Source organism: Ranitomeya imitator, chromosome 6 (assembly GCF_032444005.1).
Source record: "Ranitomeya imitator isolate aRanImi1 chromosome 6, aRanImi1.pri, whole genome shotgun sequence".
In the NCBI taxonomy this organism is placed as follows: domain Eukaryota; kingdom Metazoa; phylum Chordata; class Amphibia; order Anura; family Dendrobatidae; genus Ranitomeya; species Ranitomeya imitator.
In genome coordinates this window covers 76,684,275-76,828,453 of record NC_091287.1, presented here as the reverse complement: position 1 = coordinate 76,828,453, position 144,179 = coordinate 76,684,275, and the positions used below count along the sequence as shown (strand labels likewise).

Here is a 144,179-nt window from a genome sequence, read left to right as displayed (position 1 = left end):
CACAATCTGCATTAAAAATAAAAATTAGATATGTTGCAATTTTCACTTTGGCCACTGGGGCATATTTAGATTCTAGCTTCCTCTTGTTTCAGGAAACAATACGTGTACATTGCCACAATGAACAAACTCTGAACAGACTCTGATCATATCTATTGTGGTGAAACATCTAATGAGCATGTGTGAAGGGAAGAGGAGCAGGGTCAGGTGTGACATTGTCTGTTATGAGATGTGGGTCCTGTGTTATCAGTTGTGTATAGAGGTGTGACCTGTCATTGTAATCCTGCCTCTGCTGATAAGAATGCTGCTGATAACGCTTCCTGAAAGGACAGGAAACAGGTGAAAACTGCAAGATTATAATTTATTTTTCTTTTAATAAAGATCATGATATATATCTATATAAAAAAAGCAAATTTAAAAAAATACATGCAAAATAAATATCTGATTTAAATAATAGGTCATTTTCAGATGATGGCTTTGATTTAATGATTGTTCTATACAAATGGGGAGTAAACGGGCCATTAAATGACACCTTCTATATAGAAGCCATTACCGCTGTGGGTTGGTAGTCAAAAATAGGAGTCACAGATGCAAACTGAAATTTTGAAGCACAAATTTGTCACCTATTCACATATATTAAAATATAAACTGAGATTTTATGATAGGAACGACTGAGAATAAAGAAAGCATATCCCTAAACCCTTCACAGGGCATTACTTGGACATTTCGCACTATGCTGCACATACTGTAACCGAAATTCATGACTAATATAGGTAAAGTTTCACCCCAGGACGCAGCACAGTCTCCCTGATGAACGGTGCCATCACAATGTAGTGTATCTTCTCTATTGGCAGGTTCGAAGAGTGCCGGGATCAAGTGGTCGTCTTCATAAAACCGAAGACGGAGGATGGGAGTGGAGTGATGATGAGCTGGACGAGGAAAGCGAGGAGGGCAAAGCAGCTGTGTTACAACTTAGAGTAAGCAGGCAAATTGTTGTGCAAAATCTTTATTGCTCCTGCCATTTATAAAAATGAATTTGACTTACTGATGAACGTCTGGTCCACTAGGGGGCGCACACTGCCTACAGTTATCCCTTGTACAGTACTAAATGATGCAATCATGTCTATAGCTCCCCCTTGTGGTGGCTGCAGGCTGGCCGACTATTATTATTTTTATTTATCTCTTATTTGAACATACAGTCTATTAATTTGCTGAGTTTTTAATGTTATACGTAAGAACAATATAGTGTTTAACTACGGATATTCCGTATTTTTCGGACTACAAGACGCACTTTTTCCCCCCCAAAAAAAGGGGGGAAGATGGGGGGTGCGTCTAATAGTCGCAATGCAGGCTTACCGTGGCGGCAGAGGTGCGGTGGCAGAGGTGCGGCAGCAGAGGAGGCGCAGTAAGCGGGGTCCCTTTCTCCGGTGAGGTGATGCAGCAGCCCGGTATGCAGCAGAGCTAGGTGAATCCTGTTGTTATCGGTGGTGGCGGCCATTTTCCTGAAGCCGCGCGTGCTTCATCTGCACACGCGCGGCCTCAGGAAGATGGCCGCGCCCACCGATAATAACAGGATTCACCCGGCTCTGCTGCATACCGGGCTGCTGCATCACCATACCGGGGAAAGGGACCCCGCTTACTGCGCCTCCTCTGCCGCTGCACCTCTGCCACCGCACCTCTGCCGCCACGGTAAGCCTGCATTGCCTGCACGGTAAGCCTAGGACCCCTCTCACGCCATACCTCTCACTGCACCTCCTGATCCCAGCACCTCCTGATCCCAGCACCTTCTCATCCCAGCACCTCCTCATCCCAGCATCACCCCACCTCTGCCGACACCTTGCCTCCTGTGACCCTGCTCTGCCACCGCCAGCCCTCAGGTAAGATACTGTAAATTCGGACAATAAGACGGACCCCCATCTTATAAAAAATCTTTTTTTCTGCAATTTTCACCCCAAATTTGGGGTGTGTCTTATGGTCCGGTGCGTCTTATAGTCCGAAAAATACGGTACTGTGTTAACTTTAAAACATATTTTTCAACTTGGCAAGTTATCGATGTAAGGGCAGCATATTACAGCTAAAATCATGTTTCAATTTGTAGACACACAGGGAGTGGATCTTAATCAGGGAGAAGGGGAAATGACAATAATATGTATCCTAATGGGCCCTACCAGGTCACTATCTTGTGTCCTCCCTGGCAGTGGAGATTGGCACCCTAAGTTTCCACGGTATGTCCCTCCGACTCATTGGCGACTCTCTGATGTTCCTAATAAATTCCTACCAAGGAAAAAATATCCTGATACTCCCCGAAACCCGTGAAGTTTAAGAGAGTAATAATGAGCAGGTGAATAACCAACAATGTATATGTAGCTGGAAGGAGCTGAAAACAGAGTCAGTGATCCCATTCCTGATAAGAATAATCTATATGTAGGAGGAACAGGCAGGAATATCCTATGCACATGTATTAATAAAATAAGAATATCAAAAGTGTATTTTATGTAGGTGAATGATCAACAATAGCTACATATCAGAAATCACCATAAATAATGTAGGTAAACGGTGCAGTAATCATGTGCTCATCTGGTTGTCCTACTGGGGTTCGTCAGCTCAATGGCAGGGATTCCCACTGTCAAGCCTTAAGCCTTAATCGGGCACCATCCATAAGATACAGTGCGCCCCCAAAAGAAGCCAAGGACGAAACGCGCGTCGGGGTGACAGGGGAGCACGGAATCACCCGATATCATCAGATTTACTGCCTTAATAAATCCACGTGTTCACAGCTGCGAGGTAATATACGCTCTAGGATCTGTGCCTGCTTATGAGTATGATTTACGATGTATGCCCGGTCAGGGCACTGCTGAATGATTAATTCCTATCTCATGTGCTTGGCAGATCAGGTAGTAGTTGAGTGGCTCATAGCATTTGCTAACCCTAATAAGCATCAGATTCTCCTCTTCTGCTGTGTATGTCGATTAACATGTTTTGAAGTGCCAATTAGTATTCTGGGACATTCGGTTGAATAACCATCCATAATATAGTAGCATCACAAACTATTACCCAACGTGTTTCCCCTCCTAGAAAATTTCTAGGGTTTCATCAGTTGACCCGACCTCATTCTGATGTGGCCTTCTGATCCCCTAGGAGTTTTCTAGGGGGAAAACGCATTGGGTATTAGTTTGGGATGGTGTTACATGGGTCACAGGAGGCAAAGTCTGGCCGCGGCAGCAGCAGTGAGGCGATGCTGCTGGTCCCGTGCTGGAATAAGGGTCCCAACGGTGCGGAGATCTCGACTCCCAATATCTCAATCTGCACATGTGCCGCCTCCGCGGCCATTTACCCGTAGCCCACCGCAGGGAAATCACTGGGAAGGGTACTCCACTCTCCACCGACATTTTATGAAAGCCCAGGGCCCGCAGCTTCGCACCATTGCCGACCTCCTGAGGCAGCGACCCTTTCTCCAGTGTGACCCTGCTCTACCGCTGACCCTCCTCTCTCCTCCCGCTACTGTAAAAGCGAGCTATAAGTCGCACCACCATTTTATTTAAAACATTTTTTCCCTATTTTCCTCCTTTTATAGTCCACAAAATACAGTAATTTATATAACTGGTGCAGAAATGGTGCAGTGTCAAAAACTCACCAAAGTTCATGGGAACATAGCCAAAATGTCTAGCTTTATATGTAGCTCTCCCTCCCCTGCTCCTCTGTATGGACACTCGGGCAGGAGACACCTATTTTCAGTTATTGTGGGGGTCTCAGCACCTATCACATAGTTTAAAAAAAATATCAACATGCAGATACATGTATTTTCAGCTCTTCTTGAGATATAAACACTTATCTTTTGTTTACAGTTCATTGCCTAGGAGACCGACCACCGCTACTGTTTAGCTTGCAAACACTGCGCTGAAGCTGGCCGTGAATAGGAGGTTAACGACACACTGCAGTGATCATGGACAGTTTCCAAGTGGTGCTTACAAGCTCAATAGAAAATGAGTTTGTAAGCACTGCACACGTACTGCTGACTAGCTGTGGTGGTGGTCGGACTCCATGGCAACTCAAAACAATCAAAAGAAAAGTCTTATATCTCAAGAATCACTTGGAATTTTAACAGGCAGTAAATTGCAAACGTGCTTGTACTATCGAGCCCTTTCCGACAGTACCCAGTGATGGAGATGGGATTAACCCCTTCAGTACCAAGGCTGTGAATTATTGCGGCTCCCCACTCTAACCATGTTCTGTCTTTTTTTTTTTCCCCAGTCTCCACGTGTGAAAGATTCTTTACCAAACTCTGAGGTGAGAACTTGTCACTTCTGTACAGAAAACATTGATTTGCATTGAACACTTCATCTCTGACCCGAGTCTCTAATAAAGTCCGATCCGGAGTAATATGATACGCCAGCAGTGGCACAATTCCCAGTTCACTATTTTGCATGTGAAATTTTAGCTTGAAATTTGCATTACTAGAGCTCCATTGTGGATCCGATAATAATTCTAACAGTACAGCGCCGCAGACTATGTTAGTGCTATAGAAATATCATGTGATAAATGGATGATAAGGAAAATAACAATCCCTGGTCTGTGCTAGATATTTCCTGCAACAGAGCCAAGCGCCACCTTTCTCCAGACCCCAGCGCAGCCTACAGCCAATCTACCTCAGTCGTCCAGCCAAGCTGCACCTTCACAAGTGTCTGTTCCTGTCCCATCATCTGGACAGGTGAGTCCTCCAAGGAAGCGTCCACACGGGATAGAAAGGCTGAGGAGGTTCTTTGCAGATTGGCGCACAGAAAATCTGCACCAGGTTACGGTGACGGCCATGTGAGATGTGATCAGATCTCCCCCACGGGCTGCAGACATTTTCTTTGGGTTCTGCTTAACCCCTTTACCTCCCAAGTTTTCGCCTTCATAACCAGGCCAAACGTTGCATTTCTGACCAGTGTCCGAACACTGACTCTGACTCTGGTCACTGAAACACTTCAACATATCCCAGTAATTCTGACATTGTTTTTTGTGAAGACCAATGTGAGGAGAACCAAACATTTGGTCAAAAATGGAATTGGGACAATGGAATTGAGGCTAAAATACCTTTATTAGTGAGGGGTAAAGGACGTAGCACAACATGGAGAAGAGATGCCCACACAGGTAAATAGGATTAATTACACATAATAGAAATGTATATTAAAAGACGAAACACTAGGTAAAAAATAGAAGGTCAAAATATAAATATAGCAGCATGAAAATCAGAATAATAAGCAATCAAGAAAAAGGTGGCTTATACTACCAGTGTAGCAACAAAATGACAACACAGTATTAATAAATCAATAAAATAGTCATGTAAATGTATAAAAAGTGATTGTAGCCAGGACTGTGGAGTCAGAGCCCATTTTGTCGGAGTCCGTGTCATGAAAATTGAGGAGTCGGAGGTTTGTCTTACCAACTCCACAGCCCTCATTGTAGCTAGGCAATATAAGGGTGCGCTAAGGATGGTAGAGGAAGCACTACAAACTAGTGAACTGTCGCTGTATAATTAGTGTAGCAAATAAAGGAAAAAAAATGTGTCCGGAAGCAGTAGATGCCAGCTCTGCAAGAGAAATGATGAGACTACAAATGCATCGAATGGGGGAGGTGAAAACAAGCAAGAGGTGCAAAACGCTGCGGTGTGCAGTTTACCCAAAAAGGGATGGGAAATAAAGAGTTACCAAGTGTTTCTTGGTCCAGGCTAATGAATTGATTTTATAAAAAATGTCTGTAGCTCAAAACCTCGGGGGAAAGAAAACGCCTGAATGAGATTTTAGATTTGTCATTTATTTTGCTGCATTTTTTTTCCAACTGCTTCATGTGAACAAGACCGAACTATTAAGATCCTGGTGCAGATTTTCTCAACCTATTTAATTCATTTTGAGGAGTGAATTATTTTGTAGGTTTGCAGCAACATTTGCTTGTTATACAGGCAGATTTTGCTGGTAAATCGCTGTGTGTGATCGCGGCCTTACCTGTCTGCCCTAAATACCTACATTTCAGTGTCCATAACCTAAATGTATATGTGTGTGACGTGCAGAGACTATGTAACCTGTCTTTACAGGCCGCTCCTGCAGCTCCTGTGCCTCCAACACCGGAAGAAGTGAAACCTGTTATCAGTTTAGTATTACGATTAAGGTAGCTAACTTTGGTGTTATTGGTACCGTGATTGTCGCACCCATCACCTGTCCTTAGATTTGTGTAGTGCAGTGGTTCCAGCGACCTTGTGTTCAGCATTTTGCTGCAGTCTTGTATATTTGGGGGCTGCAGCCTCGTCCTCTTCAGTTACACCAGTGACACCTGCAGGACGTGCCGCTTCTTATAAACTGAGCCCGTGATAGGGAGACGGAGGCTTTATTCTATACATCATACATCCTCATTCTCTTCTATATATTTACAATATTTTTAGATTTATTGAACACTTTGGATAGGAATATATTTCATTTTTAAGCAAAACTTCATGTCACAAGTTTGCATGATGTGATGCTGTATTATCTCTGAGCCAGGGCTGCGGTCAACTAGCCAATGCATCTAGAAATGTGCTGCTAATGTCTAACTTTCACATTTTTATTCTTTTTTTTTTATTTTCAATTTTTTTTTATATACATTTTATGTGTGGAAGTTCCTTTTTGATATTTTGCTTTGTAAATGAATACTGCCCTGCTCATTGAAGAGACAGAGGCAGCACTATCTGTGCCTACATCACTCGAGAGATGGAGAGGTGGCACTATCTGTGCTTGCATCACCTGAGAGATGGAGAGGTGGCACTATCTGTGTCTACATCACTTGAGAGACAAAGAGGCAGTACTAACTGTGCCTATATCACTCGAGAGAATAAGAGGCAGCACTATCTGTGCCTGCATCACCCGAGAGATGGAGAGGTAGCACTATCTGTGACTACAACACTCACAGGAACATTGTATTCTTATAATTTACAGAGAGAATAAGTGACAATTCATCTTCTTTTTATTTACTTCTTTTTTTTTCCCCCCCAGAAACACAAAGAAAGAACTTAATGATATCCGGTTTGAGTTTACTCCTGGAAGAGGTTAGTTTATTTTTTTATTTATTTTTTTATACAGTGACGTGATAATAAGTGAACGGGAATCATCTATTAGGCCGGGTTCACACTGCGTTAGCAGCAGCCCGTTCAGCACATACAGTGGGACAAAAAAGTATTTAGTCAGTCAGCAATAGTGCAAGTTCCACCACTTAAAAAGATGAGAGGCGTCTGTAATTTACATCATAGGTAGACCTCAACTATGGGAGACAAACTGAGAAAAAAAAATCCAGAAAATCACATTGTCTGTTTTTTTAACAATTTATTTGCATATTATGGTGGAAAATAAGTATTAGGTCAGAAACAAAATTTCATCTCAATACTTTGTAATATATCCTTTGTTGGCAATGACAGAGATCAAATGTTTTCTGTAAGTCTTCACAAGGTTGCCACACACTGTTGTTGGTATGTTGGCCCATTCCTCCATGCAGATCTCCTCTAGAGCAGTGATGTTTTTGGCTTTTCGCTTTGCAACACGGATTTTCAACTCCCTCCAAAGGTTTTCTATAGGGTTGAGATCTGGAGACTGGCTAGGCCACTCCAGGACCTTGAAATGCTTCTTACGAAGCCACTCCTTCGTTGCCCTGGCAGTGTGCTTTGGATCATTGTCATGTTGAAAGACCCAGCCACGTTTCATCTTCAATGCCCTTGCTGATGGAAGGAGGTTTGCACTCAAAATCTCACGATACATGGCCCCATTCATTCTTTCATGTAACCGGATCAGTCGTCCTGGCCCCTTTGCAGAGAAACAGCCCCAAAGCATGATGTTTCCACCACCATGCTTTACAGTAGGTATGGTGTTTGATGGATGCAACTCAGTATTCTTTTTCCTCCAAACACGACAAGTTGTGTTTCTACCAAACAGTTCCAGTATGGTTTCATCAGACCATAGGACATTCTCCCAAATCTCCTCTGGATCATCCAAATGCTCTCTAGCAAACTTCAGACGGGCCCGGACATGTACTGGCTTAAGCAGTGGGACACATCTGGCACTGCAGGATCTCAGTCCATGGTGGCGTAGTGTGTTACTTATGGTAGGCCTTGTTACATTGGTCCCAGCTCTCTGCAGTTCATTCACTAGGTCCCCCCACGTGGTTCTGGGATTTTTGCTCACCGTTCTTGTGATCATTCTGACCCCACGGGGTGGGATTTTGCGTGGAGCCCCAGATCGAGGGAGATTATCAGTGGTCTTGTATGTCTTCCATTTTCTAATTATTGCTCCCACTGTTGATTTCTTCACTCCAAGCTGGTTGGCTATTGCAGATTCAGTCTTCCCAGCCTGGTGCAGGGCTACAATTTTGTTTCTGGTGTCCTTTGACAGCTCTTTGGTCTTCACCATAGTGGAGTTTGGAGTCAGACTGTTTGAGGGTGTGCACAGGTGTCTTTTTATACTGATAACAAGTATAAACAGGTGCCATTACTACAGGTAATGAGTGGAGGAAAGAGGAGACCCTTAAAGAAGAAGTTACAGGTCTGTGAGAGCCAGAAATCTTGATTGTTTGTTTCTGAACAAATACTTATTTTCCACCATAATATGCAAATAAAATGTTAAAAAAACAGACAATGTGATTTTCTGGATTTTTTTTTTTCTCAGTTTGTCTCCCATAGTTGAGGTCTACCTATGATGTAAATTACAGACGCCTCTCATCTTTTTAAGTGGTGGAACTTGCACTATTGCTGACTGAGTAAATACTTTTTTGCCCCACTGTACGGTAACGGACTGCTGTTAATGCAAGTGCCGACGTTCCATCGCGCTAGCAGTGACGGACCTGGAAACGCTGCAGCTCGGGTCCGTTACTCAATGACGGCATATCGCTAGAGCACGCCCATTGTGGGCGTGCGCTAGCGATGCGTCCGACATTGCATTCAATGGTGGCGTTAACGGACTACGTTACACCGCGTTATGCTGCGGTGTAACGTAGTCGGTTTAACGGAGTCACTGAACGAAGTGTGAACCCGGCTTTATAGAGAGTAGTAATTATTATTTCCTAAAGTGTGAAGGTTTGAAAAAGGTTCACACTTTTGGACCGAAACATTGCCATATGGGCTAATAAATAGCACTTAGATTTGGATATCTTTATATGGTGTGATGCTTCAATTATTTGGACTAATAATATATAATATTATTTTTATTAGAAATCTACAGATATTGCAAAAATGTAAGTTTTTATCAGTACCACACCCCCTTTTTCTAGTTTAAAGATAAAGAATTAAAATATATATAAATATATATTTGGTATTGCCACATTGATGAAAGTCTTGATTCATCTAAATATTAAATCAATCACCATATACAGTAAACAACGTACAGAGGAAAAAAAAATGGTGTCTTTCAGTCAGCATGGAAAAGCTAGAGGGTCAATTTTCAATTAGCCCACATGACTGTGTGAAAAAGAGCATGATAGAGAGGCAGAGTCTTTCAGAAGCAAAAATAGTCAGGTGTTCCCTATTCTGTAAAAAAATGCATCAAACATTTGTGGAATAATTTCAGAAAAATTTTCAGCAAACCGTGAAAGAAACGCAAACCTTTTTTCTCCATTGCCACATTGGGGGACACAGGACCGTGGGTGTTTGCTGCTGCCACTAGGAGGCTGACACTAAGTAAATACAAAAAGGGTTAGCTCCTCCTCTGCAGTATACACCGCCCACTGGCTCCGGATAATACCAGTTCTTGCTTAGTGTCCATAGGAGGCACACTGCATCTGTTATTTTCCAGATGTTCTTATTTTTATTTTCAACTTAGCGTAAGAAGATGAAGGGGGCGACAGACCCTTTTAAGGGGGCCGATCTCCCCCGAAACATCAACAGGCGAGCACGGCGAGTTTACTCCCTGTACCCTCTCCTGCGACGTGGGATGTTCGGCCGAGAACTAGCCCTGTGAAATCCTAGGGGAGCGAACCCTTAGGATACACAGAGGCACTTTCCATGGGTACAGTCCGGCCGCCCTCCCTCTGCACCACCACTGAAGAACAGCGGTGCTGCAAGGAGCTTCCCAGTCCCTCTCCACCCCCTCATCAAGAGGGCGGCAAATCGAGGTTGACTGCCTGAAGAGGACCATAAGAGGTGAGTCTGGCAGGGGTGAGGGAGGGGGGGCTCCCGAGCGCACCGCGGGCTCGGCCGCATTTTGCGGCCGGGCACCGCTAATTTAGTCCCTAGCTTCGGCCTCAGCTAGGCCGCGTTCCGCCCACAGCGCGCATCACGCGCGAGGGCCCGCCCACCGGTTCAGTGCTTCTTGCACACTGCGAGAAGCGCCCCTCAAACTCTTGGCAGCAATCTTTGATGCGAGGAAACCTTCTGGACGCCGGCTGCACGTTCTCGGTCACAGCGCTGCGACAGGACACAGGACCTGGGTAGGTGCGCTGCATGCTGGCACAGGCCCTCATACTCCTGCACACAGTGGTCCGCCTTCTAGCTGCACAGGTGCCCCACAGCCCTGCATGGAGGTTAACTGACAACATACAGTGTTCTTCACTTCTTGCACCTCCTGTCAGGCTGCGCTACCAAGCGGGCATACTGCTCTGCTCTGTAATGCTTGTGACCCTAAATGCGCTCTGGAGCACCCTGCTGCAAACAAGCCTGAGTGGCCTTGTCACTTTCGCAATCTATGGCTTCTTTGACTAAAGCTATTTAGTCCCTCCAGGATCCAACCAGGAGCAGGTCCACTAATCCACCTATTCAGGAAGCTCCCCCTACGGCTGCGGAATCTTCAGCCTGCAGGAGCCGCTCTCACTCTAAGCACAAGCGACCATCTAGGAAGCGCCTCCGTAGCTCGTCCCCCAGGCCCTCTGGTGCCTTGGCGTCTGTTAGCTCCGCTTCCCGCTCTCACTCCCCAGGCACCTCTTCTGACCAGGACTCTGAACCTGAGTCGGATGGGCCTCTTGATCTGGAGTCGCCAGGTTATCAGAGCACTATAGATAGTCTCATTGAGGCCGTCAACCAGTCCCTTCAGGTTGATGAGGAACCGGCGACCTCCAGTATGGATAATTTGGTGTCTTTCAAAAGGACCAAACGTACTCACAGGGTGTTTGCCAATCACCCGCAGTTCCAGGACATAGTCCAGCGACATAGGGAGCGTTCATACAAACACTTTCAGGGCCAGAGATCTCTGGAGTCCAAATATCCTTTTTTTCCTGATCTCGGCAAACAATGGACAGAATCCCCTCCTGTGGATCCTCCTGTCTCACGTTTGTCCTCTAAAACTATCCTATCCTTGCCGGACGGATCTTCTATCAAAGATCCCACAGACCGCCTAGTTGAGAGTCTCGCCCGTTCAGCTTTTGAGGCTTCAGGCTCGGCACTCTTTCCCTTCTTCGCTGCTACCTTGGTAGCCAAAGCCGTGACTTGTTGGGCAGACTCTCTGCATAAGGCCTTACAGAACAGTGACCTTCCTTCTGACATAGCGGAGCTAGCAAATCAAATTTCCTTGGCTGGCGATTACTTAGTAAACGCTTTCCTGGACACGGCGAACTGCTCTGCACTTACGGCTTCAAACGCTGTAACGATTAGAAGAGCGCTATGCCTGAGGAACTGACGAGCGGACTCCGTATCTAAGAAGTCCCTCACGTCTCTGCCATATCTCAGTGGCCGTCTATTTGGTGAAAAGCTGGACAAACTGATTTCAGACGGTACGGGAGGAAAAAGTACTTCCCTTCCCCAGCAGAGATTCAGGCAACCGTCCTGATGACAGCCGCAGGCTCGTTTTCGGCCCTTTCGTGGAACTTACGCATGGCATTCCTCAACCAGTTCCCATGGTTCGGGCCACCGCGCCGGCAGAGACAAAAGCCCTCAGGCTTCATACAGGCCCAACCATTCCTGGAGGGGCTGCTCCACACAGTCTAGGTCCAGGGGATCCAGACCCCAACCATCTTCTTCTAAATGACTCACAATCTCATCCAGACGACACCAGCAAAGTAGGCGGACGCCTTCTCTTGTTTCGTCATGCCTAGCTCGCAGTCGTTCACGACGAGTGGGTCAGGGATCTGGTGTCCTCCCGGTTACAAAATTGATTTTTCCCTTTCCCCTCCAACCCGGTATTTCGCTTCCCGCCCTCCCGAAGCGGCCATCCAGTCGCTCCGACAAGAGGGAGTGATTGTCCCTGTCCCAGATGACGAAAGGTTCTGCGGTTTTTATTCAATCTGTTTATGGTCCCCAAAAGGGATGGAACAGTAAGGCCCATCCTGGACCTAAAGCTCTTGAAAAGATTTGTCAAAGTCCGTCATTTCAGGATGGAATCTCTCCGTTCCGTCACTGCCTCGATGGAACACGGCGAATTCTTAGCATCCATCGACATCCGGGATGCGTTCCTCCACATCCCAATCTTACCACCTCATCAAAGGTTTCTTCGCTTCGCCGTCGGACAGGAACATTTTCAGTTCACGGCCTTGCCTTTCGACCTCGCCACCGCCCCCAGAGTTTTCACAAAGGTCATGGCGGCTGTCATGGCCATTCTGCATTCTCGGGGTCTAGTCGTGCTTCCCTTCCTAGACAACTTACTGGTCAAAGGCCCATCTTTCCGAGCCTGCGAGGAGTGCGTACGCATTTCCTTGAATACTCTTTCTCGGCTGGGCTGGTTGATCAATTTAAAAACGTAATCTCTTGTTCCAGCTCAACGGATCTCCTTCCTGGGCATGACCCTAGACACCTAGGCTATAGGCTGGACCACGGTGAGTCATTGGACGTGGTATATCTCGATTTTTCCAAAGCGTTTGATACCGTGCCGCACAAGAGGTTGGTACACAAAATGAGAATGCTTGGTCTGGGGGAAAATGTGTGTAAATGGGTTAGTAACTGGCTTAGTGATAGAAAGCAGAGGGTGGTTATAAATGGTATAGTCTCTAACTGGGTCGCTGTGACCAGTGGGGTACCGCAGGGGTCAGTATTGGGACCTGTTCTCTTCAACATATTCATTAATGATCTGGTAGAAGGTTTACACAGTAAAATATCGATATTTGCAGATGATACAAAACTATGTAAAGCAGTTAATACAAGAGAAGATAGTATTCTGCTACAGATGGATCTGGATAAGTTGGAAACTTGGGCTGAAAGGTGGCAGATGAGGTTTAACAATGATAAATGTAAGGTTATACACATGGGAAGAAGGAATCAATATCACCATTACACACTGAATGGGAAACCACTGGGTAAATCTGACAGGGAGAAGGACTTGGGGATCCTAGTTAATGATAAACTTACCTGGAGCAGCCAGTGCCAGGCAGCAGCTGCCAAGGCAAACAGGATCATGGGGTGCATTAAAAGAGGTCTGGATACACATGATGAGAGCATTATACTGCCTCTGTACAAATCACTAGTTAGACCGCACATGGAGTACTGTGTCCAGTTTTGGGCACCGGTGCTCAGGAAGGATATAATGGAACTAGAGAGAGTACAAAGGAGGGCAACAAAATTAATAAAGGGGATGGGAGAACTACAATACCCAGATAGATTAGCGAAATTAGGATTATTTAGTCTAGAAAAAAGACGACTGAGGGGCGATCTAATAACCATGTATAAGTATATAAGGGGACAATACAAATATCTCGCTGAGGATCTGTTTATACCAAGGAAGGTGACGGGCACAAGGGGGCATTCTTTGCGTCTGGAGGAGAGAAGGTTTTTCCACCAACATAGAAGAGGATTCTTTACTGTTAGGGCAGTGAGAATCTGGAATTGCTTGCCTGAGGAGGTGGTGATGGCGAACTCAGTCGAGGGGTTCAAGAGAGGCCTGGATGTCTTCCTGGAGCAGAACAATATTGTATCATACAATTATTAGGTTCTGTAGAAGGACGTAGATCTGGGGATTTATTATGATGGAATATAGGCTGAACTGGATGGACAAATGTCTTTTTTCGGCCTTACTAACTATGTTACTTACTAACTATGTTACCTCCCTAGGGTTGGTGCTTCTTCCTCGGGACAAGGTCCTGGTTCTTCAACAGGGGGTCTGGAAGCTTCTTCAGCTGTCCCCCTGTTCCATCCGTTTCGGCATGAGGATTCTCGGGAAGATGGTGGCCGCAATGGAGGCAATTCCAATTGCGCAACTACACCTCCGTCCCCTCCAGCACGCTCTGCTGGACGCATGCGACGGGAGTCCGTTTTCCCTCGACCGACTGTGTCCTCTCTCTCCTCGGGTCAAGCAGACGCTCCAATGGTGGATGCTCCGATCCTCTCTTCTCCAAGGGAGGTCCTTCCTCCCAGTCCATTGGCTGGTAGTCACTACCGACGCCAGTCTCCTAGGCTGGAGAGCGGTCTTTCGCCATCACACTGCGCAGGGAACCTGGACTCCTCACGAGTCTCGTCTTCCAATCAATATCCTGGAGATACGTGCGATTCGGCTGTCCCTAAAGCGGTTCCACCATCTCCTAACAGGCCGCCCCATCCATATCCAGTTAGACAATACCACAGCTGTGGCTTATATAAATCATCAGGGGGGCACCCGCAGTGGAGCTGCAATACGCGAAGTAGAGTGGAGAATTGGGCAGCGGATTTCCTCAGCTGACAAGGCCTTGCCTCTGGAGAGTGGTCTCTCCATCAGCACATATTCCAACAAATCTGCCTTCGTTTGGGTACTCCGGATGTAGACTTGATGGCTTCCTGGTTCAATGCCAAGGTACCTCAGTTTGTGGTTTGGTCCCAGGATCCCAGAGCAATCGGGGCCGACGCGCTAGTCCTTCCTTGGAGTCAGTTTCGCCTCCCTTACCTGTTTCCCCCCTGCCCCTGCTTCCCACAGTCATCAGAGCAGAGGGTGTCCCAGTAATTCTCATCTCCCCAGATTGGCCTCGCCAGGTGTGGTATGCAGAGCTGGTCCAGCTCATCGCAGACGTTCCTTGGCGCCTACCAGATCGTCCATATCTACTTTCTCAGGGCCCGATCTACCACCAGAACTCAGGGGCCCTGTGTTTGAAGGCATGGCCGTTGAATCCTGGGTTCTGACTCAAGCAGGTTTTTCCCGTGAGGTAGTTTCCACCTTGATCAATGCCCAAAAGCCGGTGTCATCGCGCATCTACCATCGGACCTGGAGGATCTTCTTTGATTGGTGCAGAAGCAGAGGTCGCCCTCTGATGTTTTTCAACATCCCTACCATCCTGGATTTCCTCCAATCCGGTCTGGACTTGGGGCTTTCGCCGAGTTCCCTTAAAGGACAGGTCTCGGCCTTGTCAGTCCTTTTTCAACGAAGAATTGCCTCCAAACCTCAGGTCAGAACGTTCTTTCAGGGAGTCTCTCACCTTGTGCCTCCCTACAGACCGCCTCTAGAGGCTTGGGACCTTAATCTGGTCCTAGGTGTCCTGCAGGAATCTCTCTTTGAGCCATTGCAGGACATCTCTCTATCTCTTCTTTCATGGAAGGTGACCTTTCTCGTCGCTATTACCTCGATCAGACGAGTCTCGGAGTTGGTTGCCCTTTCCTGTTGGATGCCGTTCCTTATGTTCCACCGGGACAAGGTTGTCCTCAGACCGTCCCCTACTTTCCTCCCGAAGGTGGTGTTTTCCTTCCACCTCAATGAGGATATTGTACTTCCGTCTCTTTGCCCTACTCGAACTCACCGCGTGGAGAAGGCTCTTCACTCCTTGGATCTTGTTAGAGCTCTCAAAAAATACGTGTCCAGGACGGCATCTTTTCGACAGACGGATGCTCTGTTCGTTCTCTCGGCGGGACACCGGAAGGGACTGGCCGCTTCTAAGTCGACAATCGCCAGATGGATTCGGTTGACTATTCAAGAGGCTTACTGCGTCAGAGGCAAGCCTATCCCTGCGGGCCTTAGGGCACACTCCACTTGGTTGGTGGGTGCTTCCTTGGCCATTCGGAATCAAGCGTCTGCAGAGCAGGTTTGCAAAGCTGCGACCTGGTCTAGCCTGCACACCTTTTCAAAGCATTACAATGACCATACTTTGGCATCTTCAGATGCAAGCCTGGGTAGGCGTATTCTGCAGGCAGCGGTAGCGCACCTGTAGACAGCAGGTGCCATAAGTTTACACTGTTGGGTTATTTCCCACCCGGGGACTGCTTTTGGACGTCCCACGGTCTTGTGTCCCCCAATGTGGCGATGGAGAAATAGGGATTTTTGTGTACTCGCCGTAAAATCCTTTTCTCCGAGCCACTCATTGGGGGACACTGCACCCACCCTTGTTTTGGCTTCTTGCCTATGATAAGTGTTTTAGTCTGACATGTTGTTCCTACAGTTAAATCTTGTCAATCTCCTACTCATTGGCTACGAACTGGTATTATCCGGAGCCAGTGGGCGGTGTATACTGCAGAGGAGGAGCTAACCCTTTTTGTATTTACTTAGTGTCAGCCTCCTAGTGGCAGCAGCATACATCCACGTTCCTGTGTCCCCCAATGAGTGGCTCGGAGAAAAGGATTTTACGGTGAGTACACAAAAATTCCTATTTTATACGAAGTTCTGAATTCTTTTTAGCCTTTCAAAAGTAAATAATAAAAAAAAATTTACAAGTTAGTTATCACCTTTAATTGTTCTGATGTCGCTAATCCTGTTGCAAGGTAAGTTTTACCCCACATTCAATACTGTAAAAGCAAAACGATCCCAAAAATGGCAGAGCTGCTGGGTTTCTTTTTCACCATTTCACCACACTTGTAATTTTTTTTTCTATTTCCATTGTTTTTGTACAATGAATGGTGTCAAAACTACAAATCGTCCTTCCAGAAAACAAGCCCTTATATGGAAAATTGAAAAAAAAAAGTTATAACTCTTGGAAGAAGTGAAGGAAAATTGAAAGTGCAATAAATGAAAAATTGTCCGTTAATGACCCGAACTGACAGCAAAATCATTTGTGTCATTTCAAGTCATAAAATATCTGGTGGGTCCAAGGCTGGTCACATATTAACAAGTGCACGAATGTGAAACTGTCCTTTTGGTGGAATCTTAGGGAATTTTAAATGTCTTCAAATATTATTCTGTCTTGTTGTTTGTTTTTTTTCTAGCATTTAAAGAAAATAATTAAACCCTAAATTTGTTTAGTCCCTAAAATAAGTTTCAAATAAGAAATAAGTAGAGTTAGTGTTAATCCATTCATGGGACACTGTCCATAAGCCAAGTCGGAAATCTGTGAACAGACTCTTACATGACAGCATCTACGGCTCTTCTTTTGATTAGTCGGCCTAGGGCAACATCTCAACGATGTTGTGCCAGACTTGTCAATCAAAAGAAGACTCGCGTATCTCGGGCGGTAAAGGCAGTTCTCATGACTTTCATCCAGTGGCCATAGATTACTGACATGACTGATGGACCATTTCTAGAAATAAATAACACGCAATGGATCTTTTAAAGTTTTTTTTTTTCCCACTATATTTTATAAGGGCTCCAATGTCTTTCCTCAGCTACCACCATTCATTTCTTTTATGTTATTGTTTCCCTCCATATTTGGAGTGATTATATTTTTCATATGGTGGAAATATTTGTTGAGGATGTTGACACAGAGGAGTTTTGGGTCTGAAGTTCCCTCAGATTCCGAAGGACAATTATCAGATCATTCAAGAGCAAGTCCTGCTAATTCCTATAAATCAGTGAGGGAAAAGTCTGAAGGAGGATGCCATCTTCTGGTGCACGATTTGTCATTGTATCATTCTAGGATGATGTTCTGGACTTTAATGACAACAACTTTGTTTTCCAGATACGGCCGATGGTGTTTCCCAAGAGCTCGTCTCCGCTGGCCTTGTAGATGGAAGAGACTTAGTAATAGGTAATTCTTATTGAAAATGTTCATTGATGCCAGAAAAGATGTAAACTTGATTAATCCATAAATCTGTTTAATTCTCAGTTATAATTTTTTTTCTTATATATTTTATTATTGAAATTTGTTAATACACTCAATTCTCTTTTTAATCATATATTTATGTGCTAATTTTTAATTTTTAGGGTTTAGCAAAAAGGTTGTCAGGATCCTGGTCTGGCGTCCATGTCTGTACTCTGCGACACCGGGACCGGTGCTGTGCGAGCTTCCTCTGCCGGCATCCTGGGTGTTTCTCGTGATTGCTAGGCATATTTCATAACACGTGGGCCATCTAACGTACAAGTGGCCTCCAGGATGCTGGCATCTGGTCTTCTGAATCTTTTTGTGTAGCTGTACTTTTTGTTTATGTCAGTGAAAAGTAAGGCGGCATTAATGATGTTTTACTCATGGTATCACATCACTCATAGAAGCGGTGCAAAGAACATAACCAGAATTGGATAAATAAACAGCGGCTCCTGTGCATGTCCAAAACAGAGCGGAAGACGCATGTCTAGGCTGGTTTATTTCTAATGTAATTGAACCCTTCTCTGTTTTTAGTTGCAGCTAATTTACAGAAGATTGTGGAGGAGCCACAGCCCAACAAATCAGTCACCTTCAAGCTGGTACGTGCTTGTAGAACGTAAAGGAATAGTTGTCCTGTAGAGATGTCTCATTTTACTTTCATAGCTTTATATGGGAGAGGTTTTTTCTGCAATGCAAACTTTCCCTTATCTCTAAATGGGGTATTAGAAATGTTCTTGTATGTCAGATAACCATGGACACAGAATGTATCTGTCACTTTTGGGAGATAAAATTGTCACTAAGACTACATGGAGCAGGGCATTGTGTATGTGGTAACATTGCTGAGTGTAAATGTATGTATATGTGTAAATTCATATGTACAAGTGAAAAAATATATATATTCTCTCTCTCTTTGGAAAATGTGTAAGTTATGGAAATCTCAGGATGAATAGAAATGTTACTGATATGCAAATGATGAAGCATTGAAAGCAACATTTTTTTTAAATGTCTCAATTTATTTAATATCAAATATGAACGCCGCTCACAGAAATCCCCGCATTTTACAGCCTTGGCTGATATTAATGGTTGTCTGAGGAATTTTCTGTCACGCTAGATGCGCTCGGGCAAATCATCAAGATCCACTGCTGGCAGCTCCCTATAAAATTGCCGCGAAATGACATCTCGAATATGCTCGATGGGGGACAAGTCTGTAGACTCTGCAGGCCATGGTAACACATTTAGGTCACGCAGGCTTCTCACAGTACCACGAGCAACATACAGCTTGGCGTTTTCATTGTAAAGAATGGCTCCTGAGACACTTTCATGTTCCCTCATGAAGGCCTCTTCATGACGCTGCTCACGTGGTCTGCAGACCAATTTCTGGCTATCATTGCATCCAAGAAAAAGAGCCTTACTGAAAAGGATAGACCTCCATTCCAGTCTCCATTGTCATCTTTCTCTGTGCCTGTGAGCCTTTGAGATGGTAGTGTGAGTTCAGTGGACACCTGTACCTTCATGTCTGCATTGTAGTCCAATTGTCATGCAAAAGCCTTCTGATTGTAAACACTGGCTCCTCAAGTTTGGCATGTGATGACTGATTTCACTTGTACAGAAGGTATCACTGTGCGCTATTCTTCCAATCTGATGAGACCCTGTGGGCAACGTCATGAAGAGGTCTTGATGAGAGACTGTCACACCAGTTCTACTCTCAGAATTGTTTTGTGGGTGGCATCATATGTGGTATCCAATCCTTCTAGTCTTCATTCCAGGCACACTAACAGCTCGGTGTTACATTGATTTTGTCGTAAATCTAGTGCTACAGCCATTGTTCCAACACCAGGCTGAATGTTGCTAGTGCTTCTACTCATTGATAGCAGCTAATACTCACTAATACACACCTCACCACCTGCACGCTTGACCCGCTCCCATCTCACCTCATCCCTAACCTTGCCACGGTCTTCATCCCAACCCTAACACACCTCTTCAACCTCTCACTCACAACAGGTGTCTTCCCCTCAGCCTTCAAACATGCTAAGATCACACCCATCCTCAAAAAGCCCTCCCTCGACCCATCCTCTGTGTCTAGTTAACGCCCAGCATCTCTTCTCCCTTATGCCTCAAAATTACTGGAACAACACGGCCATCTTGAACTGTCCTTTCACCTCTCCTCCTGCTCCTTCTTTGACCGGTTACAATCTGGCTACCGACCCCATCACTCAACTGAAACTGCCCTAACTGAAGTCACCAATGACCTTCTAACTGCCAAGAGCAAGCGACACTACTCTGTCCTTCTCCTGGACCTGTCTTCTGCCTTTGAGACTGTGGACCACTCCCTTCTGCTACAGATCCTCTCATCTCTTGGCATCACAGACTTGGCCCTATCCTGGATCTCGTCATATCTGACAGACCGAACATTCAGTGTCTCCCTTCCCCACACCACCTCCTCACTTTGCCCCTTGTCCGTCGGTGTTCCTCAAGGCTCTGTTCTAGGACCCCTACTCTTCTCCATCTACACCTTCGGCCTGGGACAGCTCATAGAATCCCACGGTATGCAGTACCATCTTTATGCTGATGACACGCCGATCTGCCTATCTGGACCTGACCTCACCTCCTTACTTAACAAAATCCCACACTGTCTGTCTGCTATATCGGCCTTCTTTTCTGCTCGCTTTCTAAAACTGAATATGGACAAAACAGAATTCATCATCTTTCCCCCACTTACTCTACCCCTCCACCAGACCTATCCTTCAATATCAATGGCTGCTCACTTTCCCCAGTCCCACGCGCCCGGTGCCTCAGGGTGATCCTCGACTCTGCCCTCTCTTTCAAGCCACATGTCCAAGCCCTTGCCTCCTCCTGCCGTCTCAAACTCAAAAATATTTCCTGGATCCACTCATTCCTTGACCGCGACACCACAAAAACACTAGTGCCCTTATCATCTTCCGCCTTGACTACTGCAACCTCCTACTCTGTGGCATCACCTCTAGCACTCTGGCACCACTCCAATCCATCCTACACTCTGCTGCCCGACTAATCTACCTGTCTCCCCGTGATTCCCCAGCTTCTCCCCTATGCCAAGCCCTTCACTGGCTTCCTATCGCCCAGAGACACCAGTTCAAAACCCTTACAATGACATACAAAGCCATCCACAACCTGTCTCCTCCATACATGTGTGACATGGTCTCCCGGTACTTCACGCAACCTCCGATCCTCTCAAGATCTCCTTCTCTACTCCCCTCTCATCTCTTCTTCTCACAATTGCATCCAAGACTTTTCCCGTGCTTCCCCCATACTCTGGAACTCTCTACCCCAACACATCAGACTCTCACCTACCATTAAAACCTTCAAAAAGAACCTGAAGACTTACCTCTTTTGACAAGCCTACAGCCTGCAGTGATCCTCAACCTACTTGAACTCCCACACAACCAGCTCTACCCTCTCCTAGTGTATCCTCACCCATCCCCTGCAGAATGTGAGCCCTCGTGGGCAAGATCCTCCCTCGTTATGTACCTGTGTGCCTTGTTTTTTGTTTAATGTATTTGTCTATATATTCCCCCTTTTTCACTTGTAAAGCACCATGGAATAAATGGCGCTATAATAATAATAATGATAATACTCGATGCTGAATAAATTGAGATGTTCATTAACATGTCTATCCATCCCTAATTCCAAAACTTTTCCTTTTTGATCGCCTTTCTATCACAGGTACATAACCTACGATAAAAAAGGTGTGCTTAACCAGGATATTGGCAGGGTCCATCTCTCAGACCCCAGCAATGGTTATAATAGATGAATGTGGATCAAATCCGCGCTGTGATACTTGGCGTGGTTTTTAAGCTAAGATCTTATATTCAGGTCAAATCGCCTAACCTGGGTAATATTCTTATATCTTTCTTTATAGGCCTCTGGGGTGGATCATACTGACATTCCAGATGATGGGAAGCTCGTAGGATTTGCACAGCTCAGTATTAGCTAAGCTGCCATTTTCGGAACTGCTTCTTAATGAAACCTTCATCGTCATCATCTTTCTAATGCTTTTCTTGGCCTACAGAACCACTACTGCCAAAGAATCAAACTCTGGCTTAATTTGGAGTTGTAACAACGTGTATTACTTTTACTCTTGTCTAACAAATGTCTCTAAACTTAGTGTAATGATGCACACTGAAGTCAGAGCTTTGTAACCGACAGCGAACAAAAGTGTTTCTGCACATCATTAATCTGGTTTTCTTTTTATCTTCATGTGAAAAGTGCTAGCTGCCTTCTGTAGTGCCGATGGGTCCACCAGCCAAATCCGGTGGTTGTCCCTTTGTCGCTCTAGAGGACCAACTCGCACCTCTCATACCTGTTTGTTACTGTTGCCTTATTTGAGGATACTACTGAGTATGGAACTATGGGTTTCTACCACTCTCACACACTCAAGGCAAAGAGAACTTAATTTTGGGATCTGATTTTTATTGGCTTTAATTTAAAGTGAACAGAAAAGAGTCTAAATAAAAACATAATTAATTTGATTGTGTTCAATTGTCTGATTTTTTCTTTCCATTACTGATATTAAACACTTGTTGAGTTGTTCATCAGCAAAGTCAATAGGGGAATTGGGAGATTAGTACAGTTTACAGAAACCACGATGCTAATTGCAGCTGATTATGTTCAAAGTCGTTGTCCGGGGCTTACATATCAATGACTTAAAGTTTGGAGACCTTTGCCGTAACTGTATTGGAAAACATTATTGATCTGAACTGCATTGTTACCTAGGAAATATGTGGATCAAGAGGTCCGAGAGATCCAGTGTCCAGTAAGGATCGAGAGGTCAGAGCGATCTGGTGTCCAGTAAATGAATTACTAACATAATTAAGCCAATGCGGAAAGAGAAATACAACGAAAACTAATCCTCCCATTACTTCTAATGCAGAGTGTAGTGTATTCCTATTATATAAACTTGCCTAGGTGGATCATTTCAATAATAAGTCTGAAACTGGTTTTCTTGGATTTTTTTTAACTACGTAATAAACGCCATGTTTTATTGTATTTTAATACAAACTTATTCCAAAACCCAAACCATTATAGCATTTCTTTTAAATGACCATTCTCATTCCTTGGTTGCTTAGTTGGGGAACACAAGAACCATGGGTTAGATGCGGACACTAAGAATACATCTTAATTAAGAAAAGAAAAACCTTCGCATTGGGTTACTACAAGCAGCAGCTGTAGTTACCTGAGGGATTGATATTCTTTCTTCTGCAATACTGGTATTGGTTTTCCCACCCCAGGAACAGCTTTAGGAAATCCCATGGCTCCCGTGTCCCCTCATTGAAATGACTGAGAAATTAATATTTTTGGTACTCAACATAAAATCTTTCTCATAGCCTTCATTGGGAGACACCGCTCCCTTCTTTGTTTTGGGGGGAAGTCTTACTTTCGTTCCTCCTTCTGCACTTACTGAACAGCTGGGTGTCTGCGGCCCAGGTGCAGCTTGCTGGGGAGGCGTCAGCTATTTTTCTAAGATGTACTGTTAATGTCAATGCTTCTTGCCCAGGGGCGGTGCATTTCTGATGATTGACAGTGCGGACTAGCAGCATGGCTGCATTGCTGGTGCCAAACTGTGTGCTTTCCAATGCTGCAAGTAAAGGAAGCTTTGCCTTTGCTGCATTGGAGGAGTAGTGGGCGACTGAAGCTATAGTCAGATCCAGTGATCCTTCTAGTTTCATAGCAATGTTTGCAAGCTCTATATCAAAGAGCTTGCGAGCGCTGTGCACTTTGTCTAGGAAACTAGCCATCTCTGATAGACTGCAGTGGTGGCCATGATGCTTGCAGTAATCAAATTTTACAAAAATTATTATTATTATTATTATTATTTATTGTTATAGCGCCATTTATTCCATGGCGCTTTACATGTGAGGAGGGGTATACATAATAAAAACAAGTACAATAATCTTAAACAATACAAGTCATAACTGGTACAGGAGGAATGAGGTTCAAATGGCTTCAAACACTCTGTGAATATGCAAAGTATAGTGAAATTGTGTCAATTAGAAATAAAAAAAAAATCATACAATTCCTCCTCACTTTTTCCATCTAAAGATAAAGAAATAAGCTAAAAATAAGCTTGTTTGCTATGGCCAAGTCTGTACAAGATCGAACCAAGGAAATAAAAAGAAAATATGTAACCCATAAAGTTAACGCCCCAAAGAAAATCTACTATATAATTGTCTAAGGGGTACTTCCGTCTGTCCTTCTTTCTTTCTGTAACGGTTATTCGTTCGCTGATTGGTCTCGGCAGCTGCCTGTCATGGCTGCCACGACCAATCAGCGACGAGCACAGTCCAGAAGAAAATATCCGCTCCTTACTCCCCGCACTCACTGCCTGGCGCCCGCATACACCCCTCCAGTCTGCCCTCACGCAGGGTTAATGGCAGCGGTAACGGACCGCGTTATGCTGTGGTGTAATGCAGTCCGTTACCGCTGCTACTAACCCTGTGTGACAAAGTTTTTTACTATTGACGCAGCCTATGCAGCGCCAATAGTAAAAACATCGAATGTTAAAAATAATTTAAAAAATAAAAAATGATTATATACTCACCTACGCCGCCTTTCCCGCTCTTCGCGATGCTACCGGCACGTTCCGGTGGCACGGATGGTCTGGCAGAAGGACCTGCCATGACGTCACGGTCATGTGACCGCGACGTCATCACAAGGCCTGCGCGGAAAGGACCTGCCATGACGTCACGGTCATGTGACCGCGACGTCATGACAGGTCCTGCACGACAAGGACCTGCCGGGACGTCACGGTCATGTGACCGCGACACGGTGACGTGACCGCGACGTCAGCACACCATGGGACCGGAAGATGCTGCCTGCACCCCACACAGGTGACAGTGCTACAACGCGCCTGCGGAAGGTGAGTATATGTTTATTTTTTTAACCTGTGTCATACGTGGCTGGGCAATATACTACATGGGCTGTGCAATATGCTACGTGGCTCTGTGCTGTATACTACGTCACTGGGCAATATACTACGTCACTGGGCAATATACTATGTGGCTTTGCTGTATACTATGTCACTGGGCAATATACAATGTAACTGGGCAATATACTACACGGCTGGACAATATACTACGTGGCTGGGCAATATACTACGTGGCTGGGCAATATACTACGTGGACATACATATTCTAGAATACCCGATGCGTTAGAATCGGGCAACCATCTAGTAATATATAAAAATTCAAGAATTACTATTTCTTTCTCACTTCATTGGGGGACACAGATAATCATTGGGTGTATGATGCTGTCGCTAGGAGGCTGACATTATGCAAATAAGGAAAAAAATAACTCCTCCCCGGCAGTATACACCCTCCAGCAGGCACAAGTCAACCCAGCTTTTACTTAGTGTCTGTAGGAGGCGGACCTAGATCTAACCACAAGATCCGCTTTATTTTCTTTACAGGGTTTTTGTGAATTTATTAATCATTTTCCCTTTCTTTTTCAGAATTATCTCTTCGGGTAACAGGATGCAGATTGTCACCCTGTTTTTCCCACATTTAAGCGACCAATAGAGCAGTGTGGTACTTCCCGCATCGCCCACTCTCGGACCCGCTGGCAGGACTTCGTCCCGTCACCCTTATTGGTGTTTTAGGGTGACTTCTTGGTGGCCAGTCCTCGCCATCTCCCCTCCTCACCATTCTCCTCGGAGAGGGCTGAGAAGAAGATGGTGGTCACCTGTGGTGACCTCCCCCCTTCTCGTAAGGGGTTGACGCCGTCTTCTGCACTGTCCAGAGACGGTGCGGGAAGGAGGATTTTATTCAGTCGCCATGACAGCACAACGAGAGAGGGGATCCGCCCTTCAGGGACAGGAAACCTACAGACATAAAAAGGGCGGTACCTCTCTCCCACGTCAGTTTGGTTTCCTGTCCCTGACAGCGGAACCTCTTTCAGACAGGCCCTGAGAAGAGGGTCGAAGTTAAGAAGACTCCCCACTCCTGGCGGCCCGGTACAGGTAGCGGGGGTCCCCTACCTCGGCCCGTCCAGGAGGCAGGAAGCACCACACGGCAGGGGCACTGCGCGGTGTAGGTGGCAGCAGGAGGAAGCAGCCTCTGACATAGGCTAGCTTCTCGGGCGTCCGCAGCGCAGAGGTACCTAGAGGTGCTTGGCTACTTGGGGTCCCGGGAGTCACGCTGTTCCGGGCAGGGACGCGGCATTGGTCCGGAGGGGGTCTGCTGGCGTCCTGGTCCGCGTGTCGGCTTGGCGCCGCTGCCGCGTCCTGAAGGGGGCGTGTCCGGATGACGCGGCGAGCGGCGCGGCCGGATGACGCGGCTGGGCATGCGCAGTAGCGTCATCTCCGGCTAATGGCGGCGCCCAGCTGCGGGAGCGGTCGGGGCTTCGGGGAGGGGTAGCGCAGCGCAGCGGCGGACGATTAATGACCACCTGGGATTCCCTGCTGGCCCCCATCTGGGGGCGGTACCTTGGGGGTATTTAAGGCGGCAAGCTGGGATGATCAGAGTTCCTCACCCATTCCATATTGGAGTCGCCAGAAGGAACTATCAGCCAGCCGCAGCAGCAGGAGCCGCAGCAGCAGTCAGATAAGCCTCGTAGAAGCTCCCAGCGTCGGTCTAGTGGCAGTAGCCGCGCTGGTGGAGCTAAGGAGGCACGGATCTCTATACCAAAGTCCTCAGGCCGTAAGGATTTGCCGGCTACGAAGGACCCCCCATCTACGGTACCACTCATTACTGGACGGGGTAAGTGAGCTTCGTGAAAGTCCACTTAGTGATGATTGTGTTCCCCTTGTCTTTTTTCCTCTATCAGGGGAGGAAAAGTTTGTCCAAAGCCAAACATAGGCAGTGTGCCGAATGTGCAGAGCCGCTTCCAGATGGGCATTTGAGAAAGTTATGTAAAATATGTATTCAACGTTTACTGGAGGAGGAGGCGCCTGATCTAACCTCTACAATAAGAGAGATGGTGAGACAGGAAATTAAAGGTGCCGAGAGATCCAAGTCTCGGGGAGCAGAAGCTAAAAGATCATCCCCTTTATCTGAGGTAGATTCAGACTCGGGTGAGCTAAGCTCAGGGTCTCTTCCGTCTACTTCCTCCTCTGAGGATCAGGAGTCTACTCGAGCCTGTTTGTCCCTAGATAGGGTTAACCATCTGGTCAAAGCAGTTAACGGCACAATGGGGATAGAAGATACCCAGTCGGAATGTTCCATTCAGGATGTTATGTTCAGGGGTATTGAGCGAAAATCCCGAAGAGCCTTTCCAGTGATTGATAAAATCAAATCGTTAATCTCAAAAGAATGGAAGAAACCAGAAAGGAAGGGGTCGCTTCCGCCAGCCTTTAAAAGACGGTATCCCTTTGAGGAAGCGGCTTCGTCCTCATGGGATAAAGTCCCGAAACTGGATGCAGCAGTCGCTAAGGCATGCAAAAATACGTCTCTCCCCTTCGACGACTTGGGGAATTTGAAAGACCCGTTAGATAGGAAAGCCGACATCTTCCTTAAAGGAGCTTGGGAGACTTCAGCGGGATCCTTGAGGCCAGCTATAGCAGCCACTTGTACCGCTCGATCCTTGATGGTATGGTTGGGTCACCTAGAAGATCAGCTCAGAGATAAAGTCCCTAGGTCGGAAATATTGTCCTCCATGCCCATAATCCAGGATGTCGCAGCCTTCCTTTCAGATGCTTCAGCAGATTCGGTCAGGTTGGCCGCCAGGTCCTCGGCATTATCCAATGCAGCCAGGAGAGCGCTATGGATAAAATGCTGGCCAGGGGACTTACAAGCTAGAACAAAATTATGTAGCATTCCTTGTGAAGGAGCTCACTTGTTCGGACCAGTACTAGACGAGCTATTGGAAAAAGCAGGGGATAATAAAAAACGCTTTCCCTTCCTAGGAAGACCCTTCTACAGACGGGACTATAATAGAGGATGGTCCAACCGCAGAAGACCATATAGAGACTCCAACAGAGAATCTACTAGATATGACAACAGCAGAAGGAGGGGTAGAGGATTTATGTTTAATCCTTCACGAGAGGTTAAGAAACCACAATGACTAGCGGACCAGGTGGGGGGTAGGCTTTCGGCCTTCTACCCAGCCTGGGTACGGATTACAAACAATCCATGGATTTTAGGCATTGTGGAGAAAGGCCTAACCTTAGACTTCCACCATACTCCTCGGGACAAATTTATGTTAACACCTGTTCGTTCCTCCTCTACAGAGCAGTTGGCGCTGGAGTCTGAGGTCCGGGAGCTCCAACAGAAGAATGTTCTAGTCAAAGTCCCTGCAGGCGAGGAAGGTAGGGGGTTTTATTCCCCTCTGTTCCTGGTCAAAAAACCTGATGGTTCATATCGCACCATTATTAATTTAAAAGGCCTGAATAATTTTCTGTTGATACCCTCCTTCAAAATGGAGTCGGTCAAGACAGCAATAAAATTACTCTTTCACCACTGTTTTATGGTTGTCTTAGATCTCAAAGACGCCTATTACCATGTACCAATTCATATTGATCATCAGAGATTTCTTAGGGTGGCGGTTTCCCTATCTGGCACAGTAGAACACTTTCAATATCAGGCACTTCCGTTCGGAGTCGCAGTTGCACCCAGGGTGTTCACAAAAATCATGGTGGAGGTTATGGCGCACTTGCATGAACAGGATATATTAATAGTCCCTTACCTGGATGATTTGCTAATTGTGGGTCATTCTGAGTCGCATTGCACAGACCAACTACAGAAAGTCATGGATGCGTTACACAAATTGGGCTGGATGGTCAATATAAAAAAATCACGCCTTCAGCCCCTAAAAGTACAAGAATTCCTAGGATATGTTATTGACTCTAGTCAGCAGGAATGTCGCCTGCCGGACACAAAAGTTGCTAAGATTAAGCAGTTGGTCACCAGGGCAATAAATAATCCCTTAGTATCAGTCAGAAGTGCGATGTCAATCTTGGGTTCTCTTACGTCCTGCATCCCGGCAGTTCTCTGGGCACAGTTCCACACGAGGGCTTTACAGTGGGACGTGTTACACAATTCCCGTCGTCTAAAAGCTCACCTCGACAGTAAATTCACACTTTCTGCGGAGACTGTACATTCGTTTGGTTGGTGGACTCACACTTCGAATCTACACAGGGGGGTCCCTTGGATAAATCACATATCTAGGGTGTTGACTACGGACGCTAGCCCCAAAGGGTGGGGGGCTCACTTAGGGGAGGATTGGGTTCAGGGACTATGGTCTCAGTCTGAACAGGACTCTTCCTCCAACTTGAAAGAACTGTTGGCAGTAAAACATGTCTTAAATAGATTCCTTGTACCCCTACAGGGTCGACACGTCAGGCTTTTGTCAGACAATCGGGTAACTGTGGCCTACATTAATCGTCAAGGTGGCACGCGATCCAGTACATTGATGGAGGTCGCAAATCATATCTTTCAGGTGGCCGAAGTACATCTTCTCTCCCTGACGGCGCTTCATATAAAAGGAAGTATCAACACCAAAGCCGACTATCTAAGCCGCAACATGCTCAGACAGGGGGAGTGGTCGTTAAATCCAGCCATTTTCAGTCAGATCATTCAGTTATGGGGTTGTCCGGAGATAGACCTTTTTGCCAACAGAGAGAACAAAAAATTACACCAATTCTGCTCCCTAAATCCAAAAGACAACCCATACGCTGTGGACGCTCTGCTGATATCTTGGCACTTCAGGCTCGCGTATGCTTTTCCCCCTCTAAATCTGATTCCCCTAGTCCTGAGGAAGATTCGGGAGGACAAGGCCCGGGTAATCTTGATAGCGCCATTTTGGCCCAAGAGGGCTTGGTTTCCTTGGCTGAGGAAGATGTCGGTCTGCCAACCATGGATTCTTCCAGAGCTACCAGATCTGCTCTCCCAGGGACCAATCCTCCATCCTCAAGTAGCCAACTTACACCTAGCAGCATGGAACTTGAGAGGTCCTTACTGAGGGGGAAAGGGTTCTCTCAGAATCTGGTAAATACTCTCCTTAAAAGAAGGAAACCCTCTACAACGGGCATTTATGTCAGGGTATGGAGAAAATTTTTATCATTTTCAGGGGCTCAAATTGACCAAGAACCATGTATTAACCAGATTCTTGAATTTTTACAAAAAGGCCTGGAAATGGGCTTGGCCACAAGTACTCTTAGAGTTCAGGTGTCAGCGCTGGGAGCGTTATATAATCTTAATTTAGCCAGTAATCACTGGATTTCTAGATTCTTTAAAGCAGTCACCAGGTCTAGACCAATTATTAAACAAAGGATAGTCCCATGGGACCTAAATTTAGTACTCTCAGCCCTAACGCTAGCCCCATTCGAGCCCATTGATACTGTTCCTGTGAAAATCCTGTCAATCAAAACAGCCCTGTTAGTTGCTCTTACATCTGCTAGAAGGGTTAGTGATCTGCAGGCACTCTCCAGACATCCCCCATACATGCAGGTTAGGGAGGATAGGGTCATATTGAAACCCGATCCCCTATATCTGCCTAAAGTTGCGTCTAAATTTCACAGGGTTCAGGAGGTAGTCCTACCCTCCTTTTGCTCCAACCCTACTAACGATAAAGAACGTAAATTCCATTGCTTAGATGTGAGGAGATGCCTCCTTAGATATATTGCAGTTTCAGATTCCTGGAAAATAGATAACTCTTTATTTGTAGCCTATCAAGGGGTAAGGAAGGGTCTTAGAGTATCTAAAAACACTCTAGCCAGATGGATTAGGGAGGCGATCTCTCTCGCTTATACCGCAGGTGGCAACGAAGTTCCAGATGGTATAAAGGCACACTCCACGCGGGCCATGGCATCTTCCTGGGCGGAGAGGTCAGAAGTGTCAATCGAAGACATATGTAAGGCGGCCACATGGTCTTCCCCTTCTACCTTTCTTAGACATTACAGATTAGATCTGGGTAGTTCCTCAGACCTTACGTTTGGGAGAAGAGTGCTAGAAGCTATTATCCCCCCCTAAATCTTTCGTCTCTGAAAGTCTCTCGTTGTGCTGTCATGGCGACTGAATAAATACGTACGCTACTCACCTGGTAGCAGTGTTTTTTCAGGAGCCATGACAGCACCCTTAGATTCCCTACCCTATATTTTTGGATGTTTCAACACCCTGTTGGTTTTTGCGTTATATTCCATGTTCACTGGCATAATAAAATGTGTTTATATACATGCTGCATCTGTGTTACTAACCAAGGTGGTCCTCTCATGCTCTGGAAACAACTGACGTGGGAGAGAGGTACCTCCCTTTTTATGTCTGTAGGTTTCCTGTCCCTGAAGGGCGGATCCCCTCTCTCGTTGTGCTGTCATGGCTCCTGAAAAAACACTGCTACCAGGTGAGTAGCGTACGTATTTCTCTTCCAGGACCCTCTCTACCTCCCGAGGGCTCCTGACGTGATCCTCAACTATGAAGAGGGACGGATCTTCAAGCAGGTACAGACCCCCATCCACGGTGCCCGCCCGCTGCACTCGCTGCTGCAGCATTCACCTACTGCAGCCTTAGGACATTTCGCGGCCATTTATTCAAATCTCGTGTCTTTTTTGCCTTCGCTGCGCGCGATTCACTGCCTCTTCTCCTCGGCAGAGTGTTTTCCGGCAGGCCACGCCCCTTGCTGGCTTAACCAGACTCTGGCTCTTCACAGCACTGGACACGCCTCCTCCTGGTCCCAGCGCTGGTATTGGACACTTGGGCAGGACACGCCCCCTCAGGCGCTTCAGCCTATCAGGTCGTCGGTTTCGCTTTGCGGCCGGCCATGCCCCCTTTTCTGCGCGCGCCAATTACAGGAAGCCCGCAGCTATCGCTTTAGGACAGCTTCCCTCACCGTTCATGTCGCGTGGCCACGAGGTCTTCTTCCAGGCAGGGGACACAGCTTTCTGTGCTGCCGGCCATCGCTCGGTGTCTGGTAACATAGTAACATAGTTATTAAGGTTGAAGGAAGACTTTAAGTCCATCTAGTTCAACCCATAGCCTAACCTAACATGCCCTAACATGTTGATCCAGAGGAAGGCAAAAAACTTTGGGGAAAAAAATTCCTTCCCGACTCCACATACGGCAGTCAGACTAGTTCCCTGGATCAACACCCTATCAAGGAATCTAGTATATATACCCTGTAACATTATACTTTTCAAGAATGGTATCCAATCCCCTCTTAAATTTAAGTAATGAATCACTCATTACAACATCATACGGCAGAGAGTTCCATAGTCTCACTGCTCTTTCAGTAAAGAACCCGCGTCTGTTATTATGCTTAAACCTTCTTTCCTCCAGACGCAGAGGATGCCCCCTTGTCCCTGTCATAGGTCTATGATTAAAAAGATTAACAGAAAGGTCTTTGTACTGTCCCCTCTTATATTTATACATTAAAATAAGATCACCCCTTATTCTTCGTTTTTCCAAACGAAATAGCCCCAAGTGTAATAACCTATCTTGGTATTGCAGACCCTCCAGTCCTCTAATAACCTTGGTCGCTCTTCTCTGCACCCGCTCTAGTTCAGCTATGTCTTTCTTATACACCGGAGACCAGAACTGTGCACAGTATTCTAAGTGGGGTCGAACTGTGGTAGGCTCTGCACTCCTCCTCCCCTGGCCTGTACTTCTCCCCTTAGCAGTATCGCCTTCTTGGCATCCTGCTACAGGTGTCACTCAGTCTCTACATATGCCCAACCCCGCAGGGCCCCCGGATATATCCCTGCGGTGACTCACTACGTTTGTGCCCGCTGTAAGAGAAAGTGGGCTTCAGGCCAGCCGTCTCCTTTCTGTCAGTCCTTCAGTCCTTCCACCCTTCCACCATGTCTGTCCCTCAGGAAGTCCCTAATACTTGGGATGAGTGCACTCCCCCTCCCCCAGAGTGGGCTGTTGCCATGTCTCAGTCAGTCTCTGACCTGACCAAAGTGTCTCAGTGCCTGGTACAGGTCCCAGAATGCATTCCGCTTCTATCTGCTGCCACCAGTGCTATGAACGCCTCACATGGCGACTCGCTCGCACCTGACAATGACTCTCACAGGGACAGACTTGAGAAAAGATCCAGGAAGAGGACTCTGTCTAGCTCCTCATCCAGTTCACCGGATCCCACTGCGTCATCCAGAATACCCCGCTCTACCCGTTCCACCTCCTCAGAGGCGGACGTCGGGTCGAATGTAGCTTCTCAGTCGGAGTCTGACTCGGATGCAGATCAGACCTCTGGGACGCAGGAAATGGTAGATAGCCTTATTTCGGCTATTATTCAAACCCTTGAACTTAAGGAGAAAGATGCAACTTCTCAGGACGACTCCATTTCATTTAAACTGGTGAAATGTCCCTCTAGAGTTTTTCCCAATCACAAAGAGTTTGAGAGCACTACCTCTAGACACTGGGAACATCCTGGAAAACGTTTTCCTGGAAGAAAACGTCTGGATATCTTATACCCTTTTGATTCAGACCTTCGCAGGGGCATTGTAGCTTCGGCTCCTTCTGAGGAGCTAGCGGATTTAGCGGACCAGATTGCCCAGGCAGGGAAAATACCTCTTAAATGCCTCCCGGGATGCGGCTGCTTTCTCCGCATGGGCAAATAGCAACATCATTGCCATTCGCCGAGTCCTTTGGCTGAAAGCGTGGAACGCAGACCCCCGCTTCTAAAAAAAAATCCCTCACTGGTCTGACTTTCCAGGGCTCCAGGCTCTTTGGCACAAAGCTGGACCAGATTATCTCGGACGCCACTGGTGGTAAGAGCACTTCTCTACCTCAATCTAAACCTAGGCGCCCCTTCAATAGAATGGGACCCCAATCCTTTTGCCCTTTCGGTCCTTCACCTTCTCAGGTGGTTCCTCTCAACAGGACCGTTCTTCCGCCCAAGGGGAATTAAGGAAACCTTCATTCGGGCCTACCCCTCGCTGGAGGGCTAAGAGCTGCTCCTCTAAACCTTCCGGATCTCACAGCCACAGATTGCCTTCAAAATGACGGGTCACCCCCACCTGGAAATCTTTCCAGGGTGGGAGGCAGGCTTCTTCTGTTCACGGAGGCTGGGTTATCGGTGGTCGACGATGCCTGGGTCAGGGAGATTGTTACATCGGGCTACAAAATAGAATTTTCTTCGCCCCCAGGAAGACGTTTCTTCCTCTGTTGTCCACTTAAGCAGCCCTCCCATGCCCCAGGGCTTCTCCAGGCCGTCGCTTTCCTCCTCGCCCCAGGGGTAATTGTCCCAGTTCCTTACCGTGAGCGGGTTTCGGGCTTTTACTCAAATCTGTTCGTAGTTCCGAAAAAAAAGATGGCTCTCTTCGCCTGATTTTTGGATCTCACTGCGCTCGGTGATCACCTCCATGGAACCGGGAGAATATCTGTGCTCTGTGGACATTCAGGATGCGTGCCTTCGCATTCCTGTTTGCGTACAGCATCAGAGGTTTCTTAGTTTTGCGATCCAGAAGCAACATTACCAGTTCGCAGCTCTCCTGTTCGGCCTAGCGTCCGCTCCCAGGGTCTTCACAAAGGTAATGGCAGCGGTCATGGCCATCCTTCGATCAAAGGGGATCCTCATAATCCCCTATCTCGACCTCCTGCTCAAGGGTCCGTCTCGCCGGGATTGCAGCCAGAGTCTCCAGATCACTCTGGACACGCTAGTCCGTCTCTGTTAGATAATCAACAAAGAGAAGTCCACCTAAATTCCGACCCAACGTCTCGAATTCCTGGGCATGGAATTCGACACCATTCAAGCCTAGGTCTTCCTCCCAAGGGAGAAGTTCCTTTCTCTTTGGCAGGGCATCAAAGCCCTAAAGCGCCCTGCCCCTCTGCCTCTACGGCTCGGTATGAAAGCACTAGGGAAAATGGTCGCTTCCATGGAAGCAGTACCTTATGCTCAGTTCCACTCTCGCCCTCTCCAGCTGGCCCTCCTGTCTGCCTGGGACAGGAGCCTACTTTCCCTAGATCGCCCAGTTCGCCTACCTCTCAATGTGAGACTGTCTCTCACTTGGTGGACGCTATCCACCTCCATTCTGCGTGGGAGGTCATTTCTCCCCCTCAGCTGGCAGGTCATCACCACCGACTCCAGTCTTCAGGGGTGGGGTGCAGTCTTTCTCCATCTCACAGCGCACGGCCGCTGGAATGTTCAAGAGACCCTTCTCCCGATCAATCTTTTGGAGATCAGGGCAATCTTCTTGGCCCTCCTCCGCTGGCAGTCCCTCCTCATGGGAAAACCAGTCCGCATTCAGTCGGACAACGCCATGGCCGTGGCTTACATAAACCACCAGGGAGGGACTCGCAGCAAGCAGGTCAGGAGGGAGGTGGCAAAGATCCTACGGTGGGCAGAGAACCATGTTCCCTCCATATCAGCCATCTACATTTCAGGAGTGGACAATTGGGAAGCCGATTTTCTCAGCTGTCAGGGGCTCATGTCTGGCAAGTGGGCTCTTCACCCCGCCTCCTACAACAAAATTTGTCAGAGGTGAGGCGTTCCGGATGTCGATCTCATGGCTTCCCGAACAAACCACAAGTTTGGTTCCCCACGTACTGGTTACCCAGTACGTATCCAGGTCTTGAGACCCGATGGCCGTCGGCTGCGACACCCTTGTGATCTCATGGGCCCGTTTCCAGATGCCTTATCTGTTTCCGCGTCTTCTGTTGATTCCAGGGGTCGTAAAAAAAGTAAAGGCAAAGGGGGGGTTCCCGTTCTCTTAGTAGCTCCAGATTGGCCCCTGGAGGGCCTGGCCTGCAAAGCTAGTGAACATGCTATCGGACATCCCCTGGAGGCTCCCAGACCATCCGTATCTTCTATTTTAAGGGCCCCTCTTCCACCCGAATTATCGGTCTCTGAATTTAATGGTATGGCCGTTGAAGCCGCAGTCTTAAAGGACGCAGGTTTTTCCCACAGCGTCATACAGACCATGATAAAAGCTAGGAAACCGGCATCTTCACGTATCTACCATAGATGTTGGAAGGCCTTTTTCCCATGGTGCTATGACGACAGTTTGTTCCCTATGGTCTTTTCCCGTCATTCAGTCCTCGGTTTCCTTCAAATGGGTCTCGATTCGGGCCTTTCTCTGAGTAATCTAAAGGGTCAAGTTTCCGCTCTGTCCATCCTCTTCCAGAGAGACCTGGCTTCCCTTCCCCAGGTAAAGACCTTCCTTCAGGGTGTTGCTCACATAGCGCCTCCTTACCATCCTCCGGTTGAGCCATGGGATCTCAAACTTTGTCCTCGGCGCCCTAAAGCGCGCGCCTTTTGAACCAATTCAGGACACTTCCTTTTCCCTTCTTTCGTGGAAAGTGGCTTTCCTGGTCTCCATCACCTCGATTAGGAGAGTCTCCGAGATGGCAGTATTGTCCTGCCGTTCTCCCTTCCTGATTCTACACCAGGATAAAGTGGTCCTTCGGCCCGTTCCTTCCTTTCTACCAAAAGTAGTTTCGGCTTTTCACATCAACGAGGACATCGTCCTTCCTTCCTTGTGCCCTTCCCCTGTTCATCCCTTGGAGAAATCTCTACACAAACTGGATTTGGTCAGGGCTATTCGAGTCTATCATTCCCGAATTGCTTCTTTTTGCCAGTCCGATCCTCTGTTTGTCGTGTCTGAAGGTCGTCGGAAGGGGCTCCCCGCCTCTAAATCCACAATTGCTTGTTGTATTCGTTCGGCGGTTCTGGAGGCATACCGTGTCCAAAACAAACAGCCTTCTCCAGGGGTGAGGGCTCACTCTAACTGGGCTGTGGGAGTTTCCTGGGCCGTTCGTCACCAAGCTTCGGCTTCGCAGGCTTGCAAGGCCGCAACCTGGTTGTCCGTTCACACTTTTATAAGGTTTTACAAGGTGCATACTTAGACTTCTGCAGATGCAGGCCTGGGTAGGAAGATACTGCAGACGGCGGTTTCCCACCGGCCGACCTAAGTTTCCTCTGAATATTTTCCCCACCCGTGGGACTGCTTTTGGATGTCCCATGGTTACCTGTGTCCCCCAATGAAACGAGAAAGAGAGAGGGATTTTTGGTTCTTACCGTAAAATCTCTTTCATGGAGCCTTCACTGGGGGACACAGCACCCTCCCTTTATGTTGTACCGTTTTGGCCAATGTGCCGTTGTTGTGGGTTGGTACAGAGGTTGAGTTTTTTACTTGCTCCTACTACTGCTTTAGCACCAACTGAGTTGACTTGTGCCTGTTGGAGGGTGTATACTGCCAGGGAGGAGCTAATTTTTCCTTATTTGCATAATGTCAGCCTCCTAGCGACAGCAGCATACACCCCATGGTTACCTGTGTCCCCCAATGAAGGCTCCAAGAAAGATTTTACGGTAAGAACCAAAAATCCCTCTTTTTCACTCAGCACATTGCAAAAAAATACAAAGACAATACAAACTGATCAAATTGTATTCACTCTGAAATGATGCAAATAGAAATTACAGCACAGCACGTAATACAGGCCAATGAATAAAAAATAATAAGTTACGGGTCTTCAAATATGGTAGCAAAAAAGATTTTTTTTATTTTGCGAAGTTCAAAATGTTTTAAGACTTAATATAAAAAAATGATAATGCAAGGCAAACAGGATAGCTGCCAAGGCAAACAGGATCATGGGGTGCATTAAAAGAGGTCTGGATACACATGATGAGAGTATTATACTGCCTCTGTACAAATCCCTAGTTAGACCGCACATGGAGTACTGTGTCCAGTTTTGGGCACCGGTGCTCAGGAAGGATATAATGGAACTAGAGAGAGTACAAAGGAGGGCAACAAAATTAATAAAGGGGATGGGAGAACTACAATACCCAGATAGATTAGCGAAATTAGGATTATTTAGTCTAGAAAAAAGACGACTGAGGGGCGATCTAATAACCATGTATAAGTATATAAGGGGACAATACAAATATCTCGCTGAGGATCTGTTTATACCAAGGAAGGTGACGGGCACAAGGGGGCATTCTTTGCGTCTGGAGGAGAGAAGGTTTTTCCACCAACATAGAAGAGGATTCTTTACTGTTAGGGCAGTGAGAATCTGGAATTGCTTGCCTGAGGAGGTGGTGATGGCGAACTCAGTCGAGGGGTTCAAGAGAGGCCTGGATGTCTTCCTAGAGCAGAACAATATTGTATCATACAATTAGGTTCTGTAGAAGGACGTAGACCTGGGGATTTATTATGATGGAATATAGGCTGAACTGGATGGACAAATGTCTTTTTTCGGCCTTACTAACTATGTTATTAAGCTTGGTATCTCCATAATTGTACTGATCTGGAAGGTCATGTCATTTTTACTGCACAATGAGCGCCGTGGAAACCTAAAACATATTGGTAGAATTGCATTGGTAGAACTTGGATATTTCTTCCCTGTTTTTCAGTACATGGCAAAATGATTAGTATAATTCCAAATCCCCCTATATCCCGCCCCTAAAAAAAAAAAAAACCCTCACTGATATGTTCATAGAAACATTTCTAAAAGCAAGTTAATGGTTCTTGGAGGAAAAGGACAATAAATGAAAGCGTAAAAATTGTTTTAAAACTGTTCCAGATGAAGTTGATGCTAATGTAAATAATCACAAATACGCAGGGTCTCGCCCGTGGTCAGATGCTGTTTAACACTGACTAATAATACACAAGTCCTCTCAGTATCTCCAAGCAAAGTTTTCCTACGGTAAATTAAAGTATTGTATAGAAGTGAACCCATGTGAGACTTTGGCTTTTTTGAGGTTTCACATTAACAAGGATTATACATTAATTTCTTCCTGTGTGCCCTACAGCCTTGCACACAACCCAGAATCAGATGACAATGACTGACTTTGGGGAAATCCTAAAAAATGTTGGGGAATTTGGTCGCTTTCAGAAACTTTTTGTCTTCATATTGTGTTTCCTTCATTTTTTCAATGCTTTCCACATGTTTGGACAATTGTTTATGGCAATCTCTGTACCTCACCGCTGCAACACCAGCTGGATCCTGGAGAACAGCCCCAATATCACCGAGGAGGACCAGCTGAATTTAACCATCCCACGTAATGAACACGGAAGCTATGAGCAATGTGTCATGTACACTCCTGTGGATTGGGATCTGGAATCTATCCAGAGATATGGACTAAACGACTCTGAGGACTGCCGGAATGGATGGGTGTACGACACGTCACAGCAAAAGTCAACACTGGTCACAGAGGTCTGTACACATTTTATCATCACCTGCAAACCCTTATCAGAAAATTCTACTCATTTGTTTACCCGATGATATCGGCAGTACAGACATCCTCACACCAGTCATTCATTGCCGTAATAATACCTAATTCGGAAGCATTAATACATAACAGATTTTGATCCTAAGGTTTTTAAATTCCAATTCTTTCTAAACTTGACACCACTTATTTCCACGTTAATTTTATCTATGTAAAATCTGACTATTATTGCAAATGTGTCATAGATAGACCCGGTCCTGTGGTTACATAAGTGACCTTTGTACAGCAGGATTATTATTATAGCACCATTTATTCCATGGCGCTTTACATGTGAGGAGGGGTATACATAATAAAAACAATTGCAATCTTAAACAATACAAGTCACAACTGGTACAGAAGGAGAGAGGACCCTGCCCGCGAGGGCTCACAATCACCACCCCTTACCTGAGAGAGTCCCCGACTCCTGGTTTGATTAGCTGGCCTGGCGTAATGTCATTGTTATGGCTAATCAAGAGAAGAGTCGTGGATGATGGCAGGTAGGAGGTGGTTCAAAGGGCTTTGGTCTGATGACCACCGATAGACCCTGGACTGTTTCCTGAAAATCAATTTGCACCATCTCTTAATATCTACTATTAATATACCTGCAGGCAATGACCACTTTAGTGTGGTGACATATACACATCTTGTGATAAGGTATTGTACAATTGCGTTTCTTATTCTCCTTCCACTTATTTTGGTCTGTATCAAGTCAGGAGGAAATGTAAGGAAGGACACCTGTATAAGTGCTGATAAATATGGATATAATATTACTCATCCTATATTTTACATAGAAGAGCAAAACTCATTGTCATTGTGTGTATATGTGTATATATGTGCTGTGTAAAAGTTTTAGGTGTGGTAAGAAGTGCTAATAGTTTATTTTTATCAATTAGCAAGGTGCACAGTGAATGAATGAAAGAAAAATTTAAATGAAATCAATATTTGGTGTGACCACGCTTTACCTTCAAAACAGCATCAGTTTTTCTAGGTACTTGCACACAGTGTTTGAAGGAACTTAGCAGGGAGGTTGTTCCAAACATCTCTGAGATCTAACCACAGATCTTCTGTGCCTGTAGACCTGTGCAAACCCTTCTGTCTATATGTGATTTCACACAGAATTGGTGATGAGATCCGGGCTCCATGGGGCCATATCATCACTTGCAGAACTCCTTGTTATTCTTTACTCTAAAGATCTTAATGCCATTGGCTGTATGTTTGGGGTCATTGTCCAACCGAAGAGTCATTTTGGAGCCAATTAGATGCCTCCATTAAGTATCTACCTGTATTTCTCAGCATTGAGAACACCATTAACTTTGACTAAATCCCCAACTATATTTGCTAAAATGCAGCCCCAGACTGGCAGGGACCCTCCAATATGCTTTACTGCTGCCTGCAGACCATCATTATTATACTGATCTCCATCTTTTGTGCAAACAATCTGTCTTCTGTTACAGCCAAATATTTCACATTTTTACTCGGTCCGGAGCACACATTGTCATTTTTGTGCACTCCGTTTCTGATGTTTTCTTGCATAGTTGACTTGCTTGGTGTTGTTGTCTGGTCAAAGATATGGTTAAGGTACCGTCACACTCAGCGACGCTGCAGTGATATAGACAACGAGCCAACCTAAACTAGATCGCTGGAGCGTCGCTGTTTAGGTCGCTGTAGAGACGTCAAACACAGCAACTCCAGAACGATGCAGGAGCGATCCAGTGACGTAACGGCGACTCACTTATCGTTCTCGCTGGTTGTTAGCTCCATGTCAAACAGCCGGAGTGCACCGATCCGACACACATCTAGGGGCCCTATGCTCGTTGCTGGCTTTTGATGTCAAACATGACAATACACGCCGACCTGGCGGCGAAATAAAGTTCTGGACTTCTAGCTCTGACCAGCGATGTCACAGCGGGATCCTGATCGCTGCTGCGTGTCAAACACAATGAGATCGCTATCCAGGACTCTGCAACGTCACGGATCGCTGTCGTTCTCTTTGCAAAGTTGCTGAGTGTGACGGTACCTTAAGACTACTATTCAACCATGAAGAACACTTCAGGCCAAACGTTTCCAAACATTAGATTTGTGTGATTGGGTCCCACTAGTTACTGCCATTTCTCGGCTTAGGACACTGCTGGGCATCTTCCGATATTGAAGGGAAGTAAGCATGATGCGTCTTTCATCTGCTTCACTACGTTTCCTTGGCCGACCCCTACGGTTATCAATTCTTGCCATTTTTTGATATTGTCAATGCTGAGAAACTAATGCCAACACTTCTAAATCATGCAACAACATCAGGGTAAAATATGTTGTGGGTTTTTGCATCCGTTGTGTAAATTCATTTTAACTGCAGGCTATTGGTAAGCGATAATATTTATCAGGCCAGTAATTCAGAATATTGCCCAGTGGCAATGTGAGCACTATGGTGCTATGAATCAGTACAATTCTAGTATCTATGAAGAGTTTGTATTTTATTGTTATTATATGACCTTTTTTCACATGATTTCAAAAATTAAATTGTTTTAACATACTACCATAATTAAAAGTTCAGCTTTAGCTATCTGATAGAGGCTGTTTCTTTAGTCAGGCTTCAGATTTCTCTTTTGTTCATATACTTTGCATTTTGTTAATTGGAAAAAAAACAAACCTAAAGCTCTTTATTTTTAATAATTCCTACTTAGTAGGTTAATACTTTTGCATCTTATATACACACATGCAACACTTTTGTTTTTGCTCCCTTTTTTCATGAGCTGATCTGAAATATCTGAGACGTTTTCTTTGTGCTCAAAAGGCCTTTTTCCCCTCAAATATTGTTCACAAATTTGCCTAAATTTGTTAGTGAGGTCTTCTCCTTTACTGATATATTCATCCATTTCACGTGTGGCATATCCAAATGCTGATTAGCCATCATGATTATTGCATCGGTGGGCCACGCTAAAATGTGCAGTTTTATCACACATCACAATAATACTAAAGAAATGGACATGGGTGGTGATGAGAGAATAATGACCTTGAAGGGTTATTTCCAACATTAAGATATATCGCCTATCCAAAGAATGGGTGATGACCTTCTGATCGATGTTGGGCCCCAGATGGGAGCCCCACCGATCCCAAGACCAGCGCTCTGAAATGCTCAATCAGAATAGTGGTGGCATCCTTTATAGGGCAAAGAAAGCCAGACCACCACTCCATTCTGATAGGGCTTTTCAAATCCCCTTTATTAGAATCTTTGGGAGTCTCAGTAGTTAGACCCCCACCAATCAGAAAGTCTAACTGGCTATGATAAATCCAGAAGCTAATTCAAGCCCATTGCAATACATCACATGTTTCAATTAATCTCATTTAACTGAAAACGGCAAACGTTGCAAAAAATTTTTGTGCTAATCTGCATGCGCAAAAAATTTGCAACTTTTCAAAGTTTGATAAATTAAACCCTATGCCTTTTGTTTCTGTTTTTTTTTTTTTACACTGAAGAGGTGAGTTTGGTTACAAGCCCCCAAAAAAACAACTCCTGGAAGGTCGCACATTTTTATTCAAGTTTATCACTAAGCAACAGATTAGAGATATGGATGCAAAACCGATACAAATGGGAAGTCTTGCAATGTGCATCCGTGTCGCCCGAATCTCAATATATAATAAATCGGATAAGGATGAGACCTGCTCCGAGTCTCACCGATATCACTCTTGGATCTGTGATTTTAGCAGAAGTGGCAATACATCCATTGTTGAATTTGAAGAAACCAATTGTTATATTAATGCTATTGAGCTTTTTATATTGTTACTGTTGTGCGAAGAGCAGAAAGTTTGTAGATTTTTGCCCACACAGCGGAAGTGAAATACACATTGCACATGATCTACCACATTACTGTACACTGTATTATGGATACTAAATATAATTAAGCTATTTTTTTTTTTGTAATTCAGTTCAATCTGGTGTGTCACAGAAAAGAAGAGGCCGACATATCCCAGGCCATTTACATGGCGGGACTCCTTATTGGAGCTATTATTTTTGGCCCCTTAGGAGACCGGTAAGTAATTATCAGCATCAATGTAGGAGTGTAAGGCCATACCCAGCTCTTCTATATACAGTATGAACCCACATGCAGCCCCTGTATGCAGTATTTGATACCTACATACATTATAAGTCTATAGACAGCCCTTCTATATACATAATGAGCCCCACACACAGCACCCCTATATAGAGTATGAGCCCTATATGCAGGATGAATTCTCGCATAGCCCCATACATACAGTGTGAGGTCTCAAATAGCTCCCTGTATACAGTATGAGCCCCCACATAGCCTCTCTATATGCAGGATAACACTCACACTCTATGTAGGACACCGGAGAGCGCTGAGGTAGGTGAGTATATTAGTACACTCACACTCTATGTAGGACACCAGAGAGCGCGGAGGTAGGTGAGTATATTAGTACACTCACACTCTATGTAGGACACCGGAGAGCGCGGAGGTAGGTGAGTATATTAGTACACTCACACTCTATGTAGGACACCGGAGAGCGCGGAGATAGGTGAGTATATTAGTACACTCACACTCTATGTTGGACAGCGGAGAGCGCGGAGGTAGGTGAGTATATTAGTACACTCACACTCTATGTAGGACACCGGAGAGCGCGGAGATAGGTGAGTATATTAGTACACTCACTCTATGTAGGACACCGGAGAGCGCGGAGATAGGTGAGTATATTAGTACACTCACACTCTATGTTGGACAGCGGAGAGCGTGGAGGTAGGTGAGTATATTAGTACACTCACACTCTATGTAGGACACCGGAGAGCGCAGAGGTAGGTGAGTATATTAGTACACTCACTCTATGTAGGACAGCGGAGAGCGCGGAGGTAGGTGAGTATATTAGTACACTCACACTCTATGTAGGAGAGCGCGGAGGTAGGTGAGTATATTAGTACACTCACACTCTATGTTGGACAGCGGAGAGCGCGGAGGTAGGTGAGTATATTAGTACACTCACACTCTATGTAGGACACCGGAGAGCGCGGAGATAGGTGAGTATATTAGCACACTCACTCTATGTAGGACAGCGGAGAGCGCGGAGGTAGGTGAGTATATTAGTACACTCACACTCTATGTAGGACACCGGAGAGCGCGGAGATAGGTGAGTATATTAGTACACTCACACTCTATGTTGGACAGCGGAGAGCGTGGAGGTAGGTGAGTATATTAGTACACTCACACTCTATGTAGGACACCGGAGAGCGCAGAGGTAGGTGAGTATATTAGTACACTCACTCTATGTAGGACAGCGGAGAGCGCGGAGGTAGGTGAGTATATTAGTACACTCACACTCTATGTAGGACAGCGGAGAGCGTGGAGGTAGGTGAGTATATTAGTACACTCACACTCTATGTAGGACACCGGAGAGCGCAGAGGTAGGTGAGTATATTAGTACACTCACACTCTATGTAGGACAGCGGAGAGCGCGGAGGTAGGTGAGTATATTAGTACACTCACACTCTATGTAGGACAGCGGAGAGAGCGGAGGTAGGTGAGTATATTAGTACACTCACACTCTATGTAGGACAGCGGAGAGAGCGGAGGTAGGTGAGTATATTAGTACACTCACACTCTATGTAGGACAGTGGAGAGAGCGGAGGTAGGTGAGTATATTATTACACTCACACTCTATGTAGGACAGTGGAGAGAGCGGAGGTAGGTGAGTATATTAGTACACTCACACTCTATGTAGGACACTGGAGAGCGCGGAGGTAGGTGAGTATATTAGTACACTCACACTCTATGTTGGACAGCGGAGAGCGCGGAGGTAGGTGAGTATATTAGTACACTCACACTCTATGTAGGACACCGGAGAGCGCAGAGGTAGGTGAGTATATTAGTACACTCACTCTATGTAGGACAGCGGAGAGCGCGGAGGTAGGTGAGTATATTAGTACACTCACACTCTATGTAGGACACCGGAGAGCGCAGAGGTAGGTGAGTATATTAGTACACTCACACTCTATGTAGGACACCGGAGAGCGCAGAGGTAGGTGAGTATATTAGTACACTCACTCTATGTAGGACAGCGGAGAGCGCGGAGGTAGGTGAGTATATTAGTACACTCACACTCTATGTAGGACACCGGAGAGCGCAGAGGTAGGTGAGTATATTAGTACACTCACACTCTATGTAGGACACCGGAGAGCGCAGAGGTAGGTGAGTATATTAGTACACTCACACTCTATGTAGGACAGCGGAGAGCGCGGAGGTAGGTGAGTATATTAGTACACTCACACTCTATGTAGGACACCGGAGAGCGCAGAGGTAGGTGAGTATATTAGTACACTCACACTCTATGTAGGACAGTGGAGAGCGTGGAGGTAGGTGAGTATATTAGTACACTCACACTCTATGTAGGACAGTGGAGAGAGCGGAGGTAGGTGAGTATATTAGTACACTCACACTCTATGTAGGACACCGGAGAGCACAGAGGTAGGTGAGTATATTATTACACTCACACTCTATGTAGGACAGTGGAGAGAGCGGAGGTAGGTGAGTATATTAGTACACTCACACTCTATGTAGGACACTGGAGAGCGCGGAGGTAGGTGAGTATATTAGTACACTCACACTATGTAGGACAGCGGAGAGAGCGGAGGTAGGTGAGTATATTAGTACACTCACACGCTATTACATGCACAGACATTTAATCAATAAAAAAAGTTAGTGGGAGGGCTTCTCTAACTTCACGGACAGATTTTTGACAAAATATAATACTAACCACTTTGTATATGAGTAAAGAGGTACAATTAAAATGTTATTGCTGTGTTTTAAAGGATTGGAAGGCGTCCTGTTATATTAATTTCAATGTTACTGATGTTTTCGTTCGGCATGGGAGCTGCATTTGTTACGGACTTCTACGTCTATACAGCGCTGAGATGTGTTGTGGGAATCGCCATGTCAGGAGTCCTGATTAATAATCTTGTATTAGGTACTTTACACTTTCTTCAGATATTGAATGTTATCTAGTGATGATGAGCGAACGTGCTTGGGTAAGGTGTTATCCGAGCATGCGTGGGTGCTAAGTGTCTTCGGCATGCTCGAAAAATATGTTTGAGTCCCCGTGGCTGCATCTCTCGCGGCTGTTCGACAGCCGCAACACATATAGGGATTTCCTGTTTGTTAGACAATCCCTGCATATGTTTCAGCTGTTGAACAGCCACAAGACACACAGCCGCGGGGACTCAAACATATTTTTCGAGCACATGGAAGACACTCAGTCAGCACCCGATCATGCTCAAATAACACTTTATCTGAGCTCATTCGCTCATCACTGATGTTATCTCATTGAAGTGTTAAAAATTATTGCAATTTAAGAAGGTTCTTTGCTCACCTATTCTAAAGCAATTGTTACCATCCACCTCTCGTGTCTCCCCTTTTCCCCATAGTTTGTAAGCTTGCGAGCAGGGCCCTCACTCCTCCTGGTATCTGTTTTGAACTGTATTTCTGTTATGCTGTAATGTCTATTGTCTGTACAAGTCCCCTCTATAATTTGTAAAGTGCTGCGGAATATGTTGGCGCTATATAAATAAAAATTATTATTATTATATTATATTTTCAGTTATCTACCTTTCCCAGTGCTCTATTCGCTCCTATCAGTTTCTAAACCCCTTCAGGCTCACAATATAATTTTCTTGCCTCAAACACAACCTCAATGTGCATTTACACTGCACAATTATCGGGGACGAGCGATCATACAAATTCTCATTTCTCGATAACCGTGCAGTGCGAACAGGCTGCCCATCACCCGATGAACAAGAAAAACATTTGTACTTGTCTAGTAGAGATAATCAATGACTTTTCACTCTGTGCACAGATTATGCAATCTGCCTGTAAATAAGCTAATAAATGACCACCGATTGGAAATGATGTACCTGTTGGTGGCTGTTTAATACCCCAAATGTAAATGTAACATAAAAGCACATTCAGGTGAATAGGAAGACCATTAAAGGGAATATATCATCAGGGCAATCCCTTTACCATACAGCCAATGAAAGCATATGGACTTAATAGAGCGATGTCCCCTGCTCAGTATTCTAATAGCTAGAATAGAGAGTCACTAACATCGAGCTGACAGGCCTGTAAAACCACATTTGTATCTCTGTCCATATAGTTTATAAACCTAGACCATTGGACAGGCTTTAATCTCAGTAGAGGTTGCCTTTTTCGGACAACCAATTACTGTAAGTCTTCGAGGGTCAGCTTATTTTGGGCCTCATTTTTTTAATTTTAATTTTTCATCTTCACATTACAAAAGCCATATTTTTTTATTTTTCTATTGCAGTAGTTGTATTTGTTTATGAAACCATTCTAGATACACATAATGTATTGATTAACGTTCATTTACCATATTCCCCTGGGGGAGAAAGCAAAAATAAACAGCAATCGGCCAGCAGCTGACATTGCTGTGCCCACCTTGGGTGGCGCATGATGTCGCTAACGTGCGCTATCCTCCCTTTTCTATGGAGCAGGAAAAGGATGCTTGACCGGAAAAGAATAATCATTTATTATTTTTTATGTGTTGGAACAAATCCCCAGAACAGGGACTTTATTACAGGAAGGGGGCCAGGATGGGGATATTATAACAGGAAGGGGGCCAGGACAATGGACATTACTGCAGGGAATAGAACATGTGAATAACATGCCAGTGGGAGTCCAGATCCAAATTTAGCATCAGGTCCCATAGGACTCTAGTTATACTACTGATATTCGTGACAGTGTGCAATGCGCACACTGTCAAGATTCTCCTCACAAGTGGGTGGTTACGTGATCTGAAGTAGGCAATATTCAGTCACATACCAACGGGATTCTAATTCACTTCCCTCACTGTTCTATTGAATCTAGTCAGCATGTGACAGCAGGTGTACAAATTGCATTTGTTGTCATGTGATTGCCTTCTTGCCCTGGAAATACTGGGGAATTCTGACTTTTGCGCACTGTCATGATTCCATATTCTGCAATCACATAGGATGACTGCAGAAATGGATTTAGAGCTCAGAATGCCCCTTTAAACATAAATCCTAATAAATGTTTACAAGCAACTTTTTTTTATTAAGAAAATCTTAAGCTCTATAAAGCAAACGTTTAATGATAAAGAACATATTATACCATTGTTACGTGATTTATGCAAAAACCTAGACAATTACTATTTTTTCCTGTTTTCCGTAATATCCGATTTTTATATAACAGTTGCAGAGTGGGTGGGATCATCTCATCGTGCCTGCGCCACCATCATTGGTCACGTCTGCTTTGCAGTAGGGCAGATGGGTCTGGCCGGACTTGCTTATGGAATTAGGAGTTGGAGGCTGCTGCAGATTGTTTCCTCTGCGCCTACGGGCTTATTATTCTTCTATATTTGGTAAGTAAAGGTAGCAAGAAACGGTGTAAGATTATAACTAGTGATGTTCTACTTGTTGGAATTGTGATTAAGAACAGATGCTGTGGAAAATGTATTATTCCTCGAACCCCTCCCCCCCCCCCCCTCCAACAAAATAAAAATATTGTTTACGCTGCTAGGGTACTATAGTACAAATGCGCATAACTTTAAAAAGTCTGAAATGTTGAATTAGAGGAAAACATCTAAAAAAAAAAAACTACATCCATGTCATTGAGCAAATCATACAAATGAAAATCTTAAAATTAAAATGTTTAAAGCGAACCTGTCAGCAGGATTTTGCTAAGTAAACTACACGCATTGTCTGGTTGACATTGCGATACTGATTAAAATCATGCCTGGGGTGAAGAAATCCATCTTGTGGTTCTTGTGTAATTAGTGTTAGAAGTTTTCAGTTAATGCATACCTCCCAACTTTCGAGGAAGGGAAAGAGGGACAAAGTTAGCGGCACGCTGCGGCAAATTTAGGCCACACCTCTGACCACACCCATTTCACAACTAGTCACGCCCCAACCACACCCATTTAGCACTTCTGATCACAATGTTTCGTAAACAATAATTATAAACAAAAAAATATGGCCACACAGTGCTCCATACTGTATAATGGCCACACATGATGCTCCATACTGCATAATGGCCCCACATGATGCTCCATACTGTATAATGGCCCCAAATGATGCTGCGTACAGTATAATGGCCCCACACGTTGCTCCATACAGTATAATGGGCCCACATGATGCTCCATACTGTATAATGTCCACACAGTGCCCCATACTGTATAATGGCCACATATAATGCTCCATACTGTATAATGGCCACATTATGCTCCATACTGTATAATGGCCCCACATGATGCCGCGTACAGTATACTTGCCCCAGGTGATGGTCCATACAGTATAATGGCCCAACACGATGCTGGGTACAGTATAATGGCCACACAATGCTGGGTACAGTATAATGGCCCCACACGTTGCTCCATACAGTATAATGGCCCCACTGTTATGGACCTGGTGGTTAGGAGCACCCAGAACGAGGACAAGCTCTGGGAAGTGGGAGCTCTGCTGACCGCAACCCCTAATCCTATCACACAACTAGAAATAGCCATGGAGCGTACCTAACACTGCCTAGATGCCTCTTCACAGCCTAAGACCTAACTAGCCCTAGAGACAGAAAATAAAGCCTACCTTGCCTCAGAGAAATTCCCCAAAGGAAAAGGCAGCCCCCCACATATATTGACTGTGAGATAAGATGAAAGTCACAAACACAGAAACGAAACAGGTTTCAGCAAAGGGAGGCCAGACTTACTAAACAGACTGAGGATAGGAAAGGTATCTTTGCGATCAGCACAAAAAACTACAAAAAGACCACGCAGAGTGTGCAAAAAGACCTCCGCACCGACTCACGGTGCGGAGGTGCCACTCTGCACCCCAGAGCTTCCAGCTAGCAAGACAAAATCATGAAAGCAAGCTGGACAAGGAAACAATGAACAAATAATTAACTAGCAGGGACTTAGCTTCTGCTGGAGTAGACAGGTCACCAGAAAGATCCAAGAGCGAACTGAACCAGTACAAGAACATTGACAGCTGGCATGGAGCAACGATCTGAGTGGAGTTAAATAGAGCAGCCAGCCAAAGAATAAACTACGACACCTGTGGAAGGAACCTCAGAAGCAGCAGCTCCACTCACAGCCACCAGAGGGAGTCCATGGACAGAACTCGCCGAAGTACCATTCATGACCACAGGAGGGAGTTCGATAACAGAATTCACAACACCCCACACAATTCTGGGTACAGTATAATGGCCACACATGGTTACCCCACCCCCATCATTGCCTTCTCCATCACTACACACACACCTTTCACCGCGCACCCTCACAGCAGCCGGCAGCTTCCACTCCCACAGCGCTGAATGGTGTCATCCAGCTGTGCCGCTGACTGCTCACATCGCTGCAGCTGTGATACGCCACTGATAAAGACCTCCGTGTCTCCTGTGCCAGTCAGTGTCAGAGCGAGGAGCAATATCTGCTCCGCTCCAACACAGCCAGCGTCCGCTCCATACACCTCGTACACATGTGACTCCGCTCCATACACCTCGTACACATACGACTCTGCTCCATACACCTTGCACATGCGGCTCCGCTCCATACACCTCGTACACATACGGCTCCTCTCCGTGCACACACGGCTCCGCACACCTCGTACACTCACGGCTCCGCTCCCTACACCTCGTACACACACGGCTCCGCTCCCTACACCTCGTACACACACGGCTCCGCTCCCTACACCTCGTACACACGGCTCCGCTCCGTACACCTTGTACACACACGGCTCCGCTCCATACACATTGCACACGCTGCTCCGCTCCGTATACCTTTTACACACATGGCTCTGCTCCGCACACCTCATACACACACACGGCTCTACTCCGTACACCTCATACACACACACGGCTCCGCTCCATACACAATGCACACGCTGCTCTGCTCCATACATCTCGTACACACGGCTCCGCTCCATACACATTGCACACGCTGCTCCGCTCCGTATACCTTTTACACACATGGCTCTGCTCCGCACACCTCGTACATACGTGGCTCCGCTCCGTACACCTTGTACACACACGACTCTGCTCCATACACCTTTCACACTCTGCTCCAATCCACACACCTCTTACACACATGGCTCCGTTCTGTAGACGTCTTACACACACGACTCTGCTCCATACACCTTTCACACGCTGCTCCGCTCCGTACACCTCGTACACACACGGCTGTGCTCCGTACACCTCGTACACACATGGCTCCGCTCCGTACACCTCGTACACACATGGCTCCGCTCTGTACACCTCGTACACACACGGCTCTGCTCCGTACACCTCGTACACACACGGCTCCGCTCCGTACACCTCATACACACACGGCTCCGCTCCATACACATTGCACACACGGCTCCGCTCCGTACACCTCATACACAAACGGCTCCTCTCCATACACCTCGTACACACGGCTCCACTCCGTACACCTCATACACACACGGCTCCGCTCCATACACATTGCACACGCTGCTCCGCTCCATACATCTAGTACACACACGGCTCCGCTCCATGCACATTGCTCCGTATACCTTTTACACACATGGCTCTGCTCCGCACACCTCGTACACACGTGGCTCCGCTCCGTACACCTTGTACACACACGACTCTGCTACATACACCTTTCACACTCTGCTCCAATCCGCACACCTCTTACACACACGACTCTGCTCCATACACCTTTCACACGCTGCTCCGCACCGTACACCTCGTACACACGCGGCTCCACTCCATATACACACATGGCTCCGCTCCGTAGACGTCTTACACACACGACTCTGCTCCATACACCTTTCACACACTGCTCCGCTCTGTACACCTCGTACACACGCGGCTGTGCTCCGTACACCAGGGCTGTCAAACTGCATTCCTCAAGGGCTGCAAACGGGTCATGTTTTCAGGATTTCCTTGTACTGCACAGGTGATAATTTAATCACCTACACAAATAATGAGTTGGTGATTAAATTATCACCTGTGCAGTACAAGGAAATCCTGAAAACATGACCTGTTTGCAGCCCTCGAGGAATGCAGTTTGACACCCCTGCCGTACACCTCGTACACATGGCTCCGTACACCTCGTACACACACGGCTCCGCTCCATATACATTGCACACACACGGCTCCTCTCCGTACACCTCATACACACACGGCTCCTCTCCATACATCTCGTACACTCATGGCTCCGCTCCATACACATTGCACAAGCTGCTCCGCTTCGTATACCTTTTACACACATGGCTCCGCTCCGTACACCTCGTACACACACGACTCTGCTCCATACACCTTTCACACGCTGCTCCGCTCCGTACACCTCGTACACACGTGGCTGTGCTCCGTACACCTCGTATACACACGGCTCCGCTCCATATACATTGCACACGCTGCTCCGCTCCATATACCTTGTACACACATGACTCTGCTCCATACACCTTTCACACGCTGCTCCTATCCGCACACCTCTTACACACACGACTCTGCTCCATACACCTTTCACACGCTGCTCCGCACCGTACACCTCGTACACACGCGGCTCCACTCCATATACATTGCACACGCTGCTCCGTATACCTTGCACACACACGGCTCCGCTCCGTACACCTCATACACACACGGCTCCGCTCCGTACACCTCATACACACACGGCTCCTCTTCATACATCTCGTACACTCACGGCTCCGCTCCATACACATTGCACACGCTGCTCCGCTCCGTATACCTTTTACACACATGGCTCTGCTCCACACACCTCGTACACACGTGGCTCCGCTCCGTACACCTCGTACACACACGACTCTGCTCCATACACCTTTCACACGCTGCTCCGCTTCGTACACACGTGGCTGTGCTCCGTACACCTTGTACACATGGCTCCGTACACCTTGTACACACACGGCTCTGCTCCATATACATTGCACACGCTGCTCCGCTCCGTATACCTTGCACACAAACGGCTCCGCTCCGTACACCTCATACACACACGGCTCCTCTCCATACATCTCGTACACACACGGCTCCGCTCCATACACATTGCACACGCTGCTCCGCTCCGTATAGCTTTTACACACATGGCTCTGCTCCGCACACCTCGTACACATGTGGCTCCGCTCCGTACACCTTGTGCACACACAACTCTGCTCCATACACCTTTCACATTCTGCTCCGATCCACACACCTCTTACACACATAGCTCCGCTCCGTACACATGTTACACACACGACTCTGCTCCATACACCTTTCACATGTTGCTCTGATCCATACACCTCGTACACACACGGCTCTGCTACATCCACACTGTAAACACCTCCTGACCTCACACATACGCTTACCCTCCTCCAGCGCCATGACAACCAGCAGAGTCCTGTACACGGAGGTCCTCCCGATCATGTGACCCGTGACTCCTCCCATCCTGTGACCTCATCACAGGTCCTGTGCGCACAGAGCAGCCAATATGTGGTGTGCTGCTCTGCGGGTGGAGGGACTCGGGGAGCTGATCGGGTGATATACACACCTCCCAGCCAGTGCAGGACAAGTAATGTCCCGCCCGGGATCGCGGGGCTGACTGTCAAAATCGGGACAGTCCCGCTGGATTCGGGACGGTTGGGAGGTATGGTTAATGAGATGCCCATGTTCCAGGGCGGGACTGTAGGCAGAGTCTTATCTTCCTGTTCTAAGCCAAAGAAACCAAGGAAAGACCTGCCCACAGGCCGCCCCGAAGCACAAACATGTTCCTCATCATAGAGAGACAGACTGTGCTTCGGGGCGGCCTGTGGGCAGGTCTCTCCTTCGTTTCTTTGGCTTAGAGCCCCAAGATCAGCCTCTGCCTGGAGTTTTGCCATGGAGCACTGGGGCATATAATTAACTGAAAACTTCTAGCACTGATTACACAAGAAGGTTTGCTTTAGATGTTAAAATGTGTGGAACGTCGGCTCACTCATCGGCTTCCCGAGGTAGACACAGGAACACCTTGTATTCAAGTCTCTGGGGGGTTTATTGCTTCATAAAGCGAAAATAGTAACACAAAACAGCCTTTCTGGCGCAAATGAAAATAAAAAGTTCATACAAAAGTTCACATAACATTATTGTAGCGTATAGACATCCATTCCTCACATACAATCTATTAGCAATAACTAGAGATCTGTGTTAAATATACATTTATAAGTATATGTAATGTAGTGCTACTTTATGCAGGTTTCTTCCAGAATCACCCAGGTGGCTTTTAACTAAAGGAAAAAACGAGAAAGCAAAAAATCTCCTTCAAAAAGCAGCGACTTTTAATAGACGGACTTTACCAGAGGATTTGCTAACACAGGTAACAAAACCTAGAGTTCATATATCATAGATAACAGTGAAGTAATATATTTACACTCACTCGAGACTTCGTCCAGCAGCTTCCCTCTACTAAAACCCATACAAAAACGTTGTCCTGGTTTAGAAAAATCTGTAGTTCTTCATCCTCTTATAGGAACAGTGGCTTGTAAAAGTATTCACTCACCTTGGCATTTTTCGTGTTTTACTACCTGACAACCTGGAATTTCAGTTTTTTTTAGGGCTTGCATCAGTTCACGTAAAGAACATGCCTACAACTGTGAACATTTGGTGTTATTTTTAGTGTGAAGCTAACAACAAATAAGAGAAAGTTACAGAAAACTTCAGTGTACATAACAATTTACCTCGAAGTCAGTATTTTGTAGAGCCTCCTTTTGTGTTAATTACAGCTGCAAGTCGCTCTGGGCTTTGACTAGGCCACTCCAGAACATTTCCCCTTAAACCACTTGAGTGTTGCTTTAGCAGTATGCTTTGTTTCATTGTCTTGTTGAAAGGGGAACCTCCATCCCAGTCCCAAATCACTGACAGATTGAAACAGGTTTTGCTCAATAATATCCCTGTATTTCACACCATCAATCTTCCCCTCGACTCGGACCATTTATCCTGTCCCTGCTGCCAAAAAACATCACCACAGCATGATGCTGCCACCACGTTTCATTGTGAGGATGGTGTTCTTTGGGTTTACCTTGATTTTGATCACATCTAGCCACAGCACCTTCCTCCATACATTTGGGGAGTCTCCCACATGTCTCAAACTCAAAAGAATGCTTACAATTTTTGTGTTTAAGTAAAGGCTTTTTCCTACCCTCTCTTCCATAAAGTTCACCTCTATAGAGGGTTGTTGTGCTTGTTGTGGTCATATGGACAGATACTCCAGTCTTTGCTGGGGAACTCTGCAGCTCCTTCAGGGTTAACCTTGGCCTTTGTGCTGCCTCTTTGATTAATGCCATCCTTGCCTGGGCTGAGAGTTATGGTGGGTGGCCCTCCCTCTCGGCAGGTTTGTTGTGGTACCATGCTCTTTCCATTTGATGATAATGAATTTGATGGTGCTCCGGGGAATCACCAGAGGTTGGGATATTTTTTTTATAACCCAAACCTAACTTGTACTTCTCAATGATTTTGTCTCTGACTTGTTTGGAGCTCTCCTTGGTCTTCATGGTGTTGTTTGGTTAGTGGTGCCCCTCGCTTAATGGTGTTGCAGCTTCTGTGGCCTTTCAGAAAAGGTAAAGTGTATATGCTACATGTGGCACTTAGAATGCACACAGGTGAACGTTCTGTCACTAAGCATTTGACTTATGAAGGTAATTGGTTGCAGCAGAAATTATTAGGTGCTTCAGCGCAAAAAGGGTGAATACATATGCATATGCTAATTTTCAATTACTTGATCCCTTAAATTTAATTTTTGCCTATATTTTTCTCACTTCACTTCGTCAACTTAGACTAGTGCTGATGCATCACACACAAATCAGATTACAAAAATATTTAAACACAAGTTATAATGTAATAATAAAGGTAAAAAGCCAAAAGAGGTGAATACTATCGCAATCCACCGTGTAACTCCTAATCAAGGTATTTCTTTAATCAGTTACAAGAAGAAAAGCGGATAAAATCTGGATCTATGGTCGATATGTTCCGACTTCCCAGTTTGAGAAGAATCACTCTTGTCATGAGTTTCATATGGTAAGTTCAATGACAATAAACTGAATAGTGTCCCACTGTCCACACGAGGATGCACAAATTAAACATCTTGTCCCAGTCCTGAGTTTCTTTTTCGGAGCCTTCTTGCATTATTGGCTAATTTATACACATGGAAACTTGGTAGACATGACTGATACTATGGTGATGGGAAATAATGCTTCCTTTGTGGACAGAAACTATTTTTTTCAAATATACATAAACATTTTACTGTATCTCCTTTCTAATTTTCTTAAAATTAAAGGGATTGTGCCACAACCATGACACCTGTCCATTTGCCTAATTGGGTCATAAACAGTAGATGTCAAGGTACTCGATATATTCCCAAAACTGAAAGCTGCTATAGGGGGGGGCTCAACCAATCCATTACATGGTTGGCTGATTATGATAGGTTAACGCACAGTGTACAGAGTGACGTACAGAGGGACAACCCCCTAAAAGCTATGTTCGACTTTACAATAGTTGTTTTATTGCACAAATGCATCTGGTACAAAACATGAACCAAATAGGCAAATAGTGTTGAGATAAAATCTCCTTCTGTTTTCCGTCTTCAGCTCCTATGGGAGGATCTGTCTCCATGGTTACAGACTACAAACAAACCTGTGTAGTCAGATCCTGTAGTGATACTCCTCATTATTTGTCTTCTGCTTCTTGCTTGCAAACATATGATAGGTTAGCAAGAGATAAGGGACCTATGGAAGAAGGAGTCAGGACCAGATTACATAGAGTTTTCTTGAGGTCTGTTACCATGCAGACTCACTGCCCTGCATAGGAGCTGTAGACACAAAATAATAAATGATTTTTTTTATCAAGCCTTAAAAAGTTTTTTTTTTAATCTTTATTATGGTAAGATTTGAGCAAGAATGAAATGACAGTTTAAGGGTCACGTTGGGTTTGAAGTTCCATGTATCACAGAATTCATTACCCATTGATGTCTCTTCACTTTATTTTCTTAGCGTTCCTGTGGATGATTATATAACCTGGGTGAATTATGGATTGTGTTTTGGCATGGGTGAGAAAGATTCGTTAGTGTATATATCAGTTAAGGATTGGTTTCTCAAGTCAATGATCAACGTACTGCTTCAAAGAGGAAAACACAATTTGGTAGCCATAAACCTAGAAGACCAGGTTGTTTGCCACAACGCAAGGAAATATTTCTAATCAATGGAAAACCACTGAGCATTTCCAGTAGGAGTCAACTTTTATCTCAAACTGGAACCACAGTGTCCAATTTTATGGAGCAGTGTAGATTCGCCACATATAATAGAAATGTTCTCACAAAATGATATTGGAGTAATTATCACAATAAATAACAAAAGCGAGAACATTAAAAATTAAGGAAAAAAGTGCTGTATATAATATAATTACAATATTAATGCTATATACATAAGATTCTCAGCTAATATTAGGAGATTGTGAGTGTATATCTACCATACAAGCTGCTTTCCCATATATTTGGATACTATAGTACAATGTTTCTCAACATACTGTATGATCACCCCGGGAGTACGCCACACACCCTGATGAGGTATGCAATGTAGTTGCCATGCTGGATCGGGGGTAGCACAACAAATCTTAAAGAAATCAAGAGGAACTAGTAATGGGCTGCTCTGATCTACAATGTCATAGCATGTTGGCACAAGGGTGGCATGATCGGAGGGAACAGGGGAAGTCTGGAGACCCTGATTGGAAAGCAGAGTGCTGCAAAGGTGTCGGAATGGAGCAAGAGAACCTGACAAGCAAGCGAGCTAGTACAATGCCATCTGGGACATCATTAATCAGTAATTGCAAAAGGAACTGCCAGCAGCAGATCTTGATGATTTGGGTGGCCAAAATAGAACTTACTTCAGGCATCCATTAACAACCTGATTGATAGCAGCCATGGTATGTAAGTGTTGGGATTTCTGCACTTGGAACTCATAGTTGATACTGAATAAATCAAGATGTTTTGATCATTTTGTTTCCATGTTCTCATCATTTGAATATTTTTAACATTTCTATCCATCCTGTGATTTCCATACTTCCATGAATTTTCCTTCTTGGTGTTGCAATTTCAATATTGAAGAGGGTAATATCAACATATTTTATGATATCTGAGCAGGGTTGGGGTTGTGTAGTGCTTCGTCTGTGCTCTCTCATTTCCTAACATGACATCATGTTCTTCTCAGGCTGAGGGTTTCCAGGAAAGAATACAGTGAGAGTTATACATGTAGAGTATATATTAAATCACATATATAGAAAATAATAATAATAACATATGCTATCAGACTAGGTATATTTGATATGGCATTTGATGTAATATTTATGTGAAAGCATGAAGAATAGAAAAAATACAAGGACAAAGTAAAAAAATATAATGAGGAACAGTTTCCATTTTCTATACTCGTTGAGTTTCATTGTTAGTTTCTGATCTGGTTGCAGGTTTGTGAACAGTCTGGTGTACTATGGGCTAAGTCTAAATGTCGGCAGCTTTGGGTTGGACATATACCTCACACAACTTATATTTGGAGCTGTGGAAATTCCATCTCGTCTTGGATCCATGTTCATAGTACAAATCTTTGGACGGAAGCTAAGTCAGTCACTGTGTCTCTTCTTGGGAGGAACTGTTTGTCTCATCATTACTGCCATACCAAGATGTAAGAAAGTATATCCTTGTCTTGTTATATGACTTTAGAACTTCTTAAACATATAGGTGCACAAAAAAGAAGCTTGTGACAGCACAAACACAGGGCTCCGCTGTGCCGAGATGCATGGTTAGGCAATTAAGTTACCACAATTCAGAATAATTCCCAAAAAGAAGTTCATTGGCCTCCATGTGGACAATCCCAATCTATCTTATTGTAGTTCCAGGATAAGTACTATGCACCAATAGGCACAGAGATACTCAAGCACTTCAGATAGACCAAGGTGTTTATCATGGAACTCCTATGAGAGTAATCTGGATTTTCACTATGGAAAATGCAGATTATTTTCTGCAATCTCTCGCGCTTGGGCAATGACTCTCAGCTTTCCAGGCATGTGCACTGAATCTGGGTGTACATGTTTTTAATGAGGATGGTGGACTAACCCATGGCCGGACACATAGAGACCTCTGGCAGCAGCTTATTTCATGGGGAGAGAAAGGACTAGGTGTTGTAATCCTGTAAGCCCATTCCATCTTTATCCAACATTTCCTTCCGGGGAGACTTGGATGCTCCTTTTAGATGTTTGCTTTAATTTTGTGGTTTCATCCAACTTTAGCAGATTTGTATTGTGGACTTTATAGTCATACCTCCATGTTACCCTGGCAGAGGATAACTTGTAAAATCTATTAATCTCTCTTTCCTTTTAAGCATTGCCTGTTGTCGTCACTGTGCTGGCAGTTATTGGAAAATTTGCGATTGCAGCCTCCTTTTCCATCTCTCAAATTTATGCTGCTGAATTATTCCCCACAATTATCAGGTGCGTGGATTATAAAATATGTAATGATCATCATCTACCAAAGGAGCCAAAGGGCAAAACTGGGAATATGGCCGCCTACACACAGCAGGGCGGTACATACAGAGCATGTGCAGCGGCATGTGGACTCCCCATAGTAACACTCCATGTGCCGGTCCGTATGGTGCAATATTAGAGCGGTAGAGTCGGGCATCATGCATACTTATCGGACTCTTCTAATGGAGGAAATCTACGTTTATTTTGGCACCAGTTCCTAAATAAACAAGATTGCTCATTTTCTGGGGTAGAGTTTACACAAGCCTTCTTACCTTTTGTGCTCTTGCCTTATGATAATGTGTGCAAAACTGTAAAGTGCTGCGGAATATGTTGGCGCTATATAAATAAAAAAAAAGATTATTAAATATTATTAAGTTTATTGACTGTTGGAGATAAAAATCTAGCATATTTTTATTATTTGGATAAGTGGTTGGAGCTTAGCGGGATGGTGCATAGCAATAAGACCAGAAATGTACCCCAGTCTCCATTGAAGTCCATTAATGTCTCCAGGTTTTGCTACCCCGTCTGAGAGCAGCAGGATGTAGGGGCAGATACACTTATTCTAGCCATGTATCACTTACTGGGTTACTTGCTGCAGTTTTGATTAAAAACTGTTTTGTCTGCTGCAGATCTACAAGATCTCTGAATGTTGAGCTCTGTCTAACCCCAACCACACCACTGATGTTGCTTTCTGTGTACACTGTGCATAGGCAGAAAGCTACCAATCAGAAGTGGGGGTGGAATTGGATTTCTTGGAAGCAGGCTAAGAAGTCTACTAGTGATCTGCTTCTGATATAACAGGCATTTTATAAAAACTTCACAAAGCAGACCGATAAAGTAAGTGATAAGTCTCTGGAATCAGGGTCTATGCAACTACATTATGCTGCTCTCAAATTAGGTAGCAAAACTATGGGGTCTGATTCCCTTTAAAAAAAACATTTAGACTTCCCCTTCCAACTCCTCTGACATGTTTCACTGGTTTGACCAGCTTCTTCAGGGGAAGTGCGGTTTCCCAAATGGCAAAATAGTCAATATGTGTTATGGCCATTGTGTATGTACGGTATACGTGTGTACAGTTCTTGGAAAGGTCCCTCTGCTGTCTGTATAGACATCCACTGCAATGTAAAATATTTCCATTGACGCATGAGACATGAAGCATTTTCTATTGTAAAGGTATTTAATGAATTGAATCAGCCCAATGATATACATTTGATTTAAAATATATTTTTAGAGAGACTAAACAATGTGATAGCAATGTTTCACAGTGATATTATGTCTGCTTCCAGGCAGAATGGAGTGGGACTTTGCTCTATGACAGCCCGGGTAGCTGGAATAATTGCTCCGCTTATTAGTCTTCTGGATAAGCACCACCCAGCAATACCAATGGCAATTTATGGCAGTGGCCCGATCATCGGAGGTCTTCTTTGTTTCATATTACCAGAGACACGAAACAGGGACCTCCAAGACCATTCTCATGAGGCCAATGGCATTCCAAGGTAAATCTGCTTGCAATATGTAAAAACATGACTGATTACTACAGTGATTTTCAGCAGAGAAGATCCACATATCCTTATAAGTCACATTACTATGGCTTGAAATTGTGATATATATATATATATATATATATATATATATATATATATATATAGTATATTTATATATATATATATATGTTTATTTAAGATCTACAGCAGTGAGACATTTTTGTGCCCTTTTTCAGTAGTGCAAAATTATCTGTTTTCCCCTTTAAAAGGTTGGTACCATTAGTGTCACTCCCGTCTTAAGAAATGGGTATGTTGTATAGTTCTCAGTGGTTCAAAATTAGATGTTATCCAGCCCCGAAACCAAAGTAGTTAAAACTTAGCCTGAAATAATATAGCATAACAAAAATTGGCAGAAGGTGCTCATATTACCCGAAATGTGTAAGCACTATGGGTTTGTTCATTATGTGCACACCGCCTCTCTAGAAGAACAACAGTCTGCATGACATATGTGGTACATGAACCTTTGAGCCCACAAAAGACAAGCCCTTTAGTTTAGTCCTATTAGTACAAATGTGTAAGAAATCTCTGTTACTACCTTTTCGCAGTTGACGGGGATTAACTTGACATGTATGCTTTCACCCTGTTTATCGACTCTGTTAGGGTGCTTTCACATTTGCGTCTGCGTATCATCCGCACAGATCCGCATGCGTACCTATCTTTAACATGGCGTACGCAGGGACATGCATTTCCATCAGTTTGCATGCGTCTACGTATGCATGCGTTGTTTCTCGGTGTGCGGCGGGGTCCGGCGAACGCAACATGTTGTATTTTTGGAAGCGTCAAAAATCCGTCAAATATTTGCAGGCATGCGCATGCGGATGAGTGCGTTAAAAACGCATTACTGTCTATAGGAATGCATGTGTACGCATGCGTTTGATGCGCTTGCGTACTTCAGACTGCGCATGTCCAGGAACTGGTTGAATAATATTTGGAAGACACTGCACACTCTAGTGATAATATATGCAAGATAGTGTGAGTTTATTAGACATAACTCAATATAAGTAACAAATGGGAGCACATCTACAAACATTGGATAAGCAACCTAATGTAATAACACAACATGACGTTTCGACTCTCCCGAGTCTTAATCATACCATCGCTTAGTATGGTGGTAATGATACGTAAATGTAGCAATTCCTTAGTTTTGGATATATGGGTAGTGCTAATTGCTGAACTGATTGAGACACGCCCATTGAGACACGTCCTCCTGGAAATATCGAACACATGCACATAAAAACGCAAACGCAGGCAAAAAACGCATACAAGCGCATGCATACGCAGCTTTTTTTACCATCATGCGTAAGCTGATGCAGATGAAAAAACACTGCATAAGCATGCACTTAAAAAAAGAAAGAAATGTCCAGCTTCACCGAGTCCGTAAAAAAGCGTTTTCTTTATTCACAAACTTTAAACATGGAAGATACAGACTTCAGCACAACCATATGGGTAAGAATCTCAACGCGTTTCTGGAGACTAGGCTCCCTTAATCATGATAAGGGAGCCTAGTCTCCAGAAACGCGTTGAGATTCTTACCCATATGGTTGTGCTGAAGTCTATATCCTCCATGTTTAAAGTTTGTGAATAAAGAAAACGCTTTTTTACGGACTCGGTGAAGCTGGACATTTCTTTCTTTTTTTTGGTTGTTGTATGGCTGGACACAGCGGGTCCGTGCTCCCGAGGTTTGGTTGCTGTATCACGGGTGAGCTGGTTTATGTTCCTTCTTAATAAGCATGCACATGCATGCGTTTTTGCATGCGTTAGCACATGCAGATGATACACTGCACACATATACGCAAATGTGAACTTACCCTTACTTGTCTATGCAAATTGTCCAGCCCGTCCACTTTAATTCTATGCTACACCTCTGTCCATCATCTTTGCATGGCCTATCTAACCCAAAGCTCAATGCTAACCATCCTCCTACAAACCCATTAGAACTCAACCTAGATGGCTGTTAGGTTGTAAAAAGTCCCTGGTGTGACTCTGACCTCTCAATCTACATTACCACCACCATTAGTCTTCTAATCACTCCCAGTAGACATCTTGGCACAACACATTCATATCCATTGTCCCTAGCAATGTCAGTGAAGGATTTTCGGGCAACTGTACCTGCAAACTGACTTTTCCATTTCGGAGATGGCAAGCAGAAACTCTTCTCCCCCATGACATAGCTAGCAAAAACAACAAAAAATGTCAAAGCAAAGCACTGTCAAAAACAAACCACACAATAACATATACGCATGTAAATAGCTGCAAAAATTGGGTATACCCTAGTACACTGACATATAACCAAATATAGGGGTGGGGTGAGCTTCAGCAACAGCAGCGGGAGCAATTTCAACGGTATGTTTAGAATTTTAGTAATTTAGCATTGTGGGCACAATTAAAGATTTTGTTTGTCCCCTTCCACCCCTGAAAAAAACATTTACGGTAAACTTAATGGTCTAAAAAAAAATATTTCTTTTTAGATCTGATAACTTTCCAAAAGATCCGCTTATATATGAAAATCATGACGACAAAGTGGTGGATCCTTCACAACAGCAAAAAACAACTCATTTATAAGAAGATTTGATGGGATACTTGAAGAATGTAATGCTTGTGTTGACATCATCATCATGATAACACAGAAATGTCGCCATCCTGTAAAATTACGAACAACAGAACAGTTCACAGCATTTACCAAGTATTCGGGAGATCAGTAATTGCAGCCGCACCAGTGACATTAATGGGTTTGCTGTTTTTATTTCTTAATAAGAAGCACACAGACTGATAAACAGACAGCGTCTAATAAAATCTGTGCATTAAAACGTTTTATCTTCTCTTCAAAGTTCAGCAATTAATTGTAAGTCTTATTCAGTAAATTAATAAATATGGCTGCAGCATAAATACAGAGGTGTTTTGTTATCTAACACAGCAAGGTGACCAGATAGGAGGACCATGTTAGAAGCATCCGGCGCCTTCGAACATTACATGAGAGGTAATGGTAAGACTGTGCACATCATTTAAATCCAGAAAGAAGAGAAGGACCGCGCCCCCGTTGTGGCGCTGTCCTTCTCTTCTTTCTGGATTTGGACTTTCTATCTGGGATGCACCCCCTGGTATGGACGTGCACCCTTATGTCCACAGAGACGTTGTGATTGCAGGGTGCGGTCTTACTGTTTTCTTTGATTCTTGTGCACATCATTTAGGCTCCAACTGTTATGTTGGCGTATCCTTTATTTTTTATGCTTTCTTATATAGTGCCATCATATTCCAATGTTCTTTACATACATTGTCATCACTCATTGCCGTCAATGGCTATAGTATTGGAAGGGGCAGGGGAAGTGCCCTGAACAGGTCAAGCCTAATACATGTGGAGTGCCCGTCAGGGCCTAGGAGTTACTCGGAATCTGGCCGGCCATTAAAGGGGTATGTCACGGTGGCAGTGACCCGGTCTGTGGCCCTGGGCGTCCAATCCAAGGGGAGTAAAGTTTATGAAAGTGTTCGTGATGCCACCTGTGGTATTCGGTCAGGGGTGATCGACGCTGCTTAAAGGGGTCCACTGGGGGGTGATGTTGTGGCAGCAGGGATGGTATGGCTTCCCACAGGTGAAGTTGGGCTCCCGGTGTACAGATAAAGATGGTAGATGGTGTAGAAGGAATCAGAGGACACAGGGTTGTAGTCTCTTTACCTTTTTACTGGTGTAAGGCAGCCACAGTCCAGGGTGCGGATCACGGTGCTGGTGAGGTCCGGCCGGCTTGAAAGCGATTCAGGAATCCCCCTAACCAGGCGGGATTGGAAACCTTCCTCTCTGCGCTGTGTTGTAGTCCCTTGCTTCCTTAGGCCTCACACAAGGTCCTCACTCTCTTTCTGTCCCCCTTTAGGTAGGACACTACCGCATGGCAGGTAACTCGAGCCTTTTTACAGGGTCACTCAGATGACTCCTGGCTCTAGGTGTTACTGTGCCTTTGGGTGTTAATGTTGGACAGGAGACTTGCAGTCTGCTGTTGGCCGGTTTCTGCTGTAGGGCATAAAGTTGCCCCCACAACCTCCGGTCTTCTGGCCACCGGTTTCTTGCGCTTCAGTGTGGAAGATGCTCAGTCGCAGCTTCTCCCCAGCTCTTCACTTTGCCTTTGCTCCTTCCTCCTTCACGCTCTCTACAAACTGTTCCATTCCTTTCTTTCCTTTCGAGGAGCTTCAGAACCTCACGTCTGCACGGCCCCTACTGTCTTCCTGACTGCACTCGGTCCCTGTCTCTGACAGACTACTACTTTCCCTCCAGCCAGAATATATATAGGGGAGCCACCCACAAACTAGATCAGAGCTCCCCCTTCTGGCCTGGAGTAAGAACAGGTTGCATGTTTGTGATACCTGTTAAAGGGATCCTTCCTCGCTTCCAAGCATGGCATCACCCTCCCCATGAGGAAGTTAATACCACTGTAACAACCAGGAACCTGGGGTGTTACACATGTGAAAATGCTGCAATCGAAAAACACTGCCAACTGGTGGGAATACCCAGCGACGTGAGTTAGGTCAGAAGGACCATATGGCCTTGGAATTTTGGTGGATAAAATTAAAAAAACTGACTACTAAGGGGAACAGTGGGAACAAAATAGGAGCAGAAACTGATCACTTTAGACCTTCTAACAGGTCCTATGTAATGAAATAAGTGGTCTGTATTGTTTAACTACACAGTGCCGCCCAGATACAGAATCCCCAGATGAGCCTGGTCTTGTCTGTATTATTTTAAGGCCTTTACCATCTTGGCTTGTGTTACAATACCAGAAATGTAATGTTTTGGAAAACTGTTCTCTTATGTTGTACTCTGTAAAAAAAAAAAAAAAAGAAAAAAAAAGGCAGAACATTAAGTTATAATATAACATAACAGCTATCAGTGATTTGCTACTAATCTTCATCTCGACAATGAACCCTTAGATATAGAGAGTTCACAAACCAGTAGATATAGGTATTTATCTCCTGCAGTGATACAATGCGCACTAGTACACACTGTATATACATGTAATATAAATATGAGACTTTGCCTTTTTACAGGTGCCTCTTGGACAGGGGTTAAATATTAATTTCTATCTTGCTTGTCTCGTGTTTTTCATGACTTTGAATCAGATGACAATGACAGACTTTGGTGAAATCCTAAAAAATGTTGGGGAATTTGGTCGTTTTCAGAAATTTTTGGTATTCATGTTGTGTTTCCTTAATTTTTTCAATGCCTTCTATATGTTTGGACAAGTATTTATGGCAATCTCTGTACCTCACCACTGCAACACCAGCTGGATCCTGGAGAACAGCCCCAATATCACCGAGGAGGACCAGCTGAATTTAACCATCCCACGTACTGAACACGGAAGCTATGAGCAATGTGTCATGTACACTCCTGTGGATTGGGATCTGGAATCTATCCAGAGATATGGACTAAACGACTCTGAGGACTGCCGGAATGGATGGGTGTACGATACGTCACAGCAAAAGTCAACACTGGTTATAGAGGTCTGTAAATATTTCATTAATTTGCCAAAATCACATGTAATCCATAACCTCCTTTGATATAATGCCAAACTAAGTTATTTTGAAGGCACATCGCATGTACAGACAACCTTTGTCACTCTGTTTGCTGAGGCCATTTAAAGATACTGATCACAAGTTGTATGTGAATGCATAAGAGTATCTTCACATGTGTCAGACTCATATTAATGTCACCGTTGTGACTGTTGTGGAGGCCGAACCAATAAGATGAAATTAATTTTGCTCTATATTCATATTAACATATCAATTGTAATTATTTATATTAATATTAATTGTATCATTTAATATTGAGCAGAATTAAGTATGCTGACATCCCTTATATGCTGTATGAGCCTCCACACCGCCTCCTATACAATTGTGCTCAAAAGTTTACATACCCCGGCAGAATTTTTGCTTTCTTGACCTTTTTTCAGAGAATATAAATGATAACACCAAAACGTTTTCTCCACTCATGATTAGTCATTTAATATCAAACTACTGTGTTTTCTCTTTTTAAATCATAATGACAACCCAAAACATCCAAATGACCCTGATCAAAAGTTCACATACCCTGGTGATTTTGGCCTGATGCACAGAAGTTGACGCAAGTGGGTTTGAATGGCTACTAGAGGTAATATCCCCACCTGTGACCTGTTTGCTTGTAATCAGTGTGTACACATAAAAGCTGAGTGAGTTTCTGGAATCCAGACAGACTCTTGCATCTTTCATCCAGCCACTGACGTTTCTGGATTGTGAGTCATGGAGAAAGCAAAATAATTGTCAACGGATCTACGGGAAAAGGTAGTTGAACTGTATAAATCAGGAAAGGGATACAATAAGATATCCAAGGAATTGATAATGCCAGTCAGCAGCATTCAAACTGTGATTAACAAATGGAAAATCAGTGGCTCTGTAAAAACAAAACCAGGTAGACCAACAAAATTGTCGTCCACAACTGCCAGGAAAATTGCTCGGGATGCAAAGAAAAACCCACCAACAACATCAGCTGAAATTTAACGGTGTGGCTGTTTCAAGTTGCACAATAAGGAGGCACTTGAAGAAAAATGGGTTGCATGGTCGAGTCACCAGAAGAAAGCCATTACTGCGCTAATGCTACAAAGTATTTTGCCTACAATATGCAAAACAGCACGGAAACAAGCCTCAAAACTTCGGGAACAAGGTAATTTGGAGTGATGAGACAAAAATTGAACTTTTTGGCCATAACCATAGACGTTACATTTGGAGAGAGGTCAGCAAGGCCTATGATGAAAGGAACACCATTCCTACTGTAAAGCATGGAGGTGGATCGCTGATGTTTTGGGGATGTGTGAGCTACAAAGGCACATGAAACTTGGCTAAAGTTGAAGGAAAGATGAATGCAGCACGTTATCAACAAATACTGGAGGCAAATTTGCACTCATCAGCCCGGAAGGTGTGCATGGGACGTATATGGACGTTCCAACATGACAGCGGTCCAAAACACAAGGTCAAGTCAGCCTGTCATTGGCTACAGCAGAGCAAAGTGAAGGTTATGGAGGGGCCATCTCAGTCTCCTGATCTCAATATCATTGAGCCACTCTTGGGAAATCTCAAGCGTGCAGTTCATGCCAGACAGCCCAGGAATTTACTGGAACTGGAGGCTTTTTGCAAAGAAGAGTGGGCCACTTTACCATCTAAGAAAATAAAAAACCTCATTCACAAATACCACAAAAGACTTCAAGCTGTCATTGATGTTATAGGGAGCAATACATGGTATTAAAAAATGGGGTATGTAAACTTTTGTTCAGGGATATTTGGATGTTTTGGGTTGTCATTATCATTTAAAAAGAAAAAACACAGTAGTTTGACAATAAATGACTTCACCCAACCATTAACCATGAGTGGAGAAAAAGCTTTTGTGATAACATTCATATTCACTGAAAAAAGGCCATGAAAGCAAAAATTCTGCCTTGGTATGTAAACTTTTGAGAACAACTGTATAACTTATAAGCCTGTGTAACACCCCAGGTTCCTGGTTGTTACAGTGACATTGCTTTTCTCACGGGGAGAGTGATGTCAGGCTTGGAAGCAAGGAAGTATCTCTTTTATCAGGTATCACAAACATGCAACATGTTCATACTCCAGACCAGAAGGGGGAGCTCTGATCCAGCTTGTGGGTGGCTCCCCTATATATATTATGGCCTGGAGGGAAAGTCAGTGAGTGATAGGAATGGGGCCACGCAGACAAGAGAATCTTTGAATGTTTGCATTTTTGATTGCACTACCTCAGAATAAGAAAATGTTGAATTTGTTGCACTGTATAGTGTTTAATATTGCTAAAAAAAATTAGCCAGTAAAAGAGAATAGGATTGTATTTTATATGTCAGATAGTTCACAAGTAAATTTAGTATTATAGAGCGTTTCATATCTTTTTGGTGAAGCTAATGTTTTGCACTTTAGAGTAAGAAGAGTTCTAAAGATAGTATACTGGTAAAGGATAATCGTCATTTTATATTTAATGTTAAGACTAATAGAAAGTTCTATTTTAGAAAAAGTCATTTTCTACCATGTATATATAGTACAGACCGAAAGTTTGGACACACCTTCTCATTTAAAGATTTTTCTGTATTTTCATGACTATGAAAATTGTAAACGGAGGACACGGGGTTGCAATTTCTTTACCTTTTTACTGATGCAAGTCAGCCACAGTCCAGGGCACCGGAGCTGATATCGTCTGGCCGGCTTGGAAGCGATTCTGGAATCCTCCTTACCAGGTGGAGTTGGAAGCCTTCCCTCTAGCGCTATGGTGTAGTCCCTTGCTGCTTTAGGCCTCACACAAAGTCCTCACATGTTCTCTCTGTCCCCCTTTATGTAGGACAATAACTGTATGACAGGTAACTCGAGCCTTTTTACAGGATCTCTATCACGACCCGGGCTCTATGTGTTACTGAGTCTTCAGGTTTATGGTAGACAGGTAACTTGCAATCTGCTGTCTAGCCGGTTTCTGCTGTGAGACGTAGATTACTGCACAACCTCGGTCTTCCGGCTACCGGTTTCATGAGCTTCAGCGTGGAAGAAGTCGCAGCTTCTCCCCAGCTCTTCACTTCGCCTGTGCCTATTTTCTCCTTCACGCTCTCTACAATCTGTTCTGCTTTCCTTTCTCTCTTTCCAGGAGCTGCAGCACCCTCATGGCTGCACGGCCCCTCACTTTCCTCACAGGAGCTACAGATCCTCTCGCCTGCACGGCCCCTTTCCTCTCACTCACTGACTTTCTCTCCAAACCAGAATATATATAGGGGAGCCACCCACAAGCTGCATCAGAGCTCCCCCTTCTGGCCTGAAGTATGAACACGTTAAATGTTTGTGATACCTGATAAAAGAGATCCTTCCTTGCTTCCAAGCGTGACATCGCTCTCCCCGTGAGAAAATCAATGCCACTGTAACAACCAGGAACCTGGGGTGTTAAACCCCCCCCCTATTAAATCCAGTACTCCCAGACTGGGAAAACAAAAACAACAGGTTAGATAAAGACATACAAAACATTTTTGGGAAATGCATTTCAACAGGTTATGAAAACTTTTGCCTCCCTTTATGGGAGGTAATTAGCTTTAACGTTGCAGGAACATACAGTAGAGACCAAAAGTTTGGACACACCTTCTCATTTAAAGATTTTTTTCTGTATTTTCTTGACTATGAAAATTGTAAATTCACACTGAAGGCATCAAAACTATGAATTAACACATGTGGAATTATATACTTAACAAAAAAGTGTGAAACAACTGAAAATATGTCTTATATTCTAGGTTATTCAGAGTAGCCAACTTTTGCTTTGATGACTGCTTTGCACACTCTTAGCATTCTCTTGATGAGCTTCAAGAGGTAGTCATCGGGAATGGTTTTCACTTCACAGGTGTGCCCTGTCAGGTTTAATAAGTGGGATTTCTTGCATTATAAATTGGGTTGGGACCATCAGTTGTGTTGAGCAGAAGTCTGGTGGATACACAGCTGATAGTCCTACTAAATAGACTGTTAGAATTTCTATTATGGCAAGAAAAAAGCAGTGAAGTGAAGAAAAACAAGTGGCCATCATTACTTTAAGAAATGAAGGTCAGTCAGTCCGAAAAATTGGGAAAACTTTGAAAGTGTCCCCAAGTGCAGTTGCAAAAACTATCAAGCGCTACAAAGAAACTGGCTCACATGATGTCCGCCCCAGGAAGGGAAGACCAAGAGTCACCTCTGCTTATGAGGATAAGTTTATCCGAGTCACCAGCCTCAGAAATCGCAGGTTAACAGCAGCTCAGATTAGAGACCAGGTCAATGCCACACAGAGTTCTAGCAGCAGACACATCTCTACAACAACTGTTAAAGGTACCGTCACACTAGACGATATCGCTAGCGATCCGTGACGTTGCAGCGTCCTCGCTAGCGATATCGTCCAGTGTGACAGGCAGCAGCGATCAGGCCCCTGCTGTGCTGTCGCTGGTCGGGGAAGAAAGTCCAGAACTTTATTTGGTCGCTGGACTCCCCGCAGACATCGCTGAATCGGCGTGTGTGACACCGATTCAGCGATGTCTTCACTGGTAACCAGGGTAAACATCGGGTAACTAAGCGCAGGGCCGCGCTTAGTAACCCGATGTTTACCCTGGTTACCATCCTAAAAGTAAAAAAAAACAAACACTACATACTTACCTACAGCCGTCTGTCCTCCAGCGCTGTGCTCTGCACTCCTCCTGCTCTGGCTGTGAGCGTCGGTCAGCCGGAAAGCAGAGCGGTGACGTCACCGCTCTGCTTTCCGGCCGCTGTGCTCACAGCCAGTACAGGAGGAGTGCAGAGCACAGCGCTGGAGGACAGACGGCTGTAGGTAAGTATGTAGTGTTTGTTTTTTTTTACTTTTAGGATGGTAACCAGGGTAAACATCGGGTTACTAAGCGCGGCCCTGCGCTTAGTTACCCGATGTTTACCCTGGTTACCAGCATCGTTGGTCGCTGGAGAGCTGTCTGTGTGACAGCTCTCCAGCAACCAAACAGCGACGCTGCAGCGATCCGGATCGTTGTCGGTATCGCTGCAGCGTCGCTAAGTGTGACGGTACCTTTAGAGGAGACTTTGTGCAGAAGACCTTCATGGTAAAATAGCTGCTAGGAAACTACTGCTAAGGACAGGCAACAAGCAGAGGAGACTTGTTTGGGCTAAAGAACACAAGGAATGGACATTAAACCAGTGGAAATCTGTGCTTTGGTCTGATGAGTCCAAATTTGAGATCTTTGGTTCCAACCACCGTGTCTTTGTGCGACGCAGAAAAGGTGAACGGATGGACTCTACATGCCTGGTTCCCACCATGAAGCATGGAGGAGGAGGTGTGATGGTGTGGGGGTGCTTTGCTGGTGACACTGTTGGGGATTTATTCAAAATTGAAGGCATACTGAACCAGCATGGCTACCACAGCATCTTGCAGCGGCATGCTATTCCATCCTATTTGCGTTTAGTTGGACCATCATCTATTTTTCAACAGGACAATGACCCCAAACACACCTTCAGGCTGTGTAAAGGCTATTTGACCAAGAAGGAGAGTAATGGGGTGCTACGCCAGATGACCTGGCCTCCACAGTCACCAGACCTGAACCCAATCGAGATGGTTTGAGGTGAGCTGGACCGCAGAGTGAAGGCAAAAGGGCCAACAAGTGCTAAGCATCTCTGGGAACTCCTTCAAGATTGTTGGAAGACCATTTCTTTCTACACCACCTACCACTTGTCACTACTACAATGGGAGCTCTGGGGACCCAGCTTCACCTGTGGGAAGCCATACCATCCCTGCTGCTACAACATCACCCCAGAGGCCCCCTTTAAGCAGCGTCGGTCACCTCTGACCGAATACCACAGGTGACGTCACAAACAAACTTTATTCACATAACCCCTTTAAAGACATTCCCTTTTACTTGGGTGCCCTGGGCCACGGACCGGGTTGCCGCTGCCGTGACACATCCCTTTAAGTACCGTACCCGGTACTGAGTACCCCATGGCCCTGGCGGGCGTTCCACCTGCACACAGCTATTTGTATCATATGAGCCTGCACACAGCCATCCTATATACCGTAAGAGCCTAGGCACAGTCCTCTATATACAGTGTGAGCTCACACACAGTCCCCTATATACAGTATGAGCCCACACATAGCCTCCTATATATAGTGTGGGCCAAGACAAAGCCTTCTATAGACAGTATGATCCCCACATAACCTCTTATGTGCAGCATGAGCAGCCACATAGCCTCCTATGTACAGCATGAGCCTCACATCGTTTCCAATATACAGTATGAGCCCCATATAGCCTCCCATATACATCATGAGCCTCATATAGCCTCCTATATACTGCTTGAGCCCCACATAGCTTCCAATATATGACATGAGCCCCACATAGCCTCTAATATATACAGCATGAGCCCCATATAGCCCCTATATACAGCATGAGCCCCACATAGCCTCCTATATACAGTATGAGCCCTACATAGCCTCTCTATATACAGCATGAGCCCCACATAGCCTCCTACATACAATATGAGCCCCCACATAGCCTCCTATACAGTTGAAATAAAAAACCCACATACTTACCTCGATACTATTCCCCAGGCGCTCTGCTCCTGTAGCCGGTGCACTCACGTTAGCGGTCTCACACGTTGATTGGTGAAAAAAAGGGGATGGCGTCCTCTCCTCCACCAATGTATTCACTGCTGCCTGTATCCCGAGCATGCGGATAGCTGTGATGGCAGCGGGCGAGGGAACTGTGAGGCCCGTAGGCCACTGTTTCAGCCCCTCTGGCTGTTCTTGTCTGGCCCGCAGGGTGCACTTTACCCAGGTCTGCCTTATATGATTGCAGTTATTTGTGCACCATGGGCACGAGTTTATGCAAGCTCCACTAACTCGTTCTTGACATAGGACATAATAATAAGTCTTGCGTGGGCTGCTGGTGTACAGAGCGGACACAGGAACTGGAGAAGCAGGAGCAGGCTGCCAGGATCTGCCTAATGCTAGGGTCAGATGGCTGTAGATTCTCTCATCTGAGAGAATAGGGCCATTTATGCAGATAACTCTCAGATCAAACTCTGAGCATAGCGTGATTCTCTGAAATGAGGAGAAGATGGAGAATAAAATGTCTCCATCCTGTGAATGCCCAGAAATCGGACAGCATGCAGATGTCATACAAGTGCAGTCCGATGTTTTCCATTCACACATTGACTTCCATGGCTGAGTGCGATCCAAATATAGGTTGAATTACAGACATGTTGAAATTTTTTCCGTGGGCCGTCTCTGTCTAAGGAAACAATTTGACATGTGCACGGACCCAGAGACTAACATTGGTCCTATGTTTTGTTGTTTTGCATTCGGATGGAAATGATGATGTTGTGAGCGAGTCCTTAAACAGTAGCGGCTGGAGCTGGTTTTAGTTGCAGCTGTTTAGTTTAACTGTTTAGATGCCGATGCTGCATGTGATTGTCTGGGTGCCCATTGCCCACTCCTATCGCACCGCAAAACTGTATGATGCAAATGGGAATTAGAGCCTACTGAGGATCGCGTAGTAGCCAACTTTGTAACACTATGAAGCCAAGTGATAAAGCAATTGCAAATTCCCTAGTGAGATTAAAAAAATGTGAATATTAATAAATAGGGATGAGCGAACCTGAATTTAAAAGTTTGACGTTTGTACCGGACATTTTGTGTTCGGTGCTAAATGCAGAACAGAGACTTTCCCTGGAAGTGCATTACAATGTTCGGAGTTCCAGGGGAAGAGAGAGAGAGGTTTTGTTTTTCTTACTGAAACCCAAACTTTGGGTCTCTGTTGTTTTTAATTGGGTTCAGGTTCTGGTTCGGGTAGAGTTATGGTAACCAAACCGAAAAAAAATTAATTAAAAAATTTAAATTGAAAAAGTCCAATTTACAAATTGACCAGTCTTGAATGATACCCTATTTATGTCATGGGCTGCTATGGACAGCTTTAGGCCACGTTCACATGTTGAGTATTTGGTCAGTATTTTAAGCCAAAACCAGGAGAGGTTGAAAAATGCAGAAATGGTGACGTGTTTCTATTGTACTTTTACTTTGATTGTTCCATTCCTGATTCTGGCTTACAAATCCTGAAGGTGTGAACGTGGCCTAACTCGTCTGCTCATACATGGTCGTGAGCAGATTATCCCCGACTAAACAACAAGGGCAGAAGAGTCATATTATTCTGGAAGTCACGATGATTGGGAAAGGTAGCTATGCAGGCGAGAGGAGTACCCTCCATCCTTAGTGCAGGTCAGTGGCGGATTATAATAAGGTTAATCTGGGCGGTAGCCCAGAGCCCAGTGGTGTGGGGGGGCCCTGGGCAACCGCTCAGATTGACCACCGCCATCAGGGCATTACTGCCTTGACTGGCGTATGGGCCTGGTGGGCAGAGGGGGCACACGTCAATAGTTAACAGTCGCCAGCCAATTGGAGGCTGGCAGCTGACATCAGCCGCAGCGTGCACGTCGCCGGCATCTGATGTCATTGTCAGTCATCGGCGAGTGCGCGCTTCAGCTGCGAGGAGGGAGCTTCGCCGAAGGAGCGCGGACAGGTGAGGAGAACTCGGTTTCGATTTTTTTTGTTGCAAACGGCAATCCGGGGGGCCCGGGCCATAATGCTGGACGCACTGGGGGCAGAGATGCTGCACGCACTGGGGGCAGAGATGCTGGACACACTGGGGGCAATATGCAGGACACACTGGGGGCAATAAGCTGGACACACTGGGGGCAATATGCTGGACACACTGGGGGCAATATGCTGGACACACTGGGGGCAATATGCTGGACACACTGGGGGCAGGATGCTGGACACACTGGGGGCAATATGCTGCAGACACTGGGGGCAATATGCTGCAGACACTGGGGGCAATATGCTGGACACACTGGGGCAGATTGCTGGACACACTGGGGGCAGGATGCTGGACACACTGGGGGCAATATGCTGCAGACAATGGGGGCAATATGCTGGACACACTGGGGCAGATTGCTGGACACACTCGGGGAAATATGCTGGACACACTGGGGGCAATATGCTGGACACACTGGGGGCAGGATGCTGGACACATTGGGGCAGAGATGCTGGACACTGGGGGCGGAGATGCTGGACACTGGGGGCAGAGATGCTGGACACACTGGGGGCAGGACTGGAGACATGGGCAGAATGTAGATATGGAGCATGATTGGAGACAGTGGGCAGAATGAAAGACATGGGGCAGGATTGGAGACAGATCGTGCAGGATCATGGGGCAGGATGGATACGATGGAGACTGATGGGGCAGGATGGGGAGATCATATGGGGTGGATGGATACTCATGAGGGCAGGATGGGAGAACATATGGCTGGAGCTAGGAATGAGATACACAGGGCCAGGATTGGGGATATTATTATTACCATAGGGGCTAATTAAGGGATATTATTACTGCAGTGATGTATTTATTTTATTTTTTGAGGACACTGTTTTAAATGGGGGGGGGGGCGGTCCTGTTACTGTGAAGAGTGACACTATGTTGCCTCTTTTTCTTCATGTGGGGTAATGTAGAAGTTGGGAAAAATTAAGTAATGTGTTCTACAGGCGGAGCTTGAGATAACTGTGTTATTTCCTGCAGAGACGAGTCCTGGCTGAATGAAGTGATGGCGGTCTGTGCTGGATGAAAGATGAAGGACTTCACCTAGAGACGTCACTGGTGAGTCAGTGTTAGCTATACACTGACACTATACACTGTATACTATATACTGAACTGAAGGGTAAATTGACTACATCAATGGATGTTTGACAGGTTATAGTTTCACACAGCAACTATTTTTCTGGAATAATCTGGTTCAGGTATATGATGACTCCGTCACATGACCGGGGGGCTCACAATGTCAGAACAGCCCGGGCCCTGGCTACCCTTAATCCACCCCTGGTTCAGGTCAGTGGGCTTATATGAAATCTGTATAACATGCTGCTCATCTATCCCTCGTCACATCACTCTTCCTCCTGCTAATCTTCATTCTGCTAAAGATGATAGATTTTTCATGTTATATTATTAATGATTCAATATGTGTTTTTGTGTTTGCTTTAAGTTTGACCTGGTATGTCACAGGAAAGAGCAGACAGAATTATGTCAGTCCATTTATATGCTTGGGCTCCTTCTTGGATCTATTATATTTGGTCACTTAGGAGACAGGTAAGAAGGAATACTTTATAATAATTACTGTCAATGAAATAAAAGGATGACAAAGCTTACATCATTCCCCGGTGGCCCTCTGTGTAGGAGTACACCTCCCAATGCCTATAAAAGCAATACACTTAATGGGGTTGTACGGTATAAAATGACAAGTCTGCAGTCAATATATGTGACTGCAGACTTGTGAATCCTCACATTGCACGCACTGCATGCTGTGAGGATTCTCCGGTGTCAGCTCCAGGAATGGCGGTCATGTGTCCGCAAATATGTGAGATGCATGTTCCCAGACACAATCCGACAAGATGCAAGTGTTATTGAGTGAGGCCGGAAATAGTCTAATTGGAATGTGGCCAAGAGCATGCATGTCGCATATTAGCGGTCACATGACCGCCGTTCCTGGCACTGACAGCAGAAAATCCACCCAACACCCAGTGCATAGGATGTCAGGATTCACAAGTCTGCAATCACATAGAGTGACTGCAGACTTAGTGTTTTAGACCATACAACCCCTTTAATGAATAGCGACAACTGTTTTATTGATGACCTATCCTTAAGGTGGGGCATCATATCTGACCAGTGGGGGTGATACACCTGGCAACGCTACCGGACAGCTGTTACGAGTGACAGCAGGAAGATCTTGCATGCTACCGGGACACAGCAGCTCTGTTAAAAAAACATAGTGGACACCACCAGGTACTGCAGAACCACCCCATATTCTTTTGAACAGAGTGTGGATCTGCTGTACCCAGTGGCGACCTATATTGAAATGATGGAGCTTACTGTGCAGCGGCAGCATCCAAGAATTTCCTGGCACCGGTAACAGCTGATTGGCACGGTTGCCGATTGTCGCACCCCACTGATTAGATATTGATGACCTACCTTAAGGATCAATAAAACAGTAGTGGTTAGCCCCTTTAATACAACAGTGTATTATTTTATACAGTCATAGACAAATTTGTGAATGAGGGTAATCCGTAGCAGCCCACAGCTGCTCAGAAAAGGCACATCTATTAGATGCGCCAATTCTGGTGCTATGCTCGGCTGTTCCCTCTTGCCCTGTAGCGGTGACAAGTGGGGTTAATATTTGTGGTGTTGATGTCACCTGTCACCGAGAGAGATTGGTAAGCGGACGGCTCAACACACCAACAACGGGATGGAATAGGGGATGGGTGTCTTATAAATGCCTCTCTATTACTAAGCCTATTACTGTCACCGGATAATACAAAGGTAACATCAACCCCACTTTCTACCGCTACAAGGCAAGTGGGAAGAGCAGAGAAAGGTGTCAGAATTGGTGCATCTAATAGATGTGCCTTTTCTGGGTGGCTGCAGGTTGCTATTTTTAGGCTGGGGGGGCAATATCCATGGCCCCTTACCAGCTTGAGAATACCAATTCCCAGTTGTCTGCTTTAGCAAGGCTGGTGTTCAAAAATGGGGGGGACCCCACGTCATTAAAAAAAAAAAAAAAAAAATTATTTAAATAATTAAAAAATACGGCATGAGGACCCCTCTTATTCTAGATAACCAGCCTTGCTGATGCTGACAGATGAGGGTTGCAGCCCTCAGCTGTGAGTTTTGCCTGGCTGGCTATCAAAAATAAAGGGGAACCCAAATTTTTATTTTTTTTAATTAATTACAGCGCAGAAGCCTGCTAATGAATACCCCCATCAGCCGCTCCTGCTGTTGCCGTTATTAGCGGCAGCAGGCGTCCGATGGCGGAAGCTGTAGTCCCATCAGCTGATGCCAGTGACTGGAGGTAAACTTTACGCCTCTGATCATAGCTGAGTGCTCTCTGACCGGTGGGGATGATTTCACTGCCGGTCAGAAGCGGTGTTTTCCACATTGCCATGCACATGACAGCTTGACAAACACCTGGTGTTCGGGCAGTCGAACTCGAACAGTAAGGTCGGTGTCCCACTTGCAACTGCAAAGCGAGAAACTTGCTTGAGTCTCTCGCCTCAGTACTCGGCACTGCCTCTGGGGGTTCGGATTCGAGCATTCAGCTGCATAGAAATACATGCAGCCGCACACTCCGGTCCCGAGTGGCGGCGGCAGTGCCGGGTATTGAGACGAGAGACTCGCGAGAGTTTCTCACATTGCAGTTGCAAGTGGGACACCGGCCTAAGACGGACTTCCTGGTGAAGTCCGTGTTTGGTGTCCATGCCCGAACAGTAGGTGTTCGGTATGGACGCCGAACTTTACTGTTTGGGTTTGCTGATCTCTAGTAATAACATTCTATGAATTTGTGGCATATCCATGGAGCATACCTGTAATTGGTAAAGAAAAGCAAAAATCCAATGTTATATGTAGATATTGTAAGTAAATGAATCTTTTGTATCACTGACCTTAATTCTTACCAATCTAATAATTATACCTTTTGTTAATTTTTAAAGGAGTGGGAGGCGCCCAGTTATATTAATCTCCACTTTATTGATGTTGGCTTTTGGTCTTGGAGCTGCATTTGTTGCAGAATTTTATGTATTTATGGTGCTGAGATGTTTTGTGGGTATCGCTATGGCTGGGATCCTGATTAACAATGTAGTACTAGGTAATGTATTTAAGAAATTTTATAATAGTAGTAATAATATATATATATATATATATATATATATATATATATATATACATATATACATATATATATATATATATATATATATATATATATATATATATATAATAGTAGTAATTGATGAGAGATTTATTTGTCAAGTAATGCCTTTCCGTTAAAACAAAAGCAATTTCTTACATTTCATCTCACAGTTGTGATAACTTTTGTGATTGAAAAATTTTATGTTTTTCAAAAATCATCTTGTCATTTGTCTCCCTGCCCTGATCCCCTATATCAGTGTTCCCCAACTCCAGTCCTCAAGAGCCACCAACAGGTCATGTTTTCAGGATTTCCTTAGTATTGCACAGGTGATAATTGCATCACCTGGACAAACAAGCATTCAATCACCTGTGCAATACTAAGGACATCCTGTAAACATGACCTGTTGGTGGCTCTTGAGGACGGAAGTTGGCGAACACTGCCCTATATTGACACATCGCTTACTATACTATACACACATGGGGAGAGAGCGGTCAGCCTAACGCAGCAGGGCAGGGAGAAGCCTCCAGGGACCTGCCAGCAATAATGCAGCTAGTGTTAGAAACATGTTGCTTGTGGTTTGGGCAGCATGAATCTCAGGTTAGGTTCCTTTTTTAACACTTGAAGAGCTGCTTATTGTCACTGAAAATTCAAGATTTAAGGTCAAATTAATGATCACATTAAATAGGAATAATAAGATTTTAGGCTTATTCGTTTTTAAGACATAACATAAGTGAAAAACTTAACGCCGCAATACATTATTTAAATTTCTGAAAAATTAATAGATAATATTTAGAGATGAGCGCAAAAGATTTTGAACTGCATCCAGTTCTGTCCTATGTGGTACTGTCATGTCGCATGAATTGGGAATCATACAGACAGTATCGTATTGTCGTTGTGTTGTCATGTTGCCTTGCAATAAGGTTTGCCTCTTTAGAAGTTTGTCCTTCCTCTCTGTGTCTCTCCCCCCACCTCTGATGTAGCTCTGATTTCAGTAACCCCCTTCCTTCTTCTTCACTGTCTATCAACCTTCTTAGAAGCCCATTTTCATACATGCCTCCTGCAGTCAACTTCAAACTATCTCATAATACAGTGGGGAAAATAAGTATTTGATACGCTGCTGATTTTACAAGTTTTCCCACCTACAAAGAATGGAGAGGTCTGTAATTTTTCTCACAGGTACACTTCAACTCTGAAAGACGAATCTAAAAATAAAATAAAAATAAAACAGACAATCACATTGAATGATTTTTAAATAAATTCTTTGTAGGTGGGAAAACTTGCAAGATCGGCCATGTATCAAATACTTATTTTCCCCACTGTTTATCTACGTGTAAGTACTAGTTCATAGAGACAGCCTAGAAATGATGTCTCAAGCCCCCTACACTTGCAGCCTAATTATGGAGTCAGTATAGTAAAACAAAGTCTGCCAGCTACATCTGTAAGTCAGTCTACAGGTTCTATAAAGCTACAGCATATAGGAATCATCAGTGTTTGTGTAAAGCTCACAGAACAGTCCCTCCTCCAGCTTTCATCCTGCTAGAAGTCAGCAGCTCACATCACAATTCAGATCCATCCTGCCTGTGAGTTGAAATGAAGGCTAAATAGTATTTTCTAGACCCACAATCTGATGAAGAATCTGCAAAGAGCTCTACTAAGCTTAGATGGAAAGCTGGAGAAAACGTTTAAATAATTAAATATTAACTTTCTTGTGACTTATAAGGCTTAAGGCAGTAATTGCCGAGTCACATTTATGTAATCTCTTGCCTGCTTCTCTCGAACTACCACTAGAGGGAGCCCTAGAACAACTATGTTCAATTTATCAGATCAATACCAGAAAGGTGAACGAATACATTACAACTCTGCAGAGGTTTAATACATCTGATCCTCTTGAAGAGCTTTAAGAGATCGCATAGTGCACGATATTAAAGCTAAGACAGATGCAAGAATTGTACAAATACCAGAGACACCATCTCACACTGCTGGGTCTGCAAGGCAGTAAAAATATTCATCTACAGTAAGTCATACTCTTCAAAATTGTCAATACTTAGTGAGACGCTTATAAAGGCATGTGCAGAGGCTACCAAAAGATAAGTCGTAAGCAAACGCAGCAGCAGAAGCAGCGTGCAATAGGACAGAAATTAAGGTTCTGGAGAATGAATGTGAACATGCCACAGCCATGGCAAGGTTAAATATTGTGGAACAAGCTAACAATAGGAATCAAAGAGACAGTATCTGTTTGAGTAATTTTGATGCAGAAGACCCTCAAGAGACTATGTATTAAGCCAAAATAGCACACCTATGGCTCCAACAATCACTCCTCACAGCGCAGACATTTCTTCAAAGCATCAACATGCAGATTCTTCCTCAACACTCTGCATTCAAGGTTAGTACAATTCACTGCCATTCCCTCAACCTGAACCTCCTTCATGCACCAGAATGTACCAGGCTCCTGCACCTCAGTAATCCCTATATACAGATGCCCACGTGAAAGCCAATATGCAGGCAAGTCATCACATTCCGGTCAGCCTTACAGTTCCAGTTCCAAGCATGGCAGAAACCAGTTACTGAACTAAATGCCTATGCTGCTCCATACTTTCCTGCATTCCTAGGTCAAGATGCCACAGACCATATAAACATACATTGCTCAGCCAGCAGTCATCTTCCCAAAATTAGAGAAACTGACTTTGCAAGGTACATGGTTCACCGCGAACTTACTAAGACCGGTCTCACAAGGTTCGATGATCAACCTGAAAACTAGAGGTTGGAAATGTGTCTTTAGAACTGTAACTAGTGACCTTTGCATCGCTGCTGATCAGATGGCTTGGGCCACAATCCACAGAGTGGGTCAAGAGACTCAGATCTGTCCACATCAGTAATCCAGCGGCTGGCCTCATGGCTACTAGAACTGAGCTTTGGCATTCCTTAAGCTATAGAAAATGCATTGTTCAAGTAACTACTGGATTTTCCAAAAATATCCAGTATCGACAGTTCAAAATTTCTATAGCTCAGCAAGTAACTGTTAGAGCTCCAGCTGGCCAAAGCAGACAGGCACCTGCCTGTCCTCAGCTACCCGGACACTGCTTGTGGGGTAAACTCAGTAGTTTCAAAGCTACCTTAAAATATTCAAGAAAGGTGGGCCACAATTGTGTCAAGATACAAAAGAGCCAACCAAGTCTCTTTTCCTCCATTTTCCTACTTTTGTGAGTGTAAGACTGACCCAAGCTTTTCCTACGGAGAACCCAGCAGCCCTGGTTCATCTCTTCTAAAGTATGAGCGTCCATGTTCTAACCACAGAAACTGCAGCAGTCCAGTGTCAGTGAAAAAGACTGACATTCTTCTTACACTTACGTAGGTTGATAGCAGGTGTGTAGGATGCAGTGACACACAGGAGGCAGAACAAGGTTAACAAGTATATTTTATCAAAACTATAGGGGTAGCAGTGTCTCTCTGCACAGGGAGTGTATGAATGAAAGCAGGGGGGTAAAACGGTCTCATGGACTCCGTCTCTGTCAAAGAACGGTGCGGGAGTCTCTCTGCGCTGTGCAGCATCTGTCTGGGTGGGATTGCTAACTGGGTTAAGAGGCACAGCTAGCTGGTGTAGGTCAGTAGAGAGGGAGTCAACTGTCTCTGTCTCCACGCACAGGTTCCCCGCCAACAGCCCTGTCTTTTCGCAATCAGCTCTATTTATATCAGACCCGCTCCCATCTGTCAGGTGTCCTGGCCTGCTCCGGTCAGAAATCTCTTCCCCCAGGAATAATGGTGAGAGTTCCGACAGTTCCAGCCCAGACAGGCAAGAGGGGCCGTTAGCCCGGTCCACCTCCCTACATCTACATCAGCTCCAGAAAAGAGCAGCCAAGGTGAAAAGGTTTAAAATCTTAACTGAATGTGTCCCATTCATAAAAAGCCACATCCCCTAAAGAAGAGCATTGGCTTCAGAAATAAACCGTTCCAGGAATGCAAGGAGCTTCTAAAGAAGTTTGGAGTTACAGATGTGGTGCTTCTACTAAACACTTTGCTAAAGACTGTAAAATTACTAATAAGTGTTTGGAGTGTGACAGTGAGGACCATATAAAAGTGCTTCATCCATCCCTATCTAACTCTGCACAGTTTACAGCGTCTTTCCCCACTTACTAAAAACCCTGCAACATTGTTACACACCTGCCCTGTGTATTTGAGGCTCCGTTTCCTTCTCCTGGGTCTGCTGCCCTGTGCTGTGCTTCACATCGGGTTTTGCATGTTGCTTAGAGTTGATTTGTGACATCATCTTCCTAGACCTATTTAAGGCCTGTTTAGACATACACCCATTTCTTGGGATTGAGACTCTCTTCCTCTGCTTGGTGTGCTCCACCGTTTATGCATACTGTGGTTTTACCTGCTTCTTGATGGTTTTCACTTCATCCACGCTGCTGCTCCTGAGATTCCTGTGTGTGCCAAGTGTTCGTTGCCCACATGGCTTCTTGCTTGCTGAATCAACATCCGGGATACATGTGCGCACCCCGCCCTGTGGCTTAAAGGATCCAGCTCACCTAGTGAGCCTAACAGACACAATGATGTTGTGACACAATCCTTATCATTCAATGATGTGATTACCTCATGGGAACTTAGTATATGGCTGAGGTGCCCAGGATGGCATGCCGAGGATTGTTGGCATAGAAGTTCACACTGACCGAGTCCAGATATCTTTAGAAGTCAAAAACTAAATACTGTTTTACTGCATACTGTATACATGAATATTTTCCTGGTGACCATTGAAATGAATAGGTGCCTGTGAATTACATGGTAGTTTTGAGCCTGCAAAAGTGCTAACTGGTCATTGCACTGGCCCTCCTGGACTCTTAAATGGGCACATAGATCAAAACAGATACCAAGAGGGTCCTGCTCGCAAGCTTACAATCTATGAGGAAAAGGGTAGACACGAAAGGTGGATGGCAACAATTGCTTTTGTTGTTTGGACCAGCCAAAGTGTAAGAATCTGGTGTTCATGTAATGCTGCATGAACCGGTTATCAGCCTAAGTATGTAACAGTACAGACACAGAGGGCTATTAAATGCATAAAGCGTGTGAGAATATGATGTGAGGAACCTGGTTATGGTCAAAATTTGAATAGGCAACACAGGGTTAGTTAGGTTAATGCATTGAGGCGGTAGGCCAGTCTGAACAAATGCATTTTTAGGGCACACATAAAACTGAGGGGATTGGGGATTACTCGTATTAACCTGGGTAGTGCATTCCAAAGAATTAGCGCAGCACGTCAAAAGTATTGGAGATTAGAGTGGGAGCTTCTGATTATTGAGGATGTTAACCTCAGGTCATTAGCAGAACGGAGGGCACGGGTAGGGTGGTAAGGTACCGTCACACTAAGCGACGCTGCAGCGATACCGACAACGATGTCGATCGCTGCAGCGTCGCTGTTTGGTCGCTGGAGAGCTGTCACACAGACAGCTCTCCAGCGACCAACGATCCTGAAGTCCCCGGGTAACCAGGGTAAACATCGGGTTACTAAGCGCAGGGCCGCGCTTAGTAACCCGATGTTTACCCTGATTACCGTGGTAAATGTAAAAAAACAAACACTACATACTTACATTCCTGGTGTCTGGCCAGGTCCCTCGCCTTCAGCTTCCAGCACTGACTGAGCGCCGGCCCTAAAGTACAGTGGTGACGTCACCACTGTGCTGTGCTTTACGGCTGGCCGGCGCTCACCAGTCAGTGCGGGAAGCTGAAGGCGAGGGACATGACCAGACACCGGGAATGTAAGTATGGAGTGTTTGTTTTTTTACATTTACAACGGTAACCAGGGTAAATATTGGGTTACTAAGCGCGGCCCTGCGCTTAGTAACCCGATGTTTACCCCGGTTACCAGTGACGACATCGCTGAATAGGCGTCACACACGCCGATTCAGTGATGTCAGCGGGAGATCCAGCGACAAAATAAAGTTCTGGACTTTCCCCAGCGACCAACGATCTCCCAGCAGGGGCCTTATCGTTGGTCGTTGTCATTCATAACGATTTAGTTAACGATATCGTTGCTACGTCACAAAAAGCAACGATATCGTTATGTGTGATGGTACCCGTAGACTGAGACCAGGGAGGAGATGTAGGGTGGTGCTGAGCCATGGAGTGCTTTGTGGATGAGGGTAATAAGTTTGTATTGGATTCTGGAAGGGTAACCAGTGTACTGACTGGCACAAGGTAGAAGCATCGGTGTAAGAATATGAGCCTGGTAAATTCTTCAATGACTTTCATTACTAGGATTGGGTAGACATCGGGAGTCACGATGATGATGTTGCCAAAAGCTTACATATACACTGGGAGATTTCAGGATTAGGCTTATGCAAGATTTCAAAATTTAATGGAACTTTTGGGATTTACTATGGTGAAAAAATGGTTACCACTTATAATTATTACAAAAGTCTCCAGCATGGTACTTGCGTTTGTGGACTATCTGCTTTTTCTAATTTCCTGCAAAGTGATCAAAAAAATATGTGAAAAGCAGGATATATTGATATGCATATTCTTTTCTTTCAGTTGCTGAATGGGTGGGACCATCACAACGTGCTTACGCCACGATCACTGGCCATGTATGCTTCGCAATAGGACTGATGGTGCTGGCTGGAATTGGATATGCTATACGGAACTGGAGGTTACTACAGATCGCTTGCGCTGCACCGACAGCTTTATTGGTCTTTTATATTTGGTAAGTAAATTATTTATGGATATGTAAAAAAATAAATCAAAAGGCTGTTGGACTACAAGTAAACTGAGTGTCCTGGGAAAGTTCATTATCCCAAATGTCATTCAACAAATAAGTAATATTTCATGGAGATATAAAAAAAATTGAGCATACAATTGAGACCATTGTGAAAATTGGTCTTGAAGGATACATTATTGCTAAGACAGCCTATGTTTAGATGGCTGCCTATGTTTAGATGGCTTCCTATGCAGAAGCTTCTATTGAAAGAACAATATGGAGCCAGGAAATTACAGGCCAGGGAGCCTTACCAGGAAAGATATTTGAATGAATTATTAAACAGCAAATATGTAAGTACTTGGATGAGAATAAAGTAATTAACCAGAGCCAGCATGGGCTCGAACAAGTCATGCAAGACTAATCAATTTCCTTCCATGATGGAATCACTGACTGGGTGTATCAGGGAAATGCGGTAGATATAGTATATCTCGACTTCAGCAAAGCATTTGATATAGTATCTCATACTATCCTTATTAAAAAAATGACCAAGTATGGAATTAACAAGGCTATGGTTAGGTGGATTCATATCTGCTCAGTGATCGTACTCAAAAGTGTGGTAATAAATGGTTACACATCCAACTGGAAGAATGTTTCAAGTGGGGTACCACAAGGCTCTATCCTGGCCCCAGTGTTGTTCAACATTTTTATAAGTGATCTAGATAAGGGAACTGAAGGTAAACTAATCAAATTTGCAGATGATGCACAGCTAGGAGGGATAGCTAACACTAGAAAAGGCAGAGAAAGGATTCAAAAGGCTCTAGATGAGCTTGAACAATGGGTAGCGACTAATAGAATGGTATTTAACAGGGAGAAATGCAAGACTCTACATTTGGGCAAGAAAAATGAAAATTACATCTACAGAATGGGGGAATAGAACTTGGTGTGAGGTTTAAGAACATATCCCTTTCGAAAAACGTCTGGTGATCATATATGTTTTTCCTCCCATGTCTCCGCCTTTCTGCAAATATTTTTGGTAAATGTTTTCCAATACCTCCATTTAAATGAGCAAGAATAAGTCTCCAATATTGCCCACAACGTAGCGGGAGCTGGATCATTTTCTTTCCTACTTTACATGTATACCCTTTAGAATCAACAGTATTTCTATCTTGAAGACAACAGGGAGTATTAGGAAGAAATCTCCAGTCATGCAAAGATTGTTTATCAGGGATTATATATCTCAGCGTTTCATGGGACTAAAAGGGAATATCTGCTCTCAGTGATGCGCCTTCATGTGTTGTCCGCCACTTGTATTGTCTGCAAGGCCGCTGTATGCAGTGATTTTCTGAAGGATGATCCAATTGTCAGCTAAGGCCTCAATACTAACATTGAGTGGCAATGTTAAGGCACATATTGTTGTTCCATGAAGTTGTGGTGAAAGAAAAGTACAACAGGAGTGGGGAGTGCAGGAGAAACTGTGTAAAGTGCCTCAGGGACATGCTGCATGTATAGCCGCTTTGAGACAACCCAATGATCTAAAAGCAGAGACTAAAACCATTTAGGAGTCTATACAGAATTGTTATGCAAGGTCTGAATACAACATTTGTGAGACAAGTCAGTGGAGAGATGTCATTGCCTGATCAACAAGGGCCTGGACTACAGTTTACACTATACAAGGGGGAGAGACTGACTGTCCAGACGCCTTGGGAAAAATCGCTTTCTTCAAATGTAGCAATGAGAATGCACTGGTGGGACAAAAAAAAGTAAAAGTAAAGGTGTAGAAGCTGCAACAACCTGTAAATATTTAGCCATTCCCGTGCAAATTGGCTGAGGCAACTCCATGAGTGGCCGGTTGAGAGTAGCAGAAACCCATAGTGGAAAAGTAGGTGGAGATGAAAGTCAAACTGGTAAAACACAGTTTAGTGGAACCTCCTGGAAAGTGTGAGATCCTGGTTCAGGCACCACCTGGGAAGGTCATGCCATTGTTGTAAAAATAAAATGTTTGCTCCCTGCAATTGCATGTGAGTATCTTACACATGTGGAGAAAATAATTATGCTTCAATTGATTTTATATGTGTTGCAGCTACATTGGATCGATTTGCTTTTTTTTTCTTTCCTTTATTTACACCATCTGTATTACAATATCACAAAGGTTTCTTCCAGAATCTCCCCGTTGGCTTCTAACCAAAGGCAAAAATGAAAAAGCCAAAGATCTCCTCCAGAAAGCAGCACGAATGAACAAACGGGAGTTACCAGAACATATACTGAAGCAGGTAAAACATTCACTGTCATCCAATGAATCCACCTATTTAGAATATATTTTTGGTAATTTGTGGCCCAAAATCTAACCTCTCAATATGTAAAGGTGACTGTATATAATGCTTGGCAACATTTTCAGGTGAAAGGAGTCGGGGACCAGTTTGCTTATGGCAAGCAAAGCTGATCGACAAAGATTTGCATTTCATTTTGCAGGACATGCGCCTCCAAACGCCATTTCCTGTGATTAGATGCCGGTGCTCATTTTGGTGAGAACCAATGGTTTAAGGGATGTTTCAGGAGCCATTGAGATTTGGCAACTTTTCCAGGAGTCTGGGAGGTCTTCCAGTTTTTCTTGAGCCTCTTGGACATCCTAGATCATTATATAAATCATTATATAAGTTCTTATACTCTTTAATACATTTAAGGCAGTATGTTGGATACTGTATGCCATAGAGTCAGCTGTATAAGCTGCATGTGGTTCCTTGGATAGAGGGGCCACTGGTTAGGTTCCATCATTACCCTTCCTTGTCACTATAGCATATATTTCCTACGATAGGCATGGAGTCCGAGTCCACCAACACATACAAAATGCAAAAAAAGTTTATTGATAAATACAAAAACCAGGCAAAAATTTCCTAACACCAATATTAAAAATGTCAATTGGGAAGACACAGGTGTTTGTGGCTGCTGATCCACAATAATGTGACAGGCGAGGGTAATGTATGTCCTCAATACTTACTGAGCACAGATTTTTCTTTGGGGTGGGCAGAATGTTACCCATCCATAGCTCGCGGACCCATTGAGGTGCTTCTGATCATAAAAGTCCCCTGATGAACCCTCAAGAAAACATTTATGGGGGAGAGACACATTGGGACCGCAGTTGAATCCACCTACACAGCTGACACAAGGGACTCGCCTTGAACATGCAGCCAAGTTATTGTTTTGCTTTAATTTGAGCTATTAGTTCTTTAGCACTTTATTATAGGAGTACCCCTCCACTTTGCCCTTTATCTATGGGCTTAGAGGTTACTCCTATAAGGGTCATTTAATTGAGCTGAACTTATAGCCTTGTCTATGTCAAACCTGACACTTATATACTTATTTATAATCTTTTGTGTCCTGACATTGAGAGTCATTTTTTTACTATATTGCGCTGGAGCAATATGCAATATATTTACGTCTTCAGAATCACTCTTACCTCTGAGCTGACAGATTAGGCTACTTTATACCCATACAGCATACCATCTATACGCTAACTGTATAGCAACACTAGCTGTTCAGTAACGACATCTTTCTAGCTCCTAATCCCAGACTCAATAAGGTATTACCTAGACTATATACACATTAGTGGTAAAGTGTGTTTTGAGTATTCATTACGAATACATTGGATCCATCTAGATTTGAATGCATTTGGTTTTTTCTATGTTCTGTTTGATATATTGAGGGATTGAAGGGACAGCCGTCTTGGAGCGGGGGTGCCACATCGCAAATTTAGGGTGCCAACCTCCGCTGCTAGGTAGGCCATCAGATTCCAGGGCCTACTAGGGGGAGTATTAGGAATATTTTTCTACATCCCAGGGGCCGCTGCCCGGATTCCCTTTGTCCATTTAGGGGTGTTTTTATATACATAGATTTTTGTAAAATTTTTGGCTATTATCTTTTGAGTATTAATAAAAAATTTTTTTAGGGGTATTCTCTTTCTGTTGGTATTTTTGTTACTGTTACCCCTTCTTTCTGAATCTATTTATAGTGATTTTTTTATGTCCTCAATATAGATAAAAAGAGTCACCTAAAGTACTAATGTCACTATATCCACTAATGAGAAATGTGGGACAAAATGCTGACAAAAAAATCAACATATATTACACCATATTGGCTTTCTATATGATCCCAACCTCTCATGGATCAGGTTATAAAGTGCTAGTGCTTGACTCTTTTAATATTGATGTTATTACATTTTTGCCAGTTTTTTTTTTTTATTTATCAATAAACGTTTTTGCATTTTCTATGTATTGGTGGACTTTGACTCCATGATGTCTTTTGGAGGAAGTTTACACATTGTTAAAGGGGTTATCCAGGACTACTTTTTTTAACTGTTTCCAAAAAGTAACAGGCAGGTAACAGCCTATTGTGCCTGGCACCGATCTCTGCTTTTGCTCTGCTGGCGATTAAATTGCTTCCACCGTTGTCAAGTCAACAGAGCAGCGACTTGTCTTCCGCACTGCTCTGTTTACGGGGTGTGACTGCCATCATCATGCTGATTGAAAGCCGGCTCCCCGCTGTCTAACGGCATCAGTCCTGAAGAGGGACAGCTGCTATGTTGACGTTGAGCAGCTGAATCGCTGGCAGGAGTGGTCGCTGATGACCCTTTGTGCCAGTGCTGAATAGAACAGGAAGGTAATTGGATGTCAGTTAGATTTTATGCCTGTCGTAGAAAAAATAGTCCTGGATAAACTATTTAAGTACTTGGATTAGTTTTGGGTTATTGATAATATTACATTCCCTTGTTATTTTCTATTCTTACTCTTTTAAGTTAAAAGAAGAAAAAAAGGCAAAATCTAGCAACATGATAGATCTGTTTAGGAACCCAACTCTGAGAAAAAGAACGCTCATTATGTGTTTGGTATGGTAAGTTCCAACAGTAGTGTCCTTGCTAGAGATAACCAAAAGACAATTGTAAAAACCTCTTATCTATTGGTCTATAGACCTTTAAAGGTGCTGAAATGTAGTGGGTCTGATGTTTTAGACAACACCTGGACACCAACTCATCTCTAGGTACTTGCAAGAATTGGAAATTTAATTAACACTAAAATCATAAAATAATACAGTTTTGCTTTATAGGGGAAAAGTAATTAGGTAAAGATGTTGAACATACATGGAGATGAGGTGGATTCATTCGCTGAAGGGAATGTACTCCATATGTCGGTCTTAAATAGGAGACTGTTGGAGTAGGAAAAGCCAAGATGCACCTGACTCAGTAAATTTAGAACGTTTTTGGATGACCGCTTAACCCCACTAAATCTTTAGAAATGTTGCATAGTAAAATCGAAAAAAAGAATCACACTTAGCACAAAACAGGTGTGCGACAAAATGTACTATTTTGTTTTCACTAGAAAATTGGTGCAAATAGCTTACTAAAGGTTCGCTAATACTTCCTATGAGAATGAAGCATACTATCATGGCATAGAACAAGCATTACAGGGTCTACTGACTAAAGAAATCATGAGAATACCCAATCCTTAAAGAGTAGCCTTTGTTTTAATTTTTATTTCATAAATCAAAAGTGTACATGAAAAAGGCAACTTTATAATAGACAAAATGTCATCTTTTGACTCTTAGATTGATCTTTCACTCTCAATTCATGGTTTCGTACCCGACAATTATTATGCAGTGTTATATGTTCTGGTACTAAACTTCCACGGGTCCGCTTATCATGGGTAAAATCAATATTAAGTGAATATAGAACTTATGATTACGGAGAAGACAGTTATTGCTTATAAAATTCTATGAGGAGCTAAAGGCAGACACCGACATTAAGAGCAAGTTCTCCCGAAACAACAGTTACAGTTCTCCATAGAACTTTAAGAGCACTAACTGCCATTTCCTATCTCAGTAATGGGAAAATCTGTATTTACTGAAGACAGATTTTACTTGAGAATTGAAAATGTTTAGATTAAATGATTGGTCCTTGAGAATAAAGCAGATTTATCCGATAAGATATATTACAGTGTCTTATTTTTATGTATACTATGGATTTATGAAAAAAAAAAAACAATACTCTTTAAACTAAACTTATTTTTATTGAAAAGGCTGTGGTTGGAGCTTATTCCACTTGTAAGATTACACTGTGTTCCAAATTATTATGCAAATTGGATTTAAGTGTCATAAAGATTTACCGTATTTTCCGGCGTATAAGACGACCCCCAACTTTTCCAGTTAAAATATAAAATCTTCTCAAAAGTCAGGGGTTGTCTTATATGCCGGGTGTCGTCTTACAGGGTGGGTGCGGAGCAATCTGCGGTCGACGTATATAGTGGGGGGGAGTGGTCCCGATGACGAGGTGAGGGAGCGCCTCACCAGGAAGGTGTAAGTGAAGCAAACTGTCAGCGTCTGGGATGCCAGGGGTATGCAAAAAAGAGAGAGAGCGGTGCTGTGCCTAGAAAAACACTCCTCTTTCACTCATCTGGCTCACCCTTGTATCCTATTATCTCCTTCTCTGCCTCTGCTTCACTTACACCTTCCCGGTGAGGTGCCCCCTCACCTCGTCATTGGGGTTGCTCCCCCCACAATATGTGGCGACCGCAGATTACTCCGCACCTGCCCTATAAGACGACACCTGGCGTATAAGACGACACCCGACTAGTGAGAAGATTTTCAGGGGTTAAAAAGTAGTCTTATACGCCAGAAAATACAGTAATTGTTTTGTTTTTCAAATAAACTTGTGGATGGTATTGTGTCTCAGGGCTCAACTGAAATCAATCTTGAACACATGTGATAATTAGTTTTCCAGGTGATTCTAATTAAAGGAAAACTACTTAAAAATGATGTTCTACATTATTAAGCAGGCCAAAGGTTTCAAGCAATATGAGAAATAAAAAGGATCTCTCTGCTCATGAAAAGCGTTAAATAGTGCAATGGCTTGGACAAGGTATGAAAAATTTAGATGCTTTGCAAAAACTTTGTGATCATCATACTGTGAAGAGATTTGTGACTGAAACAGAGCACAGACAGAGTTCATGCAGATAAAGGCATAATGAGGAAGGTTTCTGCCAGACAAATTCATTGGATTAAGAGAGCAGCTGCCAAAATACCATTACAAAGCAGCAAACAGTTATTTGAAGCTGCTGGTGCCTCTGGAGTCCCTTGAACCTCAAGGTGTATGATCCTTCAAAGGCTTGCTGTGGTGCATAAACTTACTATTCGGCCACCCCTAAACAGTGTTCACGAGCAGAAACGGTTGCAGTGGACCCAGACATACATGAAGACTAATTTTCAAACAGTCTTGTATACTGATGAGTGTCGAGCAACCCTGGATGGTCCAGATGGATGGGAGTAGTGGATGGTTGGTGGATGGCCACCATGTTGCAACAAGGCTGCAACGTCAGCAAGTAGGTGGAGAAATCATGTTTTGGGCCGGAATCATGGGGAAACAGCTTGTGGGGCCCTTTAAGGTTCCTGAAGGTGTGAAAATGACCTCTGTAAAGTAAATAGCGTTTCTGATTGACAATTTTCTTCCATCGTCTAAAAGTAGAAACGTGCCTTCAGGAGCAATATGATCTTCATGCTGACAATGCCCCATCTCATGCTGCAAAGAATACCTCTGAGTCATTGGCTGCTATGGGCATAAAAGGAGATAAACTCATGGTGTGGCCACTAGGGTTGAGCGAAACGGATCGTTCATTTTCAAAAGTCGCCGACTTTTGGCAAAGTCGGGTTTCATGAAACCCGACCCGATCCCTGTGTGGGGTCGGCCATGCGGTATGCGACTTTCGCGCCAAAGTCGCGTTTCGTATGACGTGCTTGGCGCCATTTTTTTCAGCCAATGAAGGGGCGTGGGCAGAGTGATGACATAGGTCTTAGGGGCGTGGACGCCTATCGCCATGTTGTCGCTTGTGCGCTGTAGCGATTTGCACTGTGTAACACCAGCTTTTCAGTTCAGGGACGGACGGAGGGGGGAGAGAGAGAGAAAAAAAAAAAAAAAAAAAAAATTCCCATTGGCTTTGCATTGGGTTTCGTGTTTCGGTCGATCCTCGACTTTTCGCCATAATCGGCCGATTTCACTCGACTCAACTTTTGAGTTAGTCGGGTTTCGCGAAACCCGGCTCGACCCTAAAAAAGTCAAGGTCGCTCAACCCTAGTGGCCACCATCTTCCCCTGACCTCAACCCTATAGAAAACCTTTGGAGTATCATCCAGCACAAGATCTATGAGGGTGGGAGGCAGTTCACACCAAAACAGCAGCTCTGGGAGGCTATTCTGACTTCATGCAAAGAAATACAAGCAGAAACTCTCCAAAAACTCACAAGTTCAATGGATGCAAGAATTGTAAAGGTGATATCAAAGAAGGATTCCTGTGTTAACATGTAGCTTGGCCTGTTAGGATGTTTTGGAGTTAAATAGCTTTTTTGTTCAGTGAATGTGACCTCCTAATGCTGCAAATTCCACAAATGAGCATTTTCAGTTCTTTAAAACATATCAAATGTATAGAAATTCTACTGTGCCTAATATTTTGGAACAGTGCATTTTGAGTTTTTATTCATTTTGGAGATTATACTGTTATCATTGGGAGGTTTCTTCAATAAAATTCGATGTATACTCTAACGGGTGATGACTTTTATTAGACTGACTGTCATTTGCACCGAGCATTTAGGAAAATCCGAGAAAAATGTCATCTGCATAATAATTTGGAACATGGTGTAGAGTTCATGGGAGGCAAAACCGATGGGTACCATGTCTCCAGCTGGAGTGGCACAGCAACAAAAGAAGGGAAAATGGAGGAAGACTGGCACTTCCAGTGGTTCAATAAAGCAACGATTTTATTTAGCAAGCCATAAAAAAAGTTATACAGCGTTAAAAAACGGATGCGTTTCTGGCATCCAAGATGCCCTTAATCACAGTAGAGTATTAGAATAACACTAATCTCTTTGTAAACTAGAACCAATCACAGAAACCTGTGATTAACGAAAACTACATAACAGGCGTGTAAGGAAAACGGACATATTAATCTATTGGCAATGGTAGCAATACAGATAACGAAACTTCAATAAATATAAAAAAGGTAACTTTTGTAATTCATCCCCATAGGACATTTACGATCTAAATTTAACCACTTCACGACTGGAGGTATTTTAGTTTTTGCGTTTTCGTTTTTTGCTCTCCTTCTTCCTAGAGCCATAACTTTTTTATTTTTTAGTCAATATGTCCATGTGAGGGCTTGTTTTTTGCGGGACGAGTTGAACATTTGACTGACACAATTAGTTTTAACATATTGTGTACTAGGAAATGGAAAAAAAATTCCAAGCGCGGTGAAATTGCAAAAAAAAAGTGCAATTCCACAATTGTTTTTGGTTTTGCTTTTTTACTAGGTTCACTAAATGCTAAAACTGACCTGCCATTATGATTCTCCAGGTCATTACGAGTTCATAGACACCAAACATGTCTAGGTTTTTTTTTGTCTAAGGGGTTAAGCAAAATTGCAAACTTTGTTAAAAAAACCCTTAATTAAGAATATTAAAGGAGTCTGTGTCATTCTTTCAATTAAAGGACTTCTTTCTGGGTGTCTGTTTTTTCTTACAATGTGACTATGGGGTTAGTAATGAGGGCGTCTTATTGATGCCTCTCCATTACTATCCTCGGGGCTTGATGTCACCTGACAATACAAAGTTGACATCACCCCCCCAACTATCATCCTACTTGCCACAGCTACATGGCAAATGGGAAGAGCGAGGCTAAGTGCCAGAATTGGCGCATCTTAGAGATGCACCTTTTCTAGGGCAGCTGAGAGCTGATGTTTTTAGCTTGGGGGGCAGTAGCCATGACCCCTTCCTAGGCTATTAATATCAGCCTGCAGCTGTCTGCACAGCCTTTGCTGGCTATTAATTATAGAGGGACCCCACATCATTTTCTTTTTGGGGTCCCTCACTTTATTAGCCAGTAAAGGCTTAGTATACAGTTGTGAGCTGATATTAATAGCCTGGGAAGCTCCATGGTATTAGCCCCCTTCCTAGGCTATAAGCATTGGCCCCCAGCTGTCGGCTTTCCCTCTGATAGTTATGAAAATTATGTGGGAGCCAACAACATTTTTTTCCGAAAAATAGTCTTTTATTAATAGCAATAATAATAATAATTTTATTAATATAGTGCCAACATATTCCGCAGCGCTTTACAATTATAGAGGGGATTTGTACAGACAATACACATTACAGCATAACAATAATCACAGTTCAAAACAGATACCAAAAGGAGTGCAGGCCCTGCTCGCAAGCTTACAAACTATGAGGAAAAAGGGAAGACATGAGAGGTGGATGGTAACAATTGCTTTCGTTGTTTGGACCAGCCATAGTGTAAGGATCGGGTGTTCATGTAATGCTGCCTGAACCAGTTAACAGACTAAATATGTAACAGTACAGACACAGAGGGCTAATTAACTGCATAAAGTGTATGAGAGCATGATGCAAAGAACCTGGGATAGTTAGGTTAATGTGTTGAGGTGGTAGGCCAGTCTGAACAAATGCGTTTTAGGGCACGCTTAGAACTGTGTGATTGGGGATTAATCGTATTAACCTGGGTAGTCCATTCCAAAGAATTGGCGCAGCACGTGAAAAGTCTTGGAGACGGGAGTGGGAGGTTCTGATTATTGAGGATGTTAACCTCAGGTCATTAGCAGAACGGAGAGCACGGGTAGGGTGGTAGGCTGAGATCAGGGAGGAGATGTAGGGTGGTGCTGAGCCATGGAGAGCTTTGTGGATGAGGGTAATAGTTTTGTACTGGATTCTGGAGTGGATGGGTAACCAGTGTAATGACTGGCACAAGGTAGAGGCATCGGTATAACGATTAGTGAGGACTGTGATCCTGGCTGCAGCATTCAGGACAGATTGGAGAGGGGAGAGTTTGGTAAGAGGGAGGCCAATTAGTAGAGAGTTACAATAATCCAGACGAGAATGAATAAGAGAAACAGTAAGAGTTTTTGCAGAGTTGAACGAAACAAAAAAGGGCGAATTCTAGAAATGTTTTTGAGATGCGAGCCAATGATCGGATGTGGGGGGTGAATGAAAGCTCGGAATCAAGGATGACCCCAAGGCAGCGGGCATGTTGCTTGGGAGTAATGGTGGAACCACACACGGAGAAGGCAATGTCAGGCGAAGGTAGGTTAGTAGAGGGAGAGAACACGAGGAGTTCAGTTTTTGACAGGTTCAGTTTCAGATAGAGGGAGGACATGATGTTAGAAACAGCGGTAAGACAATCGCTAGTATTTTCTAAAAAGGTAGGCGTGATATCAGGGGAAGAAGTGTATAATTGGGTGTCATCAGCATAGAGATGGGACTGGAAAGCAAATCTACTGATTGTTTGTCCAATTGGGGCAGTATACAAAGAGAAGGGGGCCTAGGACTGATCCTTGAGGAACCACAACAGTAAGGGGAAGGTTAGAGGAGGAGGAACCAGCAAAAGATACAGTGAAAGAGCGGTCAGAGTGATAGGAGAAGAACCAGGAGAGAATGGTGTCCTTGAGGCCGATGGAGTGTAGCATAGTGAGGAGGAGCTGATGATCCACGGTATCGAATGCTGCAGAGAGATCCAAGAGAATTAGCATGGAGTAGTGGCCATTAGATTTAGCTGTTATTAGGTCATTAGAGATTTTAGTGAGGGCAGTTTCAGTAGAGTGTCAAGAGCGGAAACCAGATTGAAGAGGGTCGAGAAGAGAGTTATATGAGAGATATCGGATAAGATGGGAGTGGACCAGGCGTTCGAGGAGTTTAGAGATAAAGGGAAGATAAGAGACAGGTCTATAGTTAGCGGCACAGTTTTGGTTGAGGGATGGTTTTTTAAGCAGTGGATGCATGATGGCATGCTTAAATGAGGAGGGAAAGATACCAGAAGAGAGAGAGAGGTTGAATATTTTTGTTAGGTGAGAGGTGACAGCAGGGGAAAGGGACTGGAGGAGATGTGATGGAATAGGGTCACTGGTGCAAGTGGTCGGGCGAGAAGATGCAATGAGCCTGATTACTTCTTCTGTAACTGGTTCAAAGTCAGAGAGTGAACTACATGCAGTGGGGGAGGGAGGACAGTGCATAGTATGAAGGGATTGGGAGATAATTTCCTGTCGGATGTGGTCAATTTTTTCTTTGAAGTAGTTGGCCAGATCGTCAGTGCGGAGATCCATGGTTGGGGCCTGCACTCTTGGGTTGAATAGGGAATGAAAAGTGTCAAAGAGATGTTTAGAGTTGTTGGGCAGTGACGTGATGAGGGTGTTGAAATAGGTTTGTTTGGAGAGGTGAATGGCAGAGTTGTATGTTTTAAGCATGAACTTATAATGCATGAAATCTTTGGGTAGATTAGATTTTATTAATTAAAACCTCTACCTTTTTGTTAAGTATATAATTCCACTTGTGCTAATTCATAGTTTTGATGCCTTCAGTGTGAATGTACAATTTTCATAGTCATGAAAATACAGAAAAATCTTTAAATGAGAAGGTGTGTCCAAACTTTTGGTCTGTACTGTATATATATATATATATATATATATATATATATATATATATATATATATATATATATATATATCTGTTCTATCTATTCTATTCTAACCTGTCAGTGTGGTTACACTGTACGGGGCACATGAATTGCCGGCTTTTCAAATGCAATCGGTGTGTAAAAATCTGACAGCACTCACATGGTCCGGGTGCTGTGGGATATTTTTCTTGCACCCATTGACTTCTATTGTGGGATGTGATCCAATTTCCAATTATCACAGCATTCTGCGATTTTTTTCCAGTCTGATTGTGATCTGATCCGAGCTGGAAAAAACGCAGGTGAACACACAATCAAAGAATAACATTAGTCCGAATTCAACACAATTTTTTAATCGGATTGCATTTGTCCGATTTTTCATTGCAAGTGGGAATGAGCCCTTTGACTGTTTTTAGATAATTCGAACGGGATTTGAAAGCCTTGCATATGCAGATTGGAGATCTGCACAAGGGTAACAGGAAAAACTGAACCTCAGAATTTGTTGTGCAATTTCTCATTAGTACGCTGATACCCCATGTGGGGGGAACCACTGTTTGGGCACATGTCAGGGCTCGGAAGTAAAGAAGTGACGTTTTGGAAAATGGACTTTGATGGAATAGTCTGCGGTTGTCATGTTGTTTGCAAAGCCCCTAACGTGACTAAATAATTGAAATCCCACACAAGTGACCCGATTTTGGAAGCTAGACCACCCAAGGAATTTATTTAGATATGTGGTAAGCACCATGAACCCCTAAGTGCTTCACAGAAAATTATAATGTTGAGTCGTGAAAACAAAAAAAATCTAATTTTTCCCACAAAAATGATCTGTTAGACCCTATTTTTTTTATTTTCACAAAGGTAACAGGAGAAAATTGACCCCAAAATTTGTTGTGCAATTTCTCCTGAGCACGCTGATACTCATATGTTGGAGAAAGCCACTGTTTGGGCGCATGGCAGAGCTCGGAAGTGAAGGAGTGACGTTTTGGAATGCAGACTTTGGGGGAATGGTCTGCGGACGTCATATCACGTTTCGAGAGTTCCTGATGTGCCGAAACAGTGGAAATCCCCCACATGTGACCATATATTGGAATTGATCTAGTGTGTCCTGTATGTCAATTTTATAATTGTCCTGGCATACGTGAGTTGTGTAGTGTACGTCAGGTTGGCTTATGTGAGTTGTGTAGTGAACGTCAGTTTAGCATATGTTGGTTAGGTATGTAAGTCAGAAATTAATTTAGTAGTCCTTGGATGCGCAGTACAGTTTAAAGCATTCTTTTATACACAGGCCAGATATCACATTGATAAATGGTGTCCTTGCATATACCCCTTCTGTAACACAGTCGGTATTCTGCTGGTCTTTCACCTATAACCTCCAGACAGAGAATCCAGTCATCTTCCCTATATTAATATGAATTATTGTGAAATCCATTGCAGATCTGCAGTAACTTGTGTGGATTTTGCCATGTATTTTGCAAATATTTTTTTCTGCTCAATTTACTTCCTGAGTGGATGTACTCTTAAATGGAATGCCTCATTATATACAACCAAATGCAATCAGCTGATCACCATGGGTCGGGTTCCCAAGTTGATGCGCACAGCTATATATTTGTCATGCCGCAGCCACTGTTGGGGTAATGAAGCCGGCATTTAAATGACAAAGTCCTTCTAAGCTGAACCCATTGCCCAACAGCCAAGTTAATGTGTTATGAAGGCTGTATGTCGTTAATAATTGCATAAACCAAATATACCCGTGTAATTTCATAAAAATGGCTCAAAGGTAAACTTTCTATGTTTTTGACATTTTTTTCTAGGTTTGCAAACAGTTTAGTGTATTACGGCCTCAGTCTAAATGTAGGAAGCTTTGGGCTCAACATTTATCTTACTCAGCTCATATTTGGAGCTGTTGAAATTCCTGCACGTATTGGATCTATGTTCACCGCGCAATTTTTTGGAAGAAGGTTGAGTCAATCATTATTTCTTTTATTGGGAGGAACTGCTTGTCTCATTATCACTGCAATACCAAAACGTAAGCCATGTATTGACTCATATCCCTCTGTTTTTGCATAAATTTATTTTGCTTTAATTTATGTTCTCGCCGGTCTTGATGAGGGGCGTGCTGGAGAATCTGACAAGTGCTGTGTGCCTCCGTATGCTAAACCAGAGATCTCACTCCAGTCAGGTACTGGAGTGAGATTAATGATGTAGAGAACACCACAGCTGGTCATGAATTAGATGGGCACTGGGATTCACTGGCTGTATGATTTCAACCATATACACTACTCACAAAAAGTTAGGGATATTTGGCTTTCTGGCAAAATTTCAGGATGAACCTAAATTGCACTGTAACCTTTTCAGGTGAACCCAATGTGACCATCTCTAAACGTTTGAATGCATATGTCCCACTGTTCAATGTTTCAGTACATTTTGCACAATTTGCTGTTCTCTAGCGAAGAACTTAATGGCAAACTTCACAACAGGTGTATGATCCATGAATTGCCCAATAAATTAAGAGGTTAATCTAGAATTGGTATTTAAATGGTCCTCCACATCATACTGTTCACATATTGACATCATGAGACTAAGACGGTACCTAATAATCGATCACCAGTACCTCGCCATTGTGAGTCTTCAAGCAGGATGTTCTCAGACGGAAATGGCTACTAAGCTTAGAGTGGCACAGTGTCATAAGTAGGTTACAAAAGTCACAGAAAGGCAGAGAAGTGGACGTCATTTGGCCACTTCCCATACTGATGACCGCTTCATTGTGAACAATGCCCTTTGGAACTGGATGATGAATTCTACAGAACTCCAGGCACATTAAATGGTGGTGAGAAGCACCCAAGTGTCATGTCAGACCATTCAAAACCATTTACATCAGCATGGTCTGCGTGCTAGATGACCTGCAAGGATACCTGACCACAACACCAGGCACAGGCGTCGTCTACTATGTTGGACGAGGGACCAGTGGACCTCAGCGCTGTTCAGTTAAGTCAGGAGTGGAGGAGAGGGAGGAGCTTAGGAAAGTCAAAAGGTGCTATATAATGAGGGTGCCAATGGGTTCTAATAAAACGGATGTAGCAGAGGCAGAAGGGTTCATTCAGTTCCTTCAAGTCCCCTAACAGTAGGAAGAAATATCTCAAACTTCATGTGGACGCCTTAACAGTCTTGGGCCTACTGCCCGGAGGAGGTATTGAGTGCCATATCTCTGTCTCCCCAATGAAGATGTCGGCCAGGTGAGCGAAAAGAAACGATGATGGGCTTCAGGGAAATTGTTATGCTGGATAGGAAGCTCCTGGGTCCAACAAAAGATGTTAAGGCGGGGGGCAGGTCAGGCAGAAAGAAGTCAAGAACTGCAATACACAGTACCAAGGGAACATCACCAAAAAGGGACTCTGTCTCAATTTGTGTGCCGCAATTGCTTGTATCTGTATTACACAGTAAAGCCGATCCTGTTCACTCGGACCTATGGTCTACTGTCATATCTATAGCTGCAGCCGGATCCGGTCCCATGGATGGGGAGGTTACAAGGACTCTCAAAAAGTGAGTAAAGATCGAACTCCACAGTCCAACACCCCACACCTGTCTGACTCCTGTTTGGAGAGGGGTTTCAGGGAAAAGAGAATTCCTTTCCGGCCCAGAGCAAACTGGCCATGTACCTCCCTTCATCTATGCAATACAGAACTGCCCTATACTTTGTGAATGGCACAGTGATAAGCCCCTTCTACGTGAATCACACACTTAGATAGGAGAAAAAAGGATCATCCCCGCGCTGCCGCAAGAAGAATTTCAAAAATTGTAGAGGTTTTCAACGTGGTTTATTAAACCACGGTAAATAAACCACGTTGAAAACCTCTACAATTTTTGAAATTCTTCTTGCGGCAGCGCGGGGATGATCCTTTTTTCTCCTATCTAAGTGTGTGCTTCAATCAGGTCCTGCACTGACCTGTGGATCTGCAGCAGCCGCCATTAATATACCGTATTTTTCGGACTATAAGACGCACCGGACCATAAGACGAACCCCAAATTTGGGGTGAAAATTGCAGAAAAAAAGATTTTTGTCCGAATTTACAGTATCTTACCTGAGGGCTGGAGGTGGCAAAGCAGGGTCACAGGAAGCATGGTGTCGGGAGAGGTGCGGTGATGCGGTGGGCGATATGGCGTGCACCTGAGCAGGGTCCCTTCCTGTTTAGGTGGGCGACGCCACGGCCTGGTGTCCATGGGGGGGTTGCAGCAGTGCTGTGGCGGCGGCAGAGGTGCAGGGATGATGAGGCGCAGTGAGCGGTATGGCGTGAGCAGGGTCCCTTTCAAAGGTGAGGTGACGCAGCGGCGCAGTATCCAAGGTAAGCAGCAGAGTCGGGTGAATCATGGCTTTATCGGTGGCGGCGGCCATCTTCCTGAGGCCGCGCGTGTGTAGATGAAGTGCTCTGCTTCCCGGGGCTTCAGGAAAATGGCCGCGGGAGGCCGCGCGTGCACAGATGGAGATCGCGGTGGCCATTTTCCTGAAATCGAGTTCGCAGATTTAGATCTCGGCTTCAGGAAAATGGCTGTCGCGATCTCCATCTATGCACGCGCAGCCTCCCGCGGCCATTTTCCTGAAGCCCCGGGAAGCAGAGCACTCCATCTGCACACGCGTGGCCTCAGGAAGATGGCTGCCGCCACCGATAAAGCCGCTGCGTCACCTCACCTGTGGAAGGGACCCCGCTCACGCCATACCGCTCACTGCCTCATCATCCCCGCACCTCTGCCGCCGCCACACCACTGCCGGTAAGCTTGCATTCCAACTATAAGACGCACCCCCCCATTTTCCTCACATTTTTTGGGGGAAAAAAGTGCGTCTTATAGTCCGAAAAATACGGTATGTCCTTCTTTTAATCTCACCAGGTGAGTAGTTTTCTTGGTGGGCAACTTTGTGTAACGTTTGATAAGACCCTATTTGCGCTTTCGTGTCTCCCTCTTTTTACTGACCTTCTACGTGAATAACATGACTAATCCAGTCATTGTGGTTCTGCATGAACCACACAGGCCTAATTTCATCATAATGGATGACAATGCTGCAGCTCATCGAGGTCATATCGTTAGTCAATTCCTGCTGGACACTGCGGTACCTCAATGTTGTGGCCTGCACTTTCTCCAGACCTGAATTCTATAGAAAACCTGTAGGATCCGCTGAGTCGTTGTATAGAGGCTCATAACTCTGTATCCCAGAACCTCAATGACCTCAGAGCCACCCTTCAAGATGAGTGGCGTGCCGTGCCTCAGCAGACAATAATTCGACTTGTGAACAGCATGAGAAATCGTTGTCAGGCTGTAATTGATGCTCAAGGCCAAATGACAAGTTATTGAGACATTGACATTTTTGTTGGGGTGTACCCACCACTGCTGTTGACTTTTGTTTCAATAAATTGTTTGAGATGAGAAGATCACCATTGCATGCTTCTACTGAAATGTCCGACTTTCATGATAAAATATCACTTTCTACATTTTCCATAAATTTCACCCAAAAACCAAATATCCCTAACTTTTTGTGAGTATTGTGTTTGATTCTTAAACTCTGCAGCATTTTAGAGAAAAGCCTACTTTAAACACTGCTTGGGACTCAGTCCCTGGTGGCTTCTCCTTGCCTCCTCCCCTTGAGTGGCAGGTCTCTACTTGCGTGCATTTTTAGGCTGTGTGCACACGTTGCAGATTTGGTGCAGAATTTTCTGCATAAAATCTGCACTAAATCTGCATCTCCTGGCAGAATCCGCAGGTGCGTTTTTTGTGCGTTTTTTGTGTTTTTTATGCGTTTTTTTGTGCAGATTTTACCAATGGATTTCTATAATGGAGGGGTGCAGAAACGCTGCAGAACTACACAAAAGAAGTGACATGCACTTCTTTGAAATCTGCAGCATTTCTGCGCAGATGTTTCTGCACCATGTGCACAGCTTTTTTTCACATTGATTTACATTGTACTGTAATCACAGTGCAGTTCTGCAGCGTTTCTGCTGCAGAAAAATCTGCTGCAGTTCTGCACTAAATCTGCATTGTGTGCACATACCCATAAGGAGGGATCTATCAGTTTTTGGTAGTGGGTGGAGAGATGCCATCGGACACCCACCTTTCTGACTAGTCTCCTGTGCGGCTCAGTCCCCGGCACTTTTAAATTATGTTTTTCATGGCTGAAATCATACAGTCAGTGCCTGATACATGCTTTGTATGGATCAAGCAGCATGTATTAGCTGTTAGATTCTCTTTAAGTAAAAAAATATTGCATGGGTTAAAGAGGTACATTTCACTGGATGAGCTGCCTCACTCTCCATGTTTCTTGATTGTTTGTGACTATTGGATAAGTCTGTAGAGGCGTGCACCCCCTCTGTCACATTGTCAGTGCTGCTGCTTTTAGTTAGGTGTATTCATGTACAGCGTCATACACTGTATATACAGTTTCATTCAAAATGATACATTGTCCAATGTAAATTAAGTTCATTAGCAACATTTACAATGTACAATGAGCTGTTTGCAATAATCAAATCAAACAAGAACAATTAAAATACCTCTCAACGATGTGGTTTCTAAAAATTCAACAAAAAATGTGCATTTACTGATTACTGTAATCTCAGAACTATTCAACCACTTAACGACAAATGTCTTTAGTACTTTAGGGCAGCACGGCGGCTCAGTGGTTAGCACTGGAACTTGTATGATTTACCCGTGTTTGCGTGGGTTTCCTCCAGGTTCTCCAGTTTCCTCCCACAATCTAAAGACCTCCTGATATGGAATTTAGATTTATTCTTCCAACTGTATCTTTACGGACGTTGAATGTTATTGTTATTTTTTTTGTATTTTTTTTTTCTCGTTTTTGCAATACAATGGTCTCTTCTCTTTTCACTTTTTGGCCCACTCTCCTGCCATATTTCTAATATGCTATCAAATGTCTCAGTGAACAAACCCCTAGCTAGTCCAAGTATTTGATGTCTTATATGAAGTCCTTGATTGGTGGCATTGTTCTACCCGAGACAATATCTGATTTGCAAATTTGTGGTCTTATGAGGGATTTGAATGATTTTGGGACTGCAGTAATCGTAAAAAGTGGTATTTTGTTATGAATTTGGATAAACCACTTGTTATATTGTGTTGTTATCTAAATTGTTATTTTCTGAAAATAGCAGAATGTTTTCTAAATTGAAATAATAAGTCTAAATTGTAACGGGGTTTGAATAATTTTGATTGCAACTGTTGAAGAACGGGAGTCACAAAATATTATCCTACTATAGTGGTTTTGCCACCCAGAAACAAACGTTTGATGTTTCTTTTGCCCCTCTAACCTTTCCCTAGACCTTAGGGTCACCTCTCTGTCCCCTTCCTCTTGCATACAAGCAATGTCGATCCTATGGAGAGAGGGGTCTCACAGCTGTTACCTCATTGCAGACACATGGTCTGCCTCTATGGTAGGAATGACCTTGCTCATTGAGAACCCCTTAAGCTCCAGATGATCATATGAAACTCACTGATGCAACAATACATGGGTAAAGATAAGATTTCCAAATTAACTGTAATGTTGTGTTTGCCTTTGAAGCGCTCTCAATATAAAAGCAGTCTAATGAATATCAATCTGTGACATTTTCAGAGTTATCTGTCGGGATCACTGTGCTGGCAGTAATTGGAAAATTTGCAACTGCGTCTTCCTACTCAATTTGTTATATATATGCTGCTGAGTTATTTCCCACAATAATAAGGTGAGATGTCTGTAGTCAAAGAAACACATTCTAAAGGCTTTCTTACTCTAGGGCTCAAGCACATGGTCGTATCGCATGTCTATATTGTACTGATTTGTAATATGGTAATCATCACGCCACTACTGTGCAATACATTACCTCTATGTTTTTACAATTTTACAGCCAAGTGATGGTATCTTATTTTAGATTCCAAGAGAATCTATGATTAAAAAGATCATGGTGTGCTCCAGTACATGCAGTGATATGGAGCTATCCATGGTGCCTCATGGATGAGCGGATCGATTGGCAGGATTCCGGTCCGTCAACAATGTTAGTAGTCTCTGTATGCTGGACGGCAGGCTCGTGAATCTTTTATCTTCTGGGATTCCCAACGCAGCTTTTAATTAGCTGGGTTGGCGCAATGTCATCAATGTATCATACTGCGATGATAACGTTGTACCAGCTCGGCTAATCAAAAGCCATACCGAGGATCCTGGAAGGAAAGCTATTCCTGAACCTCACATGACTATTGGGCAGTAGTCCCACAAATCGATCCGCTCTTCCCTAGGAGGCATCATACGACGTCACCCGAAAAGCCATGGACACATAATACGAACCAACAGGGAAACCCATGCTATGGTGCACTGTATTTGTGCCGATGTTAATGCCAAGGAAGATATGGAACTCTGCAGCTATTGTGTCAGGAGAGCGTTGTCCACTTTTATGCACAATGCATCTCATCACTTGGCGATCCCCCTCTTTAAGTAGTTTGTAACTTTATGTCTGAATTGCTGCAGTTCCTAAAGGGAAGCTTGGCGATGCGAGGGTGCGACGGGACCCGGGCTTTTACAAAATGTCATGGGTCCCCTCCCTTCCCATACTTTTCACTGTGGTGGACTTCGGGAAAATGTCCGCCAGAGGCGGCAAATGCATAGATAGAGATTTTGGGAGGCAAAATCCACCGCAGCCGCCTCCCCCCTGGTAAACTACAGTCGGATTATAAGATGCACCCCAATTTTCCCCCAAAATTTTGGGATAAGAAACTGCATTTTATAATCTGAAAAATACGGTACATATTTATGTTTATTATCATTATTTCACCAAAAATACTATTACCGTATATATTTTTACTGTAGTTTTTTCTATATTCCAGGCAGAATGGAGTAGGGCTTTGCTCTATGACAGCTCGACTAGCTGGGATCATAGCACCACTCATTAGTCTTCTGGACAAATATCATCCGGCTATACCAATGGCCATTTATGGAAGTGGGCCTATTATCGGGGGTCTTTTTTGCTTCCTTTTACCAGAGACACTGGGCAAGAATCTACAGGATCATACATTTGAAGTCAATAATATTCCAAGGTAAATTTGTCCTACAGATCTAAACTATTTTAGATTTGAGAATAATGCTGCATGTCAGAGATTTACTACGGCAGTATCAATGATGTTAACAGTATCTGGCATTCTTCTTGGCTGATCACTGCATGCATGGATGTAGAATTCTAATTCTATATTATTTGCCAGTGATACACCATTATCAGGCGTTATGTTCATAGATTTATTTTGCTATGTTCACTAATGAATGCAAATGTCTTCTTTCAGGTCAGACAGTTTGCCAAAGGACAACTTAAGTAATTCACACACACTAAATGGTGAATCGGAGGAGAAGAAGAGCACCCAGTTATAAAGGACAAATATCTCCATATCATTACATACTGAGAATTATTATTTCTACAAGGACCCAATAACCCCACTAATAATAATAATGGAAGAAGTGCATTTAGAATCCATTGTATACGTATACCCTGTGAATGACAAATCTGCTAAATGACAATGTCAACGTATTTGAAGGGTGTTTGGGAAGATCCTATTGAATAAAAAAAGGCTACACAAATATACAGCCTGGGTGGAATTATATATTATATGGCACTTGAGCTGCATTCATACTTTTTGTTAATCTGTTCTTTTTTTAACAAACCATTGCAGAACTTTTTCTAAAAATAAATGCACGAAGGGCATGTGCTAGATGTAAAACATCCCGGCTAACATGCTTGATATGATGTGGACATGCTCAGCTTTGGAAACTTTCTGGAGGGATGTAATAGTGATCATTAATAGAACATGCACAGTCGATACAGATCCCTCACGAATCACGATTAGTATCTATACTGGGATATATATAGTAGGAGATCTGAGCACTGACGAACATGGCAAAATAGCGGTAGCACGCATTATACATGGCCAGGGAACTGATAGCACAACACTGGTTATCAGAGCAGGCGCCCACAATAACAGAATTTATAATTGGATATTAAATCTGGAAAAAAAATATAAATTTGAAAAGGAAGGCCATTTCCAAATTTGAAAAAATATGGTCTTTATGAATTGATGGCTCCGGCCTAGCATCCAGAGAACTGTAAAGATTTCGACTAGGACTATTTTGATTTATGTATAGATTCAATTTAAAGACATGATAGGTGCTATATGCCATATTGGGCAGCTTTACTCACATATATAACAGTTCCAAATCAAGATTTAGACTCCCCATTAATACTATTATGATAGTGATTATTCATATTGTAAGACTTCTAATCTGCTGTGGACAGAACTGTGAAACATTTTTCTCAAAATGTTATGTTTAAAAGGGTGACATGTCGTGGGAGGAGGATAGAAGAGGGACTGGGTCCCTTTCATGGTTCAGTTGTTGCTTTTTACTGTCGCGTCACAAAAATAGAATTTTAATAATAAAAAATATTTGATTTTTACAAAAAATAAAAAATAAACGCACAAACATAAAAGAGAGTCCCCATACAAATCAATGGGACCCCTTGGCTTCTGTATGAAGCAGGAGCTCACAGGATCCTAATTCTGTTTATAAGTCTCATTTGCCTTTTCTAAATGGAGCCTAAAAATGGAGAGGATAAACGGATGTGTGAACAAGAGCGTTAGTGCTTTCACATTGCATTTAATTACACGTTCAGGGGTCCCGTCCTGGCTAGCGTTCATACCCCCACAAAATGGGATTCTGACATATGGTATTTGCCGGGCCATAGACTATAATGGTGCTGGCAGAGCAACAATGAGCTCTGCCGTACATCATTTCCAGGCGTATACGCCTACTAGTGGCAGACGCCCAAACGCAGTCTACTACATCTGGGTGTCCACCTCCAGTAGGCGTACACGCTCAAAGATGATGCATGGGTGAGCATACATTTGCTCTGCCAGCACCATTATAGTCTATTGCCCCGTCAGCACATGTGTTCAAATCTCGTTTTACGGGTGGTTCTGACGCAAGCCCTGACAAGACCCACAAACGTGTAACTAAACGCAATGTTAAAACACCCTTACAACTGTAATTTCTGTTATGTCTAGCAATTTTTTCAGTGTATTATGCACTTAAATTAAACTGGTCACAAAGTATTTGTAAATGGAATGCACCTACTTTGGATCAAGGTGTTTCCACTCTCTACAAGACAGAACATTTTCATCTAGACTTTAACTTGTCCACTTCAACATTTTTCTAATGGTTCAGAATGGGTTAAAATAATTTAGGAAGCAATATCTGCTCCGAGGTTGCCCAGTCCCTACACTGATAACGTCTCAGCTAGTCATTGGCTGAGGTGGGTCACTGTTGCTATCGGCTGAAGGATCATTGCATCTCATTCAAGAGCTAATAGGAAGTACAGAATAGTTGTGCACTTGGGAAGCACTGGATTGGGAGCAGCAAAGTGAGTAGTGTTTTTTATGATCTTTTTACAATTTTTTTTTTTAATTTCCAAAGTGGAAAGCACTTTTATTAGTAGTGGACTTGACATATGTGGATCCAATGTTGCCAGTGTTCAACGAACAAGCATTCTAGTGCTTTGTTTGTTTTCAGGACATTAATCAACATCAGGACATGAAAGGTGAAAAGAAATATAGATTGGTATAATAGAAAAAGTTATTTTTGTTTATGGTACACTAAGCTATAGAATATGGCCTACTTTAAAAGTTTTGCTTTCCTTTTACCAAAATATCCCCTTATTAAATAAAGTAATCTTTGTAAAAAGTAAAAAAAAAAAAAAGTAAGACGACAGCGCCGATATTAGGCTGCTGTGCTCTTACTTCCATTGGATGAATGCCACAGAAGCACAAGAAGTGAGATTGCAGCAGCCCAATAGCGATTGCAGGACTCACATGGCTTAACATCAAACAAGGCAGCACTCAGCAGCGCTATAGCATGCAAGCATGAAATCTGAAAATTGAAATGCATTACTGCACTAGAAATATGAAAAAGTTGAAAATGCCTCAGGCATTTTTAATCACAGCAGTATCACTACCCCTCCACAGAGATATTAGACTTTAGTCTAGGAGAGAATTCACATTAGGTTCCAATAGAGTTTAGACTGTCTAAACGAGGATTGGCATTAAGATAGGTCCTGGAAACGAGAATCGCCTTAACGTGGCTTCCAGGTACACATGAATTGGCCAATTTATGCGCTAAGCATTCTCAATTTTTCATATTTGCAATGCATAAATGCAATTGAATTTTCATATTTATTTTGAATGCTATAGCGCTACAGAGTGCTGCCTTGTTTGTTTACTTGTATATGAGTTGGCGACTCTAGGTGGGCACCTGTTCACACCTAATTCATGTTTGGATGTGACGGACAGTTTTTTTAACTTGTATCACATGGCTTAAAATGTCTTGCGAACCCCAGCATACTGGGAACCAACGTATCTGGAACTGTGCGGGTGGTGAGTATGTTATTTTTTCATTTTACACGATCTACTTAATTTAAAAAGGTATCATCCAGGTAGTGAACAACCTACTCTGTGTGACTGCAGACTTATGAATACCCCCTGCTATGCACTGTGCATTGTGGGGATTTACCAGTTTCTGAGGCTGGACCGGCAGGTTTGTATGTATTATACATACTCCCGGCCAGAACTCGACTATTGGGTGTGGCTTCGCTACATACACTTGTATTGAGTAAGGCTACGCCCACTGGATGACCATGCCCACTGGACGGCTACCCCCACTGGACAGCCGCATTACTAGAGGTGGTGCTGCCTCGATCAATACAAGTGTATGAATTGAGGCTGCTCCCACTAGTGAGCTCTAGTCGGGAGTATGCATAACGCATACAAACCCTACGTTCCGGACTCGGAAACCAATAAATCATCGCAGTGCACAATTATGTTAATTAAGGATATCTTTTGAGAAAGTTTATAAAGCAAAATAGCCAATTGCTCTTTTGACCAGCGTATGAAAATGCCGAGCTGTACTAGATCGAGACACTTCTACATTTACTTGATCTTGGCAGGAAAAAAACATTGAATACAGCTTTAATGCAAATGCATATTTATTATGCAACATTTAAAAAACAAAAGCCTTACCACAGACAGAGGTGTTTAAGATTTATAAAAGAATTTCATGAGGGTAGAATTACAATACAAAGGTCATATATTGATAGATTTCACATTTTATGCATAAACTCTAAAAAAACAATCTTACAAATAATAAATTACAATGTTGAATATTTTAAAATTCTAAAATCTGTTAAGAAATGCATAGAAAATCTAAAGAAATATAATCAGTGTTGTATCTTCTTCAAGATCTATCAGTTATAAGACACCGTCATGTGCTCTAAAAAACATTCTGTGGGCAAATTCCACCCAATTTAAATCCACTGTGACCCATTATAAGCTGGGTTAAGCCGGCCATAACATAAAATTTGTCAGCGCTTCACCATTTTCGTGGAAGTGGTTAATAATCTCTGTCCCCCAATGGCACATTTCAGAGGGGTTTTTTTAACGTTGCTGTTCCATGCTTCCAACGGTTGATACAGTAACCCACTTCCAAGAGGTTCTTCCTCTTGGCCAAGTGTGCAAATTTATGGTAGAGGCTAGCTATTTCATGCTTACTTATTGTGACTGAAACAGTTGAAATGTAGAACCTACAATTTTATTTTCTTTATTCTGTTCCTTTACTTGCACTTTTTTAGTGCCTAACATGGCTATAATAATACTCTGGCCAAGAGACATTCGTAGAACAGTTCATGGAGACAGTAGTGATATTTCATTGATTTATATTGTTGGTCTTTATAATGCAGGCTGACATCGCCTTATTACAGGAGACACTTAAGGAAATAATCATTTTTGTGTTGGTTTTGAATTACCAAAAGTAACAAATACCACACCGGTTTCATTTCCTTTGTTATTGGAGTTGTCTACAGACGAGATGACATTTCTTCTAAGAAGAGGAGAAGCAGTCACTTCATAACGAGGAGGAGCAGACACAAACTCAAATGTTGAAGAACTGTGAGTGTCGGATTGTTTAGTAACTGTCGTAGATGTCTTTGACCTCACAATTTTGTTGCCGTATTGATCAGATTCTTCATATTTCTCAGTAACTATTGTTGTTCCAATTAGTTTAGGACCTTCTTGCCCAGTTGTCAACTCTAAGACACTTTTTTGTCTTTGAGAATTGGGACTTGGTGGCTGGTTGGAATTTTGTTCACAAACCGCTGGAATGCTGAGTGATCCAGATGACAATGATTGTCCATTGTCACATACACACCACTGAAGAAAAGGATCTACACACTCTAGAGGATTTATTCCATTCTGGTCTTTACCACCAATACCTTGGTTGTGCAAAGTTTGAGGCACATCTCCATTCTGGGTTGAAATTAAGCTTGATGGTAAAGAACTACTGTTTTGCTGAGAAGTTTTTCTGGCAGCAGACTCTATGGTAATGAAAGAAGGAGATGTTGGAGAAAGTCGGCTGGAGACACCAGTAGTCACATCCAGTTCTGATTTTTTATTCTCTGTTTTATCTTGATTTGCAACTTCTGTATTCTTTTCTTGAAAAAGTTGTGTTGGTTTTTCTGCTTTTGCTTTACTAGAAACTATACTAATTTTTCTTATGTTGCTCGTAGTGTTGGTAGATGTTCCTAAAGATTCACGGAATAGACTTGAAAGACTTACAATGTCAGAATCTGATTTTAAGTTGGAAACAGCATAAAGTGCTTTCTTAATTGTTTCTTCAATTTCAAAAATTTTTGTCAGGGTTTGCTCTTTTAAATGTTTGATTTCTGCACTTGCCCTTTCAAGGTCCTCATAAGCAAGTTCCACTGATGAGACACTTTCAGAATCTTCCTTCTGCAGCTGAAATGTTTCGTCCTTTTGACTTTGCTGTTCCTTAGGAAGCGAAGAGGCATTTTCTTTTGAACTTACTACCCAATCTGGAACAGTTTGAAACAATCCCCTCATAGATTTTACATCAACAGTGCTGGTGTTTTCCTCTAATTCTTCTACTTTTTTCAAAATCTTCTCCAACTCGTCTTGTTTTTTCAAATTTTCAAAAATATCTGTTGCCGTCTTTACATTGTCCTTCATTATTTCATCCATATGAATTGATAATCGTTGGCGTCTTGCATCTTCTGATTCCTTTTTTCGCTTGATCCTCATGACTACACTCTTGTTATCAGTATGACTAACATTCATTCTTGATTGTACCAAATCAACCGACTGTTTTAACGACGTGTCTTCAGCATTTAAATTTTCAAATAATCTCTGCTTGTTTATATCTTGTTCAGAAATTGGTCTTAAATGGTCTTCTGGCATTATATACATTGTCAGGTTAGGATCTGAATAAGCACTGCATTCATTTAATAAGTCTTCTTTCTTTTTCTGATGAAGATTTATCACACTTTCTTCCTGGCAGGTCTTATCTTTACTTGTAATCAGATAGTTTTGGCTGCATAATTTGTGTTCTTTGTGAAGGAGCATTTCCTTCTCAGATTCAGGATTTATATTTGAAGATGGATACATGCAAGCATTTAGTACATTGCTTGGAGCTTCGATGAGCGTTGTCATGTTGGCTGGTTCTAGTGTACCTTTAAAACCACATTGATCAGATGGAGTTGAAGAGTTAGAAGCTGAAGATGATGGTGTAGTTAAGGAGGCCTTGTTTTTGGGTCTAGGTGGTGGGCGTACACCTGGTAACAAGTGTTTAGGTTTTGGTGGCAGTGCTGGTTTTTGTCTTTGTATTTTATGGGTAGCTTGAGAGACATTAGCATTTTTTTCTACTGTATCTTCACAGGCCTTTTCATTGAAATCTTTAGTATTTGTCATGAGATTATTCAGCTTTTCCACGTCATCTTTTGTTGCTTCTATATCACTTGGGTTGGCAGCTTGGTACCTTTCTTGTTCAGTCACAGGAGCTGGAGAAGGAGGAGAGTTATTATCAGATGGTTGTATTGACTTTGTAATATCCTGATCTTTTCTGTTCTGAACATCAGAATTCCTTTTACATGCAGCATAGGATTGCCCTGTATTTCGGTATATCATTGCAGCTTTAAAGTCACCCTTTGATACATTTACATTAGACTTTTGGAGAGATTCAAGGGTGGATGTTAAATTACCTTTTATAACTTCTTCCTTTTCTATTTCTCTCTGCTCATTTGAAGCATTCTGCAATGCTCTGATGGCTGCCTTTACATCTCCCCTGACAATATCTTGATCCCTTTCCTCTTGTACTATGTGTGCCTTATAGTCACAATCATTAAAGGGATTTAAATAGTTTTTCACATGTTTGGGGGGCTCAGCATCAATGTTGCTAGTTTCTGCTCTAGTGATTTCTTTATTCTCACATGAATCTTTATCTTCTTCAGAAACACTGACCTTTTTGGTAGATGAAGTAGATGTGTGAAGACTCGCATAGGATGTCCGTTTGTCTTTAACAGTGGTCGTGACGCTTGCCGTTTGCTTTACTGTTGCATGTTCTTGATGAAATGCTGCTTGGACTGGTTGGATGACACTGCTTTCTGCTTCTTTGTTGGTAACTTGGATTTGTTGAACATTGTTTTGTATCTTGCACTGGACTTGTTTTTGGATAGTCCTAGCTTCAGCTGTCGCCTGTCTCAGATCCAGCAATGCAGATTGTAGATCGGTGCTACTGCCACTGTTATTTTGTAATGTATTAGAGTTGGGACCAACAGCACAAAACCTTTTATCCAACGTAGAGGTATCATGTTCTTCTGATGTTTGCTTAGTGTCTGTGCTTTTCTTAACTGCCGTATTGCTTTCTATAGCACTACTCAGACTTATGTTCCTTTTTTCTGTGCTGCATCCAGATAAAGGTTTCTGGGCTTCTGGAACTCTTATGGTTTCATCCACAGCACATTCTTTCACACTCTTATGAAGTTGTACAGGGTGGAACACAGGAGTAGATGTAACAAACACACATTCTGACCCTGCTTTGCTTTCATCAGTTGACTGCTTACATTGCTTGGTAGTTACCTCTTGCTTCATAGATTCACTCTGAGAATTTGTAAGAGCATCTAATTCTGATTCTGCCTGAAGACTTTTTAAGTATCCAAGATCACCTTTTTCAATGCAACTTGTGAACAACTGGACGTTTCCTTTTTCGTTCTTCTCCCGAGTCACTGAGGTTTTTGATTTGTTTTCTTTGCCACATGCAAGGAGATTCCCAATTGTGGATTTGACGTTTCCTTTGAGAATATCCTCCTGAGCCATGTTAAATTGACAGTGTATTGATAGAGCATAAATAATAATTTTCACTGAACCACTTTCTGATTCCTCCATAATGATACCAGTTTTTGTAGAAGCATCTTCATTTAGCAAAGTTTTAAGAGCTTTGGCTACGTCATCTCTGACACTTTCTTCCTCCTGTTCTGCTGACTGGACAGGGTTCAGAAGATTGAATTTAGTTGCAATGATTTGACCGATGCTGTTTTCTTCAACCAATAGACCCTGAGCTTCCACATCAGTTCGGTGGAGAAGCTGTAGCAGGATTCTTTGGAGGTTACCTCCAACAATTTCTTCCTTTTGAATTTCCGTCGTTGTCTGTGTCGCTAACTGATATTTTATCATCTTCACATGCCCACCATTTTTATTTTCAATGACTATTCCGTTATGCTGAATTATATTATGGGAAAGTAACGCATCAAGCGTGTCTTTTACATTTATTTTTTTCTGTTCCATATTAGATGAGTGTTCCAAGTCAAATTTAGCTAAAGGTGTCCTTTCAAAAAGCCAGGTTGCACTTTTCACATTGGCTTCGGGAATTACTTCTGTAGCTTGAGGGACTACTGAGCTTTCAGTGTCTTTCAGGCTGTCTAAGGGTTGAGATTCAAATAACCATGTACAACGCTTAACATCACCTTTTTGATTGTCTTCTCTTTGTACTTTTACAATACCGCGATGTTCTTGATCATCTCCTTTCAAGCAGTCGATTGGTTGGTTTTCAAAGAGCCAAGTAGAAGTTCTAACATTTCCCTTCTGTACATCACTGACACTAACTAGTCTAACATATTTCTTCTGGTTGGCTTCTTGTGATTCGAAAACTTGCTTATTAAATTGGACATCACCCTTATGTACATCATCAACTGTTCTAGATGGGCACTTTTCAGTGTCAGTAATGGAATCCAACGGTTCTGTCTCGAACCTCCACCTGGCAGCCTTGACACAGCCCTTTTCAATATCTTCTTGTGTAACAGCTCTAATTACAAAAACTTCTTCATCCCTCTTGATCATGTCAAGTGGTTTTGTTTCGAATAGCCATTTTGCACCCCTCACATCTCCTTTTTGAATTTCTTCCTTCTCTACTGATTTTACTTCATGGTAAATCCCTCCTTTGTCCTGGATTGCATATAATGGCTTGGTTTCAAAAAGCATAGTACAGGACGTTAAATCTCCTCTTGTAACTGTTTCTTGTACATTGTTTATCTCTTTCTCATCAGAGTCATTGTGGATTTGATCTAAAGAATATGTTTCAAAAATAAATTTTTTACCTCCAACATCTCCGCCTTCGATGTCTTTTTCAGGAGGCAATTCTTGAATCCCATCTGCATGACTTGCCATAGAGTCAATTGGACAATTTTTAAAAAGCCATGTGAATTTATTTACTGAACCGACTGGTATATTTTCTTCTACAGTAATTTTCGGGTTTTGTAATGGAGCACACACATTTGGCTTTGACTCAAAAATCTCTTTCACCCTGGAGACGTCACCTGATTGGATTTCAACACGACTAGAATACCTTATCATTTTTTTCTGTTCATAAGTAGAAGAAAGACTATCTAAATGTTCAGTTTCGAATAAATGCCTTGCTGTTTTTACATTAACATCTTCTAGTTTGTTTGGGGAAGCATTGCTTACTTTTATATGACGCTCTTTAGAGTCTGTGATAGAATCAAGTGGTTGAGTTTCAAACATCCAAGTGTAAGAGTTAACATCACCTTGAATAGCAGGTTCCTTCTCATGCTTTTTCTCTGATTTGTCATATAACATGTCAATAGGCTGGGTCTCAAAGAGCCATCGACATTTGGCAACATCACCTTTTTGTGGGTCTTCCTTCTGGACAGTGCATTGTTCATTTTTCAGATTGTTATCTGGATGAATGACGTCAACAGGTTGTGTTTCAAACATCCATCTTGCTGTTTCCACATCACCAGACATAATTTCTTGTTTTGTGATCCCCTTAATGATATCTACTTTTTGGATACTTTCACTAAACTGATCCAATGGTCTTGTTTCAAACATCCACTTGTAATTTTTAACGTCACCACATATTACTTGTTCCCGACTGACAGATGTGACTTCGTGGTAATTGCCTAAACTATCTTCTATGGCATAAAGTGGTGTGCTTTCAAACAAAGCTTGATTTGTTTTCACATTCCCTATCTTAATTTCATCCTGACTGGAGACTTGAACACTTTGCCGATTTCTATTACTCTCATGTGGAAGTGTTTCAAATAGGTTTTTGAAAGATTTCACATCTCCCTTTATAATTTCCTCTGTGCTGGTTACATATTGTTCTGTTGAATTCTCCTCTTTTTTGGCAATTTTGTCTAGAGAACATGTCTCAAAAACATGTTTCCTTTGTTGAACATCTCCTTTTTCTTCATTTAGTAGCTCAACTTTTTTTAATTGTCCAACTTCTAAGCTGCCTTTTAGTGCTTCTATTGGTTGTGTTTCAAAAAGCCATAGAGTTGACTTCACATCTCCAGGCAATATTTCTTCTGTGACAGCTAATTTACTATCGGTGTTATCATTTATGGAATCAAGAGGCTGCTTTTCAAAGATACTGCACTGCTTGCTCACATCTACGCCTTGAACAGCATCTTCAGAGGCATTAAATAGTCCTTCTACTATGTTCTCTTTTATTGTATCCAATGGTTGAGTTTCGAATATCCATTTGGTTGCATTCACACCTCCTTTTGCTATCTCTTCCAATGATATTCCTCTAATAACCTTAATTGTAGATGTATCCTTATGAATTGTGTCCAAAGGTTGAGTTTCAAACAACCACCTGGCTGTTTTGACGTCATTGTTCTGAGTTTCTTCCCTACAAATAGATTTAATTTCATGAACATTGCCAGTTTTATCTGTTATTGCACACAAGGGCTCAGTCTGAAAATATTTGATCGTTTTATTCACCTCTCCTTTCAGTTCTTGTATTTCAGACTTAAGCTGAAGGATACTATGTTCTTCTATAGAGTTGCAGCGACCAACTTCATCTAGTGATTGTGTCTCAAAGAGAATTTTGGTTCCACTCACATCACCTTTTTCAACTGGGTCTTTTAAAACTGCTTGCTGGACATCGGCATCTTCAGGAAATATTTTATTTAATGAGTGAAGAGGTTGTGTTTCAAATAACCACAAAGCTGTCTTCACGTCTCCCTTAGTTTGATCTTCTCCGATTGGGGCAGATGAGGACCTTTTACCACCATTGCTCGCCTGGCCCTGAAACATCAAAGACGTGTTTTTAACATTGCCACCAAGTACAGCTTCTTCTTCATTCAGTCTTCGGTTACACTGGTGATCTCCAATTGCATCCAAATTCCAATTTTCAAAGATCCAGCGCATGGACTGTACCTCTCCTGGCAAAACTGCATCTAGGCTAACTGAAGCCTGTTGATTTGGCTCATCAGTGGTTAACAGTTCGGAAATGTCTCTGGACACAGCATGCTCCAAGTTCTTTCTTAACTCTGGATGCATATGGCGATATAGTCTTTTTAGCTCATTTACTTGTCTCTGTTCATAGAACTTGGAAAATGACTCTTTTGGTGGTGGCGGAGGCATGAAAGATTGCTCTTGTGTTCCAGGTACTGTAACAGAAAGATGTGCCGTATCGGGAGGTGGGGGAAGAGGTAATTCAGCCTCATGTTTCTTTTCGGAAACAGCATCCATTGATAATTTCTTGATATTATCTGCCACCTTAAAAAATAAGAAGAAAATTCAAGCAATTCAAGCAACAATTTTGGCTATAAATTTCTCATTTCTAACCAGATTAAAGTGAGCCTCTCGGCTAAAGCAAGACATCAAGCTGTGGCCTGATGTGGATACATCCACATTAACTCCAAAGCTCACTTTCCAGATTTTTATTGATTTAAAGATTCATGAGGGTTTCTCTCCAAGCCACGTCTGCAGTATGTTTATAGTACGTGAATAGATACCAAGAGCCTATGTAGGCCATGACATCATCTTCTTTCAACTTGAGAACTTCACAAGGTTGCAGGCATTCATTAAACCCCAATGTATCTCCAAATCAGTGGGACCTGGGATTGTGTAACTTTTGATTAAGTTGGGATTTGTATGTTTTAGCTTTTGCCTGGAAGTTCACTTTAAATTAGTTAAGACATTAGGTAATACATAATATGCTATAGATAACACTGATAAAATTCATGAAGTAATAAGGGACCAAAATATAAATTACCTAAGTATACATAATTAAGGAAATTAATCTTTATTTTAATAATAAAGGCCTAAATGTATATTTCCCTTACCATGTTTTAATGGTTGAGACAGGAATAACTTCATACAGGCTTGAACTACTATAGGTGGATCTACAAAAAGAGCTGAGAGCGGCAAAGCTTTGCTGTTTCTGTGACTTCTATAGAAATTAATGGGAGTTAAGGAATCAGCTTAGCACAGTGACCTATGCTATCTTCTTAAATCTCGAGTTACTGAGCCATGAAAGGATAAGATAAGAATAACCCTATAGGAAATCGAAAAATGGGTATTACCACAATTAAAAGTTGATTTCAATTAATAGATCTTTGACTAATAATAGGTTCCACAATTGGATGTGTTTAAACATGTTTTTCCCATGCTGAGATAATCTTATAAATGTGCCCCTGCTGTGTACTGTGTAATGCCTGTGTCTGACCATGGAGGAACATGGTCTGATCATACCACAGCTCCTAGGCAGGGCGGATGCAAAATAGAGTATACAGACATTATAGCATGGGATCAAAAATAATTATTTATTTGAAGTAAAACATCATTTAAAAACAGACTGAAATGTTTTACCTCATCAAAAGAATCAGATGTGATCCCTGCAGTAATGTCTATATACTCCTTCCCGCCCAGGAGATGTGGTATAATCAGACACAGCCATTACACAGTACACAGCAGCGGCACATTTATAAGATTGTTTCAGCATAGGAACATTTTATTTAAGCACATACAATTGTGGAAATTATTATTATTATAAAATCTATCGATTAAAATGAACTTGTGGTCGTAGGAAAACCCCTTTAAGTCAGGCTTTCCACTGTCTATTTTGACAGCTGATTTCAGCTTCTGAACAGGGAGATACCATTGTGAGGGTGGAAACAAGAGGGATCTGTGCTGCCGTCTTATTCCACACTGGATATAACCATGTTCCCAGGAATGTTAGATGGATTCCTGTGTACTATGGATCGGCAGGCAGAGAAGGCTAGTATCAGCAATAACAGAGCTATTCCCTGTCACATGCTTCTTCTCAATGAGGCATGGCAGCTGCTGCCTCTGTGTGTATGTAGTGCGAAACCTTTACTAACCTTTTAGAAACAGCTGTGTACTATAACAGATTAACCCTTCATATGCATCAGTGTCTTCTTACCACTTTCAATAAATGAGTTCTGTAGAAGCTGCTATATCCTCCTCTTGCACATTAAAGAAGCACTCCCATCAGAAATGTTATCCTCTTACTAAATTGCAATCATATCACAATTGCTCATTTTGCCCTCAAAACCAGTGAATTCTTCTGTTTTCCATTAGGTCAATGACATCACATGATTAAAAACTGATTAGCTGAATCTTTCTAAGCTCTATGTGGAAACAGGAGGTCAATTTTCCCTGCACGAGTCATGAGTTACTGCAAATGTCTATGGCAGGGAGAAGGAGTGAAGCATCTGGGTCAGAAATTGAAGAGGGGAATGATAAATGCAGGGACCAGAGACATCCTGTTTCTACATAGAGTGGAGAAAAGAGAATAATTACCTCGGTAGAAAGGCAAAATGAGCAATTGTAAGTACACAGTGCTATATAATATGATGACTGCAATATATTATGCGAGTAAAAACTTTGATGGGGGGATGGCTTCTTTATTTATAGGCAAAAGTATTTAGCTTTTTTAATCTGGGCTGGATGATCCATTACATGGCTAATAAATAACACTAGTCTCTATGTGGTAATGTTTAGGTTCCTGGCAGGAAATTAGGAAAATTTCCACTTGATGATTTGTTTTTTTATCTGAATGCATTAGTAAATTAATTACCGGTAACTAAATTTCTGAAACCCTTTTTGCAAATTTCTAAGAATATAGGTGAATAGATTCTCTTATATTCTGTGAACCAGCAAATATTTTAAAGTCCTGTTAGATTTTAAAACTTTATATACCCTGTTATTATTCAGATGGTGTATATATAGAATTAATTCCCCCCTTAGAGATGTTACCTCCCAGAGCGGATCAAAATCTCACTCAGCGTAAATGAAGGTTAAACCTGCATTGCTTTAATTATTATGAAAGTTATGAGATTTGCTAATGATATGTATTTAAGAAAAGGCATACAATTGGATTTACCTTCACTTTGTGTGCTTTTCTTAGAATAAATACGGTAAGTCTTTTTTTTTTTTCTTAATGTGCGGACTGCCTGCAGCTGTCACTTATGGTATATGGAGATTGCTGCATAATATATTATGTTGTTCAATGGATAGAAATACCTAGTAAGAGCTCCCTTGCTCCCTCTAGTGATAGCTGCAGGTAGCCAGCACGTGATTTCAAGGGAAGATATCATCAGAAAATTACCACACTGTGTTTGTGTTCAATATATTTTTTAAAAAATGTTTTTTTTTTTTATAGATCACAATTTTAATAAAATATAGAAATGTTTCTATTTTCCCCACTGGTCACGGGAACTTTCTTAAATATTAAATTCCTTTCGTTTCAGGAAACAACACATGTACATTAGTCATTATGAACAGACTTCGAGCCTATGTTTTGCACTGAAGCATCTAATGAGCGTGCCTAAAGGCCATTGTGAAGGGAAGGGGAGCAGGATCAGCTGTGGCATCACCTATTGTGATTGGTGGATCCTGTGTTATCAGCTGTGTATAGAGGTGATACCAGTCATTGTAATCCTTTCTCTGATGATTAGGAGTCTGCTGAAAACACTTCCTGAAAGGACAGCAAGTATGTGTCTAAAAAGGCCCCGGTGGCTAGTGTGAATATTTTAAGATTATGATTTTTTATTTTTTTTTGTAAAGATCACGTTATGAAAAAAACAACGTTGTCAAAAATTATAAAATTTACATGTAATGCAAAAACCTGATTTAAACAATAGATAATTTTCTGATGATAGCTTCCCTTTACACTTCTGCCAATGTAGTGGAGATCTATATAAAAAAGTGGATATCTAACGACTTCTAAAATATATACCGTATTTTTCGCTTTGTAAGACGCTCCGGATTATAAGACGCACCCCAAATTTTGAGGAGAAAAATAGGAAAAAAACTTTTAATAAATTGGTGCTGCGTCTTATAATCCATGCGTCCTATTACTCACCAGGGGTTGTGGCTGCAGCGGATCAGGGTCCCAGGGTCGGTGCTGGAGGCAGGAGTGGAGCATTGCTGCAGGCTGGGATGAGGGGGTCTGCAGGGGGCTCCTGTGCTGCAGGCTGGGATGAGGGGGTCTGCAGGGGGGCTCCTGTGCTGCAGGGCTGTCTCCGGGGCTGCAGGGCTGTCTGGGGGGCTGCAGGGCTGTCTCGGGGGCTGCAGGGCTCTCGGGGGCTGCAAGGCTGTCTCCGGGGCTGCGGGGGGGGCTCTGGCGACATTTTGTGAAAGACCAGAGCCCCCCGGCAGTTCGTCCATGCGTTCCTGTATGACTGACTCCTGGAAAATGGCCGCCGGAATCTCGAGAGATGAGATCTCAGCGCTGAAATCTCATCTCCCGAGATTCCGGCTGCCATTTTCCCGAAGTCAGTCATACTGGAACTAACTCCGGGAAAATGGCCGCCGGATTCTCGAGAGATGAGATCTCAGCGCTGAGATCTCATCTCTCGAGATTCCGGCGGCCATTTTCCCGGAGTCAGTCATACAGGAACGCATGGACGAACTGCCTGGGGGCTCTGGTCTTTCACAAAATGTCGCCAGAGTCCCCCGCAGCACCGGAGTTTCCAGGATCTCCAGGGACAGCAGCGGGCAGCAGCGGACAACCGCGCGGGCGGCGGCGGGCAGCAGCGGGCACCTCCTCATCCCAGCCTGTAACGGTAAGCGGTATATCCGCTTTGTAAGACGCACCCCCATTTCCCCCCCAAATTTGGGGGAAATAAAGTGCGTCTTACAAAGCGGAAAATACGGTAATTACTTTTATTAGCGCAGAATTTTGTACCAAAAAATTAGAATAGTATTTAAGAAAAGGCATTCGTTGAGACTGAAATTAAGTAAGGAAAATAAATTTAGACTATTTGTTCCTTAAACTACAGATAATCCAGTAATGTTTAACAAATCAAATTGATTACTTTCAACATTGTGTACAATGATTTCTTGACTTTGAAGCATTTCTGCAAGTGAACGATTTCTTACACTAGAGATGACCTGCTATTTCTTGGTTCCGTCCGATAAAAACATGATCATATGTTCAAAATTAAAAGTTAACCCTACCTTTTCCTGTATATCAGGTTTTCTTCTTCTCTTCTCTGATTTCTATTTAGCGTCTGTGAATGGGAAATGTACAATTGAAGTTTTCCTAAACACTGCTGACAACAATTTTGTAATTACCCGCTGCTTACAAGTTACTAAGTTGTCTGTGCACCCTCCTCTTTTTAATTCATACTCTGATTCATATGAGAAAGACGACGTCTATTCCAATGAACTGACTTATTTTTCTCTCAAATCAATAATCAATAAATGTTTATGAAATTATATTTTTGATCTAAAATCTTACATTTAATTTTTTTCTGGTTAATTGGAATCTGTCAGCTGGTTTTTGCTACTTCATCTGATAGCAGCATAATGTAGGAATAGATACCCTGATTCCAGCAATGTGTCACTTAGTTTACTGGGTGCTGCAGTTGTGGCACTATCAGAGTTGTTAGATGTAGCATATAGCAGAACTCAGAAAGCTGCCTCCGCCCACACCAGGCTCTGTATGTACATAGTCTATTGACAGTGAGCTGCTATCACAGGAGAGGGCGCGGTTTAGACGATTGCTCATTGCACCAGCTGGTTACAACAATAATAATGTCCTGGTGATAAAAACCTTCACTGTAAGTAAACAACAGCACACGGCCTAATAAGTGACACATCGTTGAAATCAGTGTCTCAGCCCCTACCTCATGCTGTCCTTAGATTACATAGTAAAAATCTGCTGACAGATCCTCTTTAGGAATAGTTACTATAGAAACAATATGGAAAAGTTCATATAAATACTAAGGGCTTATTAATTTAGTCAGGAAACGGAAATTATTTTATTTTATTTAGAAATCTGTTACTGAGGATAACCTAGGCACCATGGATTGAGCATTTATATGCTAATGTTTAGATGGGTAATAACTCCCGATGCCCAGACTATCTATTGTCCTACACATAGGTGTCTGGGTATGTGACATTTTGTGTTTCCATACATTGGTGTGCCGGAATAGCAATAGGTGAAAACATCATGGAGCAGAAATGTAGAGAATGCCATACATACTGTTTTGTATATCTGGTATTGTCCTCTGCAGACGGCAGCTGTCTCGACAATGTGTAGCTCCCTCACGGAGGGTAAGATCTACTTGTCCTTGATGAAACTTTCCAGTGACGTATCTGTCTATATCAATGACAGCTTTCTTCACCTGAAATAAAACATTTGCACTGCTTATTAGAAGTTATTCAGATTTTTTTTTTTACATTTTGTGATTTTCCTAGCTCATGCCTTAATTGTCCTCCTCATATTGGGTGGCTTCATAGCTTAAAGGAATATTCCCATCTTAGACATTAACTTATCTTTTAGATATGCCATAAAGGTCTGATAGAGGTAGTCTACCTCACTTATTATAAGAATGGCTCCACCAGGAATGGAGAGAACACTGTGCAAGGCTCTCTCCATTTGTATCTTGAGAGTTCTGAAAATAGCCCCAAATACCAAGAGATCCATCAATTAAAATCTTAAATGATTGCCACAAGACCTCCTTCTCTCCTCCACACTTATTCACTCCTCATCCAACCGCCTCCAAGACTTCTCCCGAATATCCCCCATCGTCTGGAATTCTCTGCCCCAACACGTCCGACTATCAACCACATTCGGATCCTTCAGATGGAACCTGAAAACCATCTCTTCAGGAAAGCCTACAGCCTGCACTGACCCCGCTGCCTCCTCACCACCACCGGAGCTACCGCCTCACCAACATCGGAGCTCCTGCAACCCTCAACCTACTGTCTCCTTCCCCATAATCCTGTAGAATGTAAGCCCGCAAGGGCAGGGGCCTCGCCCCTCTGTATCAGTCTGTCATTGTTAGTTTGTTTACTGTAAGTGATATCTGTAATTTGTATGTAACCCCTTCTCATGTACAGCACCATGGAATCAATGGTGCTATATAAATAATAATAATAATAATGTGTTGACTGTAATGAAAAGCATTTTCATCCCATATTTAGTTTACCTGACTAAATATTCCTTAGTCAAAGTGGTGGAGTAATCATGTATGGAATCATAGTTGTAACTACAGCCATACCACTTGGGGCCTAGAAGCTGAAGGGCCAATAAAATTGGCACCATAAAATAAGGGAGATTTTTAGTTTTGCAATTAATTAATTATCACATAGAATTATACCTATTCAGAACAGATAAAATAAAGTTAAAACCCCACTTGAGTCTTTATAGCCATTCATCATCGACGCTGATACTTTTAACCTCTTTGGGTGTTAACACTAGTCTTCTTCAGATCCAGATCTCCAAATCCTCCAAATCTCCAAACCTCCAAGTCTTCTTCAGCTCTAGATCTCCAAATCCTCTCTTCTGAACCACAAGGTGTATGACCAAGAATACTATGACCTACCGCTACGATCCTACATGTGGAAAGTTGACATATAGTGTACAATGGGAACCACTTGAGTCATTTTCACAACGGCACCAAATGTTTAAAACTTTCTTTTTAAATATGCTGTATTTGTCCTTGAAATGTGATCCTTTTATGGAATGGAAATACAATTGTGACTTTCTCTTGTCTAGTACCACTTTGTGGATTTTTCAGATCTATAAATTCTAGTTTTGCCTCCGTATTTTCTGTGCAGGACATAATGGCTCCCATATACTTTAGATAAAACTTAGCCGAGCTCGTTACTTGGGGGCCTTCTGACACTCTCACAACAGATAGCGATGAAGAAGAGTAGGATCATCTCAAACACCAGGTCCATGTGTTAGTGGGAGATATTGAAAGGAGAGAGGAGCGTACATGTGTAAGCAAGACTTGGGAAAGATGACTGTTAGCAGAACTAGATCAGCCAACATATATTTAAGATATATGGACTGTATTGAAGGCATCCCTAACATAAGGCCCAATCTTTAAAAGAAACGAAACATATCATAAAATGCTATTTTCCTGCAGATATAGGGTTAATCTGCAGGTAAATAGCGCTACAATGCTTCCCAGCTGCCTCACTCAGAGTGCGGTTACTGGGAGAACATGAATTTATTTCCTCCCGGGAGCCACAGTTTTTCAGTCATGGAGGAGTACATGGTGTGGATACATTGACAGGTCATAGTACTTTGATGGACAGCTCACTCCGCACATACATGCTGCAGAGCAGGCTGTCAATCAAAGGTCTTACAGCCGCCACTCACAGCATAATGACTGGTGATTGTAGCTGCCCCGTGACTGAAAGCTATCGGCTCCTGGGAAGAAATAAGTTAATTTTCCCTTGGTAGCCACACTTCAGTAAAGCAGTCAGAAAACATTCAAACGCTATATACTAGCAAATTATCCTTATATTAAAAGGTAAATAGCATTTTCTGAGGTTCCCTTTATGAGAAGAGAGGGCCAAGGCAATCTCAATCCTTCCCGTCTTGAAAAACCCATACATTTTGCTCTGACTCTGACCCCAGGTATCCTGTTCTCCATCACGTCATGCTCACAGGAATCTACAAATATGAGTTTAGCCAAGTACTTCAGCTGGCACTGTGCCTGCCTGCACAAGGGGCCAAAGTAGAACATTCAGGAACAAATCAATGGGGACTTCTATATATTCCAGATACTACTATGGCTAGGTTCCTTTACGAAGCTCCATCACAGATTAGTTAATTTTTACTGGAAAAAATAACAATGCTGCACTATTTTTTTCTGGAAACAAATGTTGAAAACTCTGACAGAAACTTATTAGACTCCATTATTAGTCAATGAGGTCTCTCTAGATCCGATGGGGTCCATAATGTAACAGATCTGTTCCTGCCAAGAATTCTGCTTTTTGTTCCCAATACAGGACAGAATAACGGTATTCACAACACTGTTGTGAGCCAAGACTAAGTCAAAACGCGGTTTCTGGAACTTTTTAATTGAATGATCATAAATTTACTATACTCTCCAATAAAAGAACTGATGTAACCAACTGTGTAACAGCAGCCTTTGCATTACATAAAAAACGTTTTGTAGATGTTGTTAACCCACTAAAGCATGCACCTTTATGTTATCAATGGAAAGTCTACTTCTTTTGGTTTACCAGCCTGTCCTACACACATTCCTCCAACTGGAAAACACATTTAGAACGCCTCCTTATCACTATTACAAGATAAGTATGCCTAAAATAAGCAGCATGTGCCTTTAAAATATTCGAAATATGCATTTTCCACGCCAGGATAGCTATGGGAATCTCTAAAACAACAGAATAAACTCAGATCTGGACATCTGCTCTTTTACAACAGCCTTAAAATACTAATCTCCCTACATGGACTGTGGCATTGTCTAACCAAACACATCCGCATTAAAAAACATGGACTATAGACACAAAAGAGCTGTCGAATTCTCACATTGAAATGAGTATTATAGAACCAGCATCCAATGAAAATAGAAACGCGATATATGCACTGCAATCTGCTGGTACCGGTACAATTATTAGTGGATCAGCGCTTAGCACTAACCTGTAGAAGAACCTGAAACCGAATTTATATAATTCCAAAAACATTCTTAGATAAATAGATAGATATGGGATGGATAGATATATAGCTAGATATGGGATAGATAGATAGAAAAATTAACCACATGATCACAGTGTTATCATTATCTATCTATCTATCTATCTATCTATCTATCATCTATCTATTTATCTATCTATGATGATATTTAATGATCAGCACAAAATGACAAATAACATTTGTACAATGAACTAAATCAGTTGTATCTTCATTAATAATATTAATAGTCGTAATTATGTTAATACATTGAAGCATTACTATTTCATGATAATTCCTCAATCTTTCACCAATCTTTGATGCTAGAAGTTGTTATTCAGTACATGAACGTGGATTAGTACCAGCTACTACAAAAAAAACAAAAACTGACCAGCATCTCCTTACAGAATTAAGCAAGTCTGAACAGGTGCGAGCTGCTATACATCAGTAATGAAATTCACATTTCACTTATACGCATGTCATTGTATTATTTGATTTTAGTACCAGGTAAAAACTATTAGAAAAGTGAGATGATATTATGCAAAAGTAAGTGATCTGTAGCATGATGAGTGGTCTTCCACATAGCCCCCCATGATGCAGTGTAATGTTAAATATTCCCATGAAAAACATCCACCCACCTGTTTAGATTCATGGTAGTCTTGTGTTTTTGTAGTGAGACTAAGAACGCCAACAGTCCTGCCCTGCCTGTGTCTATAAGCAAACTGCAAGCTCAGCACCAGCCCATCCAGACGGGGCCACCGGAGCCTGTCTACAATCAGCTCTTGTAATCCCCATCTCAGTGACTGCGCACCCTGCAGCCCTGCCAGCTCCATGTTATCATTCCTTCTGACTTCATGTCCAACACCCTGCGTTTACCCACAGCTTTTACATGGAAAAAATTTGCTTTAACTTGTAGGATAACACCTGTAAATATATTAACAAGATTTTGCAGAATTGAACAAGATTTGTCCAAGAGTATGGAAGTTTGTAAAATAAATAAATAATTTATTTGTTGGTCCTCTTTCTGCTCCAACACCACCTTTATGGTGGTCTCTGATGATGAAGCCCTTTCTTTCATTCACATGACTAATGTAGCCAATCATTGGCCACAATGGTCATGTGCTATTCATGCAGACATCATTGCAGGTGATTGGCTGCACTGGTCACATGAGTGACGGATAAGACATGATCACTGCCGGACTAGCAAGGAACACTGCAGTGTTGGAATGTCAGAATTAGGAACAGGTGACATTATTTTAATTTTTTTACATTGTTATAACATTCACTATTTTTGGAGCAATTTTGTAAAAGCCCAGAAAATTCCTTTAAGGCACTAGAATATCGAGTATATACATCCATCCCTCATGCCCCCTTACAAGGATGACTGTCATGGAGTTGTGGAAATACAGAAGATTTACTGGTGGTAATGATATTGTAATTTTCTGAACCATAATTTATTCTATTCCAAAGGAATTGTAGACAGATACCTAAAATATGGTCACCCTGCCTCTGGAATGCTGTGACATCTACTAAGTTCTATCTAACAATTCCTAGCAGTGAGTAAAGTTACCAGACACAGTTTGTAGATTCACAGGTATATCTGATATATAGTGGTGTACCAATAACAGCGGCAGACCATACGGCCGCTATGGGGACTATGATGCCAAATGGTACTGCCCCTTCCTTCCACAGGGTCACATTTTCAGTAGTATTTTCATCTGTAGATACAGTTGAATACAAAGGTGGTACATGGAGATGTCAGCTCCCTGCTCCATTATTCAGATAGTGCATTTATATTTTTACCAGTTAGTGATTGTAGGGAGATGTGAGGGCCATTAGACAGTGTGTTTGTAGGGGTGGGGGTGCGGGGATTATTTTACTGCAGTGCTCTCCAACTCCGGTTCTCAAGAGCCACCAACAGATCATGAATTCAGGATTTCCTTAGCATTGCCCAGGTGATGGAATTCCTGCCTTTTTAGGCAATTCAATTATCACCTGGGCAATACTAAGGAAATCCTGAAAACATGACCTGTTGGTGGCTCTTGAGAACCGGAGTTGGGGAACACTATGTGTGGGTGGCTGCAGGGACCATCTTACTGTATATAGTAGTGTGGGGGCCATCATGCTATGTGTGGGTGGCTGCAGGGACCATCTTACTGTGTTGGATACTGTGGGAGCCATTTTAGTGTGTTTGTAGGGGTTGGGGATTATTTTGCTGTGTAGGGTATTGTGGGGGCCATCATACTATGTGTGGGTGGCTGCAGGGACCATTTTACTATGTTGGATACTGTGGGAGCCATTTTATAGTGTGTTTGTAGGGGTTGGGGATTAGTTTACTGTATAGGGTAGTGTGGGGCCCATCATACTTTGTGTGGGTGGCTGCAGGGACCATCATACTGTGTTGGATACTGTTGGAGCCATCATATTATGTGGGTAGCTGTGAGGCCATCATATTGTGTTGGGTGGTTAGTGTGTGTGGGGGCGTCATAATGTGTGTGGAGGAACTGTGGAAACATCACACTGTGTGTGGGGCAACTTACTGGGTTGGGGGGACTTTGGCAACATCATACTGCTTTAGGGGCATCATTCTGTGCTGGAGGTGCTGTGATAATATCACTATTTTGGGGAACTCTGGGGGCATCATACTTTGCTAAGGACACATGCATGTGGTAAGAACTGAGGAGGAATTCACTGTGGAGGGCAACATACTCAATGGGGGTAATGAATGGGGTTTCTTTGTGAATGAAAACAATAAGGGGCTTCAATAGGGACAAAAGTATTGTGTAAGTGCTGGAATGCATGTCCCCCTTCTTGTCATTGAAAGTTAGGAGGGAATTCCCTTAAGTGACTATGCCTGTACACCAAATATTTATTTTTTGGGGTTTGAGGGTAGGGCGGTACAATTAGTTCTTTTGCCATGGGGCCCCATGATTACATAAGTCAAATGTGCTCAATTTTCATGGAAATATCTATGAATGAAAAATGTAAATGACCGTCAGTGTCGGAGATGATGAAATGACAACATTTGCTCCGTGTAATAAATGGACACAGGCTGGTGACACTGAAAATATCTGCTCTGACAATAGAGCGCTAATCTCTGGCGCCTCTGACGTGCCTGTCGTGTGGAATTCTCCTAGATGGCTAGGCACTCACAATAGCTGGATGAGAAGCCAGTGTGTCTGCCTAATCTATTGCACTTTATATTTGTCAGCCATTGGCAGCGGGTCCAGCTCTCGGATATAGCATCTATTGTACAGTGACATGTGGAATTTTGATGTTTGTTACAGATGTAACAAATATATCAAATTTATATCAGACGTGACAGATGTATAAGTCACAATAGACTAAAATTTCTGTACATACAAAGATAACATTTTTAACGAAAATCTGCATTCACATTTTTAATCTTTTTGTATACAGTTTTATTTTGGTCAACGGTTACACTGCATTACACATGAAAGGGATTTTCTTGGTTTTGATTCTTTATCACAAAGAATGCACAAGACGACTAAGCCCAGTGATTGATTGCAGCGGTCACTGTGATGTCAACAAAGACTGAGGGCAGCACTGGAACGGCAGGGTGTAAGTCACACTCATTTTCTTATTTTTGCACACTTATGCAATAAAATATTTTAACCCCTTAATGCTCAATGACTGATATATCCATCATAGGGCGCCTCCCCCTCTTTGGTGCTGATCTGATCAGCTGTCATGTGCCCCTAACAGCCGCGAGTGGAATTGCGATCCACCCGCAGCTGTTAATCTGTTAAATGCTGCTGTCATACTCCGACAGCGGCAATTAACCTGATCGGTAAACAGCATAACAATAAAAAAATTTAAATGCCAGAATTACGTTTTTTTTGGTTGTGCAACATTGCAATAAAATGCAATAGCAGGCAAACAAAACATAGTATCTACCTCAAAATAGCATCAATAAAAATGTCAGCTTGGCACGCAAAAAAAAGCCCTTACCCAGCTCAACATCCTGAAAAATGGAGATGCTACGGCTTTCGGAAAATGGTAACTTTTTTTTTTTATATACAAACTTTGGATTTTTTTTCACCACTTAAATAAAAAAAGAACCTAGACATGTTTGGTGTATAGGAACTTGTAATGACCTGGAGAATCATAATAACAGATCAGTTTTAGCATTTAGTGAACATGGTAAAAAAAAAACCTCAAGAATACAATTGTAGAATTGCACTTTTTTTTTTGCAATTTCACCGTACTTAGAATTTTTTTCTTGTTTTCCAGTACACGATATGGTAAAATCATTGGTGCATGAGGGTCATTAAAGTCAAGCAAAAAAAAAATGATCAGGACCCTGGTCCTGCGACCATGGCTTTGGCAGCTAGACTAGAGACCTACAAATTTCCAGCAGCATCCGTGGCATATCTTCTGGTTAGTATCCCCTGCATCAACGTGCTTGTGGCAAGACTACTAATAACAAGAGGCACTAGGGATAGCGCCGAATGTAGGAGGTTCACAGTGCTGTGGTCTGGTGGCCATGGACTGCTGACATAGCAGCTGGATCAGGGTCCTGCGAATCTTTTTTCTCAACTCTAAGGGATATACAGCACTAGAGTCATTCATTTCCAAAGGAGCCTGATAAAAGGGTTTCTGTTTTTTACGATCTTATCAAAAGGTGTTGTATATTTATTACATAGAAATTTAGGTCAAATAAACCATATATAGGCTCTGTTTAATGATGTTTAGGCTATACAGTTGAGGAATGGGTAAAAAAATGTATACAAATTTTGTTAAAAAGTTCCAGAAATTTTTTTTTTATCCCAAATCCTGTGTTATACTATGTAAGTACAGTCAGAAGACATCAAGCACCTGGCTGAGATAATACATCCAGTGCCTGATACATGCTGGTCACAGGTTGGGCAGCATGTATCAGCTGTCAGGTTCACAATAACACTGCAAAATCATTAAATAGAAACGTACCCTTCGTCATACTTAGGCCATGTTCACACTTTGCGATTTTGCCACTGCGGGTCCGCTGCAGTTTCCATTGCGTTTACAGTAACATGTAAACCCTATGGAAACCGCAAACTGCTGTGCACATGCTGCGGGAAAAACCGCGCGGGAACGCAGCGGTTTACAATCCGCAGCATGTCACTTCTTTGTGCAGAATCGCGGCGATCCTGCACCCATAGGAATGCATTGATCCGCTTACTTCCTGCATGGGGCTGTGCCCACCATGCGGGAAGTAATGCGGATAATGTGCAGATGGTACCTGGGGTGGAGGAGAGGAGACTCTCCTCCAGGCCCTGGGAACCATATTTGTGTAAAAAAAAAAGAATTAAAATAAAAAATAATGATTTATTCACCCTCTGTAGTCTCAGCGCTGCACGTGGCCGTCCGGTCGCAGGGTTTCTATGCGAGCAGGACCTGCGGTGACGTCGTGGTCACATGACCGTGACGTCACGAAGGTCCTTCTCGCATAGCATCTTTGGAACTGGACCGCCGCGTGCAGCCCCGAGGAGAGGAGGTGACGTCAGAGGGTGAGTATATCATTATTTTTAACATTACTATTGATGCTGCATATGCAGCATCAATACTAAAACAAGTGCAGGATTAACCCCTTAATGACCGCCAATACGTCTTTTAACTGACCTGAGATATAAGAGAATAGCCTCCCTAAACAGGTGACAATCCAGCAGCTGTCGGCTGTCCACTATAGCTGACAACTTGCTGTATATGCCACGATCAGTGTTTGCACCGTCCAAATCTGTTTAACCCCTTAGATGCTGCTGTCAATAGTGACTACTTTATTATAAATGGTTAACAGAGTGTGGGGGTTTCCTCTTTATCCCAATTGGTGCCCTCAGATCATGATTTTGTGGTCCTGATGTTTGCCATGGCAATTCACGACCAAATAGTGGCCTTAGAGTCTGACAGCTCTAGTAATCTGTTCAGAAGTTAAGAGGCATTTAGGTGGTAAAAATACACATTTTAATTTCTGTCATGCCACTTTGCATTAATTCCTGTAAAGCACCTGAAGGGTTAATAAACTACCTGACTGCAGTTTTAAATATGTCAGGGGGTGCTGTTTCTAAAATGGTATCACTTTGGGGGGTTTACCAATATACGGGACCCCTAAAGGCACTTTAAAAATGGATAGGTCCCTAAAAAAATACATTTTGTAAATTTCCTTGAAAAAATGAAAAATTACTGCTACATTTTTAAACCTCCTAAAATGCTAACAAAATAAAAGAACATTTTATAAATGGTGCTGATGTAAAGCAGACATGTGGGAAATGTTATTTATTAATGTTTTGCTATGGTATGACTATCTGGATTAAAGGGATAATCATTCAAAGTTTGAAAATTGCTAATTTTTTTACATTTTTCTCAAATTTCTGATATTTTTTTATAAATAAACACAAAACTTATCAACCTAAATTTACTATTATCATAAAGTATAATGTGTCATGAAAAAACAGTCTCAAAATCACTGGGATTTGTTGAAGTGTTCCAGAGTTATTACCACATAAATTGATACTGGTCAGATTTCAAAAATTTGGCTCCGTCACTAAGGGGTTAAATCCGCAGCGGAACCCGCAACACAAACCGCGATAAATCTGCAGGGATAACCGCAGCGGGTTTGCCCTGCAGATTTATCAAATCCACTGCGGGAGAACCCGCAGTCCTTCCTACGTGTGCACATAGCCTTACACTGTATTTTTATTGCGTGGACTGACTCTAAAAGTAATTTAATGCGTTAACGTTGATTTAATTTTTATTTCGTAAATGTGAAAATAAGAAACTTTGTCTTATATCTTATCAAATAAATTAGCTTCTGTCTCTGCCAAAATTGATCGGTCGTTATCAAAATTCTCAAGATAGGAGATGATGGCTGCTACTGATGAGAGTCTGTATAGATAGGAGAGGGAGGAGGAGCTCTGCCACTAGCTCCTCCCTCATCCATTTACATAGAATTGTATCCGTAGCAACTGTCATAACGGGTAAGTCTGACTTCACAGAATACAGATTTTACCTGAGAATTGAGAATTTTGATGATGACGGATGCATTTTGTCATAGAAAGAAACTGATTTTTTTGATGAGATATATCGCAAAGTTGCTTTTTTTCATGTGTGCTATTGATTTATGAAGTAAAAATTTAAATGACGGTTACTCTTTGAGCGTCATTAACTATGTCGAAATACAAAAAAGATAGGGCAGATTTATCATTGTCTTTATGTATTAATGTATTAGAAAACATCTTATTCGTACTGAATGTGGAAAAAAAGTGGCCCCAACCGGCAGCACTAAATGGTCTCTGATCGGGAAACATTTACCGAGCGGAGGTTAATAGCTTCTTTACACCGGCAAACCGCGCTAAACGATGGAGCAGATTGCTCAGTGCGCGTAGGCTGCCAGTGTCCTCGGCAGCACAAGACCTGTTTACGCAGGACCATGCAACTCCGGGAACGATGATCTTTTGCGCTACAGTTCACCCAATGAATGAGCGTTTTGTTATCTCGTTATTGGCAGCCCGAGCGTTCTTATCAAAGTGCTTTATTGTGCTGTTAATCAGAGTATCAATGTAGAAAAAATGTTTACAAAGAACGTTAGGTTTGACCTTCTGTTGATTTAATTCTACAGCCTCTTTTACACGAGTGCAGTTGTCATCAGCATTTCATCAAACATTGAAATACTAATGTAAACCAATAGACTGTTCACATGGATGATTTTTTTTCCCTGATCTGTTTTCCAAAAATGTGGCCTGTGTTATTCTGATCCATTTTACAGATAAAATAGTTACCTTCTATTGAGAGTACAATAATCCGTAATAAAGACTTATAATGAAACATGATGCATCGGTATTTCATCAGCATTTTTGTTCCTTTTTATTTGCGCCTGTGTTTCCATTTATTGCTATTATTTTATATTGGACAAAATCAATCAATTTTTGTTCAATAAAAAAAATAATAAATGAAAATACAGGAATAAAAGTTGATCAAACACTCATTTATTCTGGTTTTTAGATCCGTATTATCAATGCATCAAATACGCTCATGTGAAAGAGGTCTGAGATGTATGAACGCAATGCCCACCATTCAATAGTAATGCATTTCCCCCAATGTTTGGAAAGTTCATTGAAGTTTTCCATTCTATGACAATAGCACCTAACAACCATCTGGTGTTTATGGCTGATTGCAGTAAAATAGATTAAGCTATGTTGTATTTTGGTCTTTGAGGAATGATGTCTGCCCCCGGAATGCGGTGAAGTATTCTAAGCCCAGTATTGTGGTGAAGTCCTGTGCAGCTGTCCCCCGGCACCAGGAAGCGACCCCTCTACCAGCAGGCAGCTGTCTCTGGATGGTCTCCTCTTCTTCAGGGAAACATCTCAGGCATGTTAAACAGAGCTTTAGTCCATGCCCTCGGCACTGTATTTACACCACCCCTGCCCACTTCAAATTGATATTTTGCCTGGTGTGAAATATAGGATAGCTAGAGATGACCTTAAATATATCCTATGGGGGCCTGCAGTATGCTGCAGTATCCTAGATATTTCCACGCGGGGCTTAGCCTACGATATATTTGTTGGGCCGGAAAAATGAATACACAAAAATACATTGTGCAAACATATTTTGAGAAGCTGATTAGAAGCAGTGAAATGAGGGGTCTCAATATGTATCAAATGGTCAATGGTCTGTGCTGATGCTGCTGTGAGCACAGAACTTTATTATATAGAACATTTTCTCTATAGACACAAGCATTTGTGTAAGGCAGTCTATCTAATCTATTTTATCTAATCTGTCTGTCTGTCAATCTGTATATCTGTCCATATTATTCACCGATCTATCATCTATCCCATATCTATCTATTATCTATCTATCTATCTATCTATCTATCTATCTATCTATCTATCTATCTATCCCATATCTATTATCGATCTATTTATCTATCTATCTATCTATCTAGTATCTACTGTATCTTATATCTATCTATGTATAGATCTATAGATCTATAGATCTATCTATCTATCTATCTATCTATCTATCTATCTATCTATCTATCTATCTATCTATCTATCTATCCCATATCTATCTATCCCATATCTATCTATCTATCCCATATCTATCTATCCTCTATCTATCTATCTATCTATCTATCTATCTATCTATCTATCTATCTATCTATCTATCCTCTATCTATCTATCTATCTATCTATCTATCTATCTATCTATCTATCTATCCTCTATCTATCTATCTATCTATCTATCTATCTATCTATCTATCTATCTATCTATCTATCTATCATCCTACATTATTTGTATTGACTGCAGTGTTTCATACTGAGTTGATAGATAGGCCTGAAAACTCAGATTTGGATTGTGTGTTGGCTGCTGAGTTATCTTATTGTAACGTCCATATGGGCAACATTATTAAATGAGAATTTAACACACTTTCATTTTTTTCTTGTTCTTTTTAGAAATGTGAAAGCATATTGTTTTTTTATCCTCTAAACATATACATTAGAATACAATATACAATACACATAATGTAAAAAAGTAGAAAGCCTTATATAGCAGCACTGTTAATATTTAGTAGAATTATATATTAATCCCAAATTATATTTATTAAGAACGAGTCTACAAAATACCAATCAACTATCTTGTTAATGTATAATCCTAGTGCTCCTATCTTCTGTTTTGCCACTCACCCTTGCAGATAATGCTGTTTTTATAGTTCTAGGCCAAAGGGGTAAAATGATCTAAAATAAATCTAAACAATAAAACAACAATATCGTTCTTAACTTGGAAAAACTTCCATAGACACCGCTACTGCTAATGATGTAGTTTAGGCTAAAAAACACATTATAAATGATTCATACGGTATGATATAAATATTACACTTTGTGTATTAGAATATATAGCAATTAACTTACGAGAAAAGAGGCGCTGCATATAGTGAGTAGAAAGTCCCCAAGTGGGTTTCCCGGTGTCCCAGGCCGGACTGGTGTCCCTCTGTGTCTGGCTGGAGCGAGTGGAAGCTGTTTTTATCAGGGAGCTGAGCTATGTTGGGACTATGATACCTCAGGGCTATTTTTAGGGAATGGCAAGTGCTTCTTTATTCATTTGAGTCAACCATTACTGTGCTGTAACTATAGGAGGGCGAAACATCACATGTAAAGATAGCGGTAAGTCTATTCAGTCATGGGCTGAGTCACTTCAGACACCTTGGTAAATGAAGTCACTTTTTTGAAGTTTCTTCTCAAGGGCGGACATACCATTGGGGCAACCTGTGGAGCCGCACAGGGGCACAAGACGTATTCCATCTGCATTCTGCCTCCAATACAGGAGTCGTGCATTATGATGAGCTATTGGACTGGAATGGGCCAATATATTGTTCTTTCACAGGGGCCTCTTCTGTCTGTGACCGATCCTGTTTCTTCTGCTATCAATACAATGGGAAGACTTTGAAAAAAATGCTGAATTTGAGTGTTTGGACATCTATAGCCACATCCTGTTTTTCAGATCCAACATCTACAATCTGATGTATACACCCATGTTATTCTACATGTAGTTATTTATCATTAAAGTGTTTTCCACAAAACAGTTTACGTATCATTACCATAGTATTCTTACTTAATATTAAAGGGGTTGTCCGCTGGTTCTCCTGGAGCTTGCATTACATTTCTATGTCACACGGTCCCTGCAGCCAATCAGTGCTGGCTTCACTCTCCGCTTCTTCAGACAGATCAGATATCTGAAGGAAGTGAGAGCTGTGACTGCTGTCTCACTATCTCCAGATGTCACTTACATCCATAGGAGAGGAGAGCCAGCGCTGATTGGCCACAGGGATCGTGTGACAATGGCAATGTCAAGTGAGGACGGACTGGGCCGCAGGCCTTTAAGGCAGGACAGCATGACAGGGTTGAGCCTATAGGGAGTGAGCAGAAAGGAGGGGGTGATAATGTGGAGTGAGGAGGAATTATTATTTGAATCAGGACTTACGGATTGGCTAGGAGGTGAAATGGGCAGGAAGGAGGGGGGCGACAGGGAGGTAGACTATAAAAGTGGGCACCCATCTTAGAGGAGCAACCATTTTGGTGTCCCTCTCAACAAGATAGCAAGCTCTGTAGGTTACTTACAATGGAGGTTGAGGCGATTTTACAGCACCTCCGTGATGCGGCTAGAACCAGGGGTGCAGGCTGGCTGCAGGCGTCCTTACAAGGCCTGCTTCCTGAGGGGGGATCCGGGTCATCTCCTTCCCTGACTGAGGGCCGCCGGCCTCGGAGGTCTCGGCCTCCGGAGCGCCTGAGCTCCGAGGTCACCCCCAGGGCCCGGTGCCATATGAGGAGCCCCTCAGGGGACCCTCGGCTTCAGCAGCTGACCGCGACCATAGCGGGCGCTGCCAAGGAGCCGGGAGGAATCCCACTAATCAGCGGGGCCTGCAGCGGGGGGAGGTGTCAGCCTCCCCTTCATCTGAGGGAACTTCTGCAGCAAAGGATCCGGGCAGAGGAGCGGCGGGTGCCCAGCCAGGAACGGGCCCCGCTCAGCAGCGTCGGTTAGCACAGAGGAGCGGGCGGGGGCCTGCACGGTGGGCATCTCCACTAACGGTGCGGCGAGGGAGGTCCGCCCACTTACCGGAGACTTCCGGGGAGCAGGAGCCAGGTATGGGTACGGCGGTGAGCCTATCCATCCAGGCTGCTGCTCGGCGCGATGTCAGAGGCTCACAGGCGGCAGCAGCACAGGCCCCAGAGCGCAGAGCAGTCAGTGATGGGCGCCGGCTTAGCTCTGCCCACTCACTGGCTGCTGCTGTTAACTCTTATAGCACAGCAAGTGCTGCAGCTCCTCCGTACCCATGGGGATCTAGTCAGGGGGGGCACATACGGGGGCTGCCGAGGGCGCAAGTGTAATAGAGCACAGGGGGGGACTCAACGAGCGGGGGCAGGTTAGCTGAGCAGGATCGTCCCGCTGCGCGCTTTGAACCATCGTGGGCCCCCACCGTGGAACGGGACCACTCTGTGGGTCCTACCAGCGTGACGGCATCACAGGACTGGCCCATGGAGGCTCGTGGAACAGCGAGCCTGTACCGCCAAGGAGGATCACGAACAGACGGATCCCATCTGGATGCAGGATCAGCGGCTGCTGGGAACACAGCACCCAGACAGCTAGGTGAGAGTGCCGTTTTTTCTTCTTTATTGCCATCACTAGCCCCTAATGTTGATTCGAGTAGAGGGGAAATTTCTGTGGGGGGGTTAGTTTTGGTGCGGGTATTTTAATGCAGGGGTTAAAAGATTTATTCCAGCTTTGGGAGACGAGGGGTACACAGATCGAACCGTCGCCGTTATCGGCTTGGCTGGGTAACACTTGGGATAGGGGGGCCCTAGAGGCGGAGGGAGTCGGGGACTCGTTCAGGTCAGGATCTAGTATTTCACAGGGGGCTCCAATGGGGACTGGGGTGACATCGGTGGGAGGTAGCGAGGTGTCGCAACAGGTAATCGGGGCAACAGCAGAAAGCGGGGAAAAAGATAGAGACGATTCGGCACGGGTAGATGATTCGGCTAAAGGGGAGGTGTACGTGTTGTTTGAGGGGCCTTTAGGGGCACATCTGAAACCTGAGGTAAAAGAAAGAATATGGAAAGGGGAATACGTAGAAATATTATCACTGCTCCCATTAGAGCATTTCAATTTAGATAAAGCCCGTAGGGACGATTCCAAAAAAGAGGACGAGGAGAGGAGAAGGTTTAGGTTGATCCCGCGTACTTTCTCCAACTGGCTACAGGCTTTTGCAATTTTTGCCAGTGTAATAGGGGAAAAAATCACCGGAGACTTGTGCCCCCTTGTTTTGTTATTTAGACATCATCGGGGAGGCTTACAGGGTTTATAGGGGCCAGGGGTGGATTAGATATGACGAACAATTCCGCCAACGTAAAGCGGTACTTCCAAATATCCGGTGGGATATTTCCTTATGGATGAGGGTGACAACACCGGTCAGGTCAAGTCAAGTCAAGGATCTCAGTCATTTCTTGGGGGCACCGGGGGTTCAGGACAGTCGGGGCACTCGGTGGTTATGCAGAGGGGACTGTGTTTCGCCTTTAACAGGGGGACCTGTAGGTTTGGGGCAAAGTGCAAATTTAAGCATGAATGTTCATCATGTGGAGGTACTCACGGGGCAACGAGATGTTTTAGGGGAGGGAAGCAGAAAGGGTCAGACGGATTTGACAAAGGGAGTGACGCCTGTGCGTCTAGCAGAGATGGAACGGTTCCTAAATAGATACCCTGACAAGAAGGCGGCGTCAACTTTACAAAATGATTTTAGGGATGGTTTTTCGATACCTTTTGTGGACGTTAAGGTGCAGTGGTCCAAAAAGAATTTAAAATCGGCCTACGAATTTCCTGAAGTGATCACGGAAAAGCTGATTAAGGAGGTGCCACTCGGGAGAATGGCCGGCCCATTTCAATCTCTCCCTATGGAGGGCTTGAGAGTTTCCCCATTGGGGGTAGTGCCCAAAAAGGAGGCTAACAAATTTAGGCTAATTCACCATCTTTCGTTCCCAAAAGGTTTGTCGGTTAACGATGGAATCGACCCACAGCTGTGCTCGGTTCTTTATACGTCATTTGACACAGCTATGGAGTGGGTTAGACATTGTGGGCAGGGAGCTTTGTTGGCTAAAACCAATATTGAGGCCGCGTTTTGTTTGTTACCCGTCAATCCAGATAGTTTGCATTTGCTAGGGTGTTTCTGGAATGGGGGTTTTTATGTGGATCGTTGTCTGCTGATGGGCTGTTCTCTGTCATGTGCGTACTTTGAAATGTTCAGTATGTTTTTAGAATGGACGGTAAAGGATGTATCTGGACTCCGGTCCTGCATCCATTATCTGGATGATTTTTTGTTTGTTGGTCCAGCGCACTCTGCAGACTGTTCAATTTTGCTTCACTCGATGGAGAGTGTGTCGAGAAGGTTCGGCGTTCCGTTAGCTGCTGACAAGACGGTGGCGTCTCTGAGTTTTTTGGGCATTGAGATTGATACGGTCGCAATGGAATGCCGGTTGCCTGATGACAAATTGATGGGCATGAGAATGGAGGTGAAGAGAGTCTATGAATTGAAAAAGGTAACGCTGCACGAGATTCAATCACTACTGGGATGTTGAATTTCATGTGCCGTATCATGCTGATGGGTAGGACTTTTTGTCGCGTGTTATCTTTGGCTACAGTGGGGGTTCGGCCCCGTCACATTTTATCAGGCTTCGGAAGGCCTTGAAAGGCGACCTGAAAGTATGGATGCTTTTTCTGGACTCATATAATGGGAGGTCACTATGGATTGCACCGGTGGTGCCTGCAGAGGACTTGGGATTTATGATCAAGCCCGGTGGACGAGCATGGTTTTCGATTGATTTTGAAAGAGAGTTGGCTAGCGTGTCAGTGGCCGCCGTTGTGGGTTAACAACGGTTTATCTTCTAATCAATTGCTGTGTTTGGTGTTCCCCATTGCAGTTGCATTATCTTTATGGGGAACGGAGGTTCGTAACACGAATATTTGCTTTGGTTGTGAATCAGAGGGTGCTGTGAGAGCCGTAAATTCACTGTCATCTGCAGATCCGGCATTGCTGAGAGTCTTGCAACATGTGGTTTGGATAGGTTTACGGTGTAATTTATGGGTCACTGCTGAATTTCGGCCGTTTAACAACTTTTTGGTTTTTGATGCTCTTTCTCATTCACAGTGGGATCGGGTTCTGGATATCGTGCCTCAAGTGGATCTCATGCGAGTGTCCTGCCCAGAGGACTTATGGAATCTTCCGTTTGGGCAGTAAGAGGGTTATTGTCCAGATCACTGGCGCCAGGGACTTGGTCACACTATGTTAAGGCATGGAATACTTCGGTGGATTGGGGGTCGTCAATGGAGACAGACTTGCAGGACGACGAAAAATTGCTGTTGCTCCTGGGTCATAAATGGGATTCAGAGTGGTCGGTATCTAAAGTTAATCGTTTTTTGGCTGGTTTGGCATTTGGATTTAAATTTAGGGGGTTACGTCAGGTTGGAAAATTTTAGATGGGCGACGCCCTGTGTCCTATGAGATTTTACTGCGTTTAGGCGAACAATTGCCGGGGGTTTGTTCTAACCATTCAGAGGTTATCCTGTTTAAGCTGGCATTTGCTCTGGCATTTTTTGGAGCTTTTCGATTGGGCGAGTTGGTCAGCCCATCCAGGCATAAAAAAGGGGGGTTGCTGGGCCGGGATGTGGTTATGCACGGGGATAGGTTGGTGATCTGGTTGCGTCGATCTAAAACGGATTTGGTTGGAAAAGGTTGTAAAATTGTTCTCTTTGAAGTTGCTGGTTCCCCGTTGTGGCCCGTATTATGTTTTAAGGAATTTTTATGGGGCGTGGTTTGGGATGATGAGCCATTGTTGTTACACGGTATCAGTTTGTTACTATATTTAAGCGCTGCTTGACGCGAGGGGGTATTTCGGCCGAGAATTTTTCAGGGCATTCGTTTAGAATAGGTGCAGCTACGGAAGCAGCCAGACGAGGTTTAGGGGAGGACGTAGTACGAAGGATCGGCCGTTGGGAATCCGCGAGGTTCAGGTCATATATTCGCCCGTCCTTGGTCTGAGGGGTGTTTTGAATTGGGAGATGATTTGATCGGGTTGTGCTTTGCAGTTATTTTGTTTTGGTTTGTTGTCTTTT

The 144,179-nt window shown here is 43.4% G+C and overlaps 4 protein-coding genes across 6 annotated transcripts in view; 3 read left to right on the top strand and 1 right to left on the bottom strand.

The window, feature by feature from the left end:
- OXSR1 (oxidative stress responsive kinase 1) overlaps positions 1 to 22,322 on the top strand; it is a 109,770-nt gene extending 87,448 nt beyond the window's left edge. Inside the window, exons 11-18 of the mRNA XM_069729791.1 lie at positions 852 to 974; positions 4,249 to 4,284; positions 4,577 to 4,705; positions 6,071 to 6,144; positions 7,002 to 7,054; positions 17,692 to 17,760; positions 18,349 to 18,413; positions 21,713 to 22,322. Coding sequence (XP_069585892.1) covers positions 852 to 974; positions 4,249 to 4,284; positions 4,577 to 4,705; positions 6,071 to 6,144; positions 7,002 to 7,054; positions 17,692 to 17,760; positions 18,349 to 18,413; positions 21,713 to 21,787 — 624 coding nt within the window. The 3' untranslated portion in view covers positions 21,788 to 22,322. The remainder of the gene's footprint in view (positions 1 to 851; positions 975 to 4,248; positions 4,285 to 4,576; positions 4,706 to 6,070; positions 6,145 to 7,001; positions 7,055 to 17,691; positions 17,761 to 18,348; positions 18,414 to 21,712) is intronic.
- Positions 22,323 to 38,392: 16,070 nt separating this feature from the next.
- Positions 38,393 to 63,679, top strand: LOC138641951 (solute carrier family 22 member 13-like). Its single transcript, XM_069729790.1, has 10 exons — positions 38,393 to 38,870; positions 42,841 to 42,944; positions 45,728 to 45,882; positions 48,141 to 48,309; positions 54,123 to 54,243; positions 55,846 to 55,940; positions 58,377 to 58,591; positions 59,288 to 59,396; positions 60,716 to 60,925; positions 63,442 to 63,679. Exons 1-10 carry the CDS (start codon positions 38,490 to 38,492, stop codon positions 63,533 to 63,535), a joined length of 1,653 nt encoding a protein of 550 aa, XP_069585891.1. The 5' UTR covers positions 38,393 to 38,489; the 3' UTR covers positions 63,536 to 63,679.
- Positions 63,680 to 66,009: 2,330 nt separating this feature from the next.
- LOC138641949 (solute carrier family 22 member 13-like) lies at positions 66,010 to 108,396 on the top strand. Of its 3 annotated transcripts, XM_069729786.1 has the most exons (10): positions 66,018 to 66,457; positions 76,550 to 76,653; positions 79,047 to 79,201; positions 85,772 to 85,940; positions 88,084 to 88,204; positions 90,724 to 90,818; positions 100,228 to 100,442; positions 106,023 to 106,131; positions 107,264 to 107,473; positions 107,714 to 108,385. In XM_069729786.1, the coding sequence occupies exons 1-10, from the start codon at positions 66,062 to 66,064 to the stop codon at positions 107,796 to 107,798; spliced, it is 1,659 nt and encodes a 552-aa protein (XP_069585887.1). In that variant the 5' UTR covers positions 66,018 to 66,061; the 3' UTR covers positions 107,799 to 108,385. The 3 variants fall into 3 exon arrangements, with proteins under 3 accessions (XP_069585889.1, XP_069585888.1, XP_069585887.1); XM_069729788.1 differs by lacking the exon at positions 107,714 to 108,385 and having other exon boundaries at positions 66,010 to 66,457; positions 107,268 to 107,410; XM_069729787.1 differs by lacking the exons at positions 88,084 to 88,204; positions 90,724 to 90,818 and having other exon boundaries at positions 66,017 to 66,457; positions 107,714 to 108,396.
- A 3,042-nt stretch (positions 108,397 to 111,438) lies between these two features.
- XIRP1 (xin actin binding repeat containing 1) lies at positions 111,439 to 138,520 on the bottom strand. The gene is made up of 4 exons (XM_069729789.1): positions 138,434 to 138,520; positions 125,079 to 125,220; positions 124,049 to 124,101; positions 111,439 to 119,338 (listed from the first exon to the last, which is right to left on the bottom strand). Exon 4 carries the CDS (start codon positions 119,309 to 119,311, stop codon positions 112,247 to 112,249), a length of 7,065 nt encoding a protein of 2,354 aa, XP_069585890.1. The 5' UTR covers positions 119,312 to 119,338; positions 124,049 to 124,101; positions 125,079 to 125,220; positions 138,434 to 138,520; the 3' UTR covers positions 111,439 to 112,246.
- Between the last annotated feature and the right edge of the window lie 5,659 nt (positions 138,521 to 144,179).

What these genes read in the sequence shown, in the direction of transcription:
- LOC138641949 (XM_069729786.1), top strand. Translation starts at nt 66,062, where the DNA reads ATGACTTTGAATCAGATGACAATGACAGACTTTGGTGAAATCCTAAAA. An exon ending in TTATTGGTCTTTTATATTTG is followed by an intron (nt 85,941 to 88,083) that starts GTAAGTAAATTA and finishes AATATCACAAAG; the next exon opens with GTTTCTTCCAGAATCTCCCC. An exon ending in TATCACTGCAATACCAAAAC is followed by an intron (nt 100,443 to 106,022) that starts GTAAGCCATGTA and finishes TGACATTTTCAG; the next exon opens with AGTTATCTGTCGGGATCACT.
- LOC138641951 (XM_069729790.1), top strand. Translation starts at nt 38,490, where the DNA reads ATGACAATGACTGACTTTGGGGAAATCCTAAAAAATGTTGGGGAATTT. An exon ending in AGTCAACACTGGTCACAGAG is followed by an intron (nt 38,871 to 42,840) that starts GTCTGTACACAT and finishes TTTGTAATTCAG; the next exon opens with TTCAATCTGGTGTGTCACAG. An exon ending in GAGGCCAATGGCATTCCAAG is followed by an intron (nt 60,926 to 63,441) that starts GTAAATCTGCTT and finishes ATTTCTTTTTAG; the next exon opens with ATCTGATAACTTTCCAAAAG.
- XIRP1 (XM_069729789.1), bottom strand. Translation starts at nt 119,311, where the DNA reads ATGGATGCTGTTTCCGAAAAGAAACATGAGGCTGAATTACCTCTTCCC.